Here is a 144,179-nt window from a genome sequence, read left to right as displayed (position 1 = left end):
TGACTCTAGATTTTATCTAATTGGTCGGGATACAAAGAGGGACCCTGGAATAAGATAGGTGACAAGCTTGTGAGGTAAGGGGTGTTCGCTCAATAGACTTAATGAAAAAAACTTGAGGGGCTGCGGGTGTAGTTACAGGGTTAAAGAAATATGAAATTTGTTGGAATACACTTGTAAAAGGAGTGAGTAAGTGAGTTGGATTCAACGCCGCATTGTACAGTATTACAGATATATCACGGCGTGCCAACTCAACTTTGGAGGGAAGCCCGAAGTGATGCAGGTCTCAGACGTATGCATCTTTTGTGAAACCCACGTGCACGAGTATGGCTGACAAACGTAAAACATAATCAGGGCAAACTGGGTTTCGAACACTCGCAGAAATAAGAACGTATCGCCAGGTCTTCTTGTTTAATAAATGAACTACGATGTTGACCTTGGTACTCATGTGTCCCTTCTTGGTGAATCTACATTGGGCAGTTTCTATTTGAGAGAGAACTACTGAAAGGTACACAGATCACGTTAAAGGTTGAATATTTTAAGTCAAGCTGATTAATATTTCACACGGAAAGTATTCTGCTAGTCTCACCTTTCATCTACGTCATTGTCGGAAAGAAAACCTTTCTTTCTTGGAGGAGCACAGTTATTTCCCTATTCGACAACAGCTATAGCTGCTGACTTGAGGCTGCTTGGTACGTATGTTGGTGATATCGCATTTACAAGATGACGGCCTTAAGCATGTGTACACTTACATTTGCATGATTTATATTTTATATTTTAGATAAGAACAGCAAAAGCCCATTGTCAACTTGCTAATTTGAAACGTGCCTTTTTAAAACAATGTGGCTGCTTTTGAGAATATGTCTGCCTTCATATGATTGAATATGCTTAAACCGAAACTCATTTGAATACAAAAAGTGGTAAAATGTAACACATGTTATACCTTGGATTACACTCTCTTTGTAAAGTATAAATTCTAGTACTAGCTGGTTGGTTGGTTGGTTTGTTGTTTTACGCCGCACTCAGCAATATTCCAGCTATAGACAAAAGGCAATTGTTGCAAGCGACTGGAGAGCGTACGCGCCGGAAGGTATAATCGCCTAAAATTCTGCCGCTAAAGGGCCTGTCACACCAGTTTAGGGTCGCCGGAGCTATACCGGGGGTAATTTGGCGATCGGTAATGCCTGAGTCACACATCCACCGATGCCGAGAAAGATTAGTTTACGATGCCCGAAAGGGCTGAAAATCGGCAAACTTGAGAGATATCCAACGGGGCGCCGGACGATCATCTGTGAGCATTGGCCATGTTTTTGACATCGGGAACACCTCGGTGGACACATCGGAAGAAAATAACTCGGACACCGGGAATGTTGACGTGCCTGTTCCGGAGTGTATATAATGGGCTGAATGGGATGAGCAGCTTAGACTGTCTTCAGGGTGCCTGTCCCTCCTCACCCACTGGCCTGGCTCCGTATGCAGTACGCTAGAGGCCAAAGCTCACTTTGCCTCCCCACTCTCCATCTCCGAAGTTTCAGACTCCACAAATTTACAAATGTGATGCAGTTCTTGCAGCAGTTTAGACGGCGAACACGAACTATGATCGGCAGGGCACTGAGCGGGAAACGAGCAGGAAACGGGCGGTGTTCATCCGGGCATCCCCGTCCGATTTGGTTTACATCGGACGGGCACCGTCCCGGTATCGGGAGATTACCGGCCGATTCCCGCCAGATGACCGGTCAGTCACTGGACGGTATAAGGCTACCATTTTGTCCTAAATCCATCGGACACCCGATATTTACCTCTCATCTTTGGTTTCATGACTACTGCACGATGTGTCACAGTAGGGGCAATAATCTGTGGCATGCCGGGGCATCGGTGAAACCCGGCCACTGATGCCCCTACACCGTCCGGTGACCGTTGTATATGTGACTTATACCCCCATCCCACACTGGAATCGGACTGACTCGACATTCATCCGACACTGACTCGATTTGCGACCGGAAATAGCGTCCGATGGCGAACTAAGCTCTGAGCTTAGTTCCTTCATCGTACGATTTCGCCTCATCGGATCACGCCCGACACGTCGGAGTGTCGGATTCATCGGAGTGTGATACGATACTCTTCGGTGGGTTACCGGAAGTAAAAAACTTTGCTTCCGATGAGTGACTGATGAGCCAAAATTCTCTGTGGAATGGGGGAAAGGTGACAGAAAAGTGGTAGTCGGTAGCTCATCGGCTCTTACAAAGGTAGAACAACGGGAACGCCGGTACCACATCGGTATTGCCAGGGTCAATTTTCAGCGCTTTCTCGTCGGAGCTCCGCCGATTTTCTCGCTGTTGTTAATTGTTTGCACCGGTTTAGCCAGTCGAGGTACACGGTAGTGTGTGACAGGCTCTTTAGCCCATGCGAATCAAGGGCAGATCAGTATAGTTCTAACAGACCCTATACGTAATGCAAACAGTGTTACCTTCGATTAAGTAAATCGTTAATTGTAATGATGTGTAATTCTTTAAGTATGATTACGCTTTTGTATGTATTTGGGGCCGGCAGCCTTATACTGTCTGATGATACAATTATGAAACTGTACATCGATATTCCTGTTGGTATGTTTAATGAGAAATCCAACCCCCCCCCCCCCCCCCCCCCAAAGAAAAACAACAACAACAACAACAACAACAACAACAACAACAAAAAATCAAAACACACACACTCTCACACTCAGAGAGAATATTGAATAGTCGGTCCCTTACATACCACACCTCAGTGCACTTGTCGGTATGTGACCAATTGTGGCAATGACTCTCTTTTCCTCACAGTGGAGAGAACATGGGGGACGTAACTAGAAGGGTGTTCTATTGTTCATCCTTCATCTACGTGTTCCTGGTAGCAGCAAGCACGGGTACAGCCACCAGAGCAACATCTCCGACGTTCGACAGACGTCGTCATCTGCTGTCGATGTGTCTGATACTGTGCCGTCATGCCCGCAGCTGCACTAACGTCACCACAGTGCCCCCCGAGCTGCGATGTCACATCGAAGGAGAAGAAAACTTACAAAAGACGTATTTCTTCAACTGTTTACGGGTTAACTTCAGCTTTTCTTTTTATTTACATTTTGAATGTCTACTTGATCCTGTAAAAAATATTTTTTATTTATCCAATGATTGTCCATTCGTATATTTGTATCACCATTAGATAATCGAGATTGTTCTTCCTCTGGCCTTGGCGTTTGAACTTAAATGTCACCCGTATATTCGCTCTTTCATAGCCAGTTCATATGTTTTAACTATGTACCAATCCACTTATTGGGGTTAGAATCGGTTCCATGTAACCTTTGCATCAAGTAAGAGGCGACTAAATGGGTTGGTTGGTTTGTTGTTTAACGCCGCACTCGGCAATATTCCAGCTATATGACGGCGGTCTGTAAATAATCGAGTCTGGACCAGACAATCAAGTGATTAATATCATGAGCATCGATCCACGCAATTGGGACCGATGACATGTATCAACCAAGTCAGCGAGCCTGACCACCCGATCCCCTTAGTCTCCTCTTACGACAAGCATAGACGCCTTTTACGGCAAGCATGGGTTGCTGAAGACCTATTCTAACCCGGAATCTTCACGGGTCCGACTAAATGGGCTGGGTTGGACATGCTCGATGTCAATAGCTTCTCTGGCCTGGACAAGGCGGAATTGTTTGTTTTTTAAATAATGTTTCTTCACTTTCTTCTATGTTTTCAGAACAACGAAACACTTTCGGAATATATTAAAAGCCTGTCTACAAATAACAGGAAAAGCAAGCAACACAGAAGTAAATCGAAGCAGCATAAAGGTATTGACGTTTCTTCAAATAAACAGGGGGCACGGGTGGCCCAGTTGTCTAAGGCGCAGCGATTCGCTGTGCAGAGTTGCGTCCCTTGGGGACGCCAGAATCCTATGATTGTGGGTTAGAATTTTATTTGGATAGGCAGTAATAGGAATATCACTGACTCACAAGCTTAACACGGGTCGGGTCGGGTCGGGTCGGGTCGGGTGGGTGCTTGTTTTCTAAATTCTTTTAGACAATGACACAGATGACATTCTTCGGTTCAAGGTAGCATCGTGTGTGGATCCAGATTTTCTACTTAATATTTGTGTTCCGCCTGCTTGTTCCATTAGGGCTTGTTCCAAGTTTTTTGAAGTGCTTCAGGAACAGCTCTACTTATACCAAAACTTAGTTCGGTTTGTAGTTTAATTCTCGAAATGGCTCAGAAAAGGATTATATAGAGGGTGTAGACACTGTAACAGAGCGAGAAGTTTAAAAAAAAATACATATGCAGGTGTCGTAACTGTGTTTTGGGGGAAAACTGAGCCCTACTGCAGCTACCTATGTTATTGCCGTTCCGTGTCGTTTTAGGCAAGATAAGCCATGACTTAGCAACTTGCTTGGTCAGACTCGGGTCATCTTAGTCAAGGAGTGATTGGTCTATCGACTCTTACCCCGAACTGTCTCTATCAACATTGCATACAAGGACTGAACACAACACACGGGTTATACTCACATACTTTTAATAACGCTCCAGTCCATCCTCAAATAGAGTTTGTGAATAAGGCAGGCTAGACTCTGTATAGACTGAGCAAACATACTGGTATCGATCGGCCTCAGTCACTGCCAAAACCGCGCACTACTACTAATGCTGAACGGTTTTTTTTTAAAGGGATCGAGTCTAACCTTTCTTTGTCACATTTTTTATTCGTTAAAAGTTAGATCTGACCATGAACTCATGTGTGTCGTAATCGGAAAAACACTGAAACATATGTGCAGACTGAGCGTCTGTCTATTGATTTTGTAACTCACCTCCTTACCTCATTCATGATTCATTGACTAATCGACGATGATGTGGAAACAATCCTACAATCAATACAAAATGTCCGGAAACACATGATAAATGTGAAATATCATTTCTCTATTAATCTCTTTCTTGCTTATAGTTCTGTCACGACCTTTATATGTATAATGCGACTACATCATTGCAGTTATCAACGGTTTGATTTATTACAATTTTGTTATCATTTTCTAATGTTTATGAGACGCATTTTAACCTTAAAGCAGTGGTTTCAGTTTGGGTACACGGGAGTACATGCAGACTTGAGGTTGGGGGACTTGGTGTGCCTATACTGATGGGTTATTTTACTCACTTAGAGTGTTTTCTTTTAATCTATAAGTGTTTTACACATTTTGATAACTTAAGTGTCACATAGGTCATACTGGCAGGGCATTGTACCCGAACTACTTTGCAATTATTATGCCGAATACTGCATAAAATTTAGATAAAAATCTTCTTCTTCACATTCACACACACACACACACACACACACACACACACACACACACACACACATACACATAAACACTCAAGGAATTTTCTTAGTAAATATCCTCAAGAGTCAGTAAGAGACTAGACATCACTGCCTTTGTTCTGTGAATCTCACAAAGTTTCAGCTTTCGCCTCTTTCTCCATCGGTGGAATAAGGTTTTACAGTTGTTAAATCATCTCTCTTATCTGTCTGTACTATCAACTTAACCTCCGTCACCTCCGGCAGTTTTCCGTCCAATATCACCAAGCAGGTGACCCAAGGTATCACCAAGCACCAAGCAGGTTGCTGATGAGCGAGGGGAAGGGTCGCCTGGCCCTCCCTCGGTCCAGTTATGCTGCACCTAGCACCATCTGATGTGAATAAGTAGCCTTGCTGTGGCTAAACATTATGTAACAATTTAGCAAACTTTGATATGTAAACAGCATTTCTGTATAATTCAGTTTTATGTCATCTTAATATATCAGCTACTTGACCCCTGAAGATCCAGGTTAGAATAGGTCTTCAGCAACCCAGCTGGCCATTAGAGGCGACTATATGCTTGTCGTAAGAGGTGACTCGCTGACTTGGTTGATTCATCGTGTTATCGTATCCCAATTGCGCGAATCGATCCAGGCTCGATAGTTTACAGACCACCGTCATATGACTGGAATATTGCTGACACAAGCTTACTTACTTGCTGTCAGTACACGAGTATCAATAATTAGTCCTTGTGAAATGACACCGCCTCCGTGGTCTGGTGGTAGAGCGTCCGCCCGGAGAGCGGAAGGTCCGGGGTTCGATCCCCGGCTGCGTCATTCCAAAAGACGTTAAAAGATGGTATTTGTCTGGCACTCGGCATTAGGGGGTTAAAACAAGGACTGGTCGGCTCGGAGTCAGTATACTGTGTCTGAGTGGGGTATTCATGTTAAACTGCGGCATGGTATCTCAGTGAGCTAGCACTATAAATCGGCATCAGCCCGGACTAGTACAAGCAGCCACACAAACACACACACACACGTACATGCACGTCGCTTTATAAGTGCAATAATCTTGGACGCGACGTTAAACCCCATTTCACCTCACCTTGTGAAATGAAATTGTGAAAACCCATTAATCCAGATGCTGTTCGCCGTGAAATCATTTGGTTTTAACACATTTCCGGCTGAACAAATCACTGGTAATGTCCTTCAAGTTGGTATTTATGTATATAGCGATAACAACCGCCAGGAAAGTGAGGCGTCAGGCGTCAGGATTAACCTGTTCGTGAAGATGGATGTGAAATGGGGTTTGACTTCCGATAGCACTTACTCTGTGACGTGCATTCACGTGCGCGCGCGCGCGTGTGTGTGTGTGTGTGTGTGTGTGTGTGCGCGTGCGTGCGTGCGTGTGCTTGTACTGCAGTTCTAGTCCGGACTAAGGCCGATTTTATAGTGCCAGCCCACTGAGATACCATGACGAAGTTTAACATGGATACCCCACTCAGACATAGTGTTTTATAGTAATGTCTGATGAGACACGCACCAAACCCATACTCTTGATGTACATGTTGCTCTTATTAAAAAAATGTTGGATTAGCAAGATATGTGTAAGTGCTATGCTGTGCTATACTGTGCTATCATTCTGAATTGAAATTCTGAGATAAGTTGTAACCACTCATCTTGCAATATATATTTCAACAAGGTTGGGTTAATCACAAACATATTTGAATAAATACAACAGTTTTAACAACAAAGCCACTTGCCTAAGGCAGCACATATACTACATGCTCATATGTTGTTTGTTCAGGGAGGAAGGAGCTGACATTGTACATGGTGGACGTGATAACGGGATCTGAGTCTGGCGCAGGGACAGGCTGTGACATCTCTCTTATACTTATTGGTGACAAGGGTATGGTCACCAAGAAACTGCGGAAGAAAGGTTTTGTATTCAAGCTGGGATCTGTAGGTCATTTTGAGGTAAAGAAACAGTGTTGTCGATGTTTTGATACCCCGTGTGATAATTTCGCTGTGTGATCAATACCCCCGTGACATTCCGGCTTGACACCCATGCTTGCCGTAAGAGGCGACTGACAGTATCGTGTGGTCAGGCTTGCTGACTTGGTTGACACATGTCCCCGAATTCCACTTTCACAGATCGATGCTCAGAATGTCAGTCACGTGATTGTTTGGTCCAGCCTCGATTAATTTCAGACAGCCGTCAGATATACTACTCGATTATTTTTTACCATGATAGATGTATTTTTAAGTTTTGGTACAAAACACAACCCTGAAAACTGTCTCCGACGTTTCTTTCGTTTCATCAAGTTACACTGATTATGACGTCACGTAACAGCCATTCTATCGTCATGCGACAGTTACATTAATTGTAACGTCATCAATAGTTGGATGCGCTTTTGGTGTTATATTTATGCTCTCTCTAATGCAAGATTGAATTTATTAATAAAATATTTGTTCTTTTAGACTTTTTTTCAGTTTGTCCGTTGTAGACATTTTATAAAAAGAATAAACATGTAAAGTTGATTTGCTTTTCCCGCACACATGGTGCACTTACAGGTAATACACATTGGCCTGGGTATTTTATTTACTGCATGTGCATTCGGATTCGTGCGCGCAAATATTTATTTTGTCCAATGTTTTGTTCTTTGGACCCCATGCAGGTAAGTTTATTTAGGACATTTCTGGTAGAACAATAGAGATCACATCGAACATAGGAAATACAGTTGTTTTTAAACGCTACTGAGCTACCCTCCATCTTAGGTTGACAGGCCCCACCATCGCCTCTCGTGCACTTGTAAGCCCAGTCCACTCTTTTGGAGCACTTGAATACAAACGTGCTTTGGTTAAGCTGTTTTTTGGCGTTTGCTGTTTATAATGTTAACAGAGTTCAAAAATATTTCCATGCCTTTGTTCCGTTATAAAATACTGATATTTGCCTAGACTTTGTGGAACATATTTGGATTCATGGGTTACAGGTAGATACAAAGACAATCGGTTTATTGTCTTTATCGTTATTCTGTTTGACAGCTAGTAGTTCCTTTCTGTCGAGATGTAGTGCTTTTGATATTCCATCTTCAATGAGTGCTATCGGATATCCCCTCATCAATATGTAAACTTTGTCTCCAGAAGCCTTTTGATAACACGTTTCTTCACTGGACATAATGGAACACATTCTTCGTGATACATTGTAAGGTAAAATTCTGTTGCCGTTACTTGGATGACAGGAGGAAAACGCGAGGTACAGCGTTGGCACATGAAACTATGTTTTTCGGAGATTTCCTCTGCTGAGTCGTCGTGCGGTGACATCAGTTGCTTGGAATAAACATTTAATCATGTCAAACTATATGAGAAAATAGATACTTAAATGTGTTGCGATGAAATTATATACAAATGTAGTCATGTGTCCTTGAAAATCAAGATAGGAGCCAAAATCCTATCTGATAATGGTCGTTAAAGTCATTTAAAGATATTTATTGTATGTAAGGCATATAAAAGATTTACAAATAAGTAGGTTTACATATTTGGATATATACTCATGTTTAACAATTTGGTTCTGTGAGAAGTGCATTTTTAACATATATAGCCAGTTTTAATATGACGGTATCATCTTTTGAAGAAAGAAGAGAAATAAAAGCAGGTACAGGATAGCGTTCTGGTATAAACTCGTTTCTTAGATCACAATAATAAGGACATACAAAAGTAAAATGAATTTCACTTTCTATAGATGAATGACATAATGGGCATAACCTCTTCGACTTTTCAGTGGACATTTTTCTTCCTTCATTTATCATAATATCTAACAATCCGAGCCTAAATTAAATAAATGGACGTCGAAGGGTTCTTTGTGTTAATGTAGATTAGGTATTTTTCTGGTTGAATGAGACTCTTAAAGGTTCTATACAAGTCAGACCTTTCTATAGTGGAATGCCATTCCTGGTAAACATATTTATAGATTGTTCACGAAAGAGTTTAAAATCACCAACTGTTTTGTTTAACCATACAAAGCTGTAGCCATGAGAAAACAAAAGGTTTCTAACATGTTATGCCAATGTTACTTTGCCCATGTCGTGTAAATGTACAAGCATATTATAAGCAAGTTTGGGGATTCGGCGTTCATGCATTTTAAGAATATCAAACCATTATTTCAAGCATCTAATTTGGGAGTTGATGTGTAACGAGTATCTGCCACATTCATCATAGACCATACAATTGAGTGTTGATCATGATGGACCAACGGATAAGAATGTTTTACAGGTTAAAAGATGTAGCTTTTCGAGACAATCGTATCGCTGAAATCCCCATACTGATCCAAGTAACAGGGTTGGTTGGATTTAGTCATCAAATAGTTTTTAAAATGTATTCGGTGTAAAAGCTCGTACTTTCTGCGAGACAGACATGACATTGATTAAGGCCTTCTTTGCACGTGATGTTAAGTCCGAGACACTTTTCTTGAAGTTCATTGTATGGGTAAACAATACACTAGGATATGTATAATGAGTGAGTGAGTGAGTGAGTATGGTTTTACGCCGCTTTTAGCAATATTCCAGCAATATCACGGCGGGGGGGACACCAGAAATGGGCTTCACACATTGTACCCATGTCGGGAATCGAACCCGGGTCTTCGGTGTGACGAACGAACGCTTTAACCAATAGGCTACCCGACCGCCCCATATGTATAATGGCTCAGAACATTAACACATTTACCATCGACATTCAGTGCCACCTGACTCCCTCTTCTGAAAATGACAATACAGTAAAGTACGGTCATAACGAACTCAAAGGGACTATCAATTTTAGTTCGTTATAACCGTAGTTCGTTATAAGCATATATACAGTATAACAACAGCAAATAGTCGGGACCAAAAAGTAAGTTCGTTATATCCGTCAGTTCGTTAAAAGCGTGTTCATTATAACCGTAGTTTACTGTATTTGTTTTATCATAGTTAATTGATAGTTTCCACTCTTTGGTGTAACATTCTAAAATGTTCAGTTTTTGTAGTCTATCAGCAGAATCTGATACTAAAATGACATCATCGGCAAAAAGAAGCATCAAAATTTCTATTACATTTGAGAACATTTGAATACTATGTTAACCCTTAGCCATCATTTCATAATATAATTCACTAATAAGGAATGAGAACAATATCGGGCTCAAGATACAGCCTTGTCGTAAGCCAACAGGACAGTCAAAGAAATCGGTTTCATCGTCACCACATCGTCCACATGATTTGATATTTGAATACATAGCTTTTAATATAAAGTACATTTTCCCCTGAAGATCAGTAGTTCTTAAACAGTACCATAGTTTATAACGATCAGTGGAGTCAAAAGCTTTTTTTTAAATCGACAAAGGCTACATGCACTTTGTGTCTACGACGTGATATACATTTTTGTATTATTGCATATAATGTGAACATATTATCTGACGTTGAGTATTTTGTTCTCAAACCAGCTTGAGTTTCGGGAATCTTATCTCGCATGTTAGCCCAATTCGTAATCCTGGAATTAAGTATTGATGTAAAAATCTTTCCAAGAATACTCATTAAGGAAACCCCCCTATAATTGTCTGGGTTGTTAATATCCCCTATAATTGTTTTGGTTGTTAATATCCCCCTATAATTGTCTGGGTTGTTATAAACTCCTTTTTTGTGTATTTGAATAGTTACAGAACAAGACCAACTACTGGGGAATATACCACCGTCAAACATCCTATTGAAACAGTTTTGAAGAAAACTTTCATAAAATGTATAAGCCACTCAGCCTTTGAGATACCATTTTTTCAATTTGTCTGGGTTTTTTAATGAACGTATTTGTTTCCAAAGGGAGAATGGATAGTATCACTCAGTTATTTTAGCTTACATTTATACAAGTCAGATTTATATTTCATACAGCAGGATTTGTGGTGATTTCTCTTTTTGCAGTAGATTTAGAGATTTCTATTAGAGTCTACGTCTAAATGTTCTCTAGGTTTTTCGAGCATCTCGTCTAGCAATCTTATATTCGTCACTTAATGGGGCCTTGGTATGTTGATAATGCATAATTCTAGTTCTTTTCCTCATGCAATCTGCAGAATCTAAGATAACATGGACGAAATCATCTATAGCCCTGTCTATGTTAGAAACCAGTTTACTCAGAAGTAGTTGATTACAAAACAGCATCCTTTCCTGCAGGCTGTTTAAAAACATTGGCAGCTCGACGTGGTAGGCCAAACATTGTGCGTGCTCATTGTAACATGATCAAGATTCCAAACAATCTTTTCGTCAAAGCAACCAGATGTTGGCATATGATTTTTGTTGTTCATGTTTTGGAATTTACATGTTAATTCTAATAGAATAATGATCGGACTCTATACGATCACCATTGTTGAACATGTCAATGTATTGAAAAAGATCCGGAGAACAGATCAAATAATCGTTCACTCTACAACCCTGGTAACCACAATATGCATTTTCCCTTCAGCGTCTCCATATGCCCTGCCGTTAACAATAAATAGCTGGAATGAATAACACATGTCGAGCAACATCTGCCCAAATCTGTTTATCACACTGTCATGGGATTTACGATCAACCATGTTTGTTAAGATATCGTGCACGCTTTTGTCATTATGTGTCAAAAAATTTGGACGAATGTCCGTATGTAACCTGCCGTGCAAAAGAATGTTAACTGACTTGAAAATTGGATTTGGCCAAAAAATTGCAAACGTTATCAAAACTTTCGCCGAAACAATGGTCCAAAACACTGTAATACCCGTATCAAATACATCACCTTCGAATTTCTTTGTTTCAGTTTTAACCACCATGAAACATGGGTGTAATCCTTCTTTTGCAAGGCAGTTTATACAATGTACAGTGTAACCTGTATGCTTATTTTCCACAAAATGCGTTCATATGCGTTTCCCTTCTTTTCAGTTTCGTGAACTATTTGTTGGCAAACTAAAAACGATTAACGTGACAATCGTGAAGAAAGGAATCATCCCATCTTGGGCTTGGCAGCTCGACGTTGTAGGCCAAACATTATGCGTGCTCCTTGTAACATGATCAAGCTTAGTTGAAAACCATCATGGATGTAGTGAGCCGAAGGTCCGGGGTTCGATCCCGGCCGATTCATACTACAAGACGTTAAAAGACTAAACGTGTTGTTACCCTGTCTGGCGCTCGGCATTAAAGGGGTTAAACAAGGACTTGTCGGCTCGGTGTCTGAGTGGGGTATTCATGTTCAACTGCGGCATATTATCTCAGTGAGCTAGACTATAAAATCGGCATTAGTCCGGACTGGTACAAGCAGACACACACACATATATGTATGTTGCTACATAAGTACAGAAGACCTATTCTACCCCTGAATCTTCACGGGTTGTACATATGTACGTTGCTACGTACAACCCGTGAAGATTCCGGGGTAGAATAGGTCTTCAGCAACCCATACTTGCCGTAAAAGGTGACTATGCTTGTCGTAAAAGGCGACTAACGGGATCGGGTGGTCAGGTTCGCTGACCTGGTTGATGCATGTCATCAATCACAATTGCGTGGATTGATGCTCATGATATTAATCACCGGATTGTCTTGACCAAACTGGAATATTGCTGAGTGCGGCGAAAAACAACAAACCAAACCAAAACATAAGTACAATAATCTCCGTCGTGACGTTCAACCCCATATCACCTCACACACTCTCTAAACTACATTAATCGTGCTTGTAATAATGTGGGTCTTTCTTGAGAACTATCTGTATAGTTACTCGACCATAAAAGGCGGATAATGTTTTTTTATCAGGTGCTTTTGTTTCAGATTACAGTTACTGTTATTGATGGTGTGGACACGTACAAGTACTTCGCCAGAGTTAACATTTGGCTCGGTGAATTTTCTGGGAAAACTTCCATGGAAACAGTTGACTTGGCATTTAAACAGCTGTAAAAATTACATCGGATTTATTTTCACGCGGACCTCGGGGCCGAATAGGACTTAGTACCCCATGAAAATATTGAGAGCCGTCCTATTATGAGAATTGGGTGTTTACAGTGTATCGCCTGGCTACAGTGTTGTAATCAATAAACTTCTATACATGTGTTGTCTTCTTGTTTTGTCTTTCATACACATACACGCCACACGCACAAACACACAACACACATGCACACCACACACACACACGCCCCTTACTACCTGTATTTGCACATGTGCGCGGGAAAAGGAAATCAGATTTACATTTTTATCCTGTTTATAAAAAAATGTTACAACGGCAAACTGAAAAGAAATCTAAAAGAAGAATACTTTATTATTAAATTAATCCTGCATTAAAGAGAACATAAATATTGCATGAAAGCGCAGTTTTGTTGAAACATAAATCTGCCGTTGTTGATCACGTTATAATCAATGTTACTAAGAACTACTGTTTCATACCGTCATAATCGGCGTAACTTCATTCTCCCTAGGTAGACACAGTTTTATTGGTAACAGCTTCTTTAATACTGTAAAAAGCGTCTTGCTTGACAACGGCATAAGGACCTATACCGAAACCTCGCTTTTTACAGTATTAAAGAAGTTATCCATAAATTGTGTCTACCTTGTCATCAGTCAACTTCTAAGTAATGCCAATCAAACAATTTCATTCTCCCTCATGATACGAAAGAAACGTCGAAGAAAGTATCCAGCGTTGTGTTTTGTTATAAAATTTAAAGATACATATATAGTGGTATAAAGGAATCGGATGGTTCTTAACATTTGTTTGGTAGTATATCTGCCGACGGTCTGTAAATAATCGAGTGTAGACCATATAATCCAGTGATTGACATCAAGAGCATCGATCCACGCAATTAGGATACGATGACATGCATCAACCAGGTCAGCGAGCCTGACTACCCGATCCCGTTAGTCGCCTTTTACGATAAGCATGGGTTGCTGAAGACCTATTCTACCACGGATCTCCACGGGTCCATATCGTGTATTGAAATGATCAGATGCTAATTGTAAAGTTACAGAAACGAAGATCTGTATTTGTTCATGTGGAATAGCTCGTCGGTGTCTGCACGCGAAGTAGACCCTTGGGGTTAGAAATGTGCGCACGAAGTGGACTCTTGGGGTTTGAATTGTACGCACGAAGAAAGCTTTTTCATTTCCTTTGATGTTGCCGGTGTTGTTTTGCGACCCACGGGGTCTTCCCGGAAAGTTTGAGGTTAGCAAGGCAGCGAAGCGTGTTGATTTTCTCCACAGCACATCTCCACAGGCACCACAGGCTCCACAGGCACACCGTCTCCACAGGCTCCACAGGCACACCGTCTCCACAGGCACACCGTCTCCACAGGCTCCACAGGCACACCGTCTCCACAGGCACCACAGGCACACCGTCTCCACAGGCTCCACAGGCACACCGTCTCCACAGGCACCACAGGCACACCGTCTCCACAGGCACACCGTCTCCACCGTCTCCACAGGCACACCGTCTCCACAGGCACCACAGGCACACCGTCTCCACAGGCACCACAGGCACACCGTCTCCACAGGCACCACAGGCACACCGTCTCCACAGGCACCACAGGCACACCGTCTCCACAGGCACCACAGGCACACCGTCTCCACAGGCACACCGTATCCACAGGCTCCACAGGCACACCGTCTCCACAGGCACACCGTCTCCACAGGCACACCGTCTCCACAGGCACCACAGGCACACCGTCTCCACAGGCTCCACAGGCACCAGTGGAACCACATCCAGTCAACCGGACCCTGAACCAACAACCTTTTGTAGGAAAGGCCCACCCACCATACCTGAGGCGATCACCTTCCTCAAAACAGTCCAGATGACAACTGAAACCAATTTTCAACAGATAAACATCCCGGTCCTCTAACAATGTCTGAGGCGCAGTGCGAATGCCACGATACACTTTGCCGACGCTGCATGCAACCACTTGCACCAGTTTTAATCGATGATAATCTTATCTATGTCAACAATTAACATTAAATTTTATGTTTTTACATGTATTATTGACCCGTGAAGATCCGGGGTAGAATAGAGCTTCAGCAACCCATGCTTGCCGTAATAGGCGACTATGCCTGTCGTAAAAGACGACTAACGGGATCGGGTGAGGCTCGCTGACTTGGTTGATGCATGTCATCGATCCCAATTGCGTGGATCGATGTTCATGATGTAAATCACTGGATTGTCTGGTCCAGACTCAATTATTTACAGACTGCCTTCACATAGCTGGAATATTGCTGAGTGTGGCGTAAACCAACAAACCAAACCAAAAACATGTACAGTCAAATCAGTGCCCCGCTTATACGGACTTCAGATATCCGGAAACCTCGGTTCCCGGACGATTTTCTTTCAAAACGAAATAATTACTATATAAATTTACCCGTATATCCGGAAATTCAGTTTCCGGAACCGGATGGTCATTTTCATACACAAAACACTGAAATGCACACAAAATTGTCTCACTAACCCGGACAATACACTTCCGCTGGTGGTTATCCTTCCGCTGGTGATAATCCTACGGAAATTCGTTTATACGAGGCACGACTGTATATTTTTTTTTGTACGGAGCACGACCGCTACCATGGTCTTGTAGCAGAGCGTCCGCCGGAGAGCGGAAGGTCCAGCGTTCGATCCCCGGCCGCGTCAGACCAAACGACGTTTAAAGATGGTGCTTGTAAGCCTGTCTGGTGCTAAGCATTCAAGGGCTAAAACAAGGATTGGTTGTCTGAGTGGGGTACTCATATTAAACTGCGGTATGGTGTCTCAGTGGGCTAGCACTATAAAACCGGCATTAGCGCGTACCAATATATACTCACCGACAAAAGAAACGCGAATACCATTCATGTTGGTTAATATTTGAAGAATTACTCATACTCAAGAGATATTAGATTAGTTCGATGCACTAACGACCATACTGTTGTGTGAACCGACGTTCATGAACGCATCACATGTGACGTCATAGATCCATGACTCGCGATGCACCATTTGTCTTGTGCAGGATTAGCGTGTAAAGTTTGGAAATCACCTTCAGCATATCGTGATAAGAAAACACTGTGGTAACACTTGACTGATTGTAAGTTTTGTCATTAAGTACACATTGGAAGCATCTCTTCTCAACTTACATACTGTTCATGTTTCTATGATTCGCGGGGCGGTCCGGAAGCCTAATTGTTAAAGCATTTGCTCGTCACGCCGAAGACCCGGGTTCGAATCCCGACATGGGTACAATGTGTGAAGCCCATTTCTGGTGTCCCCCGCCGTGATATTGCTGTAATATTGCTAAAAGCGGCGTAAATTCAAACTCACTCACTCACTCTATGATTCGCGTTACTTTTGGTGGTGAGTATATATCCAAGAATCCACAGCCTCATACGTTTGGTTGTTTGTTTGTTTGTTGTTTAACGCCGCACTCAGCAATATCCCAGCTATATGACAGCGGTCTGTAAATAATCGAGTCTGGACCAGACAATCCAGTGATTGACATCATGAGCATCGATCCACACAATTGGGATAGGATGACATGCATCAACCAAGCCAGTGAGCCTGACCACCCGATCCCGTTAGTCGCCTCTTACGACAAGCATAGTCGCCTTTTACGGCAAGTATGAGTTGCTGAAGCTCTATTCTACCCCGGATCTCCACGGGTCATCCACATGCACGTGCATGCACGTCGCCATATAAGTGCAAAAATCTCAAAGGCGACTTTGCTTGTCGTGAGAGGCGTATATTGGGATCGGGTGGTCAGGCTCGCTGACTTGGATGATGCATGTCATCCTATCCCAATTGCGAAGGTTGTTGCTCATGAAAAACAACAAAACAAAAACTTGGCAGGATGCTAAACAACAAAAACTTTACAGGATGGTAACTAATCGGTATTTCATTCGTCATAGGGGCGGTCGGGTAGCCTGGTGGTTAAAGCGTTCGCTCTTCACGCCGAAGACCCAGGTTCGATTCCCGATATGGGTACAGCGTGTGAAGCCCATTTCTGGTGTCCCCCGCCGCGATATTGCTTGAATATTGCTAAAAGCGGCGTAAAACCATACTCACTCACTCATTCATTCGTCATAACCATTGATAGCATATGAAAGCCGTGTTTGGCCTATACCATAAGCATAAAGCAGGTAGGCGACGCGCGTCGTCACAATGTTAAATGTGACAAAACCCTTTCCAAATCAATATTCCGCCTCGACTTATCCACAGATGACAGAAGTCGCATTTAGAGACCATACGCGCTACTAGAGGCGAGGGCAGGATGCCACGACCACGTTGTCGTCATAGACGACAGGAGTCGTATTTGGAGACGTGACCGTAAACACAAGTAGAGGTGAGCTAAGAACGCCACGACATGTTCCGTCTCATGAGTTACAACAACGTTATAAACGTCTGAAACTTGCATAACTTCGGGCTTTTCTCAAACATTCAGCTGACACGCCATGATATAACGGTATACTGTCCAACACGGCGTTAAACCCAACTCACTAACTCTTTGCCTTCCAGGGAGCAGCTTTTGTTATTGCAAAAGGTTGCAAACCACTTTTCTAGTTGACTTGACGGATTTGTGCATTTCAAAGGTCCCCAAAGTCTATAATCCTTCCCATCACCAACTGTAAGTTTCAAAGTTAATAAAAAAATAAGATTCTGCCATTTTCTCATACGTTATTCTGTGATATGATGCATCTAAACAGACAATGTTCGAGGTGGAACACGTGGCATAAGTGCGTACTGTTGCGTTGGTAAATAATATCGGTATAGCATACTGAGCAGGTGCAAGCTGAAACAATACAAAACAACAACAACTTCCATGACCTCATGTACGAAACACAGCCAGCAAACCCACAACGGAATAATCCCAAATACGGTAATAATATGCACACATCACAACAACACGGTGGTAACTATCAAATATTTCTGGCTTAAAATGAACATTGGGTTAAATTACACTTTCATAAATACATATATCATGCATGCACTTGCAATGTTTTACTTACATAATTCGTGGCAGAACCGTACTTATTAACTTTATACCATGTACTCAATGAATAAAGAAGGTCAGTTAGACGTTTGCCTGTGTAAAACAAGATTTGTTTATATTATTTACCTGCCAATTACTTTTTGTAGTATTGCGTAAATAAACCTAAAACGCCAAGGAGATCAGTATATGTTATGTTTCTCCTGTATTCTTTATGCCATTTTTTAAATTTTAAACACGTTTAGGGTCTAAACACATAAAATGACTAAATACCACCAAACCACAACATTCCAATAGTGTAAACTTGTTTTGAATTCTCAAAACCCGCGACATGTTTAAACATGCATATTGTCAGGCTACAGGTCAAATATGGATAAGATGTATAATATGTAATTTTGACATGAGATGTGCAGATAAGATTCACGCGTATTTGCATAACACACATACCACCAGGATTTACAACTTTGGGGGCGGTCGGGTAGCCTAATGGTTAAGCGTTCGCTCGACACGCCGAAGACCCGGGTTCGATTTCTGACATGGGTACAATGTGTGAAGCCCATTTCTGGTGTCCCCCGCCATGATATTGCTTGAATATTGCTAAAAGTGGCGTAAAACCATACTCACTCACGTACAACTTGGTAAACTATTAGCATAAACATATACAAATAAACTAAGCTGATGCTGACAAGGAAGACTGGCACTTTGACTCCGTAGCACAGGCAGTAACGTGAAGGACGAAAGATCAACTGGTTGCAGGTTCGTGTCCAGCTGACTTATACAATTCTATGAGTCCATAAATCTGTTGTTGTTGTTGTTGTTGTTGTTGTTGTTGTTGTTGTTGTTGTTGTATGTTTAATATTACTTCTTTCATACAGGAAGCTGGCAATGAAAGTATATCTGATTACAACTCAAACCGTTTTAGTTAGTGACGATAGACAACCTACTATAGTAACTAGTAAAACGAAATACTAACTGATTAGTAAAGTCTACTAACATAGATATGCATTTTAGTGAGTGAAATTCGATCGTTCAAATCAGTATGCAAATGCCACATAGCAAGTGTTCCAGGTAGAATATTCCAGATTAGTTTTTGATAAAATGTTCATTACAGGATGTTCTCTGTAAGATGTTCATGGCAGAAATATATTGTCCATAGAGAATTTCCAGATAGAACAAACGTACTCGACTGAATGTTCAAGATTAGCAACTCCTGGATAACGATATTCTCATTCATATATCCCAACAGCATGTCGGACTATATTTCAGTTACCATTTGTGAGATTAACAAGGCGTGCCATCCCCTGTCATTTTGACATTGGACACTACTGAGTCTGTAATACTAATGCCCTTACGATCCAAGTCAACTAACCTCATGCGTAACTGCAATTTCATGCACCGAAGCCCACTGGGGATATTTTCTTTCCATCATTAATTACGCTTGATTGTTTCCGTAAACAGAAAAAATGCTTAATTTGCAAATACGTATATAAAATAAGGGAGCCAACTGAATCTTAATATCCAGTTTTTGTTTTTGATGCCGATGAAATGGCATCGATCATTTGAGCAGTTGGTATCACTTAACGTAACACGTACATTGTAGAATATTGTAGTATCAAGCTAGATCCAGCATGAAGATGAAGCTACTTTGGACTACCGTTACTTTCTACATTGTATTGTCACTGGGTTACTGTCTGGATAATCTGTTAGAGAGTGAAGCTACACTCACGATTAATACACCATCGTCGCGAGTCTTTGTCTGTGTTTGTTCCGACGCCGCTGAATGTACTGCAGACAACTGGAGCGCTCTCCTTGCAGAGTGTCGACTGAAGGCGGAAAACGTCACCTACGAGGTACAGTACATGCGAGGGAAACGTAGGTGCCATGAGACGAGGGTATGGGATAGCGTAGTTGTTTAGTGTATAGTTTTATGAATATCAGAGGAGGGGAAGAAAGGACCTGTGTGGCAGAATACCTTCGTTGTTGGACGCCAATTCCATTCATTAATTATATATTGATAATACTTTCATTTTATGTGTTCTAGTTGAAAGTAAGGTAACAACATTGTCTTCAGCTGGGACAGCTTCATGAGTTTATCAGCGAGTGAGTGAACGTTGTTGGACGCCACAGTCAGCAATGTGCCAGCAAAGAATTGGCCTTGAAATAATAGACCTGTATGATTAGTCACTATCATTGATCACCCAATTGCAATGTTATTACATCTATTACAATAGTGTTGTGGTAGCTTGACTCGTACCTCTACTGCCAGGAATTATACAACCATATAAGAAAGTCTAATACGTCATCAAAGTCCCAAATTCAGCATACTGAATTCGGACCTCAATATGAAGTAATAGTAAAAAACGGAATCCTAATTATGTCATTTCGTTTGTTGTCAAATTCCATTCATTAATTATATATTGATATCAGGAGATACTCACCAGAGCAGTTTCAGCATGCATATCGTTTGTTGACAAATTTGATTAATTAATTATATATTCATATCAGGAGATATTCGCCAGAGCACTTTCAGCATGAATTTCGTTTGTTGTCAAATTCCATTCATTAATTATATATTGATATCAGGAGATATTCGCCAGAGCACTTTCAGAATGCATTTTGTTTGTTGTCAAATTCCTTTCGTTAATTATATATTGATATCAGGAGATATTCACCAGAGCACTTTCAGAATGCATTTTGTTTGTTGTCAAATTCCATTCGTTAATTATATATTGATATCAGGAGATATTCGCCAGAGCACTTTCAGAATGCATTTTGTTTGTTGTCAAATTCCATTCGTTAATTATATATTGATATCAGGAGATATTCGCCAGAGCACTTTCAGAATGCATTTTGTTTGTTGTCAAATTCCATTCGTTAATTATACATTGATATCAGGAGATATTCACCAGAGCACTTTCAGAATGCATTTGGTTTGTTGTCAAATTCCATTCGTTAATTATATATTGATATCAGGAGATATCCACCAGAGCACTTTCAGTATGCATTTTGTTTGTTGTCAAATGCCATTCGTTAATTATACATTGATATCAGGAGATATTCACCACAGCACTTTCAGCTTGATCGATCAGGAACCTTCCCACTTTGGATCCGAAATGTGTCCGGACCAGAAACTTCTTCAAACGTTCTAAAAAATGTGGTTGTATACTTGGTAAAGTTTGAGATGTAAAAGTGCCTGAAAATTACAAGACAATTGAAGGAAGTTATACGCAATGTTTACAGAAAAGGGAACCCTGTCTTTTCATGCTGATATTGTTTATATATTTAGCTTGGACATTTAGTATATTTATTTGCATGTATAATATATAGGTTAGTAATAGAGAACTTGGATTTCTATTTAAATGATGCAGTTGATTTTACCTTTTCAGGCGCCACCAGCCACATCGGGTAAGTTACACATAGAATACGTTCGCACAAACATATACATGTATATGTTCACAAATTCTGTCCAATGTAACGGAAGCAATTCTGTTCAACAATGTGCAGGGTTTAAGATAATAATTGCATTTCGAATTTAGTTTTTGAATTTGTCAAATATCGTCTTCATAGGTTAAGTGTGATAGCCAGGTTAATATCGAAATTAAGATTTTAATTGCTTATAGCCCCTCTCAACTAAAAAGTATTAGTAACATAAACTTTTATCTAGAAAAATGAAAGATGTAATTATCGGTTTCTGTCATGAGTATAGTGCTTCCAAATTCGCAGGGGAAAAAGTGCACTCAATCATCGATGTGTCGAACTTCGATGGAACGAACTTACGCTTATCTCGAAGTGAAAACTTGGTCTCTGCGTATTCGTTCTTTATTCATTTTGTTCGGTTGTGTCGAACCTCGGATAACTCCAATTATTCACTTCAACGTTCAGACAACAGTGTTTGACTGAATATACAGTTTTACTGATCTCACGTGTCGTCTTTACTTAGATATGTACAATGTAGCTGTATTTGGGTGAATCAGTTCTTGAACATTTACAGAAGGTCAGTATCTGACCCTGTCTAATCTGGATTTAGGTCAATACCGGACCAAATTTACAGGTTTTGAATTGACTTTTTAAATTTATATTCTATAAATATGGACCTCTGTCGCAACGGGGTTAAACGTTTTGTTCTTCATAAGCCTGCACCAGACAAATTACACATATCTGGATATTTATAACTTAGGATGTTGGGACACCGAGATCAGAAAAGGTCGCAATCGTTGGATTGATTATCTGGTCCAGACCAGACCGCCGTCATAAAGCTGGAATTTTGCTGAATGCAATGTTAAACAACAAACAAACAAACAAAACACCACATCATATACGTTTCGTGACTGGTGAATATTGTTTCATGGGGGTCAGGTGATGAGATCGTACCCCGCTAGTGACCGGGTTGTTATTCAGCCTTGGGACCAACAATGTATACAGGTCTTTACAGTGTTGTCACTACCCCTAGTGTATAGTACATACACCTTGTGCACTAAAAAAAGCCACTCGTCCGATGATAGACGACCAGATGGTGGAAACACGAATATGTACATACACCCACAATACAAGTGTCAAAATGTGTGGGGTCACCCTTGGCAAGTGACTTAGTTCAAATGTGCCTCTGTTCATTCACCGGAAATGGGTACATGAGATGTGACGTGGATGTTAAAACCTTCTAGCGCCCCTATGCAGCTTGGGTTATATACTCCCCAGGGAGCTGATAACTGGAATGCAAACGGATCCACTGGTAGGGGAACAAATGAAACCGGATTTGAGCAGATACTAGTACCTGGATACCTGAGGTATATATACTGAACCGCAAAAGAAACGTCACCCCAAGTAACATTGCATGAAAATTGTCATTTAAATAACTTTTTGTTTCTCAAATTTAACATTACCTTGTCCGGAAAAATGAAATTTGATGATTAAAAAACAAAGCAGATGACAATTAAACCGATATCCCAAACGCATCACGGCAACGGCAAATTGAAATGCACATGCGTTCCCCCATTTCTTGCCCTATAAAAATCCACCCAGATCGGATAACATTCATTCGTTATTGAATTGCTACCACATGCCAAGATTGACAAGAAATCAGCGACACCAAGAAGCCCTTGGACGATTGCAAGCTGGACAAACCGCCCGGCAAGTAGCCAATGCATTTCAAGTCCATGTAAGGACCATATATACAGGTTTCCAGCAACGATACCAGACCACCAACACTACAGATGGAAGACGCTTAGTGGAAGACCAAGGGTCACCACCCGACGTCAGGATCATCAGATTGTGCGACAGCATCTTCAAGATCACGTTGTTACTGCTGCGGAAACTGCTCGACAGACCATGGGGACACACCAGCGACACTGTGCAGACACTGTGCGTCGACTATTGACGAGCAGAGAGAGTTTGGCGACGCCGTGGGGAACGTTATTTGGATGCTTGTGTTGTTGAGAGAGACTCGTGGGGTTGTCCGAGCATCATGGTGTGGGGTGGAATTGGTCTTGCACCGAGGGTCGGCCCTGTGGTCTTCCAGAACATCGGTCCAGGGAGAGGCAATGGTGTCACAGCAGCTCGGTACATTGATCTTGAGCCCACACGCCATTCCTCATTTGGCGCGTCGCCACAACCACGAGTTTCAGCATGATAACGCCAGTGCCCACACTGCGAGAGCAACAAGAGGCTTCCTCCAGCAGAATGGCAGCAGAACCATGCAGTCGCCTGCCCTTAGTCCCGATTTAAATCCCATTGAGCACCTGTGGGACGAGATTCAAAGACGGCTGAATGACGTCCGACCAAGGCCGACAACTGCAGCTGAACTGCGTCAGGCGTTCCTTGAGTTTGGGCTCAAGTGCCTATGGCCTTCATCAACCGCTTCATCCATTCCATGTATCGACGTTGCACGGCAGTCATCAATGCACATGGCGGACACACGAGACACTGACGTATGATGCCATTTTCTCAGAGACTAGTGTTGTGTTTCACTTTTTAAGAACATTTGACACCATAGTTTCAATCTTGATGACCAGTTTTTCCAAGTTTCATCTTTTTAATATGTCTCAAAGTATGTATACAGTGTTTGGACAAATAAGGTTTCTTATATCTCACTAACGTCACTCTCAGCACTGCGATCTAGTTGTTAGGAATCAATGTTTGCGCCAAACAAACCCAACACTCCGAGGTGTATCATAATCATTTATATGTGGCGGATCAAAACTCAACTTGCATCCGCAGAAATTCAGAGGAGAAAGTCAAGGAAGCCAAAATAGCTCTTTAGGCATGGGTGCAGGATCCGGAGACGGCCTCAGACTGCATCACTAGCTATTTGGAGACGAAAGCTGACACAACAGTGTTTCTAAAATGATAGAAATGTGTATCGTTTTGGGGTCTTTTCAAACAAATTAAACAGCATATTTACCGTTAGACTAACTTGTCTGCTATTGAACAAACGGGACCCACCTACGAACCAGCAATTCCAGTGAGACCAGTACAAGTGATCGGTTCGAGACGCAGGAGGCAATATGACTAGATAATCCTCACTCTCCAATCGTGGAGATCTAGCAGCTTAGGGCTGCTCACACAAACTGTCCCCCTTAAGTGGATCAATCAGCTTGCGATGGCTATCGAAGAGCAGAGCTTAAGCAAAACGTGTAGGGATTGTTGAGGCTCTAAGGCGTCCAGCCTAACACGAGTCTTCCTACTGCTCTGCTAGTGGACCCGTGACTAGTTGGGACAGAGGAGTTCTGTGTTTCTCTGGTGGCAAACAGTTCGTGGTGGACATTTATCCAGGGGAAGAAGATGTCCTTGGGTAGGCCCTTCTGGAAGAGTCACGCTTTGCAGCACCCACCCCCTCTATTTGCAAAGCCACCAGGTACCTTATCGTTTGCAGGGCTTTCTGCTATAGGTCTGGAGCTCACCTGCGTCAGCGAGATCTGAAGAAAATGAATGAAGGCCACAGCTGGCTACATAACACAGATGAAGCTGTTATGGTACTGAAGGCGACAAGCATCCTCAAAGTGGAAATAAAATAGTCCAATCCCCTTTGGTTCCACCCTAAAAGACTTGACATCAGTGCGTCATTTGAGAAACAGAGGTCAATACCTGCATCTGCTCTGCTCACAAACTTCAGAACCAAACATATAATATGACAACTATATTCGGGTTTTTTCAAACACTTCAGAAACTGGGTGAATTGAATCAAGGAGGGAATGGTGTACCAATGAAGCATATTCGTTACCTCTTTGAGAGTGTCTGTGTCGTCCAACAAAGGCAGTTAGAAGCTGGTCCAAGTGGACCCGATCTGATTATGGTTCCAGCTCGCGATTGAACAGAGCTGTCAAAATAATCTCTTCCCAACTGGCTGGACCAAAGCGGGGCCATGGTCATAGAAATACGAGGTATTACAGTCGTATTTCGCAAAGATTGCTTTGTTGAATGGACGCTGGAATCAGCGGTAAGGAGACAGAAAGAGTGGAATGGAATGACTAGGTTGCCCTTGTCCAGCAGTCCCCTGGCCGGCCAAAAATCTGAAAATGTCCAAGGATGACACCAACTGGCAAAGTAGCAAAGGGAATTATTACCAGTGTTGTAGATGCCACAGTCTTCCGAATTCAGTGTCCTCCAGACTAGTAGTCCCAGACAATGATATTTAATCAATTATATCTAACGGCCAATGCCATCACTGGCGCTTCAATACTACTAATCCCAAGAATCAATGTCCGGGCCAGGAGCTTCTGACCTATCAGCGTCGCTTTCTGTACTATATTGTAGTGTACAAAATCCCAAAGAACCATACCCTTGCCAAACATTTAATTACAACACTTCGCTTGAATTATGAGCATTTGCATGTGTTCCGGATGCATCTCAGCACCTGAAGGTATTTACGTCAGGCCCTTCGGTACCAAAATAAAACTGACACACACGACAATGTTTCTGCTGATATTTATTGAAAGTTTGTTTGTTCAATATTATTCTGGCTATATGACGGGTGTCTGTAAATAATCGTATCTGGACCAGACAATCCTGTGATTGACTTCATGAACTTCTGTATTCATAAACCACGATGATGTATCATACACGTCTGGGTGGAAATTGCACGTAATCCATGTGTTTATATTCAAAAGTACACGGCAGTTTGAAAAGAAAGACATGCTTCACATGTTTATTTCAATTTGCATAAGCACTGAAATTCATTTGCACGTGATAAAAAATTCATGACTATATCTAAGCCTGTTACTTTTTTGTATTGTCACCTTATCGATCTATTAGTTCCTCCAATACAGAAACACAGTGACCTTTTCCTATCACTTCCTGCTCTATGATTCCGCTAACTTGCTTGCTTTAGCCACATGTGTGCACAGCTTTTAGTTGGTTGGTTGGTTGGTTTACGGCTCACTCAGCATTATTCCAGCTATGGCGTGTTGCCGGCACTGTAGCGCTGTATTGATTGATTCGTGTCACACACTTGTATTACATTGATAAGAGATTACGTACGGGGTAAGTTTTAGACAAACCTTAAAGCACCCCAATCTATATGTGGCTGCTAAACAAGTCACTGATCCTGACCACACGATCCAAAAGTACTGTTTTGTTGTCATTTTTACTACGGTTAATCGTTTCTCTAACAATAGCGAGTCTAGATATTCACTGGTTTTACCAGTAAGAATAGTTTTATACTTTAACTGAAATATTTTTTGGTATGTCATTTAACTGTGAGAGTGAGCTGGTGTGGATGTAACACCGTTTGAAAAAGTACTTCAGTTATATCATGACGTCTCATCTCTGACCATTATCTAGAACATTATCTAGACCAATGAGACCCAAGACCAAAGGTTTCTAGTTTCTAATTCTGGCGTCTTAAACGACTTGATCACTGGTGGCTCCAAGTCAGTTGCTGTTGATATGATGTCACGGTGATGGGACAACCATTTGTGAATCGGTGATGCTCGGTATTAACATTTATTACCCACGTGGTGAAGATAAAGGTGGTAAGATACTAAATCCGTACGTCACACGTGTGTCTTACAAGGTTGACCTTGTTTTATTCGTTTTGATTGGATAACCGTGACCTCTGTCACACCGGGACTACTTTTTTTATTCATAAAAAATCGCGAGACGTCATTCATTTTGCGATTACAAGGCAGAACTGAAGAAATTCATGAGAACGAGAGATATTTAGAAACACTTTATTAAACCAAACAAGATAGTCACACGCATCAAATTCGGTTTGCATTCTATATAAGTTATGCATAGAGCTTCTACAGACATATAATCGAGCTAGATCTATAAATCGATTTACATCGATGTACGACTGCCGATCTAGCGCGTCCGCTGCAATGAAATTACATCACAACGCTTTGAAGACCATTGTGACGTCACAATCAAATGACATCACTAATGGCACTACTGAGGCTGTTAGCAGTACTTTTTACACAGAAGACACTGCTAATTACTGTTTACAAACTGAAAAAGCTGGAGGAATGATGTTGGATGATAAATAAATCTCACGCTTGTGTCTTTTGACATCAAATATATCAACACTCGTTGATAAAAGTGGCAAAAATCCTCGGCAAGCCTCAGAATTTTTCGACTTTTATCAACTCGTGTTGATATATTTGATATCAAAAGACACTCGGGTGAGATTCTCTATATGTAAAGACAGTAAACGAACCCCGCACTGTATCTTTGTGTCATTTCAGCATCAGGCGTGAGCAGTTGTGTTGGACTTCCGGACGGAGACTATGCATCTAGTACAGGGTGTAAGGATTTTGTCACTTGTTCTTTCGGAATGATCTTTATTCGCTCCTGCGCAAAAACAACAGGCTGGGACGACATAATCAAGACATGCGTATTTCTTCCCACCCCTACATGTGCCTAGAACCGATTCCGGGTTAGAATTAGGCGTGTTAACAACAAAAACATTCTGACAAATGAATACTTTCAAACATCCTATTTGAGGCAATTTGTTGGGCAGGACGTCCGCTTCATTGCACGATGCAAGGAATCAATCTGATGAAACCTGAAACTGCCATGCGTATTACTCAGTGGAAAACAGAGTCCCAGAATCAGAAAGAAATATACCGACAGTATTTTGTAATTTGAAGGTGTTCGTAATACAGATTTATAATATATCATTGGCAGTATTCATTTTAACAGATTATTCATCCTACAGACGTTGGCATTATGTATCAATCCAATCGTACATTTTTATCGTAGTTTTTTTTAGTAAAATATAAAGTGTTTTTTTTCAGTATTCACAGGGTCCTGGTTTATGTTATCTCACTTTATACATGTTTTACTTACAGGAGAGTCTTATTAGTCACCGTTAATACTTGTTCTGTATTATTATTCTCTTCAATAATGGCATAATAAATATTTTTGTCAATGTGAATTTGTCGTCATTAACAAGTGAGTGCTGTTTGTGTGGTGTGGACACAGGTGTTTACATTCATAAACCGTAAACACACACAAATACATTAACGTCAATTCTTCTAAATAAATAAGCTAACGATAACAACTTCTTAATCTGCTCATGTAATCACAAATAAAAAAACGTATACAACGATACGAAATCAGTGACATTTGAGCGGAATAAGCACCGTCCTCTCAATGATCAGGGGTGGTAGGGTAGCCTCGTGGTTAAAGCGTTCACTTGTCACGCCGACGGCCCGGATTCGATTCCCCAGTTGGGTACAATTTGTGAAATCCATTTTAGGTGTCCCCTGACGTGATATTGCTGCAATAGTGTTAACACCGCTCGCTCACTCACTCTCTCAATTATCAGCCAATACAAGTTACGCGATTAATCGTAAAGAACAGGGAGGAACGAAGTGTGGTTGATTTCGCGATAAAACATTGTTCCATCATGTCGTCATTTCTGGAGATTCGAACATGGGTTCCCCACAGATGTACATGTAGCTGGGCAACGCAGATAAACGCGATAGCCGAACGTTTGCATCCAAAAGCGGGCGAGATGACAATCGGTATTGGGGAAAAAAGGTACAAATAATCGACGTGAGGGTCGTGAGAATATGTGGGAAATACCCCCCTGTGCATACAATGGACTTGTCCGACATTGCCGAAGTCGGATTCTACTGAGGTTGTCATCAGTATGAAATTTTGGTAAAATATTTTTAAAGGTTGTACATTTTATCATCATCCTTAAAGAGGCCGTACATTATTTGATATCTCCTATAAGAAATACACGACTCGTGGTCGTTGTTTTTCTACCCACAACTTAACACTGAAGGGAGACTTAAGCACTGGGAGCTGCGTCCCTCATGGTTTATTGTCCCTGTGTTTTTTGTATGTTAAGTAACTCCCACTCGTTATTTATTTCTTTAAGGGGGCACGGGTGGCCCAGTTGTCTAAGGCGCCGCGATTCGCTTTGCAGAGTTGCGTCCCTTGGGCACGCCAGACACCTATGATTGTGGGTTCGTATCCTGGTTCGCCCCGATTATGTTTCTAGGTTTGTCAGCACCATAAATAAACCAAATACCACAGAATCACTTGCAATTTATGTGACGACAAACCATATGACAAGCCATATTTTATAATAATATTGCAGTGATCACAAGCTTGTTTTACGCAAATGTGAACACCGGTATTTATGTTTATACTTCCATAAACATCTTGACGCCAATCCTGAAATTTACCTTGTGTAATGAGTAAATAAGTGAGTTTCATTTTCCGCCGCTTTTAGCAATATTCAATCAATATCACGGCGGGGGACACCAGAAATTGGCTTCACACATAGTACCAATGTCGGGAAATGAACCCGGGTCTTCGGCGTGACGAGCGAACGCTTTAACCACTAGGCTACCGGACCGCCCCCGTTGTGTAAGGACGTACGTTTGGAAGAAACTTAGTATTTGTGTGAAAATATACTCTTTGCTGTTGGTTAACACAAGAAAATAATGGCATTTAGAATGGGTATTTTATTAATCAGAATCTCCACGTCTCAATCGGGCGGTCGGGTAGCCTAGTGGTTAAAGCGTTAGCTCATCACGCCGAAGACCCGGGTTCGATTCCCGACATGGGTACAATGAGTGAACATTGCTGGAATGTTGCTAAAAGCGGCGTAAAACCATACTCACTCACTCACCCATGTCCCAATCCAGTACAGAATTTATTTATTTCTCAATTGTAGTAAGTGACTACTGTAATTTCATCTAGAGGTGACTTTTGTAGTCACAGCTGCAGGTTTCAGTCGTGAACATATAATTAGTCGGGAATATGAGTAGTTCATGCACGTTTGTACACACTAGTCAGGTGTAAATGAGTAAGCTGGGGTTAACGCTACTTTGAAAAGTTTTGCAGTTATATAAACGCATTAAAGTAATGCAGATGTTTACCACTTTGCCGAAACCACGAGCATGGGTATGATGCTGAGAAACCTACAAACATTATTGTTCGAATCGGGATTCGAACCCACGATTATATGATTCTATCGTGTCAAAGGGTCGCAACTCTGTACAGCGAATTGCTTCTTACGACAACAAATATTGTGTTGATGTACGACACCGAAGAGGCTTTAAACTGGTGAATCTCTTTTATTCTTGCACAACTCAATAATTTTATCCGTTTTTGTCTCTAATAATGAAGGTCGTTTCCAAATCCTCAAAATCGTTTTGTTTTTACGACTGGCATTGGCGTTCGTGACCATCGCCAGACGGAGCTTAAATTTGATGGAAATTGTAATAAATGTACATCAATAGGACACATATATCTCTCATAGCCACGTCACTTCTAAGTGCATGTCTTTTATCTAGTATTTACATGACCCGTGAAGATCTAGGTTAGAACTAGTCTTCAGCAACACATGCTTGTCGGAAGAGGCGAGGATCGATGCTCATGATGTCAACCACTGGATTGTCTTGCCCGGACTCGATTATTTACTGACCGCCGCCGCTGGAATATTGGTGAGTGCGGAATATGTGTCATATGTTGATACATACTATTGGATTAAACAGGAGTATGCGCTGACATATGAAAGGTTTTATATTGAGCTGAAGACAGTATTTCTGGAAGTATTTGCAACCAGCACAGGGTTTCCAATGGTTCTTGTGAACGTTGAGTTTGGTATGTTTGGATAGGTAACAGTCGCCTTCCCATAACTCAAACGATCGGCAAGCGAATGTCTGCTTCAGGCACTTCTCACTGCAGCCCTGAAAGGTACGTTTTTTTAATGCCTCATCGTTGTAGCCGTCGATGCACATCTCGTAGGATAGGAGGCTGAAGTCTGCGCCGTAGTCGTCGCACTCTGCAAAACAGTCATATACTCATACATTTTGTTCTTAGTCCAAAGTTTTAGACTGCATTGAATAAATATAGTCTGCAAATGCGGCGGTCTGTTCCGGGCAAATCAGTAGCTGTCACATCAACAACGGCCCATATAGATAGGAAATACGACTCGCCACCCGATCCAAGTTTTATCACACGTCTTGCATGTCTTGGTCCATGCTGAAAAAACAATGGTTATCTTGTTCATGAAATACGACACATTTGGCGTGGAGCTGGAAATACTAAAGGGTAGCATGAAATGTTTGGACCGAGAAATAAAAATTCGTCCCCACCCCCTCACCCCCCACCCCACCCCTCCGTACACTTTACTTGTAATCAGCAGAAATTCTGCACTTGTAATTCAAATTTAACGCATCGTTTTTAAGTTCAATAAACGTGCGGGTAAGGTCTTCATATCGGACCTGTGAAGATCCGGGCTAGAATAGGTCTTCAGCAACCCATGCTTGCCGTGAAAAGCGACTGTGCTTGTCGTAAAAGGCGACTAACGGGATCGGGTGGTCAGGCTCGCTGACTTGGTTGATACATGATTTTTTGTCATCGATCCCAATTGCGTGGATCGATGTTCATGATGTAAATCAATGGATTGTCTGGTCCAGACTCGATTATTTACAGACCGCCGTCATATAGCTCATGTTCTTACTGAGTGGAATGTTGGGTTCAGTATCACTGGATTATCTGGCCCAGGCTCGATTGTGTACTGTGATGCGCGTAAGGCAAATTGTGTGAGTTGTTGGTGCTACCGGTAGAGCAGGACATGCTACGTTATCTAGACTACCAGTTGTCGGACTTGTTACACTGTCTGGCGCTCGGCATTAAGGGGCTAAACCAAGGACTGGTCGGCTCGGAGTCAGTATACTGTGTCTGCGTGGGGTATTCATGTTAAACTGCGGCATGGTTTCTTAGTGTGCTAGCACTATAAATCGGCATCAGTCCGGACTAGTACCTCAGCCACACACACACACATGCATGCACGTCGCTATGTAAGTGCAATAATCTTGGACGCGACGTTAAACCCATTTCATCTCACCTCACTGCTTAGTGCATTTTGCAACATTCTGCAGTCAAACAACAATAATTTAATCTCAGGCCGCCATGCTCTAGGGCCGTTGAATCACGTCGTTTGCGAATTCGTGGTTTGCATTTGTTGTAGTCTGCTAACAATAGTAGTGGAAACAGATTCACCCTTAACGACGAAACAGTCCAAAAATAACCACCGTCCTCGTGGTAGTCTCCGTGCATCGGTGACTAAGGTGATACTTGATGCAGTTCCCTATTTTGAATTGTAGCATGTTCCTGTGTTTCTTTCAGGTGAACAGTTGACATGCCTTTGTGTTTGTGCCACCTTCTTGCGAACACCTGGTATCATCACTATTTGATAGTGATTCATAACCACATGCATATGCTGCACTAGTGAGTGAGTGATTTGGGTTTAACGCCGCTTTTAACAGTATTCCAGTTTTATCGCGGCGTGTCAGCTTGATATGGGAGGAAAGCCCAAAGTGATGCAGGTCTCAGACGTTTACCACTTCCATGAAACCCGAGAGCACGGGAATGGTGCTGACAAACCTAGAAACATAATCGGGGCGAACCGGGATTCGAACCCACAATCAAAGGTTTCTGGCTTGCCCAAGCGACGCAACTCTGCACAGCGAATCGCGGCGCCTTAGACGACTGGACCACCCGTGCCCCTGCTGCACTAGTAGTCCGAATGGTACAATGGCTTATAGAAGAGATTTCTTGTGATTATGGAAATGTTCTTGTCGCTTTTAATGTAATTTGTTTGTTTGTTGTTTAGCGCCGCACTCAGCCATATTCCATCTATATCACGGCGGTCTGTAAATAATCGAGTCTGGACCAGACAATCCAGTGATTGACATCATTAGCATCAATACACGCAATTGGGATCGATGACATGCATCAACCAAGTCAGCGAGCCTGACCACCCGTTCCCGTTAGTCGCTTCGTTCGACAATCATAGTTGCCTTTTATGGCAAGCATGGGTCGCTGAAGACCTGTTCTACCCTGGATCTTCACGGGTCTAATGTAATTCAAAAACTCGTCTTTATTACAATTCACATGGGACTAGAGCAAACATTTTATCTTAACTCTTAAACAGCAAATGGAGCAGTGCAACCAGCAGCATCCAATAATGACGGTTTTGAAATGCGTGAATAATTGCAACACATGGTTTATAGCGTAACCAACGATCCATATCATTGGGCCACTATCAACCAGGTCACTCATTCTTACATCCTATTTTCATTACGACAAACAAGTAGTTATCAGAATCGTTTCAGTACCGATATCCCATCTGCATGTCATTTGTCTGAACCATCATATCCATATTGCGTAAATCGATGCTCATGATGTCAATCGTTGGATTGTCTGGTCCAGACTCGATTATAGCTGTCATAAATGGATGCAATGTTTGGAAAGTATTTTTAATGAAACGGACTATAGGTTCTATAGCAGTTTGTTTCCTAATGTCCTCATATCTATTATTTGTTTAAGATTATCTGATATAGCAACTCAAACATGGAGTGCATAGATTACACATTCTTCTGAAGGTATCACACATCGCATATTTGAAACTGAACTCGTCCTTGAAAAGAATTATTGATCCTTTTCTCTCTGACTGAAAAAATATTCTTGTTTGGAGCCTCACGAACGTGTTGATGATGAGTTGCATTATAGTTTTCTTGTATTTCTTTAAACACCAACGGAAAATATATGTTCCATTATCATATGCTAACAACTCAAATATGTTTAAATCTAAAGAACTGTTTAATTGTAAAAAAGTAAGTGTTGTAAGTGTCATGAAAACTGTACAATCTTCTATGTAAACCATCCCGACATATGTATATACTGTTTGTAAATTTGAACATTATTTGTCGAGTATCCTGAGTGTAACTATAGTTCTGTTCTGTTCTGTCGGCCGATTTGAACTGCTTCTGCTAGTTTTCGTTAAGTGTTGCATGATAGGATATGTATATTGTGATTAGGGCAGTTGAAGATGTGGTCTGTGATGGCTGAGTTTTGGTCTGACGTTGTGCCTTGCCGGTACCTACAACAAGAAACTAATGGTGTTGTCTACAGAACCATTTGTGACTGTGGCAAGTCAGAATAAAAAACATAAAACCTTATCCACCAAGAGCCATTCGAGGTCTTCGCATTACACATGCTAGCAGATTTTCCGTCTTGTTTAATATTGTTTCAAGGTGAGGTGAGGTGAAATGGGGTTTAACGTCGCGTCCAAGATTATTGCACTTATATAGCGAGTGGCATGTACGTGTGTGTGCTTGTACTAGTCCGGACTGATGCCGATTTATAGACTTAAGTGCTAGCTCACTGAGATACCATGCCACAGTTTAACATGAATACCCCACTCAGACACAGTATACTGACTCTGAGCCGACCGTATATATATACCTACAGCGAGCCTGACCACCCGATCACGTTAGTCGCCTTTTACGGCAAGCATGGGTAGCTGAAGAACTTAATCTACCCCGGATCTTCACGGGTCGCTTCCAAATTTACTCTTTAGAACCCTTAATATGATTTTAAGATGATTCAAACAGCATTAAATATAGATTAACATGCAAACAATAATTAATTTCATAAAGTCGATAAAGAATTACAGTTGTTGAAATTGTATAAATATGAAGCAAATACCATCAGCTTGATTGATCGTTTGGTACAGACCACTTATAATCATTAATTTATATAGGAACAATTAGTTTTAGTAACGACATTTCAATATGTTCTCTTCCAAGAAACAGTTATTGCAGTCTTAGAAGAAAACAGGACATTAAGGCTTTTGCCACAATAGATCGATATCCTTTTTCTCAAAATGATTTCTGTTTCATTAAATGGCGAACTATGAAAAGTACCCTTTTGAATCAGGAAACAGGAAAACGTTACTTTGAAATAGTGTTATTATGGTTATCAGACATGTTAATACGACTGGCAATGCTTGGTTCTTTATCTTATGTCAGTATAAATCAATTGCTTAGGTGTCTTAGGGAATTACATTTTATTCCACCCGTGAAGATCCGGGTTAAAATAGGTCTACAGCAACCCATGCTTGCCGTAAAAGGCGACTAACGGGATCGGGTGGTCAGGCTCGCTGACTTGGTTGATGCATGCCATCAATCCCAATTGCGTGGATCGATGCTCATGATATTAATCACTGGATTGTCTGATCCAGACTCGATTATTTACAGACCGAAGTAAATATAGCTGGAATTTTGCTGAGTGCGGCGTTCAACAACAAACCAGCCAACCAACCAACCAACATTTTATTCTAATGTCACGGAATAAGCTTTTCGATGTAGGTTTCACCACCAAGGAGGAATTTACTAAGTAATAGTTGACATTTAACCTGTTATATAATATCAAAATCTCCAGGTCGTAACCAATGCATGGAAGTTAACTCAGTCATAAATAGGTGATGTACGGCTGAGGTCATCCTGACATACGGGAGTATATTCGCAGTGTAGAGGTGCGTCCATTGGACACTCCAGAAACCTCTAGTTGTGGGTTCGAATCCCGATTTGACACGGGTATGTTTCCTGGTTTGTCAGCACCATACACGTGCTCATGGGTTTCAACGAAGACATAAAACGTCTGTGATCACTGTGGGCTTTCCTGGGTAGCCTCGTGATTAAAGTGTTGGCTCGTCATGCCGAAAACTCGGGTTCGATTCCCCACATTGGTACAATGTTTTAAGCCCATTTCTGGTGTCCCCCGCCGTCATATTGTTGGAAGATTACAAAAAGCGGCGTAAAACTATACTCACCCACTGACTCGTAATACCCCAAAACTGAAGGAATCGTTCAAACTTCAAGTCATGGGTATTCTCTTTGCTTCCCTCTCCTTAGGGGGCGGTGGGGTAGCCCAGAAGTAGCCAAGACCTGGATTCGATTCGATTCCCGACATGGGTACAATGTGTGAAGCCCAATTCTGGTGTCCTCCACCGTGATATTGCTGGAATATTGCTAAAAGCGGCGTAAAACCATACTCACCCCATCTCAAAAGAAAATCAGCAAAATCATTTACCCTTCTCGCGACATGTAATGTTGTCAGAAATCTAAAACATTGAAAGTAATCTATTCTCATTCTGTGAACATGTATGATACACTTCAAAACTATTTTTAAGCTTTTGTTCATTTCTAAGGAAAAGGACCCTTATCGCGCCTTATCCTTTCAACCCAAAAGAGGCTAAACAATAACAGCTATACCTCTCCCGAGCCAGCTGCGAGGAATAAAGATAAACATGTTTCCGAATGATGAAGGATTTCAAGAGAGTCAAACGACTCTTGCTGAAAAGATGTTTGATCAAGGTTACAACATTCACGGCCTCAGTACTTTATATATAATTAGAAACGTTTGACGGAAGATATGTGGTTAACATTTCCATACTTGACGAATCGGCAGCAAAAAGAATGTCTGATTCAATTACTTATTTCGATGTATCTCGCCGTGAATAGCTTGAAAATTGTTGATGCGGCGTAAAACAATATTCATTCATTCATTCGACGTATTACATATGTTCCCGGGTTTTTTTAGGTGTCAGTTGACTTGCCTTTGCTTGTGTTTGTGACGGGTGCCACCGGTTGGGCAGGAAAACTTCACTTTTTTGCCAACACCTGGTATCATAACTATTTTTCGGTGATTTATAAATATATATATTCATATGATGTAGTCAGAATCGTACAGTGACTTATAGTACTTAAATCATAGTCTTGGTGGATCAATGCACATGATATCAATCACTGGATTGTCTGGTCCAGACTCATTATTCACAGACTGCCGTTATATTGCTGAGTGCGGCGTTGAACAACGAACAAACAGCTTATGGTATGCATGATGTAAACTTCATATAATTTATTATAACTTGTCGATGATTGCATAAATCCAAAACATCACCATCAAATAACCACTTCTACGAAACAGATTCTAAAGTCAATATAGTTTTCGACGTTCCAAGCCACGAGCCCTTTTGAATCGGAAGAAAGCGCATTCTACACTCTCTTCGACAGTAAATGTATCCTCGACTTTGAGTGAAATGTTACATTTAATAAATAATCAGTAAAGAAACAAATAATGTCGCGATATTGATTTCACTTTAAACATCTTGGTATGACTTCTTAGATTTAGGTGCTCGTCTTTTAACCAGACAAGGAACATGTTTCTCGGAACATACACGTGTCTTATATGTGGTCTGGTGGTCATCAGAGGAGAACATCCCTATATTTACCTAATTGGAAACGAGTTAAAATATGATCTGCTGGAAAGCTTTGCAAATGTTGGTATCAAGATCTGCAGTCAGAAATGCATACAAAATTGCTACTGTAGGAGTTTGGGCTTCAATGCTCCAACTCTCACTTGCTTTGTGTTGAAACGCCATTTCAAGAAGACAGAATCCCGGGAAGGATTAGTCATTATTCCGAAATCGTTGATACAAGTAGGTCGTATTAATTCTGTACGGGACGTATATGTCTGTGAAATTGATTTATTTGCTCATTGAAGCATTTACTTGATTCTTGTATCATCAGAAAAAAAATGTTTTCTGTTTATAACAGGCATTCTTCGGTTTACTATATAAGCACGTAGGCATCGTTTCTGTTTTTGTACGTTTGATGTAGGTTTGTTAATTACATATTATTTTATTGATGGCACCAAGAAGTCCCGTGAAGATGCTTGTGGTAAGCGGCGACTGATGGGAGAGATGGTCAGGCTCGCTGACGTAGCTTATAGATGTTTACGTATACCAATTGCGTAGATCGATGTCCATGATGTCAGTGGTTGTCCGGTATCCTTGTGGTTAAAGCGTTCGTTCGTCATGCCGGGGAGCACGGGTGGTCCAGTCGTCTAATGCGCCGCAATTTGCTGTTCAGAGTTGCGTCCCTTGGGCGCGCCTGGAACCAATGATTGTGGGTTTGAATCCCGGTTCGCCCCGATTATGTTTCTAGGTTTGTCAGCACCATACCCGTGCTCTTGGGTGGTAAACGTCTGAGACCTGCATCACTTCGGGCTTTCCTCCCACATGAAGCTGACACGCTTGATATAACTGGAATACTGTAAAAGCGGCGTTAAAAACTCCCTCCCTCACTCGTCACGCCGAAGGCCCGGGTTCGGTTTTCCGACATGGGTACAATGTGTGAAGCCCATTTCTGGCGTTCAACGCCGTTCAATTGCTTGATTATTGCTCAAAGCGGCGTAAAACCTAACTAAGTCAGTCACTAGACTGTCTGGTCCGGACTTGAATATGTACATATAGCTGGAATATTGCAACAAGCAGGCAAACAAAACAAAACAAATATGTTTCGGGTTTCAGGGCCTTTCTGGTCAATGCTCGGCCGACAGGTGCAGATCCGGGTTCAACTGCATAGCACACACTCATAACGTTTGGAAATGTGCACAGGGTAAATGGTATTGTTCCTTCCCTTTTCGTGTTGTGGATCGCACTGACGTGACGCATGTCAGAGGATATCCTTGATGAATGAACGCTGGGATTTATATATGCGTTTCTTTAAATAGCATGTGGTGCATAAACTTATTACTTTCGTTAATTCTGTTATTATATTGGACACAAATATCAGTGCATTGGTTTGAAGGGGTCTTCAGCAACCCATGCTTGTCGTATGAGGAGACTATGCTTGTCGTAAAATGCGACTAACGGGATCAGGTAGTCAGGCTCGCTGACTTGGTTGATGCATGTCATCGCATCCCAATTGCCTAGATCGATGCTCGTGATGTTAATCACTTGATTGTCAGATCCAGCCTTGATAATTTACAGACCGACGTCATTAGCTGGAATATTGCTGCGTGCGGCGTTAAACAACAAACCAAACCAACTAATATACCTTTCTTAGCAGCGTACATGGTACATGGTAAATATTTTATTTTATTTTTGTTTGAGGGAAGCAAATTAGACCATAATTATCCCTAATCATTATACCTAACAGTTCGACTACAGAGAGGAAGAAGCACGATGAGTCTCCCTGGCTACACCCCCTTTGTAACATAAACTAAGATGAAAGATGCCCATTATATCTAACAAATGCTGATTTTTTGGCAGTATAAATCTGTACTAAATTAATAATTCTGCCAGACAATTGAAGTAATAAGTTCGTACCCTTTTCCCCAGCAGTCACGGAATTCTGTGCTTTTGGGATGGTTTCTTTTGCGTTGAAGTTCATGTGTTTCCAAAAATGCAAATGATATACTCACAAGCCGAAAGTAAAAGCTTTGTTACACATTGATCTACAGGTATTGGACTTTCAGTAGAAAGTGATAAGAAGGCAGTCTTCATTTTGATACCGAGGGAACTAAAAACAAATGTAAAAGTAAACTACAGTCACAGTAGCTTCTAGTCTAAAGACATAATTGTTACCACATGCCAAGATTGACAAGAAATCAGCGACACCAAGCCCTTGTTGTAGGCAATGCAAGTAGCCCGGCAAGTAGGCAATGCATTTCAAGTCCACGTCAGGACCATATACAGGCTCCAGAGCCGTTACTGTATCTCAACAGCAGATGGCAGAGAGAGAGAGTCTGGCGACGCCGTAGGGGACGTTATTCGGATGCTTGTGTTGTTGAGAGAGGTTCATGGGGTGGTCCGAGCATCATGGTGTGGGGTGGAATTGGTCTTGCACAGAGGGTCGGCCCTGTGGTCTTCCAGAACATCGGTCCAGGGAGAGGCAATGGTGTCACAGCAGCTCGGTACATTGATCAAGTCTCGAGACCACACGCCATACCTTATTTGGCATGTCGTCGCCACAACCACGAGTTTCAACATGATAACGCCTGTGCCCACATTGCGAGAGCAACAAGAGGCTTCCTCCAGCAGAATGGCAGCAGAACCATGCAGTGGCCAGCCCTCAGTCCCGATTTAGCTCCAAGTGAGTACCTGTGGGAGGAGATTCCAAGACGGCTGGAATGACGTCCGACCAAGGCCGACAACTGCAGCTGAACTGCGTCAGGCGTCACTCAGAGTGTGGGCTCATGTGCCTATAGCCTTCATCAACCGCCTCATCCATTCCATGTATCGACGTTGCACGGTAGTCATCAATGCACATGGCGGACACACGAGATACCGACATGTGATGCCATTTTCTCAGAGACTAGTGTCTCACTTTAAGAACATTTGACACCCTAATTTCAACCTCAGCATCTTTTTAATATGTCTCAAAGTATGTTTACAGTGTTTGGACAAATAAGGTTTCTCATATATCTATCCATGGTGACGTTTCTTTTGCAGTTCAGTATATTATCATCTTATATAGTTGTGTAACTAAAAGGAAATATAAGTGATAATTAATAGAACTCCATTATGTATTATTCTATGGTATGATTTGTTACGAAAAAGTCATCATTTACTTGTGACAATAATTGAATAACTGAACTGAAAGGCATCAGGGTTATTCATATTAAAACCGTTTTAAAAGTGAAGACACGGGGTGTTCGTGCAGCAGAAAGACCCGTCGTGCCGGAAATTCTGTAATTCTAAACACCAGTATAGCACATGATTTTATGTTAAGATCGGACAGTCATTCAAGGATGAGGGCAAGATCACAAATGGGATTTTATCGAAACCAATAACGTGACCCCTAAAATGCTAAAAACATAACTGTGCTCCAAGATGTTGGAAATGACAGAAAATGTCTGCAACTAAAATGCATTGTTTCAAGATGTTGTTACGTTATTAAAGACAGCAATATTTAGATTCATAATTTTAGTTCTAAAATATATCTGGTTTCGCAGCTGAAAAGAAATACACTTTTCAAAATAAATAAAACACGCAGGTATATTTTTATTAAATTTATTTACCTAATAAAGTGACTGTCGACATATATTTTTTCAATATCATACAAATATGAAATTTTGGAGCTCGATAGTCATGTTGTCGTTGTACAAAGGCATTGAAAACTGTTCATTGTCATGTCACAAGGTTGCGCTAAACTCAGTATCTCGTGTGACCGCCCCCGGCAGCAACCACGGCTCTGCATCTCCTCGGCACTGACTGGATAAGTGTACGAGTTCTGTCCTGCGGAATTCTGCGCCTTTCTGCTTGTAATGCGCTGGCCAGTTGTGGGAGTGTCTGCGGCATGCTCTGACGTTGACGTACACGTCGATCGAGTTCATCCCAGAGGTGTTCAATTGGGTTGACATATGGAAATCTCGACGGCCAGGGCAAGTCGTTGATGTTGGCATTATGAAGGTAGTCTACCGTGACACGAACTGGGTGCGGTGGAGCGTTGTCGAGTTGAAACAGCTCCCTCTGGCGGTCAATGATTGGTGGAAGGTGAGGTTGAAGAAATTAATTCATGTAGCGATTTGCTGTCTTATTTCCTTGAAACACAACCAAGTCAGATCTCCTGGTGTAGGATATGGCCCCCCTCACCATGACACTACCGTCACTGAGAAATTGTCGAATTCACATACACAATGTGGGGCAAAACGCTCATTTCGGCGACGATAAACACGTCTTCCATCTCACCGGTGAAGAAGAAATCGTGATTCATCGCTAAACCACACTTGTCTCCACTTTCTCAAATTCCAAGGCTGTAAGATATGGCACCAACCAAGATCGATGGATCTTTTGCAAAACAAGGACGATAACTGGTCGGATTCTGGGTCGGATTCTGGGTCGGATTCCAGCCTCGCGAAGATGTTCCTGACAGTCTGGTCCGATATCCTCCTCAAACCAGGGATGCGTCCTGCAGTCTCCGTAGCTTTGGCATTGCAATGACATAGATGGAACTGTCTTATGTAGCGATCCTGTGCAGGGGTGGTACCTCTTGGTCGGCCGGTTCTCGGCCGGTCTGCAATGGAACTGAACTGTGTGTATCTGTCACAATGGCGGCAAATGGTGCAGTGGTCGATGTTGAAGTGGCGTGCAACAGAAGACTGTGATTTCCCTCTTTGGATACGTCCTATGGCGATGTTCCGATCGGCAGCGCTGAGTCTCAGCATTTTCGTACTTGAAAAATGTTGACAATTGAATGACAAATTATTGGCCTAAGCTTGCCTTTTTATAGCCACTATAGTTGCGAATGTCGTAACTTGCACGTGTATTTTCCTGTACTGTTTTCCTCTATGACATTTTTAAAATCTTTGAATAACAATATATCCAATTTATATACCGGATATTTTGTGTTCAATGAACAGCATGCTCCCTGTGCGTTTCATTTTTTTAAGAGTATATCTTGTCCTCCACACGAAATGCCAGGCCCAGCAATAATTCAGTACTGGACCCTTCACACAAACACAATTAAAGTGTAAGACGATACTATAAACACATGACATCCAGTGTTCATTGGCAAGTCTGTCCTGTGACCACAGCCTGTAGCCTAGATATACCCTGAATAGCTGATTGAACAATCAGAACCAGTATTATTAAATTCGTGGTAGATTATCATTTGAGATGCCATTGCAACCTTTTCATAGTCCTGTTGCCATCACTGATGTATTAAGTGTCACATGTGGACCTTCAGCTTCCAAGGACCAACACTATGGTGAGACGTGTTCCAGCCATGACGAATGTGTGGATGATAGGACACAGTGTATCGACAGTGTGTGCAGATGTCTGGCTGGCTACAGCTTTAACCCTGGTGATGGAAAGTGTATCGCGGGTAAGGCCTATATATCAGGCACGTGAAGATCTGGGTTAAAGTAGGTCTTCAGCAACCCATGCTTGCCGTAAACGGCGACTATGCTTGTCGTAAGAGGCGAATAACGGGATCGGGTGGTCAGGCTCGCTGACTTGGTTGATGCATGTCATCGATCCCAATTGTGTGGATCGATGCAAATGATATAAATCACTGGATTAACTGGTCCAGACACGATTATTTACAGACCGCCGACATATAGCTTGAATATTGCTGAGTGTGGCGTTAAACAACCAACCAACCAACCTTTATATCGTGTATCAGTGTGGTACTGTCATAGACCGGGGGTCACACTCGACAACCAACAACATGAGAGGCATTTCTCTATATTGAGTATAATAGGCCAATTTCGAGAGAAACCTACATTTCCTTGATGTTCTACCCACGTAATTATGTAAGCCTACACCAAACTATTGTCTTAGCGTACCATCTCTGTACCATCACGCCGTCATTTGACATAAATAACCCACTCAGACACAGGAACCTCACTTCGAGGCGACCAATCCTTGTTTTAGCCCCTACATGCCGAGCGCCAGGCACCATCGCGTAACGTCCTTCGGTATGACTCAGCTTGGGATTCGAACCACCGACCAGGCGCTTTACCCACTACGCCACAGATGCGGTTACACCCTGCTAGTCAAACACAGACATTGTGTAAACTGTAGCCTTCAACGCCAATATGTGTATTTTATAAATCTACTGTAACATAAGGTAATACGTAGCTGGTGAACCCACCAGCTGCATATCATCAGAGAGGTAACAAATTTCAAAACACAGTATTTGGCAGCCATTCCCCAAATCGGCAAATTGACACTGACCAATAACAAATTTATAAATAGAGACTGACTGATTGCACCTTTCCGAAACACATCTTTATCATTCAGCTGATGTAGGGTGTCCACTCCTTGATGCTCTGCAGTCGCGTTTACACACATCTGATCCAGCTCTTTTAACAGATGCCAACTAAAACCGATGGCTTATGAATGTCCACTACATAATACATGTATCGTTTATGTCATACATTTGTGTCCAACCGCGAATGAAAAGGTTCCTTGAAGTACAAATACATAAATATATAGGTATCTATAAACGTCTGAACGTATTACACGGTCAGGTTTAAACAAGGGAAGTGTGCTCGTCCCTTTCTAAACGCAATGTGCCTGTGAGCAATACATTTGTCACTTTGGACGGATGACAAAGGCAACTGTTTTCCCTTTTTACAGCCTGTAACGAGTACGGAACAAACTTCAGCCTCCTGTCCTACGAGAAGTGCTCCAGGGGCTTCAACGACAAGATATGGGCAGTGCCAACCTTTAAGGAATGTAGTATGAAGTGCCAGCATCAGAGATCTTTCAAATGTCTATCGTTTGAGCTGTGGGACAGGCGTTGTTGGCTATCACGCCACACTAAACTCGATGTGCCCAACAGCGAATGGCTTGTTTATCCTGGTTGTAAACACTACCAAAGGAACTGTGAATAGAGCAAAAAACAACCCTACATATAGTCAAAGGAAAAAGTTATTGTAACGTGGATTTGTTTTATTTACAAATTTATAATATATGAACTTCGGGTTTGAATCAGGAAAAATGTTTATTAAAATGCAACCAACTAAAAGTCGTTGGTGCTGCATGTTTTCAGCAAGTATTTACGAATATTCTTCAAATGTCTAATCCAATATATCTGACTCTCAAAGTAATCTTCTGAAGTGCAGTGTGCACTGTGGACGTATTATTAATGAGTTTTCATAATATTTTTACTTTACTGTGTTTAGCAGAATAAAAAAATGAAAAATGGAATACACGGTCGTTTATTGGTGGTTTTGAAGGATCTAAACTCCAAGATTTAGTGTGTCAGGACATCAAAAACCTATCTTTCCGATTATTTCGCGGCGTTCGACACAGCTGTTCGTTGAACTAGTACGCATTAAACCAAACTGTGACATCAGTAAATTACCACACCAACTCAATGAAGGGTCAATGAATAATGTTTGAAAATGCAGGTTTAGGCTGACAATATCAAAGGCAATACTCTTAAGCTTGTGTTAAGTAGTGACAGAAGCAATAAATAACATGGTCTCGTGATCAGTTCGTAATAATCATCTCACATGGTCCCATGATCAGTTCTTAATAATCATCTCACATGGTCCCATGATCAGTTCTTAGTAATCAGGGGGCAGTCGTCTAAGGCACCGCGATTCGCTGTGCAGAGTTGCGTCCCTTGGGCACGACAGAAACCTATGATTGTGGGTTCGAATCCCGGTTCACCCCAATTATGTTTCTAGGTTTGTCAGCACCATACCCGTGCTCGTGGGTTTCACCGAAGTGGTAAACGTCTGAGACCTGCATCACTTTGGGCTTTCCTCCCACATTAAGCTGACACGCCGTGATATAACTGGAATACTGTTAAAAGCGGCGTTAAACCCAACTCACTCACTCACTCACTCTTAATAATCATCACACATGGTCCCATGATCAGTTCTTAATAATCATCACACATGATCCCATGATCAGTTCTTAATACTCATCACACATGGTCCCATGATCAGTTCTTAATACTCATCACACATGGTCCCATGATCAGTTCTTAATACTCATCACACATGGTCCCATGATCAGTTCTTAATACTCATCACACATGGTCCCATGATCAGTTCTTAATACTCATCACACATGGCCCCGTGATCAGTTCTTAATAATCATCACACATGGTCCCGTGATCAGTTCTTAATAATCATCACACATGGTCCCATGATCAGTTCTTAATAATCATCACACATGGTCCCATGATCAGTTCTTAATAATCATCACACATGGTCCCATGATCAGTTCTTGATAATCATCACACATGGTCCCATGATCAGTTCTTAATAATCATGACGGTGGAAATAACTTAATAGTCCTCGTGACTCGAGAGGCTAACGAAATATCGCGATGATAAAATAAGAAAGATAGCTGCGTGTGTGCTAATACTGATAAAGTGAAAACAAACCATTCCGCCGATATGAAATATGACTTACAATAATGACAAAAGTCAGTTCTGAGACGACTTCATAGGTACAATTTTAAAGAAATTTACAAATTGCACATATCGAAAAATACATATGTGATGAGCCCCACCACTAATTACACAAATGTCGACACTTTGTATCTTCCCAGTGAAGATCCCAGTTACACATGTATTCTTCAGCAACCCATGCTTGTGTAAGGAGCGACAAACGGCATCGAGTGGTCAGGCTCCCTGACTTTGTTAATGCATGTCATCGTATCCCAGGTGCGTAGATCGATGCTCATGATGTTAGTCACTGGACAATCCAGTCCCGACTCGATAATTTACAGCCCGCCGTCCTACAGATGGAATATTGCTGAGTGCGGCGTTTGAAAATACAATGACAAAGGTGTGTATCTGTGGTTCCTGGTGCGGTTTTCAATATTTTACAAAAAAGATATCTACATAAAAAATCTCCTGAAAAGGGGCAATCCATGAGCGAAGGTTCAACTGTTCAGACAGACCGTTCATATAGTTTTCATGTTGACAACAGCGATGATAACGACATTCACTCACCGCCACCACTAACCCAATCCATAAATGAATCTACACCAAAATCGGACCCGTGAAGATTCCGGGGTAGAATAGGTCTTCAGCAACCCATGCTTGCCGTAAAAGGTGACTATGCTTGTCGTAAAAGGCGACTAAAGGGATCGGGTGGTCAGGCTCGCTGACTTGGTTGATGCACGTCATCAATCCCAATTGCGTGGATCGATGCTCATCATATCAACCACTGGATTGTCTGGTCCAGACTCGATTATTTACAGACAGCCGTCATATAGCTTGAGTTCGGCGTTAAACAACAAACCAACCAACCACCAAAATCGGGGAACCGTTGTAAATTCCCAGCGAACATCTTTACGTGGGCCACAACTTGTCACGGATTACGCTAACGCTTTGTGATACGTTGAATGACGCTGGACTGTCAATACAGGGGTCTGCCAGAACATGGGGCTGAGGGCCGGCTCTACCCATTACTACAGTCGACACTGACATTCCATATCTGCCCACATAACAGCTGATTGCCCCTCAGTGTATTCATTACAAGTAGTTGTAGTCCTCATATTGAAAGGATTTTATCTCATTTTACATTTAAAATTGAATACATCATTAATGTCAGAACCCGGTTTTACGTGTATATAAATCATACTGACAGGTAACGATAATGAGCCAGAAACGGTTTTCTTACATTTTCTGTTAGTGCAGTAGATAACGGTAAAACGGATGACTATTTAATTTATATTACCAAGGGGAAGGCTGACGTAAGAATATGAATAAAAAAGATAGCGCCAAGGCACTGTCACAGATGATGCGAGCAAAAACTCATGAAGGCAAATACGGATAATTTAGGTATATACTCACTACATCACAGATCTGTTAGGCAAAGTTTGTGAAGGCCTAAATTACAGATGATTCAGCAAAACATTCGTGATGGCACTTTTAATCTCAGATGATTCAGACAACGTTTAGTGATGGCACGTAATCTCAGGCAAACACTCGTGAAGACGCTTAAAAGAAATTATACAAGCTAACACGCGTAGCAAATACTCACAGATCAGTTGGGCTAAAACTCGTCATAGCACACTAACAGATCTGCTGGGCTTACACTCGTCACCAGGTGTTCGTGAATCACCATCAAATAGTGATGACACCAGGTGTTCGTGAGTCACCATCAAATAGTGATGACACCAGGTGTTCGTGAATCATCATCACATAGTGATGACACCAGGTGTTCGTGAATCACCATCAAATAGTAATGACACCAGGTGTTCGTGAATCACCATCAAATAGTGACGACACCATGTGTTCGTGAATCACCATCAAATAGTGATGACACCAGGTGTTCGTGAATCACCATCAAATAGTGATGACACCAGGTGTTCGTGAATCACCATCAAATAGTGATGACACCAGGTGTTCGTGAATCACCATCAAATAGTGATGACACCAGGTGTTCGTGAATCACCATCAAATAGTGATGACGCCAGGTGTTCGTGAAAAGGTGCGTGTATATTGCCCCAGCAGAGGAACCTGACACAAAAACAAAGGCAAGACAACTGTTCAGCTGAACAAAATAACACGGGAACATATGCTGCAAGTCAATATATGGAATTATAGTCACTGATGCACGAGGAATACCACGAGTACGCTGTTTTTGGACTTGCCCTGTTTGTTTTTGTTTTTGTTTGTTTTTTTGTCGTAAAAGCAGAATCTGTTTCCACCACTTATGTTAGTAGACTGCATGCATGCCTCGAAATGGAGTTCTTATCGAGTTGGCTGGGAAATAGGATATTGCACCCCTCAATCGCAAACGACGTGAATCAACGGCTTGGCCGAAAGTCGGCCTAAGATTAAATGACGCAGCGACCCGTGGAGATCCGGGGTAGGATAGGTCTTCAGCAACACATGCTTGCCGTAAAAGGCGACTAATATTGTCGTAAGAGGCGACTAACGGGATCGGGTGGTTAGGCCTGGTTGATGCATGTCATCGCACCCCTAATGCGTGGATCGATGCTCATGATATCAATCGCTGGAGCATCTGGTCCAAACTCGATTATGTACAGACTGCCGTTATAAAGGTGTTAAACTATTTCAGTGATCGACAATTGATGTGGCTGCTCCATCTTGATTGACAGCAATGGTAAAAGCAGGTTACCAAGGATACGTTAGATGAAGGGGCGGAGGTAATTTGCATCATCACTCAAAGCGCGTATTTGATCGCACTATAAAGTACTTTCGGTGGGTTTTCTGGTTCAGTTGGTTGGTTGGTTTGTTGTTTAACGCCGCACTCAGCAATATTCCAGCTATAAGACGGCGGTCTGTAAATAATCGAGTCTGGACCAGACAATCCAGTGATTAATATCATGAGCATCGATACACGCATTTGGGATCGATGACATGTATCAACCAAGTCAGCGAGTCTGACCAACCGATCCCGCCAGTCGCCTTTTACAACCATCATATTCGCCTTAACGGCAAGTATGGGTTCCTGAAGACCTATTCTACCCCGGAATCTTCACGGGTCGTTTTCTGGTTCAGAATCAGTGTATTTGACCTCAAACATGTCACAGGAGATGGCTAGAAATTGGGTGATCAGACTGACTAAACTACATTTGTATCATGTTACACTGATGGCACGGGACTTAAATTATGTATGCGTAATCCCTAGATTGTTGTGATATATCTGGAAACATAAATGAGAATTCATCATCTGTAGATAATGGGTATACATATATATGTGAACTTGTACGTGGGAGGTTGGACCGTTGCTTATCTCAAAAGGAGAGTTATTGCCCTTTGGAACAAAAAGATCGCCCATTGTTTAGGCTGATGATACAGCTGGAACATTGATGACATGGTGTAAAAAATACAACAAACATCCTCCCAATTTAGCATCTGTGAGTGAGTGAGTTTGATTTTACGCCGCTTTTAGCAATATTCCAGCAATATCACGGCGGGGGACACCAGAAATGGGCTTCACACATTGTACCCATGTCGGGAATCGAACCCGGGTGTTCCGCGTGATGAGCGAACGCTTTAACCACTAGGCTTCCCGACCGACCCCTGACGAAAACGATTGCGGTGTCTTTTTTCTTTAAACGTTATGTCTGTGTTTGTATGTTTTGTTTGTTTCTTATTTAACATACAAGCATATGCACTCAGCAATATTACAGCTATATCTTGACATCATGAACATCGATCCACGCAATTGGGATACGATGACATGCATCAACCAAGTCAGCGAGCCTGACCACCCGATCCCGTTAGTCACCTCTTACGACCCCGGATCTTCAAGGGTTTGACTGATCGGATACAGTTGACAAACATAAGGCGATGTCAGATATATCATAGGTGTGATTGTTCTGTAAAAGATAGTGTAAGAGTAAGATGATGCTTTAATAATGATGACAGAGCCATTTGTTTTCCTAAGTATATAATAACAAATAAGTGAAACATTCATTTCAGTGTTAACATAGTGTCACATATGTCACTTTGTCATAACGAACCGTTTCAACAGCTATCTCATAATTAGTAAAGCTTTCAAAAGTGTCATGGTAGGCATGTGGAGGACATTTCTAAATTTGACACATCAGTGAGCGATTCCCTATTTTTACTTGTACCATACGTTCCCGTGTTTTTTATTCAGTGAACACTTGACTAGACTGTGCATGTGTTTGTGACGGCTGCCACTGGTGATGCTATAAGTGCACAGTATTTTTCATGTTATATTTCTACAAGTTCCTGATACCCGGGTGGTCATGGAATTGAAATATCACAGCCATCCTCCCAACACATAGTAAATACGTGTAATATTGCTCTGTCACAGTTATTATGGATCAAACTGTATAAATGTGTAAGAACATATTGGGCATATATTATCGACAACAAATAACGGAATTGATTGAAGGTGTAATGAAGATAAAGGTCTGTAAAATTAATTTCGGGCGCTCAGATCAATACCTGGTGTGTCCAACATGTTGGGAGGACCGCCTCCGTGGTCTAGTGGTAGAGCGTCTGCCCGGAGAGCGGAAGGTCAGGGGTTCGATCCCCGACCGTGTCATACCAAAAGACGTTAAAAGATGGTACTTGTTGTTACCCTGTCTGGCGTTCGGCATTAAGGGGTCGGACTGGTCGGCTCGGAGTCAGTATACTGTGTCTGAGCAGGGTATTCATGTCACATGGTATCTCAGTGAGCTAGCACTATAAATCGGCATCAGTCCGGACTAGTACAAGCAGCCACACACACACGTGCAATACACGTCGCTATAATCTTGGACGCGACGTTTAACCCAATTTCACCTCACCCCACCAACATGTTGGGCGATACATGCACGACAATGGCATACCGGTGATTAACTGCCGTAAGGTTACCCTTGGTATTGCCTGCCATTCAAGGTAGGCCACGTTGGCGGGTACACTCTCCGCTCGAGACCATCCCACAGATGCTCTTTTGGGGACATCTCAGGGAACTTAGCGGGCCAGTCCAATGTCCATACGCCTTCTCGTCGGGAATAATCGATGACGACCTGGGAGCGACGTTGTCTGGCAGTGTCATCTTGCAGTTCAAAATGTCTGCCGATAATTCTATCGAATGGAACGACAGGGAGCAAGATTTCGTCAACATATCGCAGGCCAGTCAAATGTTCATTCACAGTAACCAAATCAGTTCTCCTGCCACGTGTGATACCGCTCAATACTGATCATGGTCAAAAATGGCATACCGCACGCCACTACGTCGCCAACAACGTTTTCTGACATCTGTGAATCGAAAACAAAGCTTGATTCGTCTGTAACCATGGTGTAACGTCATTGGAGCACAGTCAGCCCCTGTTGTTGCCTAGCCCACCTAAACCTTTGCCGCGTATGGTAGGCTGTTAGGGTCTCACCCTTCAAAGGACGCCATGCTTTCGTCGGGCTGCCTAGTGCCGTTTTTAACGGTAGATGTTGAAATTCGCCTTCTTGTTATCGTACGAAATTCACTTTTGATAACTCAAGCAGATTTGAATCTATTGCGTAGTCCAGTTAATGTAATTAGACGATCTTGTCTAGGTGTCGGGTTTTAGTCATTGCGACCCAACCCATTTGATGATATTTGCCCCACAGTTGAGAAGTTACACTTTTTGATTTGCCAAGCATTCGGGTAACTTGAGATCCTGACGTCCCTTCATCTATCGACCACACAAATTCACTTTTGTCTGTTCATTGAGATACATTCTCCGATCCGAGGTATTTGAGGCGTGTGCTCAGCTCAAGTGCATTAGTGATTCCCTTTTGTCGCACACACTTTGGTGTTTTTGTGCAAGTGGTTTGTCAGCACCATGCCCGTGCTCGTGGGTTTCACCGAAGAGGTTAACGTTTGTGACCTGCATCACTTCGGGCTTTCCTCCCACATAAAGCTGACACGCCGCGATATAACTGGAATACTGTCAAAAGCGGCGTTAAACCCAATTCACTCACTCACTCACTCGCAAGTGCATCACGTGCTGTTTATGCAAGATGTGAAATTTCATTGTGATTAGATGCTGCATTGAGATGAAACTCCACGGTACTGGACTGCCTCCGTGGTCTAGTGGTAGAACGTCTGTCCGGAGAGTGGAGGGTCCGGGGTTCGATCCCCGGCCGCGTCATACCAAAAGACGTTAAAAGATGGGACTTGTTGTTACCCTCTCTGGAGCTCGGCATTAAGGGGCTAAAACAAGGACTGGTCGGCTCGGAGTCAGTAAACTGTGTCTGAGTGGGGTATTCATGTTAAACTGCGGCATGGTATCTCAGGGAGCTAGCACTATAAATCGGCATCAGTCCTGACTAGTACAAGCAGCTACACACACACACACACACACACACACACACGTACATGCACGTCGCTATATAAGTGCAATAATCTTGGACGCGACGTTAAACCCCATTTCACCTCACCTCACCACGGTATTGTCACAGCACACCTCAAAGATGGCTACTTTCAAATCATTAGTTCCCTTCTTTTTGGCAGAAGTATAGTTTCAAATCGTTTGATGAACTGTCATGACCCACATTTAAACTGTCATTAGAAACAGCCCTTGCACTTGTTCATTCTATATTTCAGCAATAGCCCACTCGACATGTTGACATTATGCGCTCGTGCACCAGGTATCTGTAGCTCGTTTCTGATGACTTTTTATGCAGTTCTATCTCTCTGCCACTGCTGAAATCGGTAGTCCACAGCTGGAAAAAAAGATCACGCAGTTCACCAAAGAGCAGGGCACAAAATCACACCCATAGAGGTCTCGGGAAATGGTTCTAATTTTCTAAAAACGTATACACATCTAACCGACAACTCTTCATGACTTCCGCGTCGATGGAAACGGAGCCTATTTCAACCTTTGTGGGCCGCATCGTTCAGTATTGTTACTGTATGAGAGAGTTAGGCACAAGTAAAAATCAAATATAACCGCCAAGCAGCATTACTTTCAACATCCACACAAGAACAAAGGATGTGCAGCGTACGATGTTGATACATAGCACCAACTCTTAATGTGTTCTATGTGTCGAAGATACCAGTTTTAAAGCTAAATTGTTCAGAAAATTAAGGAACGTAAATCAATGTTTTTGTTGCCATCAAGTGACATTTTCAAACCGTGTCACTTCATAGGTGGTTGACCTGGGACAGATGGAAATGATTGATAGGATTTGTGGATGTATTTGACAATTTAGTGGCATCTGATGTTACTTAAAATGCCAAGTGCGACAGGTAGTGGATGGCCTAGTTGGGAACAATAGGTTAAGTTGTATTACATGAATACTGTTTTATTTCTCTCTCTATAGAGATGAGGATGCAATTCGAGATAACAATCATCAATCCTAGTCTACATGCACACACAAACTATGGTCGAAATCGGACTGCTCGTTTCTGAGTTACAGGTGGTAAAACGGTATATCTGACATCCAGAATCTGTTTCACGCTGACCGGATCCCAGAAATTACCACGAACACGTTCATGACATGAGAGTGGATTGCTCAAAAACAGTGGAGGAGTGATGAACTTGTTGAGTAGATGCCATTTTAACAGGCTGTAGTTCCTCTGTCCCTTGCTCTACAAACAAGGAGGCACGGGTGGCCTAGTCGTCTAAGGCGCCGCGATTCGCTGTGCAGAGTTGCGTCCCTTGGGCACGCCAGACACATATGATTGTGGGTTCAAATCCCGGTTCGCCCCGATTATGTTTCTAGGTTTGTCAGTACCATATACGTGCTCGTGGGTTTCACCGAAGCGGTGAACGTCTGAGACCTGCATCACTTCGGGCTTTCCTCCCACATCAAGCTGACACGCCGTGATATAACTGGAATACTGTAAAAAGCGGTGTTAAACCCAACTCACTCATTCACTCTACAGACAAAAGAATTCATGTTATGTCTTTGCCTGGACGTAGGGTATCTGCCGCATACGTCATGTTCTGATAGTTTCAAGACAAAATTCTCGCAGACAAGTATTGAGAAAAGTGGTAAAATCCACGCTAATATCTTAAATCCAAGATGGGAGTTGGATTTAGTGCTTTCGCACTACCAGTCGCAATTGATATTATGAGGGTGTCTCATGCCAAATATGGAAGCTTTTGGACTGAGAGTTTAATCTGTTCGTTTCTTTGATAGTGTATCAGTCTAAAGCCATTAACTACACAAGTGGAAATGCAACTCTGCGTTTATTAGCATTCGCAGACAATATGGTTGAAAAAGGAAATGATCGTTTTGAAGAGAGGGAAAGACGTCAGGTCTCAGAAAAGAAGTCTTCGTTATGAGAACAGGGGAAGTCAAATTTAAAAGACAAAGACGAATTGTTTGGTAGAGTAAAGATTTACACTCAAACAACGAAGGCAAATGCTAAGACGGCATTTAAGAAAGCTAAGAATAAGTTTCATGGTGGCTGAGGATTGACCTTCTCGGAGAACTATTGGGGAAGCCACAGACAAGATAATTATCTTCAGGTTAAGCAATAGATGTTATTGTAAAGCCTACATGGCTACAGTGATAGACAGGGTGATAGCGTAGTAGAATCTAAAACTGAATCAGTTGAAACTGAAACTATGGGAACACAGCACAAAGGCACCAAGATCAAAGGTCATATGCTACATCAAGGTCGTCATTACACAATTGAAAGGCTTTATGATGACAGGACAAACGTGCAAGTCAAACGCAGTGTTACCATCGAGTGTTGTCAGCGAGCCTGATCACCCAATCCCGTAAGAATCGACTAACGGGATCGGGGCGTCAGACTCGCTGACTTGGTTCATGCATGTCATCGTATCTCAATTGAGAGGATCGATGCTTATGATTTCAATCACTGGTCCAGACTTTTTTCCAGACTGGGCCAGATTATTTACAGACCGCCGTCATATAGCTTGGTTATTGTTGAGTGCATGTTCGGGTGTGCTTGTGCTATTCCATTGTTCAGACATCCATGAAAGCCTTCAAGATGCGTGTTGGTCCGAGGACCAACAGATCCGAGAAGGGAATCAGGGATCATAATCGACCAAGTAAACTTGGTTGATAGGGAGAAGTAAGGCTGCACCTCGTCGAACATTCCCTTGATCCCGAATCTCCATTTTGTGGGCATCAGCTAATTCTTTAGCTAATAGCTTCCAATGTCGTCTGGATGCCGTCTGTTGTTGGTTCTACAATGACTGGTGAGATACATCTTTCAAGAGCTGGCACAGCCGCACATACGTGCCTCTTGATTTGTTTGCCATGCAGCAAAATCTGGATCACATACAGCTGTGTCAATAGTCCGTGAGAATGTCAAGCATCTTGTAGAAACGACTAGGATTTGGTCTACAACACCATCATCAAGACACAGCAACTGGCAAACATCGTTGCTCTGAACCATGAAACTTCTACATGTACATTCTCGGCAGTATGTGGCAGTGATCAAGTATTTGGAGAAAAGGTCATCAAAAGTCATCCATGAAGAAATATGTACTATACAAGGAAAGGATGCCCACTCCTATGCCACAGTGAAGAGGTGGGCAGTAGAGTAAAACCTAGGGAGAACCTTGAAGACGACCCCTGTCCTAGAAGGCCTGCGACGTCAGCAACTCCAGAAATGACCAAGACCAAGAGAATCCACAACAAGGCGATGATCGACCAGCTTATGACTGGGGGTTATTATGTTTTTTGGACAGTTCATTCCTTTATCGAAGACATCTGATTAAAAACGCACCAGGTACAACATGTTTTGATATTATTTAGCTCTGTTTAGTTTGGCTTATCATGAAATGTTCTTACAGTCATGGATGAAACCTGAGTTCACCGCTTCCAGTCTGAATCCAAACAACAATCAAACGTAGTCACCCTCGACATCCCAGAATGGAGGCGATTACCTTTCTATTTGGTGGGACAGACTTTGTCGTTTTTGGTGGAGGTCATGTCAAATGCTTCTTCCAATTTTGGGGACACGGGTGGCCCAGCCGTTTAAAGCGCCCCGACTATCTTTTTAGGTTTGTCAGCACCATATCACTGCTTGTGGGTTTCACCAAAGTGGTAAACATCTAAGACCTGCATCTATTTGGGATGTCCTCCCATATCAAGCTAACATGCCATGGTATAACTGGAATACTATTCAAAGTTGGAGTGACTACATTTGGTGATATGTTGTGATACCTGAACAGAGATCAAGGGTATTACATTCCATCTGATCTCATCAAACAACAGACATTTCAATTAGTATCCAATTCAACTTATTCAACTAGTTAATTAGTATCCAATGGGCCTTACTGGATGTCTGGCTTTATCACCCGTGTACCATACGTTATTCACTAGGCTTATCTGACTTCATCCAAATATCTGTGTGTTTTTGTTACCCATTACCTGTTGTTATCTCATGCTTATCTCAAAATATATATACCTCTCATTATTTGGATGTGGTCACTTCAGCTTGATGACGGCGTAAGAATCTACATCGAAACGTGGCTACAGGCAATAACCCAGAAGTTGTTGCACATAAAGTTGTACGTTTTTATTACATACATACAGGGGATGATCAATGGTTTCAAAGACACAGTCATTGACTGAAGCATATTGCACAGGTGCATTTTCTTGGTGGAACAACATAACACTAGTGAGTTTTCCATGACATTTAGCATTGGCATTCTCACGCAGTTGTCTGATCAGATAAGCATAATATTAACCACTGGCTTGACCTTTCGGAAGGTAGTCCACCAGTAGGAATCTTTGGAATCCCAGAAAAGCGAAGCCATCACCTTGCCATCTGATGAACAGACTTTGCCTGCTACGGATTAGGAAAGGTGAGATGTTTCCACTGCGTTGACTGTTCTCTGGCTGATAGTGATTAAACCAAGACCCATAATACTCGCGCAACAAAATCAGCTGGGTCTACTTTAAAACGATGTATATTTCATGGGAGATTATGGACCTTGGTCATTTCTGATCAATCGTCAAAAAAAACTAAGAACACAGAGTGCTATAATCTTGTCATGCCAATTTTCTCGGAATGTTCTCCACGCATGCGAGATGTCTGGTTGTGTATGACATATGGCGAGTCAAGATCATTCATAATCATATCTTGTGTTTATGAGCTTTTTCCGAAGTTGTGGTTGTTGAAGGCATCCTGATCTTGGATCATGTTCGAGGCTCTCTATTTCCCTTCTGAACTCCACTGCCTACTTCTGAACACTTTCAAAGCAAGGGGGATCTTCCGCTAAGGTAAGACCATGGCCAAATAGATTGCTGTTGGATTTAACTTGGAGATACCTGATGACGTACTTGTACATTCACGTTATTGAGTCTGTTTTTAACAAAAGCTCACTATCACCTTTTGTAAGTAAATTATTTGTCCTGCGGCACGGTATACAATGTTCATTACAATCAACATTAAACCACACTTGGATACGACTGTTCTGCTATGGTTTAAACTTCCAAAATCACAAAAAAACACGCTCTTCCATTGGCGAAAAGAAATACAGTTTATCAATTCCCAGCATAAATCAGGTATGTCACATATTAACCCGGTACTCTGCACACACAGGGTAGCACATCTGGGGGCATTAGAATAATAATAGGCTCAGAATAAGGCATTCTACTTGTCGTAAGAGGCGATAAACGGGATCGGATGGTCAGACTCGTTGACTTGGTTGATCCATGTCATCGTATCCCAATGGCGTGGATCGATGCTGATGATGTCAATCACTGGATTGTCTAGTCCAGTCTCGATTTTTTACAGATTATTTATTCATCATATGGCTGGAATATTGCGTTAAACAATAAACAAAACAAAACAAAGCATTTTGGCATTCTCTCGACCTGTTTTTTTTAAAAAACATAACTGTTCCGGTGGTGAAAAGAAAAAGATGCCATAATATTCAAAATTTTAATACCTGTGGATCGAAGGAGCCCTTGTCGTGCATGTGTAGTTTCCTTTGACTGGTAGATTGACCTGTACTTGTTATGAGTTGACTGATAGGGATCGGGAGTCTTTGTGACTTGGTTGATTCATGATCAGTATTGTCTTGTTCTTCTAACGCGGATGCTTTTGGTCTGGGACTCGTGAAGATCCGGGATGGAATAGGTCTTCAGCAACCCATGCTTGCCGTAAAAGGCGACTAAGCTTGTCGTAAGAGTCGACTCACGGGATCGGGTGGTCAGGATCGCTGACTTGGTTGATGCATGTCATCGTATCCCAGTTGCGTGGATCGATGAAAATGATGTCAATCACTGGACTGTCTGGCCTAGACTCAAATATTTACAGACCATGGTCATATATAGCTTGAATATTGCTGAGTGTGGCGTTAAACAACAAACAAAAAAAAGCTTTTGATCTGGATTCGATTACTTGGAGGTGATATCGAATATTTCTGAGTGTGTCTTAAAACAACTTTCACTCACTTACTCGCACTTGTTCAGTTGATCAGTTTCATTTACAAAAAGTTGTTCCGATATATAATAGTGGACTTTCAGCTGCTTAAGGCGCAAACATCATTCCTCAAATGAGGGAAATGGTCCTAAGAATTCGCTTTTGACAACAAACACATGTTTTATTCTCTCAATTTAATAGGTAATCACAATTGAGAATTCTCAGTTGATTAATAATAATATTTCCCTTCTATGAATGTATAAATATTGATATTCTTTAGATAGATCGGTATGATTTACTGTCTATCTGATTGCCACCAATTCATCAAATAGCTTACACACGTGCACGCACGCACACACACAAACACACACGCATACGCGCAAAGTTCATTTCATCACAAATATTGCTTTTATTAGATTGTATATGCAAAGAATCAGGTGACCGTCTGACCAAGGTTATGTCTCAAACTGTTCCACTCATAAGGCACTCGATATGGTATATTTGTAATCTCAGAACCAAAACAAGTGATAAGGTATATAATCACTAAATGACTTGGTTAGTCTTGACCGATTTCAGGACTTGACCAATTGACTAATTACCCTTGAGGCAAGTCATATTAGGAGGGGGGCGGGGTGTTGGGGCTGTGATTTTTTTAAACATTCTGTTCAAGTTAACATAAAAAGCATAACAGATAATCAGTCAGAAGGTTTTAAAATTAAATTTAAATTGAATTAAAAGAAATTCACTGACATGCTGGATGTTCTTGAAAGTTCTATGGTTCCTCCATTCAGAGGAATAATATATCCTACGATTCAAGCTATTGTAACGTTTTCTACTATCAAATACAATAACCCTCTTGCTTCCAACGATCTCATGGATTTAATACGCCATGTTTTCTTTTCGAAGCCGTACAAATATCGGATGATCCTGGGTTCGAGTCCATCATTCTCCCTGGCAATGGCTTTGGTTTCTCCGGACCTTACACTTGACTTTCACAAACGCGAAAACCAGCTACTACACGCGACGATTTTTAAAGAATGTCCCACCACAGTAAGGTGACGACCAAAGTTGGATTTGAAATACTGCGTCAAGCAGCATCAAACCCAATTCTATCAAAACTCCTAAAAATGATGAATATACCGTTGTGGATAGCACTTAAGATGACATGAACCATGAGTGAGTGAGTGAGTTGAGTTTAACGCCACTTATAACAGTATTCCAGTTATATCGCGGCGTGTCAGCCTACTGTGGGAGGAAAGCCCCAAGTGATGCAGGTCTTAGACGTTTACCGGGATTCAAACCCACAATCATAGGTTCCTGGCGTGCCAAAGGCACTCAACTCTGCACAGCGAATCGCGGCGCCTTGGACGACTGGGCCACACACACACACACACACACACACACACACACACACCCCACCCCCCACCCCCCCCCCCCCACCCCCCCACCCCCACACCCACCCTCCCCACCCCACCCTCATGAACCATGATGAACCATGAAACTACTTCAAGGCTTCTATAGCAATAACAGTAACATCAGACCTAATGGATTATACCAAGGTAAGAAACGCTCATGGCAACAAAAAACATTGTTTCCAGTAACCTGACATTGATATCATTAAACTTGCCACTCAGACTCTGTACCTATTCGTCAAGAAATGTAACTCAACAAAACTTACATATCTTAAAAAATTGTTTTACCAATCTACCTACACATGTCTGTCGTGCTCCCTGAAAACCAATATTATTCCTTTTCCTAAACGGACAATAAATCACAGGATATATCAACAAACCTGGGGAAATGAGCAGATGTTCATATAATAAACATAACATATGAAATATAACTACTGGGTCGATCGTTATACATTATAAGGGTAACGCTATTTTTCAGGGCATTATCATTTGCAGAAGCCTGAGGTCTTCCATTAACTGAAAAGACCGAGGGCTTCTGCAAATGATAATGCTCTGAAAAATAGCGTTACCGTTATTATAGCTAAAATGGATAGAATTTGTAATCACATAAAAATAAACAGTATCGGTTTTGAAACATTTTGTGCAATCAACACGAATTTCACTGAATTTCACCAAAAATGGAAACGTCATAAAACAGATGACGTCACTATTGAGCGTGACGTCACCTTTCCCTAACCCTATGACGTCACTTAACAACCGGCGTGATAACGGCCCGTCGTCAAGCAATATGAGGGCATTATCAAGTTACAGTGGCCCGCTCATCTCTAGGTAAATTCTATCCATTTTAGCTATAATGAATACCAGAATATAGAAAATAATCAGTGTTGATTATCTGCCGAAACAGGCACCCGTAAAAGACAAAATAGCGGGGAAAATTATGTGAATGGATGATTGCAAATCAGGGATGACAACTGGTTTTCGCGAAAAGGGTTCGCATGAATTACAGTATTGTTATTTGTATTGTGATGGAAGCCACTGAAGGTATCCATTGTTCCGTTTCGGAATATCTTAATGTTAAAACCTAACGATTCGTCTGCACATATATATTGTCTTTATAGTCACACACGTCCGATGCGAAGGCGATATATTCAACTTCGTAATGAATCACTTCATAATTTCCCACAAAAGACACCTTCTTCGCTTCGCTGTCACTGAAGTAGGCCTTTGTAGAAACGTATTAAAGTCACTGCTAACGAATTAGCGTTACGTTGCTAGCATGTCCAGTAACAGGGGACTCTGTTGTACGGCTGGCCACAGGTACAAACTTTTGGCTATTTTGTTGTTCCACTCGGTCAGGTTTCTGACGGCTGTCAGACGATCTATGATCTTGGCGAATCTAATCATCGGTTTCGAATGGTGTTTCTGGAGAAGGAGTATCAGACATTTGATGACTTTCCATTGGATTTCCTCCACCTTGTCAGGCTGTGCTAGGTCACATCGATCTGCAATTGAACATATTTACATGGTGAGCGAGTGAGTATGGTTTTACGCCGCTTTTAGCAATATTCCAGCAATATCACGGCGGGGAACATCAGAAATGGGCTTCACGAATTGTTCCCATGTGGGGAGTCGAACCCGGGTCTTTGGCGTTACGAGCAAACGCTTTAATCATTAGGCTACCCGACCACCCCTTTACAGGAAGAGAACGTACAATGTACGTACGTTCATAACAATCTCTGTGAATTCCTGACCATTCTTGTCGTAATGAAACATTACAGAATGGAATACATAACAAACGTTATACTTTTGAAATCAACTGGTGTTATTACTGGTTTAGAACACGCCTTCAGCAACCCCTGCTTTTCGTAAAAGCCGACTATGCTTGTCCTAAGAGGCGACGAACGGGATCGGGTGATGGGGCTCGCTAACTTGGTTGATGCATGTCATCGGATCTCAATCGCGTGGATCGATGCTCATGATATCAATTACTGGATTGTCTGGTCCAGACTGGATTATTTACAGACCGCCTATTGCTGAGTGCGGCGTTAAACAACAAACTGGTTGTTCCAATTCACGATGCAGAAACCCACCTTTACGCATTGATATAACATTAAAGGGCGAGGATGTGCTGAATATTTTGCATAAAAAATATTATACTCAGTATTTGGACAAAATATATTTTAATAATTCTTCTCAGAACAATTTGCCAAATAATGGTGTTGAATGAGAACAGACACCAAGGGCTGTTGTTTTCTTATTGACAGTGATGCCAGATATTGGTGCAATCTCATTAAAATCAGATCTTAGTTCTCGCTACCGCGAAGCAAAGATCTGAGGACATCCCATTAGGGGTCACGTCAGAACGGCCTTTCATCCGACCAATCAGTGCGTCGCTTACCAGATCATGAAAGTAACAGTCGGAATGTGATTTCTATTCATGCAACCTCGAAAACTTTAACACGGGGTATTCCGAACGATAAATACGGGCTTAACGACTGAATCCATACAATCTAGACCATATATTAGCCATCCCAGAATGTTCTTTTGTTCAGGTTTCAAATTTGTAAGCGAGATCTTGTCAAAATATGTTTCGAAGCGTTGTCGCCAAATTGAAATTAGTGCCGTAAAGCACGAGAAAGCTGCCTTCTGATTGGCTAATGTCGACCGCTTGTCAGTCATTCCATTGGTCGGTCGGGGTTCGCGAAAAGTCGGTCTGACGTGACCCGTATGGGATGTCCTTAGATCTTTGTTTAGCGATAGCGAGACCTTAGATCTGATTAATGAGATTGGATACTGGTGGTATTTAGGCAAATTGTTTTTTAAAATGACTTCCTCATCAGCTTTCCACAAATTTGGATTTACCTCACGTTGTTTGTTTATAAGAGTGGGGTACAAGGTAAATGAAGTACAGTAAACTACGTTTATAACGAACACGCTTATAGCGAGCTGACCGATATAACAAACTTATTATTAAGTCCCTGCCATTTGTTGTATATATGCCGTATATATACTTATAATGAACTACGGTTATTATAAACTAATATTAGTGGTCCCTTTGAGTTCGTTATAACCGTAGTTTACTGAGTATAGTAATTCATTAGAATAAAATTAATGAATATGAGAGTGATCGAGTTTAGTGAGTGAGTGAGTATAGTTTTACGCCGCAATATGACGGCGGGGGACACCAGAAATGGGCTTCACACATTGTATTGAACCCGGGTCTTCGAATTCGGCGTGATGAATGAAGACTTAAAGCACCAGGCTACTCCACCGCCCCGATTGCCTTTTGAACAAGAGTAACCTGACACTTTCACAATCAAGCCTATCAAGATTATTGAACCGTTGGCTTTGTTTTGGAGGTTGGGTGTCACTAGTTATCCTATGCATATCCTATCACCAAAAAAACACCATATGCCCCCCAAATAAATACTTAAAAATATAAAGGGTTGCTCAAGTGGAGGTTAATTCTGGCAAGTACAGTAAGCATATACGAAACAAATTTGGATTTTCAACTGGCTATTAACATCCTCTCTCCAGCAAATGCGTTGACAACATTATAAAACCTTTTTCAAAATTGAACTTATTTTCGTTATAAAGACAAATCTTGTGAAAACAATGTTTATTTATATCTTATATGAGCCGCTGTGGCGGCCTCTTTGTACTGTTTGACTTTATTGTAGCTAGGGGTACGCGGAGCTTGTGAAAATGACACTGATATGTTGAGTAGATTTGGAGAAGGAGATTTGTGTTTCAGGACTGATACATTAGCTCACATTAACACTATCAGTGAGTGAGTATGGGTTTAAGCCGCTTTTAGCAAATTTCCAGCCATATCACGGCGGGGGACACAAGAATTGAGTTTCACACATATTACCCATGTGGGGAATCGAATCCGGGTTTACGGCGTGACGAGCGAACGCTTTAACCACTGGGATACCCCACCTCCCCTTACAATATCAAGATGTGCTAAAATAGTGCAACGGCACTGTAGCACATCTGGGTAGTTCAACAGTAATTAGGTAGTCCAGCCGTATATGCCGTGCTGTATTTGTCATGACAGAGTGACATGCTTCATTAAGAAATGAACGACAAATTGGAGTTGCTTATTCTCCCTGCTGTGTTTTATTGTACGATAAACAACGACCATATGGGATATCAACATTATGTCCAGCCTCAATAAGGATGTTAATAAATTATACAACTTTAAAAATATTTACCCGTATTCAAATAATGATACTCCCTAAATACAATCCGACCTCATGATCAGCAACGTCGGAAAGTCTATTTTATGAACAGGGGGGTTAAGTTTGGTACTTTCCGGATATTGTCACAATTTTCACGTCGATTATCTCAGCGACCATTTATATGTATATATAGTCGCTGATTATTTGTACCTATTCTCAAAATACCGAGTGTCTATCTCTCCCACTTTTGGACTATTGCGTTTATCTAATTTGTCCAGCTACATCGATGGGGAACAACCCATCAAAACAAACATCGTGCAATTTACGACATCATCTGGTTGCGATTACGACATCATCAGGTTGCGATTACGACGTCATCTGGTTGCGATTACGACATCATCAGGTTGCGATTACGACATCATCAGGTTGCGATTACGACGTCATCAGGTTGCGAAGGCATGTTCGAATCTCGAAATGACGTCATGATAGAACAATGTTTTATCGTGAAATAAACCACGCTTCGTTTTTTGCGATTTTTCGCGTGGTTATCTAATTTCCCCCCATCATATTCCACCATGATAATAATGGAAAAGTTTAATACTGTTTACACTAAATAAAAAAAGAACATGTGCTGGACTTACCAGTGAATAGAATACACATTGTCTTGATCACCACGCACTCTTCTACGCTGAGTTTCAGAACTTTCAGCGAATCAGCAAAGTTAAAAGCTTCAAGCATGAAGTCTTCATCCCATATCTTACATATTTCATGAAGATGTAGGCATTTGCCCGACGATGTACTCAACACCTTCAGTTTACTGTTGTAGCCCCGGAAGCTGCCCAGAAAGAAAAACTCGAACCTCGCACCTAAAATAAGAACAAAATAGATAAGTAAGTCAATCGCGTTAAAGAATATAAGAGAAAAAGGGCTCAGAGAGACAATTCAGACGAATTTCGATTTTCAGCTTTTAAACAGTCAACTTATTAGGATAGCCTGCGAAAATAGTCCATTTCTTCGATACATGTTGGACAAATGTTCCGATCCACGACTTACTCTTTACACACAAAATTGCACATATTAAAGATTCTTAAGAGCACCTGCATTTCTCTGGAATAGTTGCAACAAAAGGTTCAAAGGAAGAGAATTTATGGATGTCAACTTCTTTATTATGGGGGGCACGGGTGGCCCAGTCGTCTAAGGCGCCACGATTCGCTGTGCAGAGTTGCGTCCCTTGGCACGCCAGAAACCTATGATTGTGGGTTCGAATCCCGGTTCGCCCCGATTATGTTTCTAGGTTTGTCAGCACCATACCCGTGCTCGTGGGTTTCACCGAAGTGGTAAGTGTCTGAGACCTGCATCACTTGGTGGTTTTCCTCCCACATTAAGCTGACACGCCGCGATATGACTGGAATACTGTTAAAAGCGGCGTTAAACCCAACTCACTCACTCACTCTTTATTATGACGACCGTGACCGGGCACCTATCTGCCTTGTGCTTGGGACTTATTGCTTTGATCTTTGTGTTAATTATCTAGCTGGCCTCCTTTTTCCCCTTATTGCAATTTCCATTCTTTTACCTATCAGTGTTAATTACCCCCGGCCTCCCGTTTGCCCTTTGTTCATTTTCCATTACTGATCAATGATAATTTGGAGGCTGGCTTCTAGTTGTCCATAACCATCAGCGCTATTTACTGTAAAGTGTTGGCTTCTATTGTCTTGTTGCTAATCACCCAACAGCGGCAATTATCTGTCGACGTCTCTTGTAAGTTTCCACCTTTTGTTATCTTATTACTCGTGTTGTCCTTACATGTACATATATATGCTCTTTGCCCTAATAATTCATTCACCTGATCAATCAGAAATTAAAAGTGTAAACAAACAAAAAATCAACAAAAAATGGCATAACCTATATCTAAACTCAAATAGCCAAATCAAAAAAGTGCTCAGCAAACCACTAACCAAACCAAAAATTCTCCATCCATCAGAAAAAATCGACAGAGTAATCTCTAAACTCCAAACAGGACACAACAACATAAATAACCACCTAAAAAAATTAAAAAACACACTACAGGTAACTGCCCACACTGCGAACAACCAGAAACCCCAGAACACGCACTCATCCACTGCACACACTACCTAACACATCGAACCGCATTACAAACCACCCTCAATCTAAACAAGGCTCTCACTCTAGAAGCAATACTAAACCCACAAAATAAACTAGAAAACTTCAAGGCCTTAGGCGTATTCTTAATCAAAACGGAACTAATAAAACGCATCTAAAAACACTATAATCTACCAAATCAAAACCACATAATCAAACAAACATCCGCCATACCCAGCTTCCTTAGTTCTACTCCCCAACCCCATCGGCATCTATTCCAAATCTCAAAATTCCCAAATTCTATATAAGCAGCCCCTAAAGCCGCCTCTTGGGTTGCACACACCACTTTTCGCCCTTTTCGGAAACACATTAAATGGCCTGGCCGGGCCCGTGTGCGAAATACGCATCAGTCGGAACGCGCACGTTAAATCTCCAATATAAGTAAGTAAGTAAGGCATTCATTCACCTGATGAAGGAGTAAGCATATACTCCGAAACGTTGTGTTTCGTCATAATAAAGAAGTTGACACCCATAAATCTCTTCCTTATGTGTATCACTTCTAAATGCCATTCACAGACTTGAAAAGGTTCAAAGATCATTCATACCTCTGATCATCATCCCAGCTCAAAAGTACTTGTCACATACCGTATTCGACGTAATAAGCACCCCGCTCTAATAAGCGCCCACGGCGATATTTGCTAATATACTGGCTAGTGAACAATCCCAGTTGGCACCTCTTCCGATTGATTACTGTACACAAGACTTATCTATTCGTGTATAATACACACTCGTGTGTTATATGCACCCATAATTACGGACAATTCAATTCTGGAAAAATGTTTGTCGTGTATAATACGCACAGACTTTTCTCTTGTATCATTCAGGCTGTCAGCATAAACCACGAAATTTACAATCTTTCAACTCTGTTTTTTTTCACCAAAATTCTAATAAGAGGCCCCTATTTCTAATTTTAAGAACGCCCTGGGCGCTTATTACGTCGAATACGGTATTACAGTTACTGCCACAAGAATCAGCAGATAAATAAGACATCTGAACAATTACACTAACTATTTGCATGAAACCATAAAGAAGTATCACAAAATGGTTCAGAGAGAAAACTGACACAACTCCTCCCTCCCACATAAGAAGCCATACTTTATAGGTGAGGAGAAATGGGGTTTAACGTCGCGTCCAAGATGATTGCACTTATATAGCGACGTGCATGTACGTATATTTGTGTGTGTGGCTGCTTGTACTTGTCAGGACTGTTGCCGATTTATAGTGCTAGCTCACTGAGATACCATACCGCAGTTTAGCACGAATACCCCACTCAGACACAGTATACAGGCTCCGAGCCGACCAGTCCTTGTTTTAGCCCCTTAATGCCGAGCGCCAGACAGGGTAACAACAAGTACTATCTTTTAACGTCTTTTGGTATGACGCGGTCTGGGATCGAACCCCTGACCTTCCGCTCACCGGGCGGACGCTCTACCATTAGACCACGGAAGCGGTCCCCATACTTTATAAGCGAAATAAGCATAGTAAATAAGAGACAATATTTAGGCTGCAGAATATATGAGTGATGTTGTAAACGAAGTGATTGAACCAAACTGTCCTGCCAGTCAGAGAACAATACGTTCGAGACTTACATGATTTGTAGATTCGATGTTTTAGCATGTTTAAAATTTTAACCATGGCCTCCTTACATGGTATATAATTAGAGTTAGGGATAAAATCTGATGAGAAATATATGTAACATGACATCCTTGCCATTGCCATTGTTGTTGTGGTAAACGCCCACTCACTCACTCACTCACTCACAAACTAGCTATTTTAGAACCAATGCACGTATGAAACTTGCCTTTAATGAGATTTGCCTGATCATCTGAAGATAATACCGTAAACCCTGGAACCGCCTTCACGAAGCTGATATACCGCCGTATCCCTGCCTCCATGGACGCAGCAAAAGCCCTCATCATATCCTGGCGGTTATCGATATCTATCCCAGTTGACTGGTAAATCTCATCGTACTGCTCACGAGGCAAGGTAGTCATTGGTCCAAACATGTCCACCTTTAACTTGTATTGCTCCTGCAAGCATCATTCAAACAGCATAGGTTAAGGCATCTACATCAATGACATATTGATTTAACCACACAAGGAGACGCTTGGAAATATTGCATATCTAGAATATGTTTACAGTAAAATACTTCATATTTACAAAATAGGCTTGATATAAATGTCATAGACCCAGAGGTACTTTTCAGTTCCCTTTTTTCTTTCCATCAGTATATGTGCTTTCAATTCAAGTTATTCTTTCAAATTAATGCGTCATCTAATTTTTACCTCTGTTTTATATACAATATATGATAATACTTTAACAATCGGATTTTGGTAAGTACAACAGAGTTTTACAACAAAATCAGAACATAATGAAGCCAACTGTTTTATGGATGATAATTCTTTGATCATCCACAAATAGCGCCCCCTGCTTATACAGTTGTCAAAAATGTAGCTGGCTTGTTTTCATAATCTGATTTATGGTATTTCCTGTGCTTTATTCCACACACATCACGTCTCAGTATATATCATTTTATCTCCTTTCAAGCTTTATTCCTTGTATTTTTGGACAGATTTATTACCAAATACATGTTTAATGCAATATCTTTAGAAAAAACGTATAATTCACCTTGTGCCATTCCCCAGATCTTACATGTTTAGTTCATCTGACTGAAATTAAATGAGCTTTTGTCATCGTATGTTTCCGTCGCCTGTCGTCCGTCGTGCGACGTCTGTCGTACGTCGCAAACGTTTTCTCCTCAGAAAGACCTTGACTTTGGATTTTTGATAATCTAATACTAGTGTTACATAAACATTTGTGATAATATCGCTGTTGTACTGTCCGTTGTCAATGGGTTTGTATTCTCTTACTTTGTAAATGGTCTGGTCACGATGTGGCTGAAAAACTGCTGATGTGACTCAAGTTTATCATCCAAAACTGGCTCCCACAGGTGATATCGCTTGGGTGAGATCAAGCGATATCTACACTGTAGATATCGCTGCAATGAAATTGCATCACAATGCTTTACAGACCATTGTGACGTCAATGGTTACCATGACGTCACAATCATATGACATCACTAATGGCTCTGCTACTGAAGTTGAAAGCATTGCTTTTTACACTTAAGACACTTCTAATTACTGTCTACAAACTGAAAAAGTTGGAAGAATGATGTTGGATGATAAATAAAATTTCACCCGAGTGTCTTTTGATATGAAATATACCAACACTCGTTGATAAAAGTGGAAAAAATCCTCGGCAAGCCTCGGAGTTTTCTCACTTTTATCAACTCGTGTTGATATATATGATATCAAAAGACACTCGGGTGAGATTCTCTATTTAACTCACTCAATGACTCTATTTACTACCAGAATATTGCTGATCTTTTTTTCTAGGCTCTCACTGGGCACAGAAGTGACAAAATAAGACACAGACAGAAGAACGGCCATGATTATTATCGCCTAAGTCATATTCTATATTGCTACATCCGTGAAGATCCGGGGTAGAATTTATACTTGCCGTAAAATACTATGCTTATAGCTAGAGGCGACTAATAGGATCGGGTGGTCAGGCTCGCTGACTTGGTTGATGCATGTCATCGTATACCAATTGCGTGGATCGATGCTTATGATGTCAATCACTGGATTGTCTGGTCCAGACTCGATTATTTACAAACCGCCGTCATATAGTTGGAGTATTGCTGAGTGCGGCGTTACACAACAAACGAACAGAACAAAGAAGCTATATTACTTAAATAAATATTTGAGACAAAATGGCGGAATCGTGGGTTTGCTGACAGAACATGAGACTATAGCACGATATATTGGTATGACGAAAAATGACAATGTAATTTACATTTATTTGCACCAATTATTTGCGATTCTACTTACGTAATATGTTTGCTGATCTTTCTCGAGAGTGTCCTCGGATAAATTCAATGTGGACTGCACATATTTGTAGTGGGCGTCTAGTATTGTCTTCATAAGGGTCTCGGTCTCCGTGACGTCCCCCGATAGTCGCCATGGCGCCGGATGAGGGGGGGCTGGTACCACTGTGTCTTCATATTCTGGTAGTGTGCCATCTCGAATTTTCTGGATTTCTAAAATATCTTGTGTTCTCTTTTTGTGTGTGTATCGACCCGTTTTGATGGCTGCAAAAGATAAAAATAATATTTTCTCAAGCTTTTTTTACGCCAGACTTGTCTTACAGCTATAATATGGCGACATCGAGTCTGGATCAGAACAACACACTGAATTAATATTTGATTGGGATTGGTTGGTCAGGCTCGCTGACTTGGTTGATGCGTGCCATCGTATCCCAATTGCGTAGATTGATGCTCATGATGTTAATCACTGGATTGTCTGGTCCAAACTCCATTATTTAAAAACGCCGTCATATAGCTTGGTTATTGCTGAATGAGGCGTTAACAAACAAAGATAATCAGCAGTGTGCCATCAAGTTGCAATATTGTGGACACAACAGATATTAATCTTAATTACATCTTCCCTATCATTTCATCAGTTACCTTATTTCCTGTAGTATATACCGAAACAAGAGCAACCATACGCCCAGAACAACAAACAAACAAAAACAAACAAACAGGCTGAGAATATCCACATATCTACAAATTCATAGTTATTGCTAATCGAATCAGTGTATCTATGGTGGTCCAGTCGTCTAAGGCGCCGCGATTCGCTGTGCAGAGTTGCGTATCTTTGGCAAGGCAAAACCTATGATTGTGGGTTCGAATCCCGGTTCGCCCCGATTATGTTTCTAGGTTTGTCAGCACCATACCCGTGCTCGTGGGTTTCACCGAAGTGGTAAATGTCTGAGACCTGCATTACTTGGGGCTTTCCTCCCACATTAAGCTGACACGCCGCGATATAACTGGAATACTGTTAAAAGAGGCGTTAAACCCAACTCACTCACTCACTCATTCGATACGCTGCCAGTTTCAGCGTCTTAGGATAATGACCCCCATTTCCGGCCTGGTTGGACTTCGGATGACATACTCATCCAGTGACAGCCCACTGAACATCTCAGTCTGTAGGTAATCTCTGACGTCTAGACATGTAATAGTCACAGATACGGCCTTTGAAGCTGTCAGCGGTGACACAGATGCCAGCTAACGTCACCCAGAGGCCATCTGTGTGCTTTACTGCTGGCCAAGAGATTGTAACTGCAGCGAATCGGTTGATTTCCTCGCCCAAACTCAAAACACATACATGCAAACAAGAGCTGCATTTTAAATTCCATATTTTTCGTGAAGAAAATTGTTCCGTAATATTACTTTGTTTCAATGTGACTGACATCTTTGAGCCAGCATTGTAGTGAACAAGGCAAAGCTAGGGACAAAGTTCGCAGTAGAAATATATGCGGAAACGTTGACGGATTCTCGTCCGCAAATGGGCACAGTGTGAATGATGATGGTGTTGGAGATTTAATGAGCGCTTCCGGAGGTGCCGATTTCGCACTCGGCAAAGCGTGTAGCTCGAGATCCTGCAGTGATGTTGCTGGAATATTGCTGAAATTAACCCGTGTGTGTGTGTGTGTGTGTGTGTGTGTGCGTGTGCGTGTGTGTGTGCGTGTGCGTGTGCGTGTGCGTGTGCGTGTGTGCGTGTTCCTACCCTAATCTCAAAGGCAGATTGCTTCATTCTCGTCTTTGAATGCATACCTATATTCCTGACACATTTGAAACTTAGTTTTATTTCTGTTTCATACCAAACCAGACCAATATGTCTGATACAAATCATATTCATATTTCGGTCCGATGTATGTTCACAATGAGGTATGTATTCAAATTATTATTTGTACTGAACTATTATGTGCGTCTTTATATCAATTTGTATTAAATATCAATATTCTATACTTTGCATAATGCAACTGACCCGTGAAGGTCCGGGGTAGAATAGGTCTTCAGCAACCAATGCTTGCCATAAAAGGCGACTATGCTTGTCGTAAAAGGCGACTAACGGGATCGGGTGGTGAGGCTCGCTGACTTGGTTGATGCATGTCATCGATCCCAATTGTGTGGATCGATGCTCATGATATTAATCACTGGATTGTCTGGTCCAGACTCGATTATTTACAGACCGCCGTCATATAGCTGTAATATTGCTGAGTGCGGCGTAAAACAACCAACCAAACAACCAACCATAATGCTACTATTTCCCCATTTGTCCTACCCAAAGGCAACGCAGACCCTATTCACCTGCAGATCCTGCCCAACGGGCCCTATACGTACATGTAGGTGTCCACGGGAAGTTCACCAGTATTTAATTATATGCCAGAACATTCCCCTCGCTGATTCAAGGGTGAAATTTAACTCATACTATCTTTGTAGAGAAGAATCTTATGCGCATCCGCTGAATATGTAAAACGCTACTTTAAATGGTTTCTGAAAGAATTTAATGTGAAGGGCTATATATGCCATTCTTTCTTTGTTAAGATCATAAGTTAGTATCATTCATCTGATTCATAGTTCTTTATTCTTTTCCGGGATAATGTCATATTTAATGAATATTTATATCGTCAAATACACATTATATAGTTTAACTGTCGGTCGGAAGAATAATCTATGACTTCCTTGAACAATCCCTGAACCTGGCACAATAAAGACACATTACAAATGACAATCATGTGTAATGTACTACGGCAATATATATCCCAAATACTGATAAAAGCAGCGTAAATCCCAATTTACTCATTAACTCACTATAACTCTTGTGTCGTGTAGAAAGAGAATTCGACTGTCAAGATTACATGGTACTTTACGACTTCAACATGTGGGTATGGCTCAATGTGACCCTTTCAAGGACACGTGCATCGCCAATCTTTTGGTATAAAGCAGTATAGAGCAGTTGTGTTCTTTGGAACATGGCATGAAAAGTCATTTGTGGTCATAGGGGTATCAATAGGTTAATCAGCGAGTTCGGTTTTTACGCCACTTTTAGCAATATTAGAGCAATATCACGGCGGGGGACACCAGAAATGGGCGTCACACATTGTACCCATGTCGGGAATCGAACCCGGGTCTTCGGCGTGACGAGCGAACGCTTTAACCACAAGGCTACCCGACCACCCTGTCTATCAATAGGGGTAACGATTGAAGTGTTCGTAAATATTCCAATCCCTCAATGGTCACCCTGATGAATGCCCCTGAGATTGATGGCACTACTAAGTGGAAGCCGGGCGATGGATTCATCACACAACACATCTTGCACGACATACAACTATTTACTCAACAGCATCTGACAGTTTGGCGTAAGTGACTTGCCACATGTTGGCAGCCACGCATCAGCGACGTCACCCTAGAACCCCACTGAGGGCAGCGCAGCCCTGTATTTCTAGAAAATATGGTGTCAAAGGTGGATATATTTTTTGTGAGGGTGGTGGTCCATTAACATTAACGCTTCACATAAATCTCTGCTACAAAAGCACCTGTTACTCCTAGATCTACAGCGACACCTGCTACTACTCTCTCTGGAGCCACACCTACGACTGCAACTACTACCACTACATCACTACAATTTCCCAAGTTCCTCGAATGTTTGGCAAATCAAAAAGGGTAATTTCTCGTCTGTCGGACACGTACCGTCTCACGGATGGATTTTAAGGAAACCTGGGTGTGGAGGGACACCCACACAAGATCGTCTCATTACACTACGAAATAGATTCACATCTGCTCCAGTCATCAATAGAGAATTCCATTCAATAAAAGAAAGGCGTATTTCAAAATCTACCGTTGACCATGATCAGTAAGGGGCGGTAGTGTCATGGTGTGGGGCGGTATTACACATGGCAGGCGAACTGATTTGGTTATTGTGAATGAACATATGACTGGCCAGGGATATACTGGTAGTGATGAAACGGTGCGTCCTGTCTTTGTACAATTCGCTAGAATTATCGTCAGACATTTTGAACTGCAAGATTACTAATACAGTCCACATCGTGTCCAGGTCGTCACCGACCGATAATCTCCGACGAGAAGGCCCGCTAAGTCCCCAGCATGTCCCCCCCATAGAGCCTCTCCTGGATGTGTTCGCCGGAGATCATACCTAAAGCTACATATCACACACACACCTACTACCGCCATACCTAAAGCTACATATCTACACACACACCTACTACCACCTTACCTAAAGCTACATATCACACACACACCTACTACGGCCATACCTAAAGCTACATATCACACACACACCTACTACAACCATACCTAAAGCTACATATCTACACACACACACACCTACTACCACTATACCTAAAGCTACATATCACACACACACCTACTACCGCCATACCTAAAGCTACATATCTACCCACATACACCTACTACTACCATACCTAAAGCTACATATCTACACACACACCTACTACCAGTATATCTAAAGCTACATATCTACACACACACCTACTACCAGTATATCTAAAGCTACATATCTACACACACACCTACTACCACTATACCTAAAGCTACATATCACACACACACACCTACTACCACCATACCTAAAGCTACATATCTACACACATACACCTACTACTACCATACCTAAAGCTACATATCTACACACACACCTACTACCAGTATACCTAAAGCTACATATCTACACACACACCTACTACCAGTATATCTAAAGCTACATATCTACACACACACCTACTACCACTATACCTAAAGCTACATATCACACACACACCTACTACCACTATACCTAAAGCTACATATCTACACACACACCTACTACCACCATACCTTAAGCTACATATCTACACACACACCTACTACCACCATACCTAAAGCTACATATCTACACACACACACCTACTACTACCATACCTAAAGCTACAAATCTACACACACACCTACTACAACCATACCTAAAGCTGCATATCTACACACACACCTACTACTACCATACTTAAACCTACATATCTACACACACACCTACTACCACCATACCTAAAGCTACATATCACACACACACCTACTACTACCATACCTAAAGCTTCATATCTACACACACACCTACTACCACTATACCTAAAGCTTCATATCTACACACACACCTACTACAACCATACCTAAAGCTACATATCTACACACACACCTACTACCACTATACCTAAAGCTTCATATCTACACACACACCTGCTACCACCATACCTAAAGCTTCATATCTACACACATACACCTACTACTACCATACCTAAAGCTTCATATCTACACACACACCTACTACCACCATACCTAAAGCTTCATATCTACACACACACCTACTACCGCCATACCTAAAGCTACATATCTACACACACACCTACTACCACTATACCTAAAGCTTCATATCTACACACACACCTGCTACCACCATACCTAAAGCTACATATCTACCCACACACCTACTACCACTATACCTAAAGCTACATATCTACACACACACCTACTACCACTATACCTAAAGCTACATATCTACACACACACCTACTACCACTATACCTAAAGCTACATATCTACACACACACCTACTACCACCATACCTAAAGCTACATATCTACACACACACCTACTACCACCATACCTAAAGCTACATATCTACACACACACCTACTACCACTATACCTAAAGCTTCATATCTACACAGACACCTGCTACCACCATACCTAAAGCTACATATCTACCCACACACCTACTACCACTATACCTAAAGCTACATATCTACACACACACCTACTACCACTATACCTAAAGCTACATATCTACACACACACCTACTACCACTATACCTAAAGCTACATATCTACACACACACCTACTACCACCATACCTAAAGCTACATATCTACACACACACCTACTACCACTATACCTAAAGCTACATATCTACACACACACCTACTGCCACCATACCTAAAGCTTCATATCTACACACACACATACTACCACCATACCTAAAGCTACATATCACACACACACACCTACTACCACTATACCTAAAGCTACATATCTACACACACACCTACTGCCACCATACCTAAAGCTTCATATCTACACACACACATACTACCACCATACCTAAACCTACATATCACACACACACCTACTACCACTATACCTAAAGCTACATATCTACACACACACCTACTACCACCATACCTAAAGCTACATATCTACACACACACCTACTACCACCATACCTAAACCTACACATCTACACACACACCTACTACAACCATACCTAAACCTACACATCTACACACATACACCTACTACCACCATACTACTACATCTACTACTACTACTACTACTACAAACTACTACTACTACTACTACTACTACTACTACTACCTGTACTACTACTACTTCTACTACTACGACTACTATATGTATACTCACATCAATCATCACCACATCTAAAGCTACATTTTACATACACATCTACTACCACTGTATCTACAGCTACCTATTTAGAAACACCTACTGCGATATCGACAGCGTCATATCTACAGGCACACCTATTGGTATTACTATACATCTACATACATACCTACAACGATAACTACAGCTACATATCTAAGGCTACACCTACAGCCACTATGCATATGTAGCTGCATATCTACAGACACACCTACTTTTATTCCTGTATGTACAGACACACCTACTGCTGATATATCGACAGCTACATATCTATGTCAAATCCCATCACTACTACTTCCATGGCCATTATCGCCATTACGATCATCATAATCATCATCATCATAATCATCATCATCATTACCATCATCATAATACATGAGGAATGAAACATGTACAGTTACCGTGTTTTGACATGCCGACTGCCAGACATTTCTTATATCTGCAGTATGGACAGCCATTTCTTCTTGCAAGTGATATGTCGCAGTTGCCATTTCCAAGACATTTGTATTTCTCTCGTCGTAGCATGCTCCGTCGAAAGAATCCCTGAAAAATAATATTATTGATAGGCACAAAATGATTATTAATTCATTAATAGCATATATCATCAATGTTTGTTTGCTTATTGTTTAACGCCGCAATCAGCAATAGTCCAGCTATATAAAGGCGATCTGTAAATAATTTAGGCTGGAAAAGACAAAACAGTGATTGATATTACGAGCATCGATCCATACGGGGTATAATAATAGACAGTCAACCAAGTCATATGCATAGAGTGTAAACAAAGCCAATGCTAAATGCATTTAACCTCAAGCAGGCCATGCAAGGATATCAAAATGATGCACCACCAGATTGGCAGATTGCCCCAACCCCTTCTCGGCTTTGATACTCAAGGCAAATATTTCAAACACACATATTAATAGGAATAATAATTTTCAAACCAATTGTGTCAACCAAAATGAAGCTAGGGACGCATGGCCAGACGGAATTATCCTACCATCGTCCAGGTGAAGTATTGGTCAAGTTATGTATTGGCAAAAGGAACGAGTGCCCTCAACAACCCCCGTCCTCCCAGGATCAACCATAGGCTTACTGAAGGGTTGGTTTGGTTTGTTGTTTAACGCCGCACTCAGCAATATTCCAGCTATATTACGGCGGACTGTAAACAACCGAGATGGACCAGACAATCCAGTGACTGATATCATGAGCATCGATCTACGCAATTGGGATACGAGGACATGCATCAACCAAGTCAGCGAGCCTGACCACCCGATCCCGTTAGTCGCCTCTAACGACAAGCATAGTCGCCTTTTACGGCAAACATGGGTTGCTGAAGACCTATTCTATCCAGGATCTGTACGGGTCGACCAGCAAAGGAGTTCTGGGGATACATTCTACCCTGGATCCGCAAGGATCTCTATCACTGAACATGTTTTTTTTTAATATTGTCAAGCACCTGCAGCAGAAGTGATGACGTGAATCCTGCTGGGGATCGTGCAGGAAGCTGAGGGGCGAGAGTCACTGTATGCATGTTCTCCACTGAGGGGGTTTAGCTCTGGATGGAGGTAGTGTCAGCCCATGTTATAAGCGGTTTGTTTGTTGTTTAACGCCACACTCATCAATATTCCAGCTATATTACGGCGGACTGTAAACTATCGAGTCTGGACCAGACAATCTAGTGATTGACATCATGAGCATCGATCCACGCAGTTGGGATACGATGACATGCATCAAATCAAGTCAGTGAACCTGACCACCCGATCCCGTTCGTCGCCTCGCATGGGTTGCCGAAGATCTATTCTGATATCTATACATTCTATTGAATGTAACTTTGATGTGTCGATAAAATGTTTTTTAATGCCATTACTTGTTTTTATTGTAAAATATGGTCGTTAAATATTAATTACCCATTTGTTGTTGTTTTTTCAAAATGCAACAAAGGGACATATGTGAAGGTCAAAAGTCATTGCAGCCTAAAATGTAAAACACTCAGACAATGGCCATATATCCTTGGATATATATCCTTGGACATTCACGCACATACTTACTTGATGCATATGAAATTTCACTGTGACAAAACGTCAACAATAACTCTTAGGTTTCTGAGAACAAGCCGAGGAAGTTGCTAGATTTATGAGATTATGAAAGTGAAAGGGCAAAGTAAGGCCAAAAAACACACGCAATTCTGCATACCGCATACTTTCTGAATATTATTATACAAGAACATACTCTTGACGAGGTCAGTAGGCGAAAACAAGGACAAGAGACTCATCCCCTGTTGCTGTCTGACCGAGAAAGGTTTCGCATATTGACCTCGTCAAGAGTAATCATTCGCTTTGTTATACCGAAATTCACTTTAAAGTTTAAGAAGTCTTTAAACCGTCTTCTGTTATATAACAGTGACTTAGCTGCGATCCATGAAATGTTCGTACCAGACGCCATCATGTTTTCATGTCAACATTCGTCACGAGACAGGTCAATACTGATCATGTGACAAGTCAATATTCGAGGTCAATGCCAGTCAAACGATTTCGGGGTCTCCTTTGAATGTATTGTTTCTTCACGTGGTAGGAATTAACCAATGAATTTGCAAGATTCTTAATACAGGTATAACAGCATATGATACATTATTGTATGACGTAATAGCCGAGCAGGGGTCAAAACAATATTTTCAATATCAATATCAAAGTCAGTTGTATTTTGAACCGAAACAACATCTATTTGAGTATTGATATGATATTTCTTGATTTCAAAATTGTATGACAGATGTTGCTTCATGACAAAAATTATTTGAAGTAAGAATTATTCATGGAACTGACTTGTTTTTATGTTTAAGGTGTCCATTTAACAAGGAATATATATATATATATGATCTTATTCTTTAACAAACCCGTGAAGATGTGGGTTAGAATTGTTTGTCGTAAGAGGTGACTATGCTTGTCGTAAGAGGCGACAATGCTTGTCGTAAGACGCGACTCACGGGATGCATGTTATTATATCCCAATTGATCGCTAACTTGGTGGATGCATGTTATCATTCCCAGTTGATCGTTAACTTGGTGGATGCATGTTATCGTATTCCAATTGATCGCTAACTTGGTGGATGCATGTCATCGTATCCCAGTTGATCGCTAACTTGGTGGATGCATGTTATCGTTTCCCAATTAATCACTAATTTGGTTGATGCATGTTATCGTATCCTAATTGATCACTAATTTGGTGGATGCATATTATTGTATCCCAGTTGATCGCTAACTTGGTGGGTGCATGTTATCGTATCCCAAAATGCTCAAGATGTCAATCATGAGATTGTCTGGTCCAGACTCGATTGTTTACAGACCGCTGTCATATAGCTCAAAATATCGCTGAGTACGGCGTTAATCAACAAGAAAACAAAATATTATTCGTAAATGTTACATTGTGAGGTAATAATCCTATGTTCCCTGACAGTTCAGTGTTAAATAGGTAATACAAAGGAGCATTGTTTATAAGCTCACGAGACAGGAATAAGACATAATACATTTGGCCTGCTTTAAATAACATCACAACTCACGTTTTAAGTAAATCCTGTGTCATTTGTGCTTGATCAGGTATTTACTTACTGACAAGGGTCGGTGGGGTAGTATTGTGGTTAAAGCATTTGCTCGTCACGCCGAAGGTTCGATTCCCGACATGGGTACAATTTGTGAAGCCCATTTGTTGGTGACCCCCGCCGTGATATTGCATGAATATTGCTAGGTGCGGCGAAAAAAAACATGCTATTTGTGCTCTTTGTCCGGCTGCCTACACCTTTTGGTACTCGGGATTCGGGGTCTATTTAGAGGTATTCGGGACTCACCACTGTGGTACCTCGTACGCATATACATTTGTTTTGGAAAGCAGATTTAAAACAAATAAAGGTGTATGCAAAGAGTTCATTAAGATACCATATCAGTTCAGTATTTTAACTTCAGATCGCAGATCTGTGTTAAATAGTATTCGGGATTCAGAGGTGAGCAATGAGACAGTAGATGGTATTCGGGATTAAGGGGTGAGCAGTGAGACAGTAGATGGTATTCGGGATTTAGGGGTGAGCAATGAGACAGTAGATGGTATTCGGGATTTAGGGGTGAGCAATGAGACAGTAGATGGTATTCGGGATTTAGGGGTGAGCATTGAGACAGTAGATGGTATTCGGGATTAAGGGGTGGGCAATGAGACAGTAGATGGTAATCGGGATTTAGGGGTGGGCAGTGAGACAGTAGATGGTATGCGGGATTTAGGGGTGAGCAATGAGACAGTAGATGGTATTCGGGATTTAGGGGTGAGCAGTGAGACAGTAGATGGTAATCGGGATTTAGGGGTGGGCAGTGAGACAGTAGATGGTATGCGGGATTTAGGGGTGAGCAATGAGACAGTAGATGGTATTCGGGATTTAGGGGTGGGCAATGAGACAGTAGATGGTAATCGGGATTTAGGGGTGGGCAGTGAGACAGTAGATGGTATTCGGGATTTAGGGGTGAGCAATGAGACAGTAGATGGTATTCGGGATTTAGGGGTGAGCAGTGAGACAGTAGATGGTATTCGGGATTTAGGGGTGAGCAATGAGACAGTAGATGGTATTCGGATTTCAGGGGTGAGCAATGAGACAGTAGATGGTATTCGGGATTACCAAGGTAGAAACAAGTCCTTGTACTCTTTTCTACAATCTCGCCGTTTTTGTTGCTAATAGACCCGACAACTTTGGCAAAATGTAGGTGATTCGTAAATATGCTCAAGTTGTCCAGCATGATTTGGAAAACAGGGTACTCAGATGGACATACCCATGCGAAGGTTCACGGAACATACATGTATTTCAGGTGCATCACCGAGTTTTCTCAAAACTACTGGCAAATGGCACTTACTGGTTTTGATGGGCATAATCAAGCCCAATTTAAAGCGTAAAGAAATTGGACAGCCTCCGTGATCTAGTGGTCGAGCGTCCGCCCGGAAAGCGAAAGGTTCGGGGTTCGATCCCCGACCGCGTCATACCAAAAGACGTTAAAAGATGGTACTTGTTGTTACCCTGTCTGGCGCTTGGCATTTAGGGGCTTAAACAAGGACTCGTCGGCTCGGAGTCAGTATACTGTGTCTGAGTGGGGTATTCATGTTAAACTGCGGCATGGTATCTCAGTGAGCTAGCACTATAAGTCCGGACTAGTACAAGCAGCCACACAAACACACACACGTACATGCACGTCGCTATATAAGTGCAATAATCCTGGACGCGACGTTAAACCCCATTTCACCTCACCGTAAAGAAATTGTGTGTGCGAGTGTGATGGAAACGTACAAAGCATTTGGGATGTTTTTAATGTTTTGCAGTGATCCATGCATATGAAAAGGTCAGAAGTCACAGGCAGTCTAAAACATAAGCACTAAGACAATGACCATATGTCATCGGACATATCACATAAATGCTAACTTTATACACATGAAATTTCACTATGACAAAATGTCAACATTAACCCTTAAGTTTCCGAGGGCAGGTCGTGAGTGTCCTTGATTTATGGGGAATGTCATCATGAATGTGAAAGGGCAGAGTAGAACTAAAAAACACATGTTTTTGGCATACCACATACTTGCTGAATATTTTCGTAAGAATTATTCATAGAACTGAATATTTTTTGTTTTGCGTAAGATGTCCATTTTATAAGGAATATATTATTATACTATCATCTTATTCTTCAGAAAACCCATGAAGATCCGGGTTAGAATTGGTCTTCAGCAACCCATGCTCGTCGTAAGAGGCGACTAACGGGATCGGGTGGTCTGGCTCGCTGATTTGGTTGATGTATGTAATGGTATCCGTATTGCGTATATCGATGTTCATGATGTCAGTCACGGAATTCCATCGTGAATAAATAAGGAAAGGGAGACAATCGTCATCCTACGTGCACGGCCCCCAGTTTTAACCTTGTTGTATTACAAAACCTAGTTTCTGCCTCTTAATTAGATCTCTTCACAGCCACCTTAGAATGAGGTTTGTTTCTGTATTTAACGCCGCACACAGCAGTATTCTAGCTATATAACGGCGACCGTTACATAATCCGAGTCTGGACCAGATAATGCGGCGGTCGATATTGTGATCCTAGTCGTCGAGGTCAATAATTTGGTTGGTTGGTTGGTTTGGTGTTTAACGCCGCACTCAGCAATATTCCAGCTGTATGACGGCGGTCTGTAAATAATCGAGTCTGGACCAGACTATCTAGTGATTGATATCATGAGCATCGATCCACACAATTGGTATCGATGACATGCATCAACCAAGTCAGCAAGCCTGACCACCAGATCCCGTTAGACGCCTTTTACGACAAGCATAGTCGCCTTTTACGGCAAGCATGGGTTGCTGAAGACCTATTCTACCCCGGAATCTTCACGGGTCCGAGGTCAATGACACGCCATTAACCACATCACCGAGCCTGACCATCCGACCCATTTGATCTCCTCTCGCGACCAATTTAGGTGTCTGACACGTATAGTTAACGGTCAAGGTCAACGCGTTTGTTGCTTAACGCCACACTCAGCAATATAACAGCTATACGACGGCGGTCTGTAAATAATCGAGTATGGACCAGACAATCCGGTGAGTGACATTATGAGCATCGATCTACGCAATGGAGGTACGATAACATGCATCAACCAAGTCAGCGGGCCTGACCACCCGATCCCGTTAGGTCTTCAGCATCCCATGCTTGTCGTAAGAGGCGACTAACGGGATCGGTGGTCAGGCTCTCTGACTTGGTTGATGCATGTTATCCTATCCCAATTGCATGGATCGATACTCTGGACCAGACTCCTTTATTTACAGACCGCCGTTATATAGCTGGAATAAAGCTGAGTGCGGCGTTAAACAACAAATAAACAAACAAACATCATTACCTTGCATGCCTCGCATGTGTTGACGCCATAGTGGAACCCAGAAGCGTTCTCATCACAGACTCTACATGGGGGAAGAACTGGCGTGGCGCGAGATTGAACTGGGGAGCACGTGATGTCGCAAACGACTTCGTCTTTCATCATGGCGTCTGCAATACATATACAAGCGTTCAAACAATGCGACTCAGGCGATCGGTCTTAAATAGAACTAAACCATATACCTCCGCACATATTTCATACTATCGACGTATGACCCGTGTATCCTTTTACAGTGTACACAAGACACAGACATACGGTTCAATGTGCATATACCACTAATTAAAAGGAGGATATGTGTTTAGTGTAGGCGAACACAGTTTACAACTCTTCATAAAAGCAAAATGTTAACAGAAATGTCCCACCTTGAAATTTCTACATTTCGCACTTTTTCAACTATTATTGACGTTTAAGTGATATTGAGTTTGTCTCAATACAAAACATGTAGGACGAAGATAGAAGAGGTCGTGAAATACTTCACAACACCGTCAACAAAAAGGAGTGCAAATGACTGCTCTCGTAGATCTATAGTACACAATCTGCTCGATAATATTCTGAGGTAGTTTTTGAGATGCTGTCACAAAACCTGTCATTTCAAATCGTTATTTTTCAATCGGATGACATACCACAAAAAAGTATATATTCTGATGTGTATTGATTTAATGTCATAATCCTATTGGGGCGGTAGGGTAGCCTTGAGTTAACGCATTCGATTCCCCACAATATGTGAAGCCCATTTCCGGTGTGTCCCGTCGTGAATGTTGCTGGTATATTGCTGGAATATTGCTGAAACCAGAGTCACTCACGCCCATATGCTACATAGAGTGATGATTGCAAACATTTGTTTCATAATAAAACCACCTGACTGTTTCCTTTATCTGTTGCATTTTTTAAGACAGCATTTTGGGAAAAGGAGCAGTCACCATACATGCGTTTTGTTTTTGTGTTTTCAGTTACTGTTTCAAGCCATCTACAGTCAGACACCACTGTGTCGAAGTTAAAGGGACCTACGTAAATATTTCGAGTTATCCGAGGTTCGCAACAACCGAAGATGAGGAATAAAGAAGGCATACGCGGGAACCAAACCTTTACTTCGAGACAAGCCTCATTTCGACACATCAATGTTCATGACAATGTCCATTATGAACCCGCAACAATATTTCTTTGGAAAATATATTTTGCAAAAGTTTTAACCAGTACTTTCTGGCAATGAAGATTGTTTTTTCAAACTATCGAAGCCCGCATCCGCATCCGCATCCGCATCCGCATCCGCATCCGCATCCGCATCCCCGTCCCTCCTCCGTCCTTTCATATAATTTCCACAGCATATACATGTATGTATAAATTTTGAATAGACACAAAACATTTTTTCTAAAAAATTGTTTTCTTTCGTTTTCTACAGATGGACACATTAAGGAATAATGGAATTCATTCCCTATGTCAGATGTTTACAAAGTGGACATTTTTTTATATTAAAGCTATTTTTCTCATTCTCCCAGTTTCAGGAGGTAGAATATGGCTACCAGTTCTAAACTTAGGTAACACTTCTCACACGATTTCTGCAGTACGTTTAGGTAATATTCAAAACGTACACTATCATTTTTATGATACTATACGTGGTGCCTTTTGAAAACTTATGTCTTGCGTTTATCCAGATCTCAGTTGTCTCCCCCTAATGCTGAATAAAGTGGAGGCCAAGGTCGAATGACGGGCTTTACAGTGACGTACATTGAATATCATTGTTACCATGCCAAATGTCACACTGACCTACGTGTTCATCGTAGGAATGATAGCTACCATTCCTTGTTGTCTACTTTAAATTGGTTGTTTTAGGGGTGCTTTCATGCGAGGAGCAAATTATATCCATGGTCCTTTCGACAACGCTTTCTCAGGCCATCATCATCTGCAGAAGAATTCGGTCTGTTCAAATTCCGACCTTCGTCGGGTTCCAACTGATAATGCCCGGGAGAGTAAGCAGGGGACGCTAAATCAGTCTTTGTTCCAGCACTTTGGGCTTTTAGTGCATTAAACACCATAGGGGGCACGGGTGGCCCAGTCGTCTAAGGTTGCGTCCCTTGGGCACGCCAGAAACCTATGATTATGGGTTCGAATCCCGGTTCGCCCCGATTATGTTTCTAGGTTTGTCAGCACCATACCCGTGCTCGTGGGTTTCAGCGAAGTGGTAAACGTCTAAGGCCTGCATCACTTCAGGCTTTCCACCCACATTAAACTGACACGCCGTGATATAACTGGAAGACTGTTAAAAGCAAAATAGTGGTGAGAGCCACAAAAAGGGAAGGCTGAAAAGCATCTCTTTATCAATATGAAGTCATACTCATAGGATACTCTCTTGATAGAGGAATCGTAAATTATATTCAGTAAGTTTCAAGAAGTAAAGTTTTAAAGCTGAGCATTAACAAAAGAGGAGGGAGGATCGACTGACTTTATCGTTGACGAATTCGAGATGTAAAGTATTGGCATTTTGTTATCTAGTATCGACATTTAACGTTTCCAAACATGTTAGATACACATCCATTTCATGGTATTTTTCTAACATGATCATTTATGTTAAATGCCTCAGTGTGGAGTTTGAGAGGAAACAAAGTGTTTTCTAATGCCACTGATTCAGAAAGAAGATTGCTTGGTGTACATTAATTGATTGCATTGATCAATGTGTTTTATAAAGATTAAAACTATACATTTAATACATTTCAACAGCACGTCACTTTCGATCGTTTGGTTATTGATATAGGGACGCCTGGGCTGGGAAGCTATTGTACTAAAGCATTCGCTAATCAGGCCTAAAGTACGGGTATGATTCCCACAAGGATACAATGTCTGTAGCCCATTCTTGGTAAAACCCCTTGTGATACTTCTGTATTATTGCTAAACTGGCCCAACACCCTCATTCTCAAATTGAAGACACCGGTGGATTGAAAACAGCCTGGGATATGTTGTTCCAAATGTCAGCCAAAGATTGGCCAAACTGAGTTATTGTTACTGGCTGGTTCTAATCCTGTCGTAGGCGTCGTCCAATATCATCGGAAACATGTTTAAGCTGACGCAGTACACTACCCTTTCGCTCTTAAATATGTAAATCGTGATGTTTCAGAGAGATAACGTAAATTTCTCTCCACTTGTCAATGCATACATAATCGTATTGATTATATATGTTTAGGTATACACATGAGAACGCAATAACTTCAGTACTGCATCAGACTATACTTAAAGCATAAGAATCAGTGGAAGACGTGGGGTTTTTTAGGAGCTGATACCACTCTGTTGAAAGTCACTGCACGAAAAGGTCGATTTCCTGACGTTTGGAATAGTGTTAACATTAACGGTAATATACACGCTTAAAAGGACTCCAAATTATTTGCTTACATTGGTCTACTTGTGGAGTGCATGGAAAAGTCTGGCAATTGGGATCACAACTTTACAATCATTATGGATGCTGTCATACCGTGTATCGTGTGCAGCCTCCTACCAATTGGGATCACAACTTTACAATCATTATGGATGCTGTCATAGCATGTATCTGTGCAGCCTCCTACCAATTGGGATCACAACTTTACAATCATTATGGATGCTGTCATAGCATGTATCGTGTGCAGCCTCCTACCAATTGGGATCACAACTTTACAATCATTATGGATGCTGTCATAGCATGTATCTGTGCAGCCTCCTACCAATTGGGATCACAACTTTACAATCATTATGGATGCTGTCATAGCATGTATCGTGTGCAGCCTCCTACCAATTGGGATCACAACTTTACAATCATTATGGATGCTGTCATGACATGTATCGTGTGCAGCCTCCTACCAATTGGGATCCCAACTTTACAATCATTATGGATGCTGTCATAGCATGTATCTGTGCATCCCCCTACCATTTGGGATCACAACTTTACAATCATTATGGATGCTGTCATAGCATGTATCTGTGCAGCCTCCTACCAATTGGGATCACAACTTTACAATCATTATGGATGCTGTCATAGCATGTATCGTGTGCAGCCTCCTACCAATTGGGATCCCAACTTTACAATCATTATGGATGCTGTCATAGCATGTATCGTGTGCAGCCTCCTACCAATTGGGATCCCAACTTTACAATCATTATGGATGCTGTCATAGCATGTATCTGTGCATCCTCCTACCATTTGGGATCACAACTTTACAATCATTATGGATGCTGTCATAGCATGTATCTGTGCAGCCTCCTACCATTTGGGATCACAACTTTACAATCATTATGGATGCTGTCACAGCATGTATCTGTGCAGCCTCCTACCAATTGGGATCACAACTTACAATCATTATGGATGCTGTGATAGCATCTAACAACAAGTAGACCCAAGGAGAGGAGGAAGCTGTTTAATGTCTCCAGGGTGGATTAAAGCAGTACGTGATGTTGTGCGTGATTAAGCCTGTCTGTCCCAGCCAGCTGTCATCCAAATGCATGTCCTTCTATTATGCCCAGTATACGAAAAAGAACGAAGAGATAACCTAACCAAATGTCAACAAAACTCTAACTTTTAGTATCTCAATATGCAAGAGAAGCTACACTATGTTTAAACTGTCAAGAATCTTATCTTTCACGTTGCCCAAACCTGCCAAAGTAGTTTATTGAAACGTCGTGTAACTTTGTATAAATAATGTTATACTTTTTATTGTGTATTTTAATGTTTGCTTACTGTTTATACATTGTCTTAACTCTATGTATATGGTCTCTCATAAATCGCTGGGCGATTGGTCGTGGGTTTCATGTATTTTATACTATGTTTTATCAACTGTACCATGAGTGAGGCTTAAATAAACAATTTTGTCTGTCCAAAATCTGACTGTCCTGCATGTAATGTTTGTAGTTGGTCCCATTGACAAGGCCTCAGAAACCCTGAAGACATGTCAGTTCCCCTGTTGTTCTGGATTCTGAAGCTCCCTCAACATCGAGAGATGTATTACTGGACTGAGCAAGTGTACCACTAAATCCCCGTCATAAAGATTAACTGAAGTTTATGGAGGAAACTATATTCAAAAAAGTTGGACTTCCTCATCGATAAAATCTGTTTGGAATTTGAGGATAAGACATTTAGTCAAAAAGATGAAATCCCCATGGGCACAAATAATGTTCACCTTTTCGCTGATCTGATCTCCATATATATGAATTGGAATTTCTTTTAGGATTGGCAAAATCAGACAAGGGAATTTGGTCAAGTGGCTTAACTTATGCCTCAGGTATACCGATGATTTAATGACGTTGTATAAAGATCAAATCTCTAATTCCTTTCCGCTGATTTACCCACTCGAGCTAGATACAAAGGAGACCAGTCAAACCGCTTTACCTGTTTGATAGTTAGATCTATGCATTAAGATTCCGAGTGACAACAATCCACATGACTGTATAACGAGGGGGATGAATTCAACTTTCGAATAAAATAACTTTTCCCTTTTTGGTTGAGCAATATTTCAGCAGCTCCTGTCTTTGGTGTATACATTTCACAACTTTTGAGGAACCACCGAGCAAGGTCTTTCTACGAATATTTCATGCGGCTCTTCCTCAAGTGTTGTTTAAATGCCTCGGTAAATCTAACAAACAGTTTTATGGTTGACATTTCCAAATTTGACGCATGAGTAGCAAATATTATGTCCTATGCAATAGTGTCCATTCATATCATCAGATAGAATGTGACAGTGATGTGACAAGCTCATCCTACTCAATGGGATAGGTTTAGACTGGATTTTACTGGGATATTCACAAGGTCAAGTTGTTGGCGTCACGTACAGACAATGCATCAAATGTCAGTGCATGATATATCAATAATACTATAAGTAGTAGTATTTGATAGCAATACCATAAAGGCCAGCTGTGTGTAAGATATGTAAGTGTAATCTACGGTTGGGCGAAAAAAATACAAGGATATCTTGATCACTACATTTATCAGTACAGAACAGACATTTAAATATCAGAATCTGTGCAATGTATATATACATCAGATCATACCTGCACACATCGCATTTCAAATGTATTTTGTAAGACTTGCAATTCTGAATTCCATTTCCTCTTCTGAAATGTTATTTAACAGAAAACAATTATCCAAATTATGGTTCTTTACTTGGTTTAGACCCTTCTATTAATGACATAACAAGGCACATGGCATCGGATACGTCACACAATCAAACCATACCTTGTTATCCTCCTTGTGTTTTAAGCTAAATAGTAAGTATGGTTTTACGCTGCTAACAGTAGCATAATAGCAAGGAAACACCAGATGGCTTACCACATGTAAGCTGGTTAGAAACCGACCCTCCAGCGTGTCTAACTAAAGCTGTAACCACGAGATTACCCTGCCGCCCCTGTAAGGTTGATAAATTCCCATCTAATACATGGTGTTTTATTACGGCAGTATCTTTTTCCGTGACAACCCTACATGTACCTGTTAGTAAATGAAGCTTGATATATATCTGACACGTGACAACCCTCCATGTGCCTGTTAGTACATGAAGATGGATATATACCTGATACGTGACAACCCTGCATGTGCCTGTTAGTACATGAAGATGGATATATACCTGATACGTGACAACCCTGCATGTGCCTGTTAGTACATGAAGATGGATATATACCTGATACGTGACAACCCTGCATGTGCCTGTTAGTACATGAAGATGGATATATACCTGATACGTGACAACCCTGCATGTGCCTGTTAGTACATGAAGATGGATATATACCTGATACGTGACAACCCTGCATGTGCCTGTTAGTACATGAAGATGGATATATACCTGATACGTGACAACCCTGCATGTGCCTGTTAGTACATGAAGATGGATATATACCTGATACGTGCCAACCCTGCATGTGCCTGTTGCACATGAAGATGGATATATACCTGATACGTGCCAACCCTGCATGTGCCTGTTGCACATGAAGATGGATATATACCTGATACGTGCCAACCCTGCATGTGCCTGTTGCACATGAAGATGGATATATACCTGATACGTGACAACCCTGCATGTGCCTGTTAGTACATGAAGATGGATATATACCTGATACGTGACAACCCTGCATGTGCCTGTTAGTACATGAAGATGGATATATACCTGATACGTGACAACCCTGCATGTGCCTGTTAGTACATGAAGATGGATATATACCTGATACGTGACAACCCTGCATGTGCCTGTTAGTACATGAAGATGGATATATACCTGATACGTGACAAACCTGCATGTGCCTGTTAGTACATGAAGATGGATATATACCTGATGTCAAGATGGTATGGATGACTGACTGGGGGCAAAGGCGAAGCACCACTACCACACCACCTCGCATCTCAGTACTCCAAAGCTCGGTTTCCAAACATAATTCCGCATCTCCTGTATCAAACCACACCCAAGATCATCCCAATCATGATCAGATTCTCTGAGACAAGATAAACATACCAATCAGCATATACCAAGTTCAAACACCTTCCTCTGAGGAAAAGGGAGATCTTCCAAAAGGTAATTCAAAGGCAGTAGAGATAATGTAAGACCAAGTGGTCATCGTCAACCCAGTTGTGTGAACTGAAGCTGCATAAAAGTTTCAAAAAGCACACTTTAATGTTACTTGGCGACTGTATTCCAACTAGATGTTTGGTAATGCCTAGCCACGCTCACGCTTTATGTCCCATGATTAAAAAATGGTGTACGTGTCAAAACTGATTGTGAGGCGTCTTAAATAAAAAAAAACATCAACGCCAGAGAATAATCAGTCAAGATAATACATTTGATTCCAAAATAAGAGGACGATTGTATAATATTCGGAGATGATGTATGGAGGTGTACTGTCCGCGACAGCAATCAGGAGGACAAAACAGATTAGTCGTCCAGGGATTCGCTGAGAGCATGGCCACGGCTGAGTTAGTTCCCACGAAGTGGACCTTTTCAAGAGTGTATCAAAGGAATGTTCCCGAAAACCAAGAGATCTTTGGGGGAATACACCGTCAGGGAACCAGGCATGAATGATAAGAACAAAGAAGTATTGTTCATCAGCATTACCCTCAGGTACAAATATACGCACATACAGATGTAGAAATTTATGTATACATGTAATGTATATACATATAAAGACGATGATGGCGAAGATGTTTTACAAGCATTAAAGAAGGACAATTGGTAGTATTAGTAGTAGCAGCAGCAGCAGCAGCAGTAACAGTAGTAGTCGTGTGTTGTTGTCGGTAGAGGATGGTCTTGTGGCTTGTCGTTGTCCAGAGCCATAGGGTCAAATTGATGATCTTCAGTATTTGATTGGGGAAATTAATAATGTATTCTTAATCATGTTAAAAATTAAAGCTTTCGTTAATTTTGATCTCCATAAGCTCCTCACACGCATTCGTAAAGTGAGTATGCTCGTGATGTCATGATGACACATTCAGGTGAGAAATTCAGTAAATGAAAACTTTCGGTAGTTTCTACATATCCCATTTTGTTGTCCCCCGCCGCCGCCACAAGAGTTGTTCCAGAGTACAGGATAGCTGTATGGCGTGCAAGTTATTTAGGACTGACGACGATAGACGCTACAAGAAGTGTTCCAGAGTACAGGATAGCTGTATGGCGTGCAAGATATTTAGGACTGACGACGGTAGACGCTACAAGAAGTGTTCCACAGTACAGGATAGCTGTATGGCGTGCAAGTTTTATAGGACTGACGACGATAGACGATACAAGAAATGTTCCAGAATACGTAATAGCTGTATGGCGTGCAAGGTATTCAGGACTGACGATGATGGATGACACACGAAGTGTTCCAGAATACGGGATGGTTGTGTGGCGTGCAAGGTATTTAGGACTGAAACATGAACTGTTCCAGAGTACAGGATGGATGTATGGCTTGCAAGGTATTTAGGACTGATTTATGAAGTGTTCCAGAGTACAGGATGGCTGTATGGCGTGCAAGGTATTCAGGACTGACGATGATGGATGACACACGAAGTGTTCCAGAGTACGAGATGGTTGTGTGGCGTGCAAGGTATTTAGGACTGAAACATAAACTGTTCCAGACTACAGGATGGATGTATGGCTTGCAAGGTATTTAGGACTGATACATGAAGTGTTCCAGAGTACAGGATGGATGTATGGCTTGCAAGGTATTTAGGACTGATACAAGAAGCATTCCAGAGTACAGGATGGATGTATGGCGTGCAAGTTTTATAGGACTGACGACGATATACGCTACAAGAAGTGTTCCAGAGTACGCGATGGTTGTGTGGCGTGCAAGGTAATTAGGACTGACGATGATGGACGATACAAGAAATGTTCCAGAATACGGAATGGCTGTATGGCGTGCAAGGTATTCAGGACTGACGATGATGGATGACACACGAAGTGTTCCAGAGTACGAGATGGTTGTGTGGCGTGCAAGGTATTTAGGACTGATATATGAAGTGTTCCAGAGTACAGGATAGCTGTATGGCTTGCAAGGTATTTAGGACTGATATATGAAGTGTTCCAGAGTACAGGATGGATGTATGGCTTGCAAGGTATTTAGGACTGATACATGAAGTGTTCCAGAGTACAGGATGGATGTATGGCTTGCAAGGTATTTAGGACTGATATATGAAGTGTTCCAGAGTACAGGATAGCTGTATGGCTTGCAAGGTATTTAGGACTGATATATGAAGTGTTCCAGAGTACAGGATGGATGTATGACGTGCAAGGTATTTAGGGCTGATACATGAAGCGTTCCAGACTACAGGATGGATGTATGGCTTGCAAGGTATTTAGGGCTGATACATGAAGTGTTCCAGAGTACAGGATAGCTGTATGGCTTGCAAGGTATTTAGGACTGATATATGAAGTGTTCCAGAGTACAGGATAGCTGTATGGCTTGCAAGGTATTTAGGACTGATATATGAAGTGTTCCAGAGTACAGGATGGATGTATGGCTTGCAAGGTATTTAGGACTGATATATGAAGTGTTCCAGAGTACAGGATAGCTGTATGGCTTGCAAGGTATTTAGGACTGATATATGAAGTGTTCCAGAGTACAGGATGGATGTATGGCTTGCAAGGTATTTAGGGCTGATACAAGAAGTGTTCCAGAGTACAGGATAGCTGTATGGCGTGCAAGATATTTAGGACTGACGACGGTAGACGCTACAAGAAGTGTTCCACAGTACAGGATAGCTGTATGGCGTGCAAGTTTTATAGGACTGACGACGATAGACGCTACAAGAAGTGTTCCAGAGTACGCGATGGTTGTGTGGCGTGCAAGGTAATTAGGACTGACAATGATGGACGATACAAGAAATGTTCCAGAATACGGAATAGCTGTATGGCGTACAAGGTATTCAGGACTGACGATGATGGATGACACACGAAGTGTTCCAGAATACGGGATGGTTGTGTGGCGTGCAAGGTATTTAGGACTGAAACATGAACTGTTCCAGAGTACAGGATGGATGTATGGCTTGCAAGGTATTTAGGACTGATTTATGAAGTGTTCCAGAGTACAGGATGGCTGTATGGCGTGCAAGGTATTCAGGACTGACGATGATGGATGACACACGAAGTGTTCCAGGGTACGAGATGGTTGTGTGGCGTGCAAGGTATTTAGGACTGAAACATAAACTGTTCCAGACTACAGGATGGATGTATGGCTTGCAAGGTATTTAGGACTGATACATGAAGTGTTCCAGAGTACAGGATGGATGTATGGCTTGCAAGGTATTTAGGACTGATACAAGAAGCATTCCAGAGTACAGGATGGATGTATGGCGTGCAAGTTTTATAGGACTGACGACGATATACGCTACAAGAAGTGTTCCAGAGTACGCGATGGTTGTGTGGCGTGCAAGGTAATTAGGACTGACGATGATGGACGATACAAGAAATGTTCCAGAATACGGAATGGCTGTATGGCGTGCAAGGTATTCAGGACTGACGATGATGGATGACACACGAAGTGTTCCAGAGTACGAGATGGTTGTGTGGCGTGCAAGGTATTTAGGACTGATATATGAAGTGTTCCAGAGTACAGGATAGCTGTATGGCTTGCAAGGTATTTAGGACTGATATATGAAGTGTTCCAGAGTACAGGATAGCTGTATGGCTTGCAAGGTATTTAGGGCTGATACATGAAGTGTTCCAGAGTACAGGATGGATGTATGGCTTGCAAGGTATTTAGCACTGATACATGAAGTGTTCCAGAGTACAGGATGGATGTATGGCTTGCAAGGTATTTAGGACTGATATATGAAGTGTTCCAGAGTACAGGATAGCTGTATGGCTTGCAAGGTATTTAGGACTGATATATGAAGTGTTCCAGAGTACAGGATGGATGTATGACGTGCAAGGTATTTAGGGCTGATACATGAAGCGTTCCAGACTACAGGATGGATGTATGGCTTGCAAGGTATTTAGGGCTGATACATGAAGTGTTCCAGAGTACAGGATAGCTGTATGGCTTGCAAGGTATTTAGGACTGATATATGAAGTGTTCCAGAGTACAGGATAGCTGTATGGCTTGCAAGGTATTTAGGACTGATATATGAAGTGTTCCAGAGTACAGGATAGCTGTATGGCTTGCAAGGTATTTAGGACTGATATATGAAGTGTCCCAGAGTACAGGATAGCTGTATGGCTTGCAAGGTATTTAGGACTGATATATGAAGTGTTCCAGAGTACAGGATGGATGTATGGCTTGCAAGGTATTTAGGACTGATACATGAAGTGTTCCAGAGTACAGGATGGATGTATGGCTTGCAAGGTATTTAGGACTGATATATGAAGTGTTCCAGAGTACAGGATAGCTGTATGGCTTGCAAGGTATTTAGGACTGATATATGAAGTGTTCCAGAGTACAGGATGGATGTATGACGGGCAAGGTAGTTAGGACTGATACATGAAGTGTTCCAGAGTACAGGATGGATGTATGACGGGCAAGGTAGTTAGGACTGATACATGAAGTGTTCCAGAGTACAGGATGGATGTATGACGGCCAAGGTATTTAGGACTGATATATGAAGTGTTCCAGAGTACGGGATGGCTGTATGACGTGCAAGGTATTTAGGACTGATGACGATAAACGATACAAGAAGTGTTCCAGAGTACGGGAGGGTTGTGTGATATGCAGGTTATTTAGGACAGTCAAAGATGGAAGGTACTAATAGACCATATACTTCAGTGTAAGGTTTTTGATCCTGACCACCCGATCCAGTTAGTCACCTGGACGGCAAGCATGGGTTGCTGAAGACCTGGTCTAACCCGGATCTTCACGGTTTGGGGAAGTAGTAGCAGTTGGGTAACAGCAGTAGTAGTTGTAGTGGCAGAACTAGTAGTTGTGGTAGCAGTGGTAGTCGTCGTTGTCGCTGTAGTGATTATGTGATTGCAGCCGTAGATTGAGATTGCAGAAGCAGTTGTGGTTGTAGTAGTAGAGGAAGTAGTTGTTGTTATGGAAGCAGTACTGCAACAACTACCACTACAATCACAACTACTACTATTTCTACTACTGCTATTGCAACTACAGCTACTACTATTGCAACCACTACTACTGCTATTGCAACCTCAACTACTACCATTGCAACCACTACTACTGCTATTGCAACTACAACTACAACTACTTCAACCAGAATTAATATTTCAACCATAAAAAAAAAATCTACTGCAACAACAACTACTACTACCTCAACTAGTATTTTTGCAATTACAATTTCTGCAACCTCAACTACTACTTTTGCAACCACTACTACCGCTATGCAACTACAACTACTACTACTACTTCAACCACAACTACTACTGCAACAACAACTACTATTGCAACAGCTACTACTATTGCAACCACTACTTCTACTGCAACCACAACTACTACTACTACAACTGCAACCTTAACTACTACTATTGTAACTACAACTACTACTGCAACCTCAACTGCTACTTTTTCGACCACAACTACAACTACTGCAACAACAGCTACTACTATCGCATCCACAACAACTACTTCTGCAACCACAACTACTACTACCATTATGATGCTGACAAAGCAAGAATCCAACCTGTTAATATTGAAAAAGAGGCCGGTGTTTTCACTAAAGACAATTTGCAAGTACGAAGCGACGAAAGTTTTCATAATTGGCACGATATTTCATGTTTAGTATGACAGAGATGCTGTTCAATTTCAGAGTACAAATGTGACGATCAGAGCTATTATTTATTGACTAGAAAAGCAAAAAATGTGATTGGTTGATTTTTAAACGGACAGGCATACTAACCAATCCAAATTAATGGAATTAAGATGTTTGTGCCAAAGCAATATCACAATATACTTTCACAACAAACTGTTGTTGCAGTCGGAGTTGGTGCAGCAGATGTAGCTGTTTCGGAACCAATTGGCGTAGCAGTCATTTAGAGCTGCTTTCAAAGCACTCACAGGAAATAGTATTACTTTTTATGTAAAATTTCCTAATCTTTTTGCAGTAATAGCTACAAAAACCTTTCCATGAACATAATCATGATAATAAATATAACCGACAAAAACCTTTCCATTTTGATAAAGAATATTCTGTGGGAAGCAGCGTCCATTGAATCATTCCGACTATGAGCATGTTTTTTGCACCATTACTTTCAAGGTGATGACACCAGGTGTTCTCAAATCACTTACCACAATCCTCAAAGCCAAAGAAATCATCATCATCACTGAGCAAATGCCGCAAAAAATCCATGATGTATATTGTCCAAACACCTTTCTACACCAGCTGTTCGTGGATGAAGCCAGTCAGTCATGTAAGCTTATGAACCGCACCACGGTTACACGGCCAGTCGTCATCCTCCAACGATCTTGCTTACAATATGCTGAGTGAGCCAGTTTCATAACCTCCCGTTGACAGCCACACTCTCCGTCCCGTTCATGCACTATGACACCGTGATGGCTGTTGCGTCAGAAAGCCCAGCTCAGCATCTACATGTACATGTGAGTTTATTGTGAACATTGCAATTTAATCAGCAAGCATCCGTTTATTTGGAGCTGGATGCGGGTGTGCATTCAGACATCATTTCACGGTAGTGAATAGCCGACACTAAAACCGTGTTTTAGAGTAAAGTCTCTTGACCATTACCTCACTAAATCAGTTGATATTTAACCTGTTATATAATATCAAAATCACTCGGTCGTAACTAATGCATGGAAGTTAAATCATTAAAAAATAGGTGATGTACGGCTTAGGTCATACTGACATACGAGAGTATATTCGCAGTGTAGAGGTGCGCCCATTGGACACTCCAGAAACCTCTAGTTGTGGGTTCGAATCCCGATTTGACACGGGTATGTTTCATGGTTTGTCAGCACCATACACGTGCTCATGGGTTTCAACGAAGACATAAAACGTCTGTGATCACTGTGGGCTTTCCTGGGGCGGTGGAGTAGCCTAGTGGTTCGATTCCCGACATGGGTACAATGTGTGAAGCCAATTTCTGGTGTCCCCCGCCGTGATATTGCTGGAATATTGCAAACAGCGGCGTAAAACAATACTCACTCACTTGGGCTTTCCTCCATTCAGCTGAGACGCCGTTATAAAACTGAAATACTGGTAAAGGCGGCGTAGTACTAAAGTCACTCGCTCACTCCTATCATTCTAGGGTTTATTTTGTTTGTTTGTTTGTTGTTTAACGCCGCAGTCAGCAATATTCCAGCTATAAGACGGCGGTCTGTAAATAAATGACAAGTCAGTTATTGACCTCATGAGCATCGATCTACCCAATTGGGATACGATGACATGCTTCAGCCAAGTCAGCGAGCCTGACCACCAGATCCCGTTAGTTGTCTCTTACGACAAGCATGGTTTGCTGAAGACCAACGACCAATTCTAACCCGGATCTTTCCAGGCTATTATTCAAAGCGGCATCCAGAATCTAGGGCACGCTGTGTAGCTTAGCATCCTTTTCACTTTGATTATCATTCTACATTTGTCAGCACCCTACCCGTGATAGACCTTAGCCCCTTTCAACGAAGCGATCTTAGCACTATGTTGATCGCAACACCCATACTTTAACGTCTTGTTTGTTGTTCAACGCCGCACTCAGCAATATTCCAGATATATGACAGCGGTCTGGAAATAATCGTGTCTGGACAAGACAATCCAGTGATCCCGTTAGTCGCCTCCATACTTTAACATAGGCTCACGATGGTCATAGAGCTAAGATCACTTTGTGGCATGGGACCTTGGATCACTTCCTCAGACTTTCAGCTGACACAGCGTGATGATATACTGTTCACAACAGCATTAAACTTCGTTCACCCGCTCACTAATTAGTATTCCACAACATGTCAAACTGTTTGGGCAATGAAGTCCAGATATTGTACACGACGTTCTTTCCATACAATTTCTTACAATATTTCGAAATCATTTAAGTGACATTTTGGCCATTTCATTTCTGAATGAATAATAGCATTGCCTAGATAATTTCAAAATATTAATTAAGATGCAGTAACTGAAAATCGTAATTTACTCAGATGTATGACATGTTTTCAAACATACAGGATAACAAAACGAGAAGTAGAAAGTAAAATTTAAAATGGTAATCTGAAAAAGTCTGTGAAATTAATTATTCTGCAAAATACTCATATGGAAAGCTTGTAAACAACGTTATTAATACATGTGTACTACACACGGTGGTACCGGCTACAAGATGACATTACGAACAAAGACGACACCTACTTTGCTCGGACAAAGTGCATTGACTGGTCGTACAAAGGAACTGATTCTTTTACGTATTTTGTATGTCAATATATCTGTTTTTACATCGGTTGTAAGTCCCTATAAGTGCAGGACATTGGTAATGGTTTACCCTTTCCGCGAACACGTGGTGTCATCACAGACTTTCAGTGATCCATTCATATAATGTTCACCTCTTTTTTACTTTTACGCCCAAAGGAATCTGTTTAGGCGGGTAAGCGAGACTGGTTATTCACTGACGCTGAGGTTTCACATTCAAACTTAGAACTCACCTGGACTAAGTATCTTGTGTGATTACATTCACTCTTTTCAATTGTAATTCTTTGGAATTTGCACAAAGAGCTTATTATCGAGTTTTCCTGCGATTTAGTTTCTATGCTGTAATCTTATTTCAAATGCCACTTTTATTAAATTACAAACTCGACTTCATTGCATTAGCCGATACCCAACATGACCACATTGAATTCATTTGAATACACGACATTTGCATGAGGTTCAGAAACAGTAACAATAGCATACAAATAAAGGCGGCGACAAAACCAATGTCCATAATCAGAAGAAATCTCTACTAAAAGTAGAGTGCATTGTAAGATTCCGACTACACCCTGTGTGTTGATTCCTATCAAATAGTGATGATACCAGGTGTTTATCGAAAATGCGAGCGTATGCTGCTCCTACTTGTGGCACAAACACATGCAAAGGCAAGTCATCAGTTCACCTGAAAAACATTTGGTATTAGTCAAAATAGAGAATTGCATCGGACAACATGTTTTGTCTGTGATGCGTCAAATTTGGAAATGTTATCCATATGTCTACCATACAACCTTTAGAAAAAGATTTGTTGATGTCTTAAATTTTTAACCTTGATCAAACAACTTTAAACACATTCTTACTGTATTTAGCATCACAAACATTCAAGTGATAGTATTACCTCAACGATATCTATTTAAGTCACGTCTTATCTCAAGCCAGGTCATTTATTCCCAAAACCACCCACGGTGGTACAAAAGCATATTTCCAATAAAAAGTTAGATTTCATTTGTGGTATTTAATATCTGTACGAACATTCGATCTTATTGATTAAGTATTAAAGGATTGCGCATACAAATGTACTTGCTAAATGCCGTATGTCTTCACAGGGAAGTCGCATGGCTTCAGCTACTTGAATTAGAACTTTTAAGGGGGTTCATAAGACGAGCAAGTGAGGATTTCTATCTAAATACGCTTTGAACAGTATTGTGGTTATATCACGGTGTGTCAGCTTGATGTAGGAGGAAAGCCCGAAGTCATGCAGGACTTAAGCGTAGGCGTCAGCCCATGAGCACGGGTATGGGACTGACAAAACCTGGAAACAGGGTGAACCAGGATTCAAACCCACGTTCGTTGCCCACTTTCTGACAATCCTAGGGAAGGCAACTCTGCACAAACCGAGGGTATGATATAAAAAAGACCTTGCAGACTATTCCACACTGAATACCCTTCAACACCACTGCAATTCAATATCGGATGTACCCTAACGGGTCTGTATCACGCACATCTTATTTGTTTTGTTGTTTTGCTCAACATTTGATGGTTGCCTGCTATACAATCTGAATCACACGATTCAGGCAATGATATTTGGAACAACGATCCACGCCGTCAGGGTATGATGACACGCCATCAACCTGCCAGCAACAAGTCATCAACCAGGTCAACAAGTTCCCCGATCCATTATATCACCTCTTACGACCAGCACTGGTTGCTGGAAACAGATTCCCACCCGGACTACCCCAAGGAAGAATCACACTTTGACCATGCCTAGGCTTACAATTACATTTCGGAACGGTGCTTGAGGTGCATCCGTTCGTCCTTCAAGACATCTGCCAGATCTAATAACAGCACATTGCCGAAGTACTTATTCGATCAGATTCAAGGCCGGGGAATAAACATTCCATTCTCGGTATTGTTTCTTTCGTCAGCAATCGGTCTAACCATCCAAAGAAGGATCTCAACGCGCTTCCGGCATCAATCAATGGGTCATTCGTTACATTCTCATCTGCAGCTTCCTTCGAGGATCCGTTGAAACGTATTCCCACCTAGACTGTAACGGTTCAAGCCTCGAGTATATCATGTTCATCCACACAGCAGTTCAATACCGGCCCGTCAAACACTACATCGACCATCGTGAAGATCTGAACAGAAATTTGATCACTCTGTGAACAGAACAGATTGCAATTGATTGGGACAGCAGATGACATGGGTTTACGAGTTCTGTGTCGACCGATTTTAGATAATAATAATCGCCAGTGCGGGCCGAACCGTTTCTAACGTGACACTACGATGCCATATGTCAAGATGCCGTCAAAACAGAAGAAGTGGACAGTCGTTCACGCCGCAGCAAATGGGAAGGGAGATAACTTATGTGATGATGGTCTCCGAGCCCTCAGGTTAATCGAAAGTTTGGTTTTGAAATTGCAACTGATTTTGAGGATTTACCTATAGTAATAACATGAACTGAGTTTCATGTTGAACTATTGTTTTCTTTGGATGTGCTGCGTTCCATCTCCTCACTACAGAATCAGTGTCAAAATCCAGTAATGTCCAAAGGCGTCGGGTGCACGGTTGGCCCAGTCGTCTAAGGCACCGCGATTCGCTGTGCAGAGTTGCGTCCCTTTTGGCACGCCAGAAACATATGATTATGGGTTCGAATCCCGGTTCGACCCAATCATGCTTCTTGGTTTGTCAGCACCATACCCGTGCTCGTGGGCTTTCCTCCCACATTAAGCTGAGACGCCGTGGTATAACTTGAATACTGTTAAAAGCGACGTTAAACCAAACTCACTCACTCACTAACTCCAAAGGCGTCCAAGTTCGCGTTGCGACGATCTGCTCTGGGGACCTCTTCAGTTGCCATTTAAAAAAAAAAAATACCGTGGAACAAAAGCAGCGAAGCGCTTTCGGGTAAGGGGGTAGTGGCAAGATATAATAATAAGGTTGTCAGTTCTAACATATCCATGTATTGCATCACCACACACCATGTTTGTATTACACATTATGGAAAGCATTGCCAAGGTATGAGTTTTAAAGAGATTCATCAGAGCACATCGCAAAATCCCACTTCTACTATTAGGAGAATGTTTATTCTGCTCGCAAAGTATGCGATATATTGTTATTAGAAAGAAGATTAGATTTTAGTGAATTCATTATACCTTCAAAATGTGACTGAGCTCGAGAGAAACACGTTTGTCCATCTGTGATGAATCTTAATTGGGAGTGAGTGAATTCGGACAGTACTTCAGTAATATCCCAACGCGTCAGCTTCCTGTTGTAGAAAATGCCAAAGTGATTCATGTTCTAGATGTTTACCTATTGAAACCCACGAGCACGTGTCTGGTGCTGACAGACCGAGAAGGAACTTTATAGCGAACCTGAGATTCAAACCCACTTTTGTAATGACGAACATGCATCAACTGAGCCCAGACTCAACCATTCCAAGTATCTATGTCCAAAAGCTAACTACAACAATACAAAACACCTACAAGAAATCAATGGTCAGAAATGGGAAGGTTAAATGAAGGTTTATCGACATACGTTGAGAACCAAACTGGTCGCATTTCGTTTTTAATCTTCAAGATCAAAATAATTTCTGTTAACTGGATAAGACATCCACTCACGTACATGGTACACATCATACAGATATGACAAAATATAAGCCGGCCTGTACGAAAATAGGTCAATGTAGAAGACGAATTGTTGACACACTGGAATATGACCTGGACTAGAAAATTTTGATGACGTATTGTACTTCGTTGTTTTTCATAATGAGAGCACATCATGCCAGGCTTTAATATATTTTTCATGAAATCTAGGGCAAAATAATTTTATTCCAGTGTTTCCTGAAACAAAATATATTTTCAGAAGGAAACATAATGGCGGGTCCCTTATAATCAACGGAGCATGAGTGAATGGTGATGTCCCTGTATATACCTTGCCAAAAATAGTGGGGGATAGCAGGAATGACCTTCTGATCTTTATGGTATCGGCAAATGGAAATGATATGATCATTCTTCAGGGGAGTAAGCGATCAGATTTAATGAGTTCTAATGGTCCGTGTGATGAGATGGTGGCGCACTAGGTTGTTTAAGAAGTCGGGGGTCAAATTCGAAATTTGCATTTCTCAGCCAACGCCGGAGGGTGGTGGGGTAGTCTAGTGGTTAAAGCGTTGTCTCATTACGTCAAAAAACCAAGGTTCGATTCCCCACATGGGTACAATGTGTGAAGCCGATTTCAGTGTCCTCCGCCGTGATCTTGCTGGAATATTGCTTAAAGCGGCGTAAAACCAAACTCATTCACTCACTAATATCGGATAAAAACCACCTCTGTTGGCCAGACATTTTCGAATTTTTCGAAGGATGCTTCTGTGAGTCGTCCATTGTTAGCTTGACCAGTGTTGTTCCACTCAACAGTGACAGCAACACCGAGTCCATTGATAGTGGTGGGTGGATTTTGACGTTGACGTACACGTCTGCCAATAATTTCCCAGACATGTTCAATGAGAGGAAGGACCGGACTGAGTTCTGGCCATGGTATGATATGGGTGTTTTGTTGCTTGAGAAATTGGGTCACAATTTTGGCACGATGAGCACGTGCATTATCATCTTGAAAGATGTAACGTTGCCCAACACGTTGTGCAAATGGCACCACGTGTGATGCAATGATGTTGTCCTGTACTGACCTGTGACTCTGCTATGGTCAATATGGAACACAGTCCGGCCAATCATTGTGATACTCCCCCATACCATTATGGACCCATCCCCAAAACCATCATGCTGTACGACGTTAACGTCCATAAAACGATCACTAGGACGTCCCAGAACTCGATTCCTTCTGTCATGGAAGTCGAGAGTAAACCTCGATTCGTTAGAAAACATGACATTAGTCCAGCGTTGATTATACAAGCGCTGACGATTATGTGCTGTCATCTGTGCAGACGTTTTGCACCGCCTGGGCATGTGCCTTTACGTCAGCTGCCTCTTGCAACCTGTCCCTCATCTGAGTGTCAGTTTGCAACCTATTTCTTACTGTCATTATTATGGCTTAGCTGTTCTGGACTGGAGTGTTTGCTCTTGGGCGTCCAGAGCCTAGTCGATCATCCACGTTGTTTGTGCTGATGACAGATTGAGAAACAGCCTTTGGGCAACAATATTCTGACGTGTGCTCACCTGAAATATGTCTAAGGCACTTAAACGTTCAGCGCGTTGCAAACGTTGCATGATAAATGCTAATTGCTTCCTTAATGAGTGTAATGAATTGTTTAGCGTTTGGTTCCATGAAAACAACATGTCTTCACACAAACGCACCTGAGTGACAATGAAATATCTGTCACACCGACCTTGCACGTGCTGTTCGAGGTCACGTGTTTCACATTTTTGTGTTTGGAAGCTTGATTTCATCGGAAATGTTCTTGCCTCATAATTCACTCTCATTGCCAGACATTTGTTTATTTTCCTGTAATTTCACCTAAAAACAAATTTTTCAATACTCTTTTGCATAGTATATACACGGGTATCATAGCTGTGTTTTGGACTTTATGTTTACATTGTTTCGACGACAGTTTTCAGCCCAGTAAGGATTTGCTTATTTTCTGATCCAATCTAATTTTTAAGTGTATACTTTCTTTTCCCCGGTAGTTTCCCTCTATCATTGAGAGGAGATATTATACAGCCATAGGTCATGGTTAGAGGAAGCTACAAGCGGCGCAGTGTAACAATGTTTCCCGTACTCATTGACGTTTATCATTTCCTCTACTTAATGTGAGGTGAAGTTAGCTTCCCCTACCAGGTGGACGCACGGCCCCCTGACATATACGGCAATGACAAACGTAAACTGCCGTGCAAAACAAATGAGACGCTTCTAAATAGATCACTAAGTGCCACGCATACTACCTAGTGATGTACGTGTACATAAACACTCTCCTGCAGACAGGTATACCTACAATGTATGCAGATACATCTGTGGTGGTAAAATTAATAAACAACATACCTGTCTCTCCATCTTCATTGCTATCCCAAAGTTTTTCACATTATCATTTCAACGTCAATGCCATGTCTGCAAAAACAATGTCGACACAATATATTAATACATATATGCACATACATCATTCACCGAAATGCAAACATGATATATAACGCAAGTATGTAAACATGTATTAACCATGGAACACATGATAATATACGCACGTAAACATGCATTAGCCATGCAACACATGATCATATACACTCGTAACCATGCATTAATCATGCAACACATGATAATATACACACGTAAACATGCATTAATCATGCAACACATGATAATACAGACACGTAAACATGCATTAGCCATGAAACACATGATAATACACACACGTAACCATGCATTATAATATACAGGCGTAAACATGCATTAATCATGCAACACATGATAATATACACACGTCAACATACATCATTCATGCAACACATGATAATATAGGCAGGAAAACGCGCATCATTCATGCAACACATGATAATATACGCACGTAAACATGCATTAATCATGAAACACATGATAATATAGGCACATAAACATGCATCATTCATGCAACACATGATAATATACACATGTAAACATGCATCATCCATGCAACACATGATTATATAGGCACTTAAACATACATCATTCATGCAACACATGATAATATACGCACGAAAACATGCATCATTCATGCAACACATGATAATATACGCACGTAAACATGCATCATTCATGCAACACATGATTATATACGCACGTAAACATGCATCATTCATGCAACACATGATTATATACGCACGTAAACATGCATCATTCATGCAACACATGATTATATACGCACGTAAACATGCATTATTCATGCAACACATGATACTATAGGCACGTAAACATGCATCATTCATGCACCACATGATAATATACACATGTAGACATGCATCATCCATGCAACACATGATTATATAGGCACGTAAACATACATCATTCATGCAACACATGATAATATACGCACGAAAACATGCATCATTCATGCAACACATGATAATATACGCACGTAAACATGCATCATTCATGCAACACATGATTATATACGCACGTAAACATGCATCATTCATGCAACACATGATTATATAGGCACGTAAACATGCATCATTCATGCAACACATGATTATATACGCACGAAAACATGCATCATTCATGCAACACATGATACTATAGGCACGTAAACATGCATCATTCATGCACCACATGATAATATACACATGTAGACATGGATCATCCATGCAACACGTATACATGTATTTATCATGCAACGCCTGATAATATAGGCACGTAAACATGCATTAATCATGCAACACATGATAATATACGAATGTGGACATCCATTGATATCATTAATACATTCATGAGTGCCTTGATCATGAAGTCAGTGGTTCGAATCCCAGCACGGAAAACGGCCGCTGTGTGTGTGCCAACACGTGTATATTTGCATGTGATACTGCTTGTGAAGCGATGAATAACTTCAATGTTTGGTGTATTTAACGATAGATTGTTTGACAACTTGTGGGTATAAACATGTTCACGACGTTCCTTAATGTGCACCTTGTTTGAACCTTCAGCACATTCGCCAGAGTTTACGAGGGATGGGAAGGATGAAACCAGTGGCATTCAGGCGTTATTTTACATAATTTATGATAAACAAATTATAAAATAATGATGATTGATGGCATGTGGTCGGAGAGGACAGTATTTCACACAGTAAAATCAAGCATGTTTTGATGGAAGAAACTGCTGACTGGCATTTTTCCTCTTACAGCACTGGAACTTTGGCTAAATACCAGCGAAAGCAAATATCACCAAACGACATGTTTTACTTGGATACCAATTTGGAAGTAATGACCCATTAAATCTTATAATTATTCTTTGCAAAAACATTATTTTCTCACATAAAGACACAAAGCATATTCCATCGTTCCAAACCTTCAAGAATTAACTTAAGAAGTATTACTTCATCTCCAAATGTACAGCACTTAGGAGTGAGAATTTAGACAGATTCTATAGATATTGGTCATCATGCCATACACATTTTTGATAACATGGAAGTCACTGTTTTATTCTTTGTAAAAACAATATGAAATGCAACAAATAAAAATATATATATATATATAAAAATATATATATATATATAAAAAAATATATATATATTACTCCCCTTTAAATGCCACACAAACGTGGAGAAACATGTTAACATATATTCAAAGTGAACTTGATGAATCGGATAAACGTTCGCAAGGACCATACTAGGAATGGTTTTGCCTCAACGCTATCGACGTTCATCAACTTTTCACTCTTAACGTGTCAGTGGACATGCGAAAACAGCCACTGTTGCTCCTAAACAACCAGCTAACATATAGTCGATGAAATGCTTTCCTCCACAAAAACATTTTCCTCCTCCCGTCCTGTGGAATACAGCTGGCTAGACTTGCTTTTGTATAATCTAGATTCGTTTTCTTTTAATAGCATACACATATTCCACAGTAGGACCATCGCCTAGCCTATGCTAACAAACGCAAGGTCGTCTTATACATTTACAAGTTACGCAGTTACTAAAAACGGAACAGGCAGCGTTAAATCAAATGTAATTACTTATGGGGGGTTACGGGTGGCCCAGTCGTCTAAGGCCCCACGATTCGCCAGAAACCTATGATTGTGGGTTCGAATCCCGGTTCGCCCCGATTATGCTTCTAGGTTTGTCAGCACCATACCCGTGCTCATTGGTTTCACCGAAGTGGTAAACGTCTGAGACCTGCATCACTTAGGGCTTTCCTCCCACATTAAGCTGACACGCTGCGATACAACTGAAATACTGTTAAAAGCGACGTTAAACCCAGCTCACTCACTCACTAATCATGAATGTGCGTAACCAATATAGTAATCTACTCATAGTGTTAATTAGGATCACTTTACACTTTAATCAAAAGGGATAAAAGCTTTTTCATGATCAACAGAAATCTCTGTCAAAAGCAGACAGAGTCAATTGTAGGATTCCGTCTTTAGCATGTTTATGAATCACTATCAAATAGTGAAGATACCAGATGTTCGCGAAAAGGTGAGCGTATCCCGCCCAGCGTGGCCTACGTCACCAACAAATGCAAAGGCAAATCTATTGTTCACCTGAAGAAACACAAGCTAAACTTCGGAAGAAAAATACACATCACAAGCTATGTTGAGTGAGTGAGTATGGTTTTACGCCACTTATAACCACATTCCAGCATATATCCTGGCAGGGAACACCAGAAATAGGCTTCATGCATTGAACCCATGTGGGGAATTGAACCCGTTTCTCGCGGTGTGACGAGCGAACGCTTAAACTACTAAGCTACCCCGCCGCCCCTTGTGTTGTTTTTAATGCCCTGCGTGCACAGTCAGTACGTCAAAGGTAGAAGGTAAAAACCCTGGGAGATCTCCGAAACACAAAGTTATATAGGAGTACCCTAAAGCACAACAAATCATGGGATGTTTTCTTTGTATATTCAGATAGAAGGCATATCTTACTGTAATCATTGATTCCGCGTCAGTTTATCTTTACATGTGACAGAACATAATGTGTAGCGAGTGCCTTCGCGTTGACACAATTGAACAGGGTAAGAAAAAGTCTCAAGCACTACATTGTTTGTCGTAAGAGTAAACTCACTGATCGAACGACTAGAGCCGGCGGCTTATTTGTTGGCGTATCAACATACTACAACGACGTGGGACGCAGATATGTCTACTTCACACTCGCTTATTTCCAGGCAGTTGGTTCCATGAGTAGGACGTGGAGAGAACACACGGCATTTGGCCTGATGATAACAATGACTCGGACAACATCATTGCCGTGTTTTCTTCAGCTTTTATTACCTGCCCTGCGAGACAATGTACATACTTATAAATTGGATTCGACCTCAAACGTTATTAAAACGTTACTAGGCTGAAAACGTCGCCGAAACATTGCAAACCCGAGGTCCAAAACACAACCATGATACCCGTGTCAAATACACTCTATCAAATAGCCATTTCTTGTTTGTTTCAGTTTTGGCCACCATTAACATGGGTGTATATTTTCTTTTGCACAGGAGGTTAGTTGAAGAGCCTATAAAATCAAAAATCCATTTCGGATGTAATGAATCAATGAAACATAACCATCCTCTTTGTTTCTGTGAAGATACCATCAAACACAGTTGTATACTTTCTTTTGCATGGTAGTTTAATAGTACAGATCTGGCAGTTTGAAACACTAACATAAAGTAGAACGTCTTTCAGAGTTCTATTCATAAAGGTGGGTAGTGGTGGAGTAGCCTAGTCATTAATGCGTTCGCCCGTCACGCCTAAGACCCAGGTTCGATTCCTAAAATGTGTACAAGTGTAAAGCCCATTGTCCTTCGTGGTTATATTGCTGGAATACTGCTCAAAGGCGGCGTAAAACCATACTCCCTCACTCACACTATTCTCATTGGCAGTGATATCCCTATTCACAGCTGGTTATTACCTCCGAGCTTATTCCCTGTGTACATCAAGGTCAATCACAATGATTCGTAAATTACAGTGGGTTTAGGTTTTATTCCTGTCAAAACCATACATTTGAGCACATCAAAACAAATACCTCTGTCCGAGGTTTGCAAAATATACAAAGGGAACTTCATTCTGAGTTTCTGATATTATGACATCTGCGGGGCTCCGCTGAGTTGGTAAATTATGTTGGACTGAGTGAACTAACTGTACTGGCGATCGTTATAATAAAATTTATTTGAGAAAAAAATCAATTTGAAATGTATTTACTTTAAAGGATAGTGCAGAGCACTACAAAAAGGATAGTGCAGAGCACTACAAAAAGGATACCGCAGAGCAGGTTTCAATGTATCTGCCTGTGAAAACGAATATACATGTATATATTTATTGTGGAAGCATAACATTACGAAGACAACGTATACAATGTTCTGAGCTATCAAGTCTGTGTACAATCAATAGTGACACATTATCCCAGTTTGAGACATCCAGAACACAGTATCAGTGTAGTTGACATTGATAGGAAACTTGTGCCCTTGAACAAGTTATCTACGGGTCAAAATCTCGCTCAACATAACATCCACGAACTTCTATTCAATGGACGAATTCGGATTTCATTTTTTACGCAGTACAACAATTTTCTATACCAAGAAAAGCCAGCAACATGTCCTATATTCAGTACAGACAGCACCATGTTCTATATTCAGCACAGAGAGCACCATGTTCTATATTCAGTACAGACAGCACAATGTTCTATATTCAGCACAGACAGCACCACGTTCTATATTCAGCACAGACATCACCATGTTCTATATTCAGTACAGACAGCACCATGTTCTATATTCAGTACAGACATCACCATGTTCTATATTCAGTACAGACAGCACCACGTTCTATATTCAGTACAGACAGCACCATGTTCTATATTCAGTACAGACAGCACCATGTTCTATATTCAGTACAGACAGCACCATGTTCTATATTCAGTACAGACAACACCATGTTCTATATTCAGTACAGACAGCACCACGTTCTATATTCAGTACAGACAGCACCATGTTCTATACACAGTACAAACAGCACAACGTTCTATATTCAGTACAGACAGCACAACGTTCTATATTCAGCACAGACAGCATCATGTTCTATATACAGTACAGACAGCACCACGTTCTATATTCAGTACAGACAGCACCATGTTCTATACCCAGTACAGACAGCACCATGTTCTATATTCAGTACAGACAGCACAACGTTCTATATTCAGTACAGACAGCACAACGTTCTATATTCAGTACAGACAGCACAACGTTCTATATTCAATACAGACAGCACAACGTTCTATATTCAGCACAGACATCACAATGTTCTATATTCAGTACAGACAGCACCACGTTCTATATTCAGTACAGGCAGCACCATGTTCTATACCCAGTACAGACAGCACCACGTTCTATATTCAGTACAGACAGCACCACGTTCTATATTCAGTACAGGCAGCACCATGTTCTATACCCAGTACAAACAGCACAACGTTCTATATTCAGTACAGACAGCACAACGTTCTATATTCAGTACAGACAGCACAACGTTCTATATTCAATACAGACAGCACAACGTTCTATATTCAGCACAGACATCACCATGTTCTATATTCAGTACAGACAGCACCACGTTCTATATTCAGTACAGGCAGCACCATGTTCTATACCCAGTACAGACAGCACCACGTTCTATATTCAGTACAGACAGCACCACGTTCTATATTCAGTACAGGCAGCACCATGTTCTATACCCAGTACAGACAGCACAACGTTCTATATTCAGTACAGACAGCACAACGTTCTATATTCAGTACAGACAGCATCATGTTCTATATTCAGAACAGACAGCGTCATGACCTATACCCAGTACAGACAGCGTCATGTTCTATATTCAGAACAGACAACACCATGTTCTATATTCAGCACAGACAGCATCATGTTCTATATTCAGTACACACAGAACCATGTTCTATACATAGTACAAACAGCACCATGTTCTATACACAGTACAGACAGCACCATGTTCTATATTCAGTACAGACAGCACCATGTTCTATATTCAGTACAGACAGCATCATGTTCTATATTCAGTACAGATAGCACCATGTTCTATATTCAGTACAGACAGCACCATGTTCTATATTCAGTACAGACAGCACAACGTTCTATACCCAGTACAGACAGCACCATGTTCTATATTCAGTACAAACAGCACCATGTTCTATACCCAGTACAGACAGCACCATGTTCTATACCCAGTACAGACAGCACCATGTTCTATATTCAGTACAAACAGCACCATGTTCTATACCCAGTACAGACAGCACCATGTTCTATACCCAGTACAGACAGCACCATGTTCTATATTCAGTACAAACAGCACCATGTTCTATACCCAGTACAGACAGCACCATGTTCTATACACAGTACAGACAGCACCACGTTCTATATTCAGTACAGACAGCACCATGTTCTATATTCAGTACAGACAGCACCATGTTCTATATTCAGTACAGACAGCATCATGTTCTATACCCAGTACAGACAGCACCATGTTCTATACCCAGTACAGACAGCACCATGTTCTATACCCAGTACAAACAGCACCATGTTCTATATTCAGTACATATAGCACTATGTTCTATATTCAGTACAGACAGCACCACGTTCTATATTCAGTACAGATAGCACAATGTTCTATATTCAGTACACACAGCACCATGGTCTATATTCAGTACAGACAGCACCATGTTCTATACCCAGTACAGACAGCACCATGGTCTATACCCAGTACAGACAGCACCATGTTCTATATTCAGTACAGACAGCACCATGTTCTATACCCAGTACAGACAGCATCATGTTCTATATTCAGTACAAACAGCACCATGTTCTATACCCAGTACAGACAGCACCATGTTCTATATTCAGTACAGACACCACCATGTTCTATACCCAGTACAGACAGCACCATGTTCTATATTCAGTACAGACAGCACCATGTACTATATTCAGTACAGACAGCACCATGGTCTATACCCAGTACAGACAGCACCATGTTCTATATTCAGTACAGACAGCACCATGTTCTATACCCAGTACAGACAGCACCATGTTCTATATTTAGTACAAACAGCACCATGTTCTATACCCAGTACAGACAGCACCATGTTCTATATTCAGCACAGACACCACCATGTTCTATACCCAGTACAGACAGCACCATGTTCTATATTCAGTACAGACAGCACCATGTACTATATTCAGTACAGACAGCACCATGTACTATATTCAGTACAGACAGCACCATGGTCTATACCCAGTACAGACAGCGTCATGTTCTATACCCATCACAGACAGCACCATGTTCTATAACCAGTACAGACAGCACCATGTTCTATATTCAGTACAGAGAGCACCATGTTCTATAACCAGTACAGACAGCATCATGTTCTATATTCAGTACAGACAGAACCATGTTCTATAACCAGTACAGACAGCACCATTCTCTGTAACAAGTACAGACATCGCCATGTTCTATATGCAGTACAGACAGCACCATGTTCTATACCCAGTTCAGACAGCGTCATGTTCTATACCCAGCACAGACAGCGGCATTACATCAGAATATCTGCATTAAAGGTTTTTTTCAAAACCAACCTAGATAATAAAAGTACGTAGGTCTAGCCATTCTAGTTGCTTAGAATAGTCAGGTCTAGTTAGTTATGTTCCACTGCTTATTTGAAACAAATAATAAGAGAGTGAATTATTTCGTCATAAATAATTTCAGTCCATGCTTTAGCGTATGTCCAGGAGGACAAGACGTTAAGTAACCACATATTTATCAGCTGTACTTACATGTATTGACGTGGACATTGCGTCTGACTTACTGATTGTAGATTAAGACTTAACCTACTTGCATGTCGGTCTCAATACTATCATGTCACAAGGACAGTAGTCACGTGTACACTGTACCCGATAACTCTCATATATTCCCAAAGAGGTAACACTATCGAAGAAATTATTGTCATGCAAAGATATTTTTGTTAAATATTATTTGTGCTAGAAAGACCCCATTGGTATTAACAATTAACCAAACATACAAGATATTGTTGCTGGATGTCATGGAACAATTATGTTGTATTACAAATGTAATATAACATAAATCGTCCGGTCTTCTGTGTTAAGAAAACTATAATGTATAGCCTGAAACACTCACAGAAAACTAATTGTGTCTCCAACAGAAATCCCAGCTGGTATTAATGGAAACCGCACGTACTTAATACCCACATTGGATTAAATTCCATCTAGAAGGAGCACAAATGCTTGCAAATTAATCAAAGTTTCACAGATGATAAAATGGTCTTGGGCATTGTCTTGCCGATTTCAGGTACCGTGTATCACTTGTCACTACTGGTGAGCTGTAATGTGTAATGGGGTTGAACGTCTCGTTCTATTTTATTGCACTTATATAGAGACGGCATGCACGCGCAGTGTGTGTGTGTGTGTGTGTGTGTGTGTGTGTGTGTGTGTGTGTGTGTGTGTGTGTGTGTGTGTGTGTGTGTGTGTGTGTGGCTGCTTGTACTAGCCCAGATTGATGCCGATGCACACTGAGATACCATGCCGCAGTTTAACATGAACACCTCACTCAGACACAGTATACTGACTCCGAGCCGACCAGTCCGTGTTTTAACCCCTTAATGCCGAGCGCCAGACAAGGTAACAACAAGTACCATATTTTAACGTCTTTTTGGTATGACGCGTCGAGGATCGTACCCCTGACCTTTCGTTCTCCGGGCGGACGCTTTGTCAATACTGATTAAAGAAACGTACAACTACAACAAGGATCGGGTGGGAATTGCGTGTAGTCTCTCTCCCAGACCATAGAGAATAAAATTTAAAAGATGTCCAACGCTAGTCTGGAATGATTTGACAAGTCTACATTCCCTCAGCTCTAGGATTAAAGGGGGCACGGGTGGCCCAGTCGTCTAAGGCGCCGCGATTCGCAGAGTTGTGTCCCTTGGGCACGCCAGAAACCTATGATTGTGGGTTCGAATCCCGGTTCGCCCCGATTATGTTTCCAGATTTTTCAGCACCATACCCGTGCACGTGGGTGTCACCGAAGTGGTAAACGTCTGAGACCTGCATCACTTCGGGCTTACCTCCCACATTAAGCTGACACGCCGTGATATATATATGTAAACAAGATAACTTTATTTGCTGGTATCAAATGACAGCCTGAGTTGCACAAAGACTTAGTTGTAAGTGAAGTACAGCTTGAAGTGGGGGGAAGCCCCTCAGTGATGAAATTCTTAGACGTTTACCACTTTGGCGAAACAAATGAGAACCCGAATGCTGCTGACAAACAAAAAAATTAAAATGAGTCTGAATCCTTGTGGACGTGACTCTGCGCAGCGAATAGCAGCGTCTCGTACGATTGGGCAACCCCGTGACCCCCACTGACGAGGGTAGCACAATGTGGTTTCACCATGGTCAAGAGGGTTATAGTTTTATGTTTAGGACTAATGTTTGATGGAGGGGCGGTCGGGTAGCCGAGTGGTTAAAGCACTCGCTCGTCACGCCGAAGACCCGGGTTCGATTCCCGACATGGCTACAATGTGTGGAGCCCATTTGTGGTGTCCCCCGCCGTGATATTGCTGGAATATTGCTATAAGCGGCGTAAAACCATACTCACCCACTCACTCACTAGTGTGTGATGGTGATATTGTGTCTTTTCGTGATATACCTAACTTGTCTGTTAATGACAGTGTCAATATATTTGTCATATAAGATGACGTGGTATCGTTGTTATGTTATGACGTCACACAGACGGAACGTTGTAACGCATATACCACTCTATTCGCCACCGTGAAGATTCGGGTTACAATAGGTCTTCAACAACCTATGCTTGTCGTAAGAGACGATTGACGGGACCGGGTGGTCATACTCGTAGACCTGGTTGCATATCAGCGTTTGTTTCTTTCTTTCTTTGTTATCTAACGCCGCACTTAGCAATATTCCAGTTGTATGACGGCGGTCTGTAAACAATCGAGTCTAGACCAAACAATCCAGTGATTGACATCATGAACATCGATCCACGCAACTGGTCCCAAATACATGCATAGTCAGAAAGCATGGGTTGCTGAAGGCATATTCTACCCCGGATCTTCACGAAGCGCATTCCATCGTATCTCTATTCCGGGGTTCATGATGTCAATCACTCAATTATCCGATCCGCCGTCATATTGCTGGAATTTTACTTATTGTGGCGTCAAACAACAAACAAATAAATATACTACCTGTCGTTCTGACGTAACCCGCAATGGGGTGTCTTTATTTAGCGGTAGAGAGATATTAATGAGTTAAGATCAGCTTCTGAAACAGTTGTATTGACAATTGAATCACTGCGGCATAATTACTTTTGCGACAAATGTGTTTAAAAAGAAGGAAATTCTGTCCTACATTATTTGAAGTATGTTTGGCAGAACATGACATAAATTGTCAGTGTCCCGTTTTCAAAGACACAATAAGATAATTGCTTGTTACATGGGAATTCATAATGATAAATTGTCACATGTTTCCATCACGAGGTGCAGAAGCTCATCCATCTGGTACACGTCTGTGCAGTCTGCTAATGGCACGTGTACCCCACTCCACATGACGATAATGGGCTGGTTCCATCAACGTGATCGCATTAACATGACGTCAGCACTGTGGGCATGACGTCATAGTTGAATGAAAGACATCTTGAAATTTCGCGCTTTTCTTTATCAAAGTGTGACCTCACATGTACTGAGTCACAATGACGGTGGAGAAGTTCGAGCAATATTACGTGTTTACGTGTGGACGTGGATTACCAGGAGATTACCAGGTCTCGGTGCATTGTTTCAAGAGTCAGGAAGTAGAATGACTGAATACGGTATGCACTCATTGTAATCCCGCTGTTCAAGGTCAGGTGAGTTGCGCAAATGATCGTGGTTGGTGACGTAGATTCTTATCAGTGAAACACGCCACACTTGTATAGATAATTCCAATATTGTGACAAAGCACGTGAGTCGTGGTGACAGCTTGGTATATCCTTGATAGTTCTAAATGATAACATGCTTCCGCTGATAATACCAGTGTTGTGACAAGCAGATTTGTAAGACTCGGGTCCATGGTAGGATTACATACATACATACATACATGCATACATACATACATACATACATACATACATACATACATACATACATACATACATACATACATACATGCATGCATGCATGCACGCACGCACGCACGCACGCAAATACGCACGCACACTCACGCAAACACGCACGCACGCAAACACGTACGCACACCTACCTACCTACCACGATTTTGTTTCTAGGTTTATCAGCGCCAAACCCGTGCTCGTGGGTTTTCCCCATAGTGGTAAACGTCTGAGACTTGGGACTATGAGCTCTCCTCTCACGTCAAGCTGACGCGCCGTGAAATAACAGGAATAATGCTAAAAGCGGCATTAAATTCAACTCACTCACTCACTCCACCTTCTAGTGTCATTTGTAAGAGCGACATTTCGTAGGCAGATAAATGTTGTGTCAATATCTGTAATTGTTAATCGGTCGTCATCCGCTTTATTATTAGAGGTCAAATAGAGCTCCACGTTTGTAATGAAGCTGATAAAACGTCAGACATATATGTACACATCGCTATGCGGGCGTTCGTTCTGTAATCAGTGCCGAGAAGAGTGGACAAACTGACGGAGAAGCTTCAGAAAATCCTTCTAACTGGTGAGACACACGAGATGGTTTAGGAAAGAGAGGGTTGGGGGCGTAGACCCTGAGCAAAACCCTGTCATACGTCATAAATAGAAATTCTCGCACCCCCCCCCCCCCCCCCCCCCCTACATCTTGCCGCATACCCTGTCATACACCACTTACAGATATCCCCGTATCCTTCCCTACTCATGCATCGCAAATAGACATTCTCGTATTCTCCCTCGTCATACACCACTAACAGACATTCTCGTATATTCCCTCGTCATACACCACTAACAGACATTCTCGTATACTCCACCGTCATACACCACTAACAGACATTCTCGTATACTCCACCATCATACACCACTAACAGACATTCTCGTATATTCCCTCGTCATACACCACTAAAAGACATTCTCGTATACTCAACCGTCATACACCACTAACAGACATTCTCGTATACTCCCTCGTCATACACCACTAACAGACATTCTCGTATACTCCACCATCATACACCACTAACAGACATTCTCGTATACTCCCTCGTCATACATCACAAACAGACATTCTCGTATACTCCACCGTCATACACCACTAACAGACATTCTCGTATACTCCCTCGTCATACACCACTAACAGACATTCTCGTAAACTCCACTATCATAAACCACTAACAGACATTCTCGTATACTCCACCGTCATACATCACTAACAGACATTCTCGTATACTCCCCCGTCATACGTCACTAACAGACATTCTCGTATACTCCCCCGTCATACATCACTAACAGACATTCTCGTATACTCCCTCGTCATACATCTGAATAATTCACTAACAGACATTCTCGTATACTCCCTCGTCATACATCACCAACAGACATTCTCGTAAACTCCACTATCATAAACCACTAACAACATTTTTCGTATCCTCCACTGTCATACACCACTAACAGACATTCTCGTATCCTCCTTCGTCATACACCACTTTCAGACATTCTCGTATCCTCCCTCGTCATACATCACTAACAGACATTCTCATTTACTCCCTCGTCATACATCACTAACAGACATTCTCGTATACTCAACCATCATACATCACTAACAGGCATTCTCGTATACTCCACCGTCATACACCACTAACAGACATTCTCGTATACTCCACCGTCATACACCACTAACAGACATTCTCGTATACTCCTCCGTCATACACCACTAACAGACATTCTCGTATATTCCACCGTCATACACGACAAATAGACACTCTCGTATACTCCACCGCCATACACCACTAATAGACATTCTCGTATACTCCACCGTCATACACCACTAATAGACATTCTCGGATACTCCCCATCATACAACACAGAACTTTTCCCACCTCCCGAGTCTCACAACCACACAGATTGACAGACAGACAGACACACACACACACACACAGACAGACACACACACACACACAAACAGACACACACAGACAGACAGACACACACAGAGACAGACACACACACACACAGACAGACACACACACACACAGACAGACACACACACAGACAGACACACACAGACACAGACACACACACACAGACGCGTCCCACGTCCCACGTCACTGAGGGCGAAACTCGGACCATCGCGAATACCACATCAGCTGTGGTCAAACTCAGACCGAGGTCCTTGACCCTAATTGTGCACACAACCATGTTTGCAACTCAAACAACGCCGACCCTTCGACCACACGACACCGCCAAACGGAAACATCTATTTCCTAACAGGAGTTCAATTATCGCATTTTCAGAGATTACTAAATTCAAGTATAATTCCTCTTATACGTGGTTTCTCATAAAATAAGGGACAAAAAATATACCGAGTTTTTCTGTCATTTAACTGCAAATTTAAATATTAAATTCTTAATTAATGTTAAATTTGATTTAACTCTATTTAACCATCACTTATTCCTGCAACAATTTGTGATAGGTAGTAAACATTCTCGTACCCTCCCGCTCATACACCACTAACAGACATTCTCGTATCCTCCCTGCTCATACACCACTAACAGACATTCTCGTATCCTCCCCGCCCATACACTACTAACAGACATTCTCGTATCCTTCCCGCTCATACACCACTAACAGACATTCTCGTATCCTCCCCGCTTATACACTACTAACAGACATTCTCGTATCCTCCCCGCTCATACACTACTAACAGACATTCTCGTATCCTCCCTACTCATACACCACTAACAGACATTCTCGTATCCTTCCCGCTCATACACCACTAACAGACATTCTCGTATCCTCCCTACTCATACACCACTAACAGACATTCTCGTATCCTTCCCGCTCATACACAACTAACAGACATTCTCGTATCCTTCCCGCTCATACACCACTAACAGACATTCTCGTATGCTTCCCATTCAAACACCTCTAACAGACATTCTCGTATCCTCCCCGCTCATACAACACTAACAGACATTCTCGTATCCTTCCCGCTCATACAACACTAACAGACATTCTCGTATCCTCCCCGCTTATACACCACTTACAGACATTCTCGTATCCTCCCCACTCATACACCACTAACAGACATTCTCGTATCCTCCCCGCTTATACACCACTAACAGACATTCTCGTATCCTCCCCGCTCATACACCACTAACAGACATTCTCGTATCCTTCCCGCTCATACAACACTAACAGACATTCTCGTATCCTTCCCGCTCATACACCACTAACAGACATTCTCGTATCCTTCCCGCTCATACACCACTAACAGACATTCTCGTATCCTCCCCGCTTATACACCACTTACAGACATTCTCGTATCCTCCCCGCCCATACACTACTAACAGACATTCTCGTATCCTCCCCGCTTATACACTACTAACAGACATTCTCGTATCCTCCCCGCTCATACACCACTAACAGACATTCTCGCCTCATCACCATCCGTCGTCGCGAATTAAAATAAGTTTACAAGTATTAAACAATGTATCTGTGTAGATATTTACAGTTATAATTACTCATCGATGATTTGTTATTTTCTAACTAATTCACAGTAATTCGAAGTTCAAAGTCATCTTATCAGCAAAATGAAGCAATGAAGAATATTCATTACGCGAAAGTCTGTAACGCCACTTGCACTCGGAACATCGCGTGGATCAAGCACTGTATTTGTGAAACGCCCGACAATCCCACAAGACGATATATTTAGTTTATGCTGCTTTGGATACACGAACGTCGTGTATCAATTAATGTCTTATGTCGGCAGGTCTTTGTACAAGCATCGCTGTCCACACTTGGCTTCGGGGAGATGACTTTATTGAAAACATTTGTGTCGGAAAAACATTGAAAGGACCAAAGTACAAGTAGTCTGTTCTTAAATGCCTTTGCGGTCGTCTTTCCGCTCTCTAATTTAAATATGACGTTCCCTTGCATAAATCAAGGAGTGGACACTTTCCATGCACAAATGATGCATAAATAAACTCTGACAGCTCGAACAACGTTTTTTATGTTTATTATATGAATACAGTGGAACACTGTTCCGTCCATTTCGCAAAATAAGTTTGAACATCACGCCATACAGGGGGGCATGTGGCCATTTAGACATACATGTACGATTAACAGTAGGCGGATCCAGACGGGTGCAGGGAGTCCATACCCACCCTTTTAAAATCCTGGCTCCGCACTTGCGATTAACCATCTCCGTGCGTACACAACACTCAGTACTAATAATACTCATACACTTTCATCTTTGGTTTCTTCCTATCTCATTTCGTTTCATTTGAAATCTGGTGATTGCCTTTTATACGCACAAACTATTAACACGCCCGGTGCGCCTGGTGAGGGTGGAAGGGTTCCATGGGTGGGGTTACTGTGGCGGATGGGTGGGGCTACTATGGTGGATGGATAGGGTTACTATAGTTGATGGGTTGGTTTACTATGGTGCATGGGTGGGGTTACTATGGTGGATGGGTAAGGTGACTATGGTGGATGGGTAGAGTTACTATGGTGTATGGGTAGGGTTACTATGGTGTATGGGTAGGGTTACTATGGTGGATGGGTAGGGTTACTATAGTTGATGGGTTGGTTTACTATGGTGGATGGGTAGGGTTACTATGGTGTATGGGTAGGGTTACTATGGTGTATGGGTAGGGTTACTATGGTGTATGGGTAGGGTTACTATGGTGTATGGGTATTGTTACTTTGGTGGATGGGTTGGTTTACTATGGTGGATGGGTAGGGTTACTATGGTGTATGGGTGGGGTTACTATGGTGGATGGGTGGGGTTACTATGGTGGATGGGTAAGGTGATTATGGTGGATGGGTAGGGTTACTATGGTGGATGGGTGGGGTTACTATGGTGAATGGGTGGGGTTACTTTGGTGGATGGGTAGGGTTACAGTGGTGGATTGGTAGGGTTACTATGGTGCATGGGTAGGGTTACTATGGTGGATGGGTAGGGTTACTATGGTGTATGGGTAGGGTTACTATGGTGTATGGGTAGGGTTACTATGGTGGATGGGTAGGGTTACTATGGTGTATGGGTAGGGTTACTATGGTGTATGGGTATTGTTACTTTGGTGGATGGGTTGGTTTACTATGGTGGATGGGTGGGGTTACTATGGTGGATGGGTAAGGTGATTATGGTGGATGGGTAGGGTTACTATGGTGGATGGGTAGGGTTACTATGGTGGATGGGTGGGGTTACTATGGTGAATGGGTGGGGTTACTTTGGTGGATGGGTAGGGTTACAGTGGTGGATGGGTAGGGTTACTATGGTGGATGGGTTGAGTTACTGTGGTGGATGGGTAGGGTTACTATGGTGGATGGGTAGGGTTACTATGGTGGATGGGTAGGGTAACATGGTGGATGGGTAGGGTTACTATGGTGAATGGGTGGGGTTACTTTGGTGGATGGGTAGGGTTACAGTGGTGGATGGGTAGGGTTACTATGGTGGATGGGTTGAGTTACTGTGGTGGATGGGTAGGGTTACTATGGTGGATGGGTAGGGTTACTATGGTGGATGGGTAGGGTAACATGGTGGATGGGTAGGGTTACTGTGGCGGATGGGTAGGGTGACTATGGTGGATGGGTAGGGTTACTATGGTGGATGGGTAGGGCTACTTCGGTGAATGGGTAGGGTTGCTATGGGGGATGGGTAGATTTACTATGGCGAGTGGGTGATGTTGACGATGGGGATTTGTAGGGTTACTATGATGGGAGGAAAGGAATGCTATGGTGGGAGGAAAGGGATGCTATGGTGGGAGGAAAGGGTTGCTATGGTGGGAGGAAAGGGTTTCTATGGTGGGAGGAAAGGGGTGCTATGGTGGGAGGAAAGGGTTACTATGGTAGGAGGAAAGGGCTACTACGGTGGGAGGAAAGGGGTGCTATGGTGGGAGGAAAGGGGTGCTATGGTGGGAGGAAAGGGGTTCTATGGTGGGAGGAAAAGGTTACTATGGTGGATGGGTGGGGTTACTATGGTGCATGGGTGGGGTTACTATGGTGGATGGGTGGGGTTACTATGGTGGATGGGTAGGGTCACCCCGGTGGATGGGTAGGGTTGTGAATGGGAAAGGTTACTATGGTAGATGGGTATGGTGACTATGGTGGATGGGTAGGGTGGATGGGTGGGGTTACTATGGTGGATGGGTAGGTTACTATGGTGGATGGGTAGGGTTACTATGGTGGATGGGTGGGGTTACTATGGTGCATGGGTGGGGTTACTATGGTGGATGGGTGGGGTTACTATGGTGGATGGGTGGGGTTACTATGGTGGATGGGTAAGGTGATTATGGTGGATGAGTAGGGTTACTATGGTGGATGGGTAGGGTTACTATGGTGGATGGGTAGGGTTACTATGGTGGATGGGTGGGGTTACTATGGTGAATGGGTGGGGTTACTTTGGTGGATGGGTAGGGTTACAGTGGTGGATGGGTAGGGTTACTATGGTGGATGGGTTGAGTTACTGTGGTGGATGGGTAGGGTTACTATGGTGGATGGGTAGGGTTACTATGGTGGATGGGTAGGGTAACATGGTGGATGGGTAGGGTTACTATGGTGAATGGGTGGGGTTACTTTGGTGGATGGGTAGGGTTACAGTGGTGGATTGGTAGGGTTACTATGGTGGATGGGTTGAGTTACTGTGGTGGATGGGTAGGGTTACTATGGTGGATGGGTAGGGTTACTATGGTGGATGGGTAAGGTAACATGGTGGATGGGTAGGGTTACTGTGGCGGATGGGTAGGGTGACTATGGTGGATGGGTAGGGTTACTATGGTGGATGGGTAGGGCTACTTCGATGAATGGGTAGGGTTGCTATGGGGGATGGGTAGATTTACTATGGCGAGTGGGTGATGTTGACGATGGGGATTTGTAGGGTTACTATGATGGGAGGAAAGGAATGCTATGGTGGGAGGAAAGGGATGCTATGGTGGGAGGAAAGGGTTGCTATGGTGGGAGGAAAGGGTTTCTATGGTGGGAGGAAAGGGGTGCTATGGTGGGAGGAAAGGGTTACTATGGTAGGAGGAAAGGGCTACTACGGTGGGAGGAAAGGGGTGCTATGGTGGGAGGAAAGGGGTGCTATGGTGGGAGGAAAGGGGTTCTATGGTGGGAGGAAAAGGTTACTATGGTGGATGGGTGGGGTTACTATGGTGCATGGGTGGGGTTACTATGGTGGATGGGTGGGGTTACTATGGTGGATGGGTAGGGTCACCCCGGTGGATGGGTAGGGTTGTGAATGGGAAAGGTTACTATGGTAGATGGGTATGGTGACTATGGTGGATGGGTAGGGTGGATGGGTGGGGTTACTATGGTGGATGGGTAGGTTACTATGGTGGATGGGTAGGGTTACTATGGTGGATGGGTGGGGTTACTATGGTGCATGGGTGGGGTTACTATGGTGGATGGGTGGGGTTACTATGGTGGATGGGTAGGGTGACTATGGTGGATGGGTAGGGTTACTATGGTGTATGGGTATTGTTACTATGGTGGATGGGTAGGGTTACTAAGGTTGATGGGTATTGTTACTATGGTTGATGGGTTGGTTTACTATGGTGGATGGGTTGGTTTACTATGGTGGATGGGTAAGGTGACTATGGTGAATGGGTAGGGTTACTATGGTGGATGGGTATGGTGACTATGGTGGATGGGTAGGGTTACAGTGGTGGATGGGTAGGGTTACTATGGTGGATGGGTTGGGTTACTGTGGTGGATGGGTAGGGTTACTATGGTGGATGGGTAGGGTTACTATGGTGGATGGGTAGGGTTACTATGGTGGATGGGTAAGGTGATTATGGTGGATGAGTAGGGTTACTATGGTGGATGGGTAGGGTTACTATGGTGGATGGGTAGGGTTACTATGGTGGATGGGTGGGGTTACTATGGTGAATGGGTGGGGTTACTTTGGTGGATGGGTAGGGTTACAGTGGTGGATGGGTAGGGTTACTATGGTGGATGGGTTGAGTTACTGTGGTGGATGGGTAGGGTTACTATGGTGGATGGGTAGGGTTACTATGGTGGATGGGTAGGGTAACATGGTGGATGGGTAGGGTTACTATGGTGAATGGGTGGGGTTACTTTGGTGGATGGGTAGGGTTACAGTGGTGGATTGGTAGGGTTACTATGGTGGATGGGTTGAGTTACTGTGGTGGATGGGTAGGGTTACTATGGTGGATGGGTAGGGTTACTATGGTGGATGGGTAGGGTAACATGGTGGATGGGTAGGGTTACTATGGTGGATGGGTAGGGTAACATGGTGGATGGGTAGGGTTACTGTGGCGGATGGGTAGGGTGACTATGGTGGATGGGTAGGGTTACTATGGTGGGTGGGTAGAGCTACTTCGGTGAATGGGTAGGGTTGCTATGGGGGATGGGTAGATTTACTATGGCGAGTGGGTGGGGTTGACGGTGGGGATTTGTAGGGTTACTATGATGGGAGGAAAGGAATGCTATGGTGGGAGGAAAGGGATGCTATGGTGGGAGGAAAGGGTTACTATGGTGGATGGGTGGGGTTACTATGGTGCATGGGTGGGGTTACTATGGTGGATGGGTGGGGTTACTATGGTGGATGGGTAGGGTCACCCCGGTGGATGGGTAGGGTTGTGAATGGGAAAGGTTACTATGGTAGATGGGTATGGTGACTATGGTGGATGGGTAGGGTGGATGGGTGGGGTTACTATGGTGGATGGGTAGGTTACTATGGTGGATGAGTAGGGTTACTGTGGTGGATGGGTAGGGTTACTGTGGTGGATGAGTAGGGTTACTGTGGTGGATGGGTAGGGTTACTATGGTGGATGGGTAGGGTTACTATGGTGGATGGGTGGGGTTACTATGGTGCATGGGTGGGGTTACTATGGTGGATGGGTGGGGTTACTATGGTGGATGGGTAGGGTGACTATGGTGGATGGGTAGGGTTACTATGGTGTATGGGTATTGTTACTATGGTGGATGGGTAGGGTTACTATGGTTGATGGGTATTGTTACTATGGTTGATGGGTTGGTTTACTATGGTGGATGGGTTGGTTTACTATGGTGGATGGGTAAGGTGACTATGGTGGATGGGTAGGGTTACTATGGTGGATGGGTAGGGTTACTATGGTGGATGGGTAGGGTTACAGTGGTGGATGGGTAGGGTTACTATGGTGGATGGGTTGGGCTACTGTGGTGGATGGGTAGGGTTACTATGGTGGATGGGTAGGGTTACTATGGTGGATGGGTAGGGTAACATGGTGGATGGGTAGGGTTACTATGGTGGATGGGTAGAGCTACTTCGGTGAATGGGTAGGGTTGCTATGGGGGATGGGTAGATTTACTATGGCGAGTGGGTGGGGTTGACGGTGGGGATTTGTAGGGTTACTATGGTAGGAGGAAAGGGTTACTACGGTGGGAGGAAAGGGTTGCTATGGTGGGAGGAAAGGGGTGCTATGGTGGGAGGAAAGGGGTTCTATGGTGGGAGGAAAAGGTTACTATGGTAGGAGAAAAGGGTTACTACGGTGGGAGGAAAGGGTTGCTATGGTTGGAGGAAAGGGGTTCTATGGTGGGAGGAAAGGGGTACTATGGTGGGAGGAAAGGGATGCTATGGTGGGAGGAAAGGGGTTCTATGGTGGGAGGAAAGTGTTGCTATGGTGGGAGGAAAGGGTTGCTATGGTGGGAGGAAAGGGTTGCTATGGTGGGAGGAAAGGATTACTATGGTGGGAGGAAAGGGTTGCTATGGTGGGAGAAAAGGGTTGCTATGGTGGGAGGGAAAGGGGTGCTATGGTGGGAGGAAAGGGGTTCTATGGTGGGTGGAAAGGGGTGCTATGGTGGGAGGAAAGGGGTTCTATGGTGGGAGGAAAGGGTTACTATGATGGGAGGAAAGGGTTACTATGGTGGGAGGAAAGGGTTGCTATGGTGGGAGGAAAGGGTTGCTATGGTGGGAGGAAAGGGGTGCTATGGTGGGAGGAAAGGGGTGCTATGGTGGGAGGAAAGGGGTGCTATGCTGGGAGGAAAGGGGTGCTATGGTGGGAGGAAAGGGGTGCTATGCGGGGAGGAAAGGGGTTCTATGGTGGGAGGAAAGGGGTTCTATGGTGGGAGGAAATGGGTGCTATGGTGGGTGGAAAGGGGTGCTATGCTGGTAGGAAAGGGGTGCTATGGTGGGAGGAAATGGGTGCTATGGTGGGTGGAAAGGGGTGCTATGCTGGTAGGAAAGGGGTGCTATGGTGGGAGGAAAGGGGTGCTATGGTGGGAGGAAAGGGGTGCTATGGTGGGAGGAAAGGGGTGCTATGGTGGGAGGAAAGCAGTGCTATGGTGGGAGGAAAGGGTTACTATGGTGGGAGGAAAGGGTTGCTATGGTGGGAGAAAAGGGTTGCTATGGTGGGAGAAAAAGGTTGCTATGGTGGGAGGAAAGGGTTGCTATGGTGGGAGAAAAGGGTTGCTATGGTGGGAGGAAAGGGTTGCTATGGTGGGAGGGAAAGGGGTGTTATGGTGGGAGGAAAGGGGTTCTATGGTGGGTGGAAAGGGGTGCTATGGTGGGAGGAAAGGGGTTCTATGGTGGGAGGAAAGGGTTACTATGATGGGAGGAAAGGGTTACTATGGTGGGAGGAAAGGGTTGCTATGGTGGGAGGAAAGGGTTGCTATGGTGGGAGGAAAGGGGTGCTATGGTGGGAGGAAAGGGGTGCTATGCTGGGAGGAAAGGGGTGCTATGCTGGGAGGAAAGGGGTGCTATGCTGGGAGGAAAGGGGTGCTATGCTGGGAGGAAAGGGGTGCTATGCGGGGAGGAAAGGGGTTCTATGGTGGGAGGAAAGGGGTTCTATGGTGGGAGGAAATGGGTGCTATGGTGGGTGGAAAGGGGTGCTATGCTGGTAGGAAAGGGGTGCTATGGTGGGAGGAAAGGGGTGCTATGGTGGGAGGAAAGGGGTGCTATGGTGGGAGGAAAGGGGTTCTATGGTGGGAGGAAATGGGTGCTATGGTGGGTGGAAAGGGGTGCTATGCTGGTAGGAAAGGGGTGCTATGGTGGGAGGAAAGGGGTGCTATGCTGGGAGGAAAGGGTTGCTATGGTGGGAGGAAAGGGGTGCTATGCTGGGAGGAAAGGGGTGCTATGGTGGGAGGAAAGCAGTGCTATGGTGGGAGGAAAGGGGTGCTATGCTGGGAGGAAAGCAGTGCTATGGTGGGTGGGAAGGATTGCCATGTTAGTTTGGTAGTAACGACATGGTGCGTATGAAAGCCTTTATTATGGAGGAAGATATTTTTATTTAGATAAAGTATTGAAAACATCGAAACATGTCACTTAAGGTCGACACATTCAAAAAAAGGTACGGAACATTTAAATTGAACTAGAAGTCATGTGAATACAATTTGTTTTCAAAACAGCCAATGTGGGATCTCTGCTGACAAATTCTACAACTTCTAAATAGAAGCAACAAACCCCCTTCTCCAATCATAAGAAATTTCTATTTAAAGAAGAGTCCTCTGTACGATTCCGATATAAACATGAATTAGTCTTAATGATTCATAGTTTATATTCCATCCCCTAGCAACATGGACCCACATATAAAATTGCTACTATTTTAAGATTAGGTTCGCAATCTAATACCACTAACCAAAATGGACTTGAGAACGTCAAAACAATGTGTAGCTTAAGAAAAAAAAATGAACTATATACTCACGCACGCACGAACATAGATTAATTGTCTTAAATAAACGTCGAATAATTATACTATTTGTTTTAGATCTCAAAGGGTATAGTCGCGTTAAAGTGCATGACACTAAACGGTATTATTGTGAAATCCGTTATCAAATAGATAAGTATATAAGAAAGCATGACAATCCTGTGTCCTTGCTCGCACAACATGCTCGATAACTGTCGCATAATCTTGGCATATGGTGTTTGATACGTGTCGGCTGCGTTCAGTCGTGATGGATAATAAAACGCCGTGAAATACACCGTCTCTAATGCCACATCACATTTAAAAGAATGTGCTTGTCACGACCGTAAACAGAACAGAGAGGCAGCGAGAACCTCTCCTTGCGGCCGCCCTCCTGACCTAGAAACCCACGGCTGAGAGACGGAGATGTCACATGATTTCGACAAAAGACCAACCCACTTCGTCAACCATCCATACCATCCCGTACACTTCGTTCCATCAGTGAGATGGGGGACTGTACGTGTTAGCAGCGGGTATTACATAGCACAATGACAGTCAATATGTAAGAAATGATAGAGAATAAGCCTGTCAACTGACCTGATTAGACTCCCGCTCCCTTCTACTCAATGTGTGTTATCAGGTTGAGCTAACCCTAGTCCGCTGTTTACCTAAGCTCACTAAAAATAGCACCTGCATGATATTTCCTATAGTGTTGTGTCGTATAGACCCGATTCAATACGTTGTCTTCGTTGTACTGTCGTTTATACACGGGGGCAATGCATATATATCTTATGCTGTTTCTATTTTGAGATGAAGGGTAAATAAATTATACATAATGAGTGTCGATCGTGTCTTCTGGTGTTATTTTCTAGTAGGACAGAAACTGCTTTCAAATAAGAGTATTTTGGGCTATTACTTATCTAAAGTAAACTACTGTTATAACGAACACAAAGGGACCACTAATTTTAGTTCGTTATAACCGTAGTTCGTTATACGCATATATATAACACATGGCCGGGACAAAAAAAAATAAGTTCGTTATATGGGTCAGTTCGTTATAAGCGTGTTCGTTATGCACGTAGTTTACTATTTGTTAATGGTAAAGTAAGACAAGTTATTGGCTTTGTAAATATTGGCAAGTGAAATGTAATATACATATCAGTATGGATTCTCAGACAGTTACGAATATAATTAAATATGACTTGCAAAATAATGCAGTTGCTGGGAATATATACACGTTTTGTAAGGCAAGCTTCATATGTAATAGGGGCGGTCGGGTAGCCTAGTGGTTAAAGCGTTAGCTCGTCACGCCGAAGACCTGGGTTCGATTCCCGACATGGGTACAATGTGTGAAGCCCATTTCTGGTGTCCCCCGCCGTGATATTGTTGCTAAAAGAGGCGTAAAACCAAACTCACTCACTCACTCACTTCATATATAATAGATATGATAGGGGAATGGGTGGCAATTCACGGTGCAGAGTTGCGTCCCTTGGTCACGCCGAAACCTCAGATTGTCAGTTCGAATCCCGGTTCGTCCCGATTATGTTTCTAGGTTTGTCAGCATCTTACCGGTGTTGGTGAGTTTCACCAAAGTGGTAAACATCTAAGACCTGCAGTACTTCGGGCTTTGCTCCCACATCCACCTGCCACGCCGTGATATCTATACCTGGAATATTGTTCATAGCGGCGTTAAACCCCACTCACTCATACATATGTACCCACGAATATGCAACATATCTCAACTTAGAACCCTACATAAAAGTACAACATTGCATTCCTCATTGCCTCAACAGCGGGGGTGGTTGCAGTCGCATTTGTAAAAACTAGTTGCAGAAGGCATTACAGTAAACTACGGTTATAACGAACTCAAAGGGACCAATAATTTTAGTTCGCAAAAACCGTAGATTGTTATAAGCATATATTCAGCATATATACAACAAATGGCTGGGACTAAAAAGTATGTTCGTTGTATAGGTCATTTCGTTATAAGCGTGTTCGTTATAAACGTAGTTTACTGCGAATAAAATGAATCGCAGGTGGGGTTTATCAACACACACAAGACCAGTATGTAGGACTCATTTACATATATACACATAGAATTCCAAGCAAAGAAAGTAAACACTTGTGTTTGAGTATGGCTAAAAATGAAACAACAAAGAACTGGTTATTCGATGTATTTCATAATTTATCACACTACACGCTAAGTAAGGATAAGATATATGGATGAACATCTTCTTTATTGCAATGAGGAGCGGCGTTTCGGTGTAGGTTCTAACACCGTTATCAAGCAAGTGTTGATACAGCGGTGTTAGAACCTACACCGAAACGCCGCTCCTGCTTGTAATAAAGAAGAGTATCTCACAACAGGTGACGTGCACATGACGGCTCAATGAACAAGAGTCGCAACATCACAAGTAAAGCGAAGTATGAGTTCTCAAGTGTGTCTTTTGGCCGGCAATTTATTACAGTAAACTACAGTTATAACGAACTCAAAGGGACCACTAATTTTAGTTTGCAATAACCCTAGTTCGTTATAAGCGTATATACAGCATATACACAACAAATGGCTGGGACTCAAATATAAGTTCGTTATATCGGCCATTTGTTATAAGCGTGTTCGCTATAAACGTAGTTTACTGTACAGTAAACTACGGTTATAACGAACACGCTTATAACGAACCAACGGATATAACGAACTAACTTTTTAGTCCCGACTATATGCTGTAGTTATGCTGTATATATGCTTTTAACGAACTACGGTTATAACGAACTAAAATTAGTAGTCCCTTTGAGTTCGTTATAACCGTAGGTTACTGTATTACCTTTAAGTATTTTATCATAAAATTTATGAAAAGTCTGATATTCTACTACGTGTATTTGTGAATTGTGTATTTCAGAATTTGCGAACATAAGGAATTGGCAACCATCACGTGCATGTGTTTCTTCTCCAAACATACCACTGAATATAAATGTATACGTCATTGATTCATTCATGTCATTTTCATCACTATTGTGCCTTCAATGCACAGATAGTTGAACTGGCTGGACATTCTCTGGCGTTGACAATGTATATTAACTACCAAGGACAAAGATCTTGGAGAATGGCGAAGCTTGTCACATGATGGCAAGGTAGCAGGAATCAATAGTGATCCATATCTGCAGACTAACTGAACACTTGATATCTTCTCTTAATATGTGTGCCATAGTACGCACGAATAACGATCGAAACACTTCAGATGAAAAGAATTTTTAGTTTATGTATTTATAAAACCTCGACCTATTACTTGCAGAAAATCGAATATCAGCAGCCACACTGGAAAACTCAACTGCAAGTAGTTAATGTTTGCCTACTTTACACTATATTTTCTGTAAGTATGGTACACAGTAGATCTTAAACCTTTCCCCGATTATGTAAATTAACTTCATGATAAAGCTGTGAATGGATACAACACCCATGTTAACGTCTTTGTTGTGGCAGTTAAGCTTTTTAGCAGGTAGTCTCTGAGTTTGGCTAAAATTACAACGTCAGTATATAAGGACAGTAAATATCTCATGCATTATTCTCTCTATGTATGTCACTTAGGTCAGACCTAATGCAATTGCTTCACATTTTAGTGGCTCTATCTCCCGTAAATATAAACCAAATTGGACGAAACAGCCTTTACGATTAGCATGTCAGAATCTATGTGCATACCCATATATTTGCATACTTCTACTCCGATTTAAATATGATGGATACAGCAGCGATTTTGTGTTCTTGTTTGTTACTATAAGATAAGGGGGGTTTGTTAAAGTCACGAAATTTTAATTTCAAAATATTTTCAATATTTGAGGTGAGTTACATGTAGAGAAAATCTATTTGATTAAAAACCTATTCCCGAATTTGTTTTACCTTGCAAAACAATAATGGATGTGTCAAAAAATCTTCAAAATTTGTTCTACAAAATCGAGCGTAACTTTACTGTGTACCAACTTTGGAGAAATGTTAAAAAATCAATATCGGAATGTGATATCTCTGAGGCGCCAGTAAGACACTAGTCAATCAGTACGCCAGTGTTTTGTAATTCATTACATTTGGTGATAAGACATTTCGTCAAATTGTTTATTATTCGTGTAGTGTCATTCCATCATTTCGTATTATACTTAAATGGGGCGGTCGGGTAGCCTAGTGGTTAAAGCGTTCGCTCGTCACGCCGAAGACTTGGGTTCGGTTGCCGACAATGTGTGAAGCCCATTTCTGATGTTCCCCACCGTGATATTGCTGGAATATTTCTATAAGCGGCGTAAAACCATACTCACTCACTTAAATGTATGTGGTTTTGTGTCAGAACTGTTTGGTTGCTGGTAAATACAACACGACGAAATATATCTGGTCGTGATGAACGCCGGAGTGCCACCTGGCCAGCTGGTTAATATCGCCTACTTCTATACACAGACGAGTTCGTTTTTTTTACCTTTATCCGTAGGTGTGAACACATCTCCAGTGACGTCATAAAAAAAATCAATTTTCGCCACATACAGCAAGTTATTTTTCGTATCGAACGTGTACCGTTATACACAGGCATATAGATCCATTTCATATTGTCGTTCAGATATATCGCCATTCTTTTGCAAAACACTTTTTCAGACAACTCTCCGTACTGTTTAAGCGGTTGATGAACCTCAGCTGGAAATCACTGACTGAGACACCATAAATTATTTAGTGTCCTGTGTGGAAATATGCAAATTATTAATTTTATTCCCCAGAAAGGAAAGTTAATATTCTTTGTCTCTGCATAATTGGACCGTTAATGGCCACAATTCATGCACGATTTTCCTTTTTCAGAAATTTGCATCAGACAATTAACTAGAAAGAACTCTGCGGCGCTAGTCTCATTCACGTTATCCGAAAAGAGTTCGCGAAATTTCGTAAAATGATATTTAATTCACTTTTTATCAGATACTGAACGTCACAAATCTTTGATGATGTGTCTTTGAGACGATGACACTCTAATGCATTGCTTCTAACTGGCGACAAGATAGACACAATTTTATGGATAATAACTTCTTTGATTACTATGAAAAGCGACGTTTCGGTATAGATCCTTATACAGTTGTCAACCAAAAGCGACGTTTCGGTATAGATCCTTATACCGTTGTCAAGCAAGACTTGCTTGACAACGGTATAAGGATTTATAGTTACCGAAACGTCGCTTTTCACAGTATTAAAGAAGTTGTTATCCATAAAATTGTGTCTATCTTGTCATCCGTCAACTTCTAAGAAATGCCTATCAAACAATTTCTAACTGGCGGAGAATTTATTTGATATGTGTCGGTAAACGTCAGTTCGTATTGGGCACTGAATGCAAAATGAAAGTAGCGGGCATCGAAATTATAACTAGGGTCACAAACCAATAAAAGAGAGTGAGTGAGTGAATTAGGTTTTACTCCGCTTTTAACAATAGTCTACCAATTATGACGTCAGTAGACACACATAGTACCCACGTGAGGAAATGAACCCGGATCGCGTGACGAGCTAACGCGTTGACCTCTTGGCTACCCCCCGTCCCTCATATCTGCAAGAAAAAACATTAATCGTTTTTTTATAAACACAAATATTATGTGAACGCGACATTTCTGTCCTGAAATATATATGCCAAATACAAAACGTTAACATAAGTATAGACATGTAAAATAGCAATGTGAGATTGGTCTGTTTATTTGGAGGGGCGGTCGGGTAGCCTAGTGGTTAAAGTGTTCGCTCGTCACGCTGAAGACCCAGGTTCGATTCCCGACATGGGTACAATGTGTGAAGCCCATTCCTGGTGTCCCCCGCCGCGATATTGCTGGAATATTGCTAAAAGCGGCGTAAAACCATACTCACTCACTCTGTTAATTTGGCGAATTCCCAACTTCCCAACACCGATGGCACAGCACGCCCTTATATATAGTGGGGTAGCCTAGTAGGAAAAGCGTTCGCTTGTCACACCGAAAACATGGGGTCTACTCCTAGTGGTGTGTTGTCTCCTGTCATGAAATTGCTGGAATATTACGTAAACAGGCGGGGAAATTCCTGCTCCCTTCGTCAACGTGGTCTGCTTTGCTAAACATAAAGATTGAACGGTGCCTTGAGATATTTACATATCACACATTCTGAGTCGCAAACATCTGTCCGGTTTAAATATGATATCATCACCAGCCTGAAACTGATTAAACAGCTTGTGAATTGTGGGCAGGAGCACAAGTGAGTAGATGTGAAATGAGGTTTGTATGTGTGTGTGTGTGTGTGTGTGTGTGTGTGTGTGTGTGTGTGTGTGTGTGTGTGTGTGTGTCTACCTGTGCCAGTCCAGACTAATGTTGGTTTTCTTGTCCTATCCCGCTGAGATACCATGAGATACCATGCCGCAGACTCCAAGCCGATCAAGTCCTTGTTCAATTCCCTTGATGCAGAGCGCCAGACAGGGAAACAACAAGTACCATCTTTTAATGTATTTTGGTATGACTCCGTCATGGATCGAACCGCCGGCCTTCTGCTCTTCGGGCAGACGCATCTATGCAGATCCACTAGACCACAGGAGAATAACAATTCAGAGTTGGTGCTCTATATGCAAGATTCGCTGAAGGTGACCATCAAGATTTTAACAACAAGTCAGACGTATACACGCGTAATAGAAATAACATATACAAAAAATTTATTGCTGCTGACAAATTATTTTGAGCAGCGGGTCAGTTCACGGAAGCTCTACACAGTTCTTGTCTTCTTCGTAACTTTATAGATTCCATTGGAACTCTAGCGATTATGAGACAATGGGTCATTTTGAACCATAAACTAGATTGATAGGCTCACAGCATCACAGAGAGTCAACAAAACAAAAGTGTAATTCTGCATTGTAACATACCTGAGGTCAGATGATATGGGGTTGAACATCGCATTTATGATTATTGCACTTAAATAGCGACGTGCGTGGTTCTGTACTTCTTGACATTACAGAAATGAGTGTCAACCAAGCGAAGTGCCATATCAAATCGGCCAAGGCTCAGTTTTTCAAGGAGAGACTATCTTAACGACCACTGCATCGAGTTTATGTGCAGTTTGTTGAAAATATCAGCAACCCTGCAGAGTCCTTCGTTAGGATCAACTCGGATGGCCTGAAAAGTGAAACAGGGGGCTTTCTGTTTGCGGCTCAGGACCATTCATTTCCAATTCGAAACCGTCAATGTGTGATTTTGCATTAAAATGTAAATATGAAATGTAGATTATGTAATTAATTTAATGAGACTGTCAGACAAATTGTCAATGGTTGCCGAGCTTTAAGCGACATGATGGAGTGGCTCGATCATTTTATTACCGTCTTCGCAATGCTTGTGGTTTTGACGAAGAGGTCCTTATGAAGAGGGCGTCATGGAAAATGATAAATACAAAATTCTTTCGAATAGGCCCGTATACAGCCTCAGACATATGCAGGCAAGCAAACTTGATCTTGTCCTTTTTGATGAATCAAATGAAATCATTTTATATCTTCCCGCAATGGCTGAATGAAAATTTTCCTTGTTAAATGTTGCTATCAATATTCAGTTCACGCTGACCGGTTTACGGCATCGTATGAATGCAGAACATTCAACCTACCGTTCCATATGGAACGCAGTTACCCTTGGGACACTTGGCATGATTTTCCGTCGCGAATAAAAGGAAATATTTTTCTTCATGCATTAAAGGCTGAATTTCTTTCGCCAATTAAAGGCATGATGTACCTTCAAAATTTAAAGGCATGATGTACCTTCAAGAATTATAGGCATAATATACCTTCAGGAATTGAAGGCATGATGTAAATTTAAGAAATTAAAGGCATGATGTACCTTCAAGAATTAAAGGCATGATTTACCTACGAGAATTTAAAGGCCTGATGAACCTTCAAGAAATTAGAGGCATGATGTACCTTCAAGAATGTACAGGTATGATGTACCTTCAGGAATTTAAAGGCGTGATGTACCTTCAACATATTTAAGACGTGATGTACCTTCAAGAAATTAAAGGCATGATGTACCTTCAAGAATGTACAGGCATAATGTACCTTCAGGAATTTAAATGCGTGATGTACCTTCAAGAAAGTAAAGGCATGATGTACCTTCAAGAATGTACAGGCATGATGTACCTTCAAGAATTTAAAGGCATGATGTACCTTCAGGAATTTAAAGGCGTGATGTACCTTCAAGAAATTGAAGGCATGATGTACCTTCAAGAAATTAAAGGCATGATGTACCTTCAAGAATCTAAAGGCATGATGTACCTTCAAGAATAAAAGGCATGATGCACCTTCAAGAAATTAAAGGCATGATGTACCTTCAAGAAATTAGAGGCCTGATGTATCTTCAATAAATTAGAGGCATGATGTACCTTCAAGAATAAAAGGCATGATGTACCTTCAAGAAATTAAAGGCATGATGTACCTTCAAGAAATTAGAGGCATGATGTACCTTCAAGAATTAAAGGCATGATGTACCTTTAAGAAATTAAAGGCACGATGTACCTTCAAGAAATTAAAGGTATGATGTACCCTCAAGAAATTAAAGGCGTGATGTACCTTCAAAAATCAAAGGCATGATGTACCTTCAAGAAATTGAAGGCATGATGTACCTTCAAGAATAAAAGGCACGAGGTACCTTAAAAATTAAAGGCATGATGTACCTTCAAGAAATTAAAGGTATGATGTACCCTCAAGAAATTAAAGGCATGATGTACCGTCAAAAATCAAAGGCATGATGTACCTTCAAGAAATAAAAGGCACGATGTACCTTCAAGTATCAAAGGTATGATGTACCTTCAAGAAATTAAAGGCATGATGTACCTTCAAAAATCAAAGGTATGATGTGCCTTCAAGAAATTAAAGGCACGATGTACCTTCAAGAAATTAAAGGTATGATGTACCTTCAAGAAATTAACGGCACAATGTATCTTCAAGAAATTAGAGGCATGATGTACCTTCAAGAATAAAAGGCATGATGTACCTTCAATAAATTAAAGGCATGATGTACCTTCAAGAAATTAGAGGCATAATGTACCTTCAAGAATTAAAGGCATGATGTACCTTCAAGAAATTAAAGGCACGATGTACCTTCAAGAAATTAAAGGTATGATGTACCCTCAAGAAATTAAAGGCGTGATGTACCTTCAAAAATCAAAGGCATGATGTACCTTCAAGAAATTAAAGGCACGATGTACCTTCACGAAATTAAAGGCATGATGTACCTTCAAGAAATAAAAGGCATGATGGACCTTCAAGAATTAAAGGCATGATGTACCTTCAAGAATTAAAGGCATGATGTACCTTCAAGAAATTAAAGGCATGATGTACCTTCAAGAATGTACAGGCATGATGTACCTTCAAGAAATTAAAGGCCCGATGTACCTTCAAGAAATTAAAGGCACGATGTACCTTCAAGAAATTAACAGCATGATGTACCTTCAAGAATTAAAGGCATGATGTACCTTCAAGAATTAACGGCATGATGTACCTTCAAGAATTAAAGGCATGATGTACCTTCAAGAAATTAAAGGCATGATGTACCTTCAAGAATGTACAGGCATAATGTACCTTCAGGAATTTAAATACGTGATGTACCCTCAAGAAATTAAAGGCATGATGTACCTTTGAGAATTTAAGGTGTGATGTACCTTCAAGAATTAAAGGCTTGAGTTACATTCAAGAATTAAAGGCATAATTTTCGTTCAAGAACTAAAGGCGTGAATTCCTTTCGATGATTTTCTATTGAAGGTGAAAGTTTTTAGAAATGGAAAGCATGGTGTACCTTCAAGAATTAAAGGCATCATTTACCTTTAAGAATTAAAGGCAAGATTTAAATTACCTCGATGAATCCGCCTGCTAAAGGCATGATATACTTTCAAGAATAAAAAACACGATTTCCTTCAAGAATTTTCATTTATGCATAAAAGGTATGATTTACCCTAAAAATTTAAGGCATGATCTACATTCGCGAATTAAAGGCATGATTTACCTATATACTAAGGGTATAATTTTCCATCATGGAATCAAAGGCATGGTATTCTTTCACAAATAAGAGGCACGGTTTCCAATCAATGGAAGACATGGTTAGTCAGCAATGAAGTCATCTAGTGGATACTATCCAATGCCAAACATCGTTCATGGATGATATTATACACCCTGTGTGATAAAAAGAATATTCTTAACCAAATCCGATAAGTTGGTTTATGGCGACGTGTATTTTATTTTCACACGGTTCGTTCACGTGTTACCCAAACTTATTCTTATCAGAAATGAAAGAAATTGTACAAAAGTGAAATTTTACAGGAAATGAATTTGTGGAGGTGGAATTCAAAATGTACAGCTTTGGTTCAACAATATCACTCAGCCAGTATGATGCCCAGCAATGTGAGGCGATGTAATTGGCTATTTTACGCAACACTCACTCACTCGAGCAAGGAGCTAGAAGCTCTTGGTCGCCCTTAAAACGAGGACTAGGTGCGTGCGTGACTTGGGTTTAAAAGTGCTTTGAATAGTATTACAGTTATGCCACGGAGTGTCAGCTTTATTGGGGATTCCTCCAGACATTTACCACTTCGGTCAAACCCACGAGCACGGGTATGGTGCTTACAAACCTAGAAACATAATCGGGCCGAACCGGGATTCGAACCCACAATCATAGGTTTCTGGTGTACTCAAGGGACACAACTCTGCACAGCGAATCGCGGCGCCTTAGACGACTGGGCCACCAGTGCCACGTTTTTAGACAAAATACCTTGTATATCTCTAGTTAGATACATCAATTCGAGCTTTCCTCCAACATGAAGCTGACACGCCGTGATATAACTGGAATAATGTTAAAAGCGACGTTAACCGAACTCACTCACAAAATGTAGGGTTGGACTATGAAGGCAACATAGACAGGTTCATGACGACATGTAGTCATTCACGAATTGCCATTGATGACAAAAGTAGTGTTGACCTTAGCTTGTCATTTAGAGGAAGTTGTCCTTCATGACAAAAGAGTTCACCGACTTAGGTCGGGGTATTGTCTAGTTACAGCTTATATTTAACAGTTATAGTATCCTCTACAACACTTTCATACTCCACCTCGAAGGCAACATCCTCGCGTGTCACTTCATTGTTGGGGGCACGGTTGGCCCAGTCGTCTAAGGCGCCGCGATTCGCTATGCAGAGTTGCGTCCCTTGGGCACACCAGAAACCTGTGATTGTGGGTTCGAATCCCGGTTCGCCCCAATTATGTTTCTAGGTTTGTCAGCACCTTACCCTTGCTCGTTGGTTTCACCGAATGGTTAATGTCTAAGACCTGCATCACTTCGGACTTTCCTCCCACATTAAGCTGACACGCCGTCATATAACTGGAATACTGTTAAAAGCGGCGTTAAACCCAACTCACTCACTCATTCATTGTGGTTTCATATTAGTCTCCCCTCAGACGGTCACCCGCCGTGTATCTGGGTTTTGTCAACAGGATGAGGTGAAGAGTTATACTCGATGACCTACTGTAGATGAATGGACCATACACGAGTCGTGGAGGTCACATCTAATCCAACTGCTACTTCTCCACTATTTTTAGAACACTTCTAAATAGGTGGTATATACAGGTGTATAAATAAATACGAGTGTGAGTTGTTTATCGTACAATAAAACACTGCAGGGATAATAAACCATGAGGGGAGTATATTTCTTATATGAGATGTCAACATTATGAACAACCTCTATTAGTTACAGTAACTGAAATGTACAAGCTTTAAAAATATATACCCGTATTTAAAAAAATGATGATTCCCTCAATAGAATCCGACCTCTGCAATGTCGGACGAGTCCATTTTATGCACAAATGGGTATATTCCCGCATATTCTCACAATCCTCGTCAATTACCTGTACCTTTTCTCCCAATACCGATTGTCATATCTTTCATACCACACCTATTCACGAGTTTCATAAAATTGGTTTTACACGGGAGCGAGTTCAGTATTTTATTTATTACTTGCCATTTATAACGTTTTTTAGAATTATACTGTTGAGCATGAGTAGGCTGACACCTACACGATCCACGGCATAGTTCAATTGAGTTCAACAGAATAATACTTCAAACACGACAAAAGTTGAAACGTATGAATTTAATACCATACAACGGTCCACCTTTAGAATTCAAAAAAATTATAGTAGGGCTAAGACTATCGCAACTCACATACTTTTAATAACAGACTAACGACTGTCGTTGCGCTACAATACGATCGCCTTGTGGAACGGGCCTTGCATCTCAAAGTTTACAATAACGTCAGAATACCCGATGACGTAATTTGTGGAATTTTGTTGCAAGATCCATCGGCGAAACAATGCCATGTGACGTCAGCCTATCAACAGGAGTGTGCATAAGCTCTTCTCAGTGATCTATCAACTCCACAAGCAATGTCGTTGCATACGCCAAGGGATGTTGAGAGCTTTCAATATTTGTTCCGAGAGTACATAAGCACGCGTTTTGGTATTACACAATGTGTAATACAGCTGTATGTTTATTAAACAGGTGATCTCTTCACGGGCAAGTAATAACATGATTTACATAACATGTTTTCACAAATACAAAATGGATGTCAAATTCCACGAGCTCACAATGTTTAGCCACGATACTCATAAATGAAGCCGAAATGTAGTGATAAGTGTATCTACATGATTTACATAACATGTTTTCACAAATACAATATGGATGTTAAATTCCATGAGCTCACATGTTTAGCCACGATACTAATGAATGAAGCCCCGCTGTCATGTCCTGGACCACTTCTATAATGGCATCGAGGTATGTCAGAATCTTGACGTCATCACTAGGAGTGTCCTCAAGTCTGAGAGAGGTGTGAAGGCTAAAATTGTCAAATATAGACTCACTGAGCACATTTCTCTGTTCCATTAAACCGCCACAGTAAAGTAATTGGTGCTTAACAATGTCATGACATTCACAGTTACAGGGTAGACACTGTTCTGATGTAACAGGTAATATGCCGAGCTTTACCAGGGCATATAGAGAGCAGAAGCACAATCACACCACACCCACACAGAGTCCAGAGACGATTCGGAGCAAAGTGGGTGTGGATATCACTAAACCTATGCATATCTGGACTTCATATTTTCAGACTCACACATAGCTCGTTGTACCATGCTTTTCCATACACCCTTGGATGAAATTCCCAGATTTGATAAAATAAGTCTTATACGCCTGATGATTCGTACTTGTGTGCCCCATTCAGTAAATCATGGGACTATGTGAGAGAGTGGTGACATACTGGGGGTATCTCTGATAGGAAATCGGCTTTATAATGGTTGTGCCTGCTGCTCTACAGTCGTCCCAGAAAGAAAAGCTTCATTTTCTCCACCTTACCCATTATTGACCAGAATCCTAGAACCTGAGTTGTAGCAGCTGTAGAGAATCTCCTGTGAAGGTTTTGGACTCGTCGTGCAAAGTATCACGGTAGGGTTTCCATCTCACTGGCCTCACAAGTAGGTATATCAGACCAGAGGTCACGTGTATGGAAAGGAGAGGGGAACATTACTCGTTTGCAAGATTTTCATTGCCAATTTGTAATTTGTTTGTGAAACTATTTAATTTTGAAATACAATTGTTGATTATATACCATTTGTTGGTTGGTTGTTGGTTTCTCGCAAATAATTTACGTACAGATTTCTGGGTTAACATATTCTTTCCATTTGGTTTGGGAATCGACACGTCTTGAGACATGAGACATGTCTGTCATTGTGTATTGTCATCTTTGTTTAAGTGCTACTCTTGTTATTGCACAAAGAAACACATTTCCTCTCCCAAGTTACACCACAAACCTCATTTGTAACTTGAATTTAAAGCCGTTTTTAGGTAACAATGGGGGGTAAGACATTTAGGCAAAGAGTAGGCATCCCCATGGGCACCAACTGTGCTCCCCTTCTTGTGGATCTGTTTCTTGATGCATATGAATCAGAATTTCTGTTCGGAATGGCAAAGTCAAAACAAGGTCATTTGGCCAAGAAGATTAACTTAAACTTCAGGTATATCGATGATCTGATATCGTTCAATAACCATCAAATTCCCTTCCACTGGACTAGAAATAAAGGAGACCAATGAGACCGCCTCGTTTGTTTTATATTTACATCTATACATAAAAATTCACAGTGACAAAACACTCTCCACAAGACTTTGACAAGAGGGATGAATTTATATTTCCAATAAAATAACACAATATTGGAATATAAATTATTATTCTGATTAAGTAATAATGTTAAATACAATTTCTTCCGACTATTGCATCACATTTTTTTGAAGTTGTATCATTAGGTATTTTTTTAACTGAATCACCGGTAGATGCGGGAGGAAACATGTACAAACGAGTATGTGTATGGTGTTTTGTTTTAGCCAAGATGGCGGAAGTTTCCGGGCGAAAACGTATATAACGAACAACGTACATGTATATAACGAACTGATTTCTCCGGTCCCTTGTAGATCGCTATATCCATGTTCGAGTGTAACTTTCCCTTTGTGTGGAGCAATGTTCCAGCAGCTCCAGCCTTATTCAAACAGCGTCATACGACATTTGCTCAGAATTTGTTTGATCAAGATTATAACATTCAAGGCGTCAGTAAAGCTTTCAAAAGGTTTAATGGTAGACATGTTGGGGACATATCCAAAATTGACGCATCAGTGACGAAAATTATGTCCGATGCAATTCCCTATTTTGACTTGTTCCAATTGTTCCCGTGTTCTTTTAGGTGAACATTTGACTTGCCTTTGCATGTGTTGTGACGCGTGCCACCAGCGGGGCAGGATACGCTCACCTTTTCGCGAATATCTGGTATCATTACTATTTGATAGTGATTCATAAACACATGCTCGTGATATAGTCGGAATCGTAAATCGACCCTGCTTTATGCAGAGATTTCTATTGGATATGGGAAGGATTTTGTCGTTATATTTACAGTATACCATCACGGCACATATGTGATGAAAGCCCGAAGATATGCAGGCCCCCCGATAGATTAGGTTGAATCTTATGTGACTAACTAATACACTACAATAGGGCCTTTTATACCCCGGACGTGAATACTAGAATATGTGTATTATATGTGCAAGGCGCGATCGTCTTGATTAATATTGTAGTGTATTCACTGTATTATCTGTGATAAAGCTTTCACAATGTAAATTTGTTGATGTCGTCATGACCACATTAGATCCCGAATAAGTCTTTTCAACAGCGAAACATGCCTAGGCGTTATTG

At 41.8% G+C, this 144,179-nt stretch overlaps 2 protein-coding genes across 2 annotated transcripts; one reads left to right on the top strand and one right to left on the bottom strand.

Annotated features, from left to right (window-relative positions):
* Positions 1–19,895: 19,895 nt before the first annotated feature.
* On the top strand, positions 19,896–28,123 carry LOC139457957 (uncharacterized). Its single transcript, XM_071239296.1, has 3 exons — positions 19,896–20,117; positions 21,654–21,672; positions 27,945–28,123. Exons 1-3 carry the CDS (start codon positions 19,896–19,898, stop codon positions 28,121–28,123), a joined length of 420 nt encoding a protein of 139 aa, XP_071095397.1.
* Positions 28,124–60,540: 32,417 nt separating this feature from the next.
* On the bottom strand, positions 60,541–129,592 carry LOC139457724 (retinoic acid receptor gamma-A-like). Its single transcript, XM_071239075.1, has 8 exons — positions 129,514–129,592; positions 105,452–105,517; positions 83,677–83,822; positions 77,182–77,323; positions 70,255–70,514; positions 68,166–68,394; positions 64,843–65,067; positions 60,541–61,519 (listed from the first exon to the last, which is right to left on the bottom strand). The coding sequence occupies exons 3-8, from the start codon at positions 83,815–83,817 to the stop codon at positions 61,281–61,283; spliced, it is 1,236 nt and encodes a 411-aa protein (XP_071095176.1). The 5' UTR covers positions 83,818–83,822; positions 105,452–105,517; positions 129,514–129,592; the 3' UTR covers positions 60,541–61,280.
* Between the last annotated feature and the right edge of the window lie 14,587 nt (positions 129,593–144,179).

The sequence above is a fragment of the Haliotis cracherodii genome, unplaced genomic scaffold (assembly GCF_022045235.1).
Source record: "Haliotis cracherodii isolate W230 unplaced genomic scaffold, xgHalCrac1.p SCAF_12, whole genome shotgun sequence".
Classification (NCBI taxonomy): domain Eukaryota; kingdom Metazoa; phylum Mollusca; class Gastropoda; order Lepetellida; family Haliotidae; genus Haliotis; species Haliotis cracherodii.
This window is presented reverse-complemented; position numbering and strand designations above follow the sequence as displayed.

Bases quoted from the DNA above. Each gene is read 5' to 3' on its own strand.
- LOC139457957 (XM_071239296.1), top strand. From the start codon at position 19,896: ATGAAGATGAAGCTACTTTGGACTACCGTTACTTTCTACATTGTATTG.
- LOC139457724 (XM_071239075.1), bottom strand. From the start codon at position 83,817: ATGATGAAAGACGAAGTCGTTTGCGACATCACGTGCTCCCCAGTTCAA. The intron at 77,324-83,676 runs GTAATGATGTTT...ATTATTTTTCAG, and splicing joins ACACATGCGAGGCATGCAAG to GGATTCTTTCGACGGAGCAT. The intron at 68,395-70,254 runs GTAAGTAGAATC...TGATGCTTGCAG, and splicing joins AAGATCAGCAAACATATTAC to GAGCAATACAAGTTAAAGGT.